The following is a 144,179-nucleotide window of genomic DNA, read 5'->3' on the forward strand; positions in this document are numbered from 1 at the left end:
GTAAGAACAATGGCATGGAGATGGAGGTAGTTATTTAAAAACATTTCCCCAGGAAAGGACAATCAGTAAGAATGAAATGCAGTGGTCAATGCAGATTTTTTTTTAAACCAAAAAACAAACAAACAAACAACAAAACACAGTGAAAACTCCATATTTTAAAACCAATAAAATATACTTAAATGATAGCATAGAAATAACTATTAGTCCATTCCATTTTTTTTTTTTTAAGATTTATTTATTTATTTGAGAGAGAGAGAATGTATGTGCACCAGTGCACCAGCAAGGAGAGAAGGTGCAGGAGAGAGTCCTCAAGCAGGCTCCCTGCTGAGTGCTGAAGCCTGAGTGCTGGGAGCCCTGTGCACTCCCTGCTGAGTGCTGAGCGCTGAGTACTAAACCCTGAGATCATGATTTGAGATCATGACCTGAGCCAAAACCAAGAGCTAGCCACTTAACTTTCTGAACTACCCAGGAGCCGCTGCTTGTTATTCCATTCTGACATGATGTGTGTTATGAACTAGTGGCCATTCTGTGTTTCCAAAGGGGAATTTTTATTATTCTTGCATTATATACATTGTTATATGAATATATTGGACATCTTAGGCTTTGTTACATTTATCATCTCATGTTAAGTTGTCAGCCATTGGGGGCGCCTGGGTGGCTCAGTGGGTTAAAGCCTCTGCCTTTGGCTCAGGTCATGATCCCAGGATCCTGGGATCAAGTCCCGCATCCGGCTCTCTGCTCAGCAGGGAGCCTGCTTCCTCCTCTCTTTCTCTCTCTCTCTCTCTCTGCCTGACTCTCTGCCTACTTGTGATCTCTGTCTGTCAAATAAATAAATTTAAAAAAAATCTTAAAAAAACAAAAAAAAAGTTGTCAGCCATTGGGAAATTATAGCCAGATTTCAGAGTCCTACATATCATCCAGAGATCCTCAGTATAAAATCGAATGTAATAACATAACAAATTTTGTCTTCCTTTTAGGAGGAGTTTGGTATACATATTTACATCTTTTGACATAGCTTTTAGGAGTCAGTCATTATTGACAAGAAGTGATTTTTTTTTTAATTGGGTGGTTAAAGAATTGGACTGAGATTGATATTTATTGACAATCAAATCTTGGTAACAGTTCATATTTTCCAGCCATGTAGCTTTGTTGAGATTAATCCTCCCCTCCATACTCAGAATTATGTTTGATTGTCATAATACAATTAAAATGTCCCATCTCATAGTTTCAAACTTAGATTTATGGAACTTGTTTTTCTTATGTGCTGGATTTGAATATAGGAACATGTCATTTGGGAAGTACTTAAAAGATATTTCTCAGAAACGTGGATGTTTTCCAAGGAAGGACCTAAAACAAAGCTACTCAGCTAAGAAATGTAGATAAAACTGAGTCCTGATTATTTATTTGACGTAACCAAGTTATAATTGAGCTTTCATTTGTTTTATATTTTAAGTTCCCATTATTTCTAATTATTTTTTTAATTTTAATTCCAAGTTCCCATTATTTTTAAAGATGATTTGAAACCAGAAGTATTATAAATGGAAGAACTAATGAGAAAAAGTAAATGATTGCGGTTTAGACAGGGAAAATACATATTGCTAAAAATTTACATAATGAAAAATACTTAGAATTTTAATTAATATCATTGAACATGTCAAAAATTTGCCAAGAGAAAAGCATCCAAATCTAAATGTCATGCACATAATTAAGGTTTCTCCTCCTTATTCCAGACAACACAATTTTAGACAACCTTATGAACCAATTTTGTAGAAATATGATAATCTGAATCAAAAGAAATGGCCAGGAAAAGGTGAGAGGAGGGTGGGCAAAATGGGTGAGGGGGAGTGGAAGGAACAGGCTTCCAGGTATGGAATGAAGTCACTGGGATGAAAGGTATAGCACAGAGAATATAGGCAATAATGTTATAATAGCTTTGTATGGTGACAGACGGTAGCTGTACTTGTGGTGGGCATAAAGTATACAGTTGTTGACTCACTAGGTTATATACCTGAAACTAATGCAACATTGAATGTCAACTGTGTTTCAATTTAAAAAACAGAGAAATACAGAGCCACAAGTGTAGACAATGCATATGGATGCATTAATCTCAGGTCTATGAATAAAAACAAAAAATCCAGGATCTCAAGAGTATTCATGACAGAAGGTACAGAAGAGAAGCAGATCTAGTGATTGCTTTCAATTGCCATGCATTGTGTTAGGTTATTTCGCACGCTTGATTTCTGATAATTCTCACTAATCTTCAGGGCAGCTGAGAATTTTCTTTGCAGTTGGATTCAACGAAAACCTGAGCCCTGTTTGTGTCAGATAATTTTTGAGGCTATATAGCTGAGTACACAACAGGTGTCAGTCTCTCCCCTTTGCTTACTAAGTCAAACTTTGGATGGTTAGTTACCTTGCCCTGAGGTGCACCATTAATAATTAAAGAAGCTCAGATTTGAAGCTAGATCTGAATGATTCCAAAGCTAAACATCTTTTTCTCCGTCTGGAATACCCCAAGAAAGCTATGAAGAATATTGAGAGAGTCCGTCCAGAGTCTATTCCCCCTGCCCCAGATCACCAGAAGACTAACCTTAAAACAACAAACACTAAAGCATATGTTTTAAGTATAGACTTCAAAGGCAGAGAGTGACTATGAGAATTGAATGCACACTATCCAGAAATGACTTACAATTTTGACTTTTTAACCTAATAATTGAAAAAGAGTTCAGGAATGAATTCTAAATATTATCATTTTTACTCACTATATGGTTTCACTTTCGCAAAGTAGTTGCATATATATTTATTTGTGACAATTATAGCTATTCTTTCTTAAGGATAACACCAGTACTGAGCATTGTAATTAAACTTTATAAGCAGTTTTATGATGATTTCACTAATATCCCTCAATGGCAGGTGTGCTGTTATAAATATCTTATTAGAGGCAAATGATTCCGATAGCTCATATGGCTGTTGAGATGTTAGGGAAAAATATAAATTTCATGAATTTTTAAATGTTTGGAGCTTCTATTTTTTTTTTTAGATATTTGATGAGGAGGGGAATATTATTACAGTGTATGTGAATGTCACTGATTCAGCAATGTCCAGACAATCAACACAACTTTTTATGTTTGCATTTGCAATTCAATTCCATTGTCAATCTAGAGCAAAAGCTAAAAATTGTCATCTTCTTGATGTTCCTCAGGAATTTGTTCTAAAAAAACCTTACCAAAAACAAGTAAAAATCACTTGTGGTGGTCCTATAATCTTTCAAGTATCACAGAAATAACCCAGTATTTTTATCTGAAAGACTTATTTTACTTTTATTTTTTTAAGATTTATTTTCTTAAATTTTATGAATTTGCTAGATTCCCTAGTAAAGAAGAGAATCAGTCCAAGGAAATGAAATTTTAGATTTCAGAGAGTGTATTTACTGTACATTTTTATAAATATCAAAACAAAAAAACTCAATATTTTACATTTACAATATTATAGTTTATGTAAGTAATGGGTATTTTATAACACATTGTGATAAATTTAATAATTATATAAATTGATTTCAATATGTATAAAGGTCCTCATTGGGTTATATTTATGATTGCTTAATGTCTGGATGACGTAAATATTCTTGTCACTGGAAATCAATTTGAAACAAGAATTCTCCATGAGGTGACAATTTAATGTGGACTAGCATACACGGTATTTATGAAGTGTTGAGGTGGCCCCTGAAGAAAAATGAATGGGCAAATCCTAAGCTGCACACTAAGTGGCTGCATAGTTTTGGACAAGGCCTTTAACTTTTCCAAGCCTTAGTCTTCTCATATGGTAATGATATTGACCTTAAATGGTTGGGAGAAGGGTTAAGTAAGGAAGCACATAGTTGACACAGTGCCTGGGGACAAGAAAACACTCAATGAGTATATTTTCATGTTTGCATTTGGATGAACAGATTTATATTTTAAGCGATGAAATTTTATTGGACCAAAAAAAGAAACAAATGGTGTCTTTAAACATTTGATGTTGAATTAACTCAGGCAACAGAATTACTCTGTATTCTAATTCAGTGAAATAAATTATACCTTAATTCAATAGGAAAAGAAATTCTTATTCATTTCCAGATTGATAGCGTCACATAAATTATATGAAAATATTCTAGGGCTTGTAAATGACTATAAAATGTGAGAACTTTTTAAAATTATGAATAAACAATTAAGTGTATATGAACCAGAACCTGCAACTCTTTGGCCAGAGGACAATGAGTAACAGATGCCCTAAACAAGAGAAATACTTTGATTTTTTTTTTCCTGTTTTAAAAATCATTATCCCTAGCTGCTTAATGCAGAACAGAGAATAGTGGCTCCTTTTGCAAACGAGCAGGACAACTTATATATCTGAAAGGTTAATATTGTCATTCTCTTGGAATCCACCTTTCAGAGCCCTGAGCATTCTCATTTACATGTTCCTTATTATTCCTAGATTGCTATTGTTATCTGTGTCAATGATTTGGAAATCATAGAAGGAAGCCTTTTCCTTTTAAAACAAGAAGTCATTGCTTTCTGTTCTATTTTAGTTTTCATTAATCATGAACAAAAAGGAAAAAGGCAAAAAATTAAGGTCACTGATTTTTGCATTGAGGAACTATCAGTATCAATGATTTATATCACAGTGTTATTATTAAAAAGATATCAAATGATGTCTGTGAAGTGAGACAGAATGGTTTAGTCATTTTCAATTTCCTGCTATATGAGGGTGATGTTCTTAGTTAGAATAAAGGCTAAGTAGGGTAGACCACACATGCTGATTTCCTGTTTCTGGAAAACTCCTTTTCTGACACTCCTAAGTCATCATGGCAAGAGAAAAAATAATAATTTTCACAGGAAAGAATGGCAAAACCCTCATTAATAATGGATGATGATTAATTCCTAGTGTCAGCTGGTGCTATTTGCTCTGTCTGAGTCACAGATTCTAAGGGTTGTTACTCTTTTCTACATTTATTAGCTTGTATAGTTCATATCCATTTGGCAAGTTGTGCTATGAGTTGGTCTGTCATTACAGTTTGGCACCTTGAATAAATATATTCACATTAATCCCTGATGTGATAAAATAGTCTATTGGGCATATCAGATTCCAATGAGACTAATTAGATACCATTCTCAGAGAGATGTGATTTTGAACTGACAAAACATAAGAAATTGACTTTGGGAGTAAGTAGCTTTTATGTCAAGGTTGTTACACAACTTTTTTTCTTTCACCAGTTCTTGGCTTGAATTTTTCTGTACACCAGATGGCTTTGTTTTTTAAGATGTTTATGAATATAGTAGAGAAGTATTCCCCCTTGGAATTTGTGTGTGTGTGTGTGTGCCTTTTCCTATGATATATTTTATCCAAGTTTCTAAATAAATGGGTAAATTAATGTGCTCCTATAAAGAGTTCTTAGCTTATTTTGCACTAAATTTAATTGTATCATCATCTACTTAATTCAAAGATAAGTTTAATTTATTGATTTCTGTAGTGGTATATTTGTGGTTCTTGTTGTGCCAGTCTTTGGAAATGTAAAGATGAAATGACATAGCCCCAAGTTATAAACTTCATGCACAGAGAATGCTGTAATTATAATACATATGATAATTCCACAGTAGCACTTTGCATTGAATTTAATACATATATTGAAGACTAAGAATATACAGTAAAATATGGAATGATGAAGAAATGTCTCATGGGAAAGAGCTTAAATTGAGATTTGAAAGATGAAGATATTTAACAATACAGACTGTGGAAAGGGTTGGAAAGGAGCAAGAAAGAGTAGGAAATATATGAATAAATAAATAAATGCATAAATAAGAAAAAATCCTTGTCCTTTAATACTCTTAAATTAGGCATATTATTAATAAATGCAGAGGTAATCTATTGAAGTTCCCATTTCTATAAGGAAATACAATTTACTAAGAAATGACTTCTTCAGAATTGAAACCTTGGAATTTAACAATGTTCTTTGGGTACATTTATAACTATGACTTCATTATTTAAAACTTATTTTACATAAATTGAAACTTAATAATTATGATTAGTAAAAATATTCATGATGATCCAACTATATTTGAGCTTAAATCAGAATCTTTCCAAAATATTTTTGGAAAGAAATCTTTTGGAAAGATTTTTGTTATTCTGTGTGCATATATATTTCTCTCAAAGAATAAAAAGAAAGAACAACCAAACTATCCAAGAGGTCATGAATATCTTTTAGTAGGAACAGGAAATCATATGACCATTTATGAATATTACATAAATTAAGCTTGTGCTAATACTGATAGAATTCACCTGAATCTCTTGGTTCAGGCTGTGTTTTATTCAGTTTTTTAGTGTTACAATTTAATTCTGTAATCCTAGGCTTATGTAAGATATAATATATACTTTAGTAGCTTAAAAGAAAAAGTGCTCTTGTTATCTTGTTTGTTACAGTTTGGGGGTCATTTTCTAACAACTTTTCCTGTATTCCCTATAAAGAAATTTAATAGAAAGCAATAAAAAGCTAGGAAAAGCAGAGATTACTGAAATTAGAAATTAGACCAGTAAATAGAACAGGTGAATAGCCAAATCTCCAGGAAATTAAAAATGAAATTTGCTTATGAGATTAAAATCAAAATATGTCTGATGAACTTATCATTTCAAGGGCAGTCATTTCAATGTTGGTTATTGACTACAGTTAATTATGATAAAATTTTACTGGTTTTATACCAGACAAAAAATAAAAATAAATTTAAAAGATAAAGTTAGATTATTTAGTAAAAGAATATATTATGTTTTGATTTTATTTCTTTCTTATTAATTTGGTGTTAAAATGTGGATATTAGGTGGCATTTGCTGGCTTACATTCCTGCTCATTATAATACCATGTTTTATCCCACATTTTAGAAAAAAAATTTTTTATCCAAAAATTTCCAAGCATAGAGAAATCACTCTCATAAGAGACAGAACAACAAATCATAAAATAAACTATTTTAAAGTCTAATAAAAGTGAGCTGGTTTTAGTGTAAGAAATCTATAACTTTGTTTAAAGATATAGAGCACAAAAAATAAACATAAAAATAAATAAAAATAGAGAACACAGTTTCCCATTGTCATTCAAAAGCCCTCTTGATCATAATTGTCTGAGATGCTTTCTGAGAAAGATTCCTGAGAACTCCCTCAGAATTACTAAATCAGCAGCTAGTTGTGTGTAGTCTATTACTTCGAAGCCTTGCTGCATGATTCACATCATACTATAGTATGAATACTAGTGATGTGGGAAAATAATTTTAAATTAACACAATATGAAGAGGACATGTTAACAAAGATATCAGTGTGAGACCTAAATAACAAGATTTGTCAATACTTTCTAGCACTGCTATAGGACGAGAGTAGAAATAGCTTATATGCATATTTATATCCCACCTTATTTTGGGACAATAATAAACCATTGAGCTTTTCCAAATGTATAATATAGATTCATCTAACTCTCTAATGTTCATCTTGCTAAGAGCAACTAAGTATTAATTTATTTTCTGTTTGTTTAATATAGAAAAGTAGATATCCTATAGATTAAAATGCAAACGTGTGTTACTATTCTAGATTAGGGGTTGGCAAGCTCTTTCTGTGAAAGGCCAGATAATAAATATTTTAGGAATTGTGGGTCATAAGGGTTCTGTCACAATTACTGAATTCCACTCAGGGAAGGTGAAAGTAGTCATATATAATATGCTAATTAAGTTGTAAGATTATGTGTCAATACCTTTGTGGATTTGTAAACTGAAATTTGAATTTCATAAAATTGGCATGAACTTATACTCTTCGTTTTTCAAGTAACTTTAAAATGTAGAAATAGGTTATTTTTGAGATACAAAAACATGTGGTGAGGCAGGATCATGGGTAGAAGTTCTCCATTCCATGTTCTAGATTAACAAATCAGCATGTTTTTAAAATAGTTTCCTAAGGTTGAATTTAGAAGAGTCTGTTTTGAAGTGATCAAGTTTTCCTGATAATTAACTAATTTTCTTAACTTAGCAACTTTGAGATAAAAAAATGTGAACCATCACAATGAAACAAAGTCTACCTGTTTCTGGGCATGGGAGAGAAGTTTGTGTTTATAAGACACTGCCACCCAACTTCCTCTTGAATTCAAATGAGAATTAAATATTTCTGAAAAGGCTTCACAGTTATATCCTCACTTTATACTGAATAATTAATATATTATAAAAATTTCACTCAAGCTAACATTGAAAGCCTCTGGGACATTTTAGATATCATTAAGTGTCTAAAGAGTGGGGAGTCTCTTAAGGCATTTGATTCAGGATCTCACTATTATAACATTAACCAAGTAAAAATAAACGTTCTCAACCTTAATTTTATCATTATAAAATATTGCTATTTTTCATAAGTAGCAATAAGGTACCCATAACTGATCTTATCATAAGACCCAATTCAAGTATCTACATAAAAATGTTTGTAAACTCTTCTTCAATATGTATCTCATACTTTAGTTCATGGCCTTATTTTCCTTCTATTCACAGACTTCAGACATCTATGGGTAGTTCTAGATCTGTTCCCTTTACTCCTCCATCACATGCAATCCATTATCAAGTTTAACTAAGTTTACTTCCAACATTCTTCTCAATTATATACTAAATTAACTAATTTAGCAAAGTCATGACTCCAAGGACATTACAGTAATATAAAGAAGGGAATTAAGTAACCACAAAATTAAATTGCAGCATATGAATACTTACATAATGGGTTATATCAGATGAAATGGGGATATGCAGGTAGAACACTTGACCATTTTGACCCAGAGGAAATAGGGCCAGAAATTTTCAAGCATTAGATATCCTCCAAACTGCCTCAAGGGTGGTTGTGGGGTGGGGAGTATAAATAAATAAACAATAAACAAACAAACAAACAAACAAATAAATAAGAATTCCAGTGAAGCTACTATAGTATCTTCAAATTTAATGTAATCAATAACTACATTCTTTATAGGAAAAACAAAAAGCATTAGTTTTCCTCTCTTCATTCTAACTTATCAGAGTAAATGAAGGGTCCCTGGTTACGAACAGGAAACAATACAAAAAGAACACCTGTTTTTATAATATATTGAAGATGTAAATGAAATTAAAATGAGTATCAAGATGATCATAAGTGGAAAATATAATACATTAGACAAAACAAACTACCAGATAGAAAAATTAAAGTCAGTTGAATTGGTGTTCAAAGTATCTATGGAAAATGTACGTACTTATCTTGGTCATTAGGAAAGAGAGTTATAGGAAGAGACAAACGTGAGAGAAATATGCCTCAGAAAGACTACTGGGCAATTTCATAGTTTGAGACTGGAAGAGGTAATGGGCCTCAAGAGAGCTGAGAAGCTCTCAAAAACACATTTCTGTTTAAGCAATTATATTTTGTTTTTATGATAGAAGAAGAGAAGTTACCTTAAAGCAATATATGAGAGGCTGGGGAGCTCTCCAACAAGTACAGCTTTTGAAAAATTAAGAGAAATGTATAAAGGATAGAAATAAGAATATAACCAAAGACAAATATAAATGAGAAGCGCATGTCTCGAAATAAGCAAACAAACAAAAACTTAAGAACAACAAAGAAAAAGTTACTTTAATCTCTGCTCAGACAATAAGGTTGTGGGGGGAAAGTAACAAACCTGCTCTCAGAACAAGGTTGCACAGTTAATGGATGACAAAGAATTTGTAGAACAACTAACTAATGACAGTGTTCCATCTGTTGTCACCTGACTAGGGAAATGGACTATTAAAAAAAGAAGTCTCAGAGGTGAAAATCACTGCTAAAATAACACCAGTATGTTCCAGATCCCTGATCCAAATTTCTTAACTCTAGTCCAAAACCAGCCTATATTCAACATTTAGTCACATAAAGGCAACAGAAGTTATATTTTGTTAATAGAAAAATTAAGAAATTTTGACCTAGTACAAAGGCAATGATACTTTTTCAGTTATGTGTGGACAATCTGAGTACATGTGAATCAGTTTCATTATTTGTTAGGATGGAGAGAAAGTTTTGAAATAGCTCAGTTACCTAGAGTCACGGTATTTTCCCTTCCTTTTCCGTAAAAGAACCCCAAATGGGTGCTACAAGACTTTTGTTGTTGCTGTTATTTTGTTGTTAGTAGAACTACATATTGAGTATATAAATGAACTTGGCTATTATATAAAAATACTTTGCAATGTTTATTTTAATATAAGCAAGTATCTCATCTAAATAATTTTAATTTTTCACTTATATTAAGCTATTTTTTCTTATAGTACTGAAGCAATTATTTTAGCTGTTCATATGATGACTTCTGTAATAAAATTTTCCATTTTCAGCCAAAATACTATAATTTAAAACCATATGATAGGACAATAATACCGATCTAAATCTAAGACTTGAAGTAAATATAAGAGAAGAGCTTAGGAATTACCAGATAATCTCCTAGTGCCAATTATTTGGTAGTATTTTTAAAGTATTTATTTTTAGAGCATTTAATAAAGTGGTTTTTAGATCAGCTCCTTACTTTTCATTTAATTAAAAGATAGTGAGTTATAGGGGCACCTGGGTTGCTCAGTGGGTTAAGCCTCTGCCTTCGGCTCAGGTCATGATCCCAGGGACCTGGAATCAAGGCCCCGCATCGGGCTCTCTGCTTGGCAGGGAACCTGTTCCCCCCCTCTCGCCTGCCTCTCTGCCTACTTGTGATCTCTGTTAAATAAAGAAATAAAATCTTAAAAAAAAAAAAAAAGATAGTGAGTGAGAAAAATATTATAAGAAAATGTAACACTCTAGAGCATTTGGGTGGCTCAGTCCATTAAGAGTCTGCCGTTGGCTCAGGTCATGATCTCAGGGTCTTGGGATGGAGCCCCATGTCAGGCTCCCTGCTTAGTGGGGAGCCTGCTTCTCCATCTGCCTCTGCTCCTTTCCCCTACTCATGCTTTCTCTCCTCTCTTTCTCTCTCTCTCTCACTCTCTCAAAACAAAACAAAACAAACAAATAAAAAATAAAACAAAAAACAAAGCAAAACAAAACTTTAAAAGAAAATGTTACATTCTTTTAGGTAGGGTTTCCTATTAAATAAAAAATACCGAGTAGTGGCCAATATTGGATTATTTTCTTCTAATAACCTACTTGTTTCTTATAATTTTGTAGGTTTTGTAGATTTTGTAAAGGAGAAAAAAATGACTGGAATTACTTTCAGAAGAAAGCCACCAAAAGAGTTTGAATCAATGTTCAGCCAGAAAAGAGCCTATGATTTTTATTTTTAGTTTAAAGTTAACTTTTCAATTTCCAAAATATGGTATCTTAAGAGCATAATAGAAAAAAAATAATAATAACAGCTAAAAACTCTAACTTACACATGAGTGTTGATCATTTATCCTTCCCAAAACCCACACTGGACAAAAATATTTCTCTATTTTTTGGATACCTGAAGTAATTCAGGTAAAAGAGTGATAACTGACTTTAGAGTGTGAAGAAAGGTACAATTTGATTGGCCATGTAGGCAGAAAACAGTGTGAACTAAGTCACTTTGTTCCACAAATCCTCTTTAGGATCTTTAGAAACTCAGCTTTTACACACACTGGCCCCACAGAGGGCAGACACAGGGCAGGGGTTTGAAAGTAACAAGACTAGTTGAAGCTTTTCTGGCTGAGCAGTGGGAAAGTCAAGTGGACTGTGGGATATTGGTCTGTTGCTCTTATACCAGAAGCAGCCAGACAACTACGATCACCTCTCTCCACCCACGCAACTCACTTCCAACTAACTCGCCACCTAAAAGACCAGAGGCAAATTCTCTGGAAAAAGCAAACCAGAGAGGCACAGCATGCCTGTTTCAGCAGAGGTTAGGGAGAGGCAGGGGACTACAAATTAAGAATTCAGAGAGGATGTCTGTCACACACACACACTGAAATTAGGGGATGGAACTCTGAAGAAACTGAAACCTTCCATCATTGTCAGAATTTGCCTAATTGCCAACTCTATTGCTCTCTTTCCTGCTCTGCTATTACAACACAAGCTGTAGGAATATTGTTCTCAAAATAATAATAAAATTATTATTATTATTATACTATATATTATATTTTATTATAGTATACATTATATATTATAATATATTGCATTTGATATCACATAATATTATATAGCAATATAATTTTAATATAAAATAATAATATATAATACATAATATATAATTATATTATGATTACTATAATTTTTTCAGACAGGCAGAGAGGAAGTGAGGTATCAATTTTCACTATTCTTGGGTGGTTTCCCTTCACTTGTATCAACCCCACACATCTGCTCCAAAATACATTTATCATGTATGCATCCCACATGGCTTCATGCTGCTTCTCAATACCTCAGTTCCCTTTGGAAAATGCTGTCTACTCTTTCATGAGAGAATAACCTCACCTTATTCTTTGCATATCTATGAAAATCACTTCTAGCTGGGTGCTAAATTTTGCACTGAGTCTAATCATGTGAGGTCCCTTTGGTGGATTCCACATGGGAGTACGTGTCGTCAACATAACTTCCATATGCTGTAGAGTCAGAACTTACACCACATTGAGTGGGTGATTTCAGTGTTATCTTCTAACGTTTGTTTCAGAACTCAGAAAAAGAAAATATGTTCGCATTATTTCCATGAAAACAATTACCAAGAAGTAGAGGGAAAAAAATAAGTTGGTGTGGAACATATGATATTTCATGAAAATTAGAATAAGGTCATACTTTGGAGGTATTGCAAGTTCAGTTGCAGACCACTGCTATAAAGCAAATATTACAACTGAGTGAGTCAAATGAACTTTTTGGTATCCCAGTGCATATGAAAGTTGTGTTTACACTAGACTATAGTCTACTAAGTGTACAATAGCATTATATTTTTTAAAGTGTACACACCTTAATTAAAAATATACTTTATTGATAAAAAGTGCTGCTCATCCCTGAGCTACCAGTGAGTCATAGTCATAGATCACTGTGACAAATCTAGTAATAAGGAAAAAGTTTGAAAATTTGTGAGAATTACCAAAATGTGACACCAAAGTAAGCAAATGCTTTTGGAAATGGTGTTGATAGACTTGCGTAATGCACAGTTGCTGTAACCCTTCAATTTGTAAAAAAAACACAGTATCTGAAAAATGTAATAAATTGAAGTAAAATGAGATATTCCTGTACATTGACCTGCAAGGAGAATGGATCCTGTGCAGGAAAAGTAATGGCATATGTGTAGTTAATTGTCTTGCTTGTTAAACCATATGCTATTTCTTCTCCTCCTTTCAACACTTTGCCCATTCTGGAAGATACTTGGAAAAAGAGTCTTGAATGATCCCCATGGTGTCTATTTTCCTAACATGCCCCCCAGTAAACTGTCATTACTAGAATTTACCCCACTGTTTGTCCCTTTCTGCAGTGATTTGTTGGATGACCCAGTGACTTGCTTTAACCAATAGGAGGTAGTGATAGACACTGTCAATTTCATTTCTAAACTTTAAGAAGACTTGGCAACTTCCATTTTTGGGCTATTGAAATTCCTTCCTTCATGTGTAAATAGTTTAGCTATAACAGAGAAGTGACATGGAGAAGCCAAAATACTACACAGAAAGGAGGAGAAGCTCAGCTGCCCAATGTCCAAGTGTCCCAATGGAGCATTTAGGAGACTCCATCATCAACTCCCATCTGAATGAGAGACTCAAGAAATGCCCTCCAGTGTGCAGCCAACCACTAAATGTTAAGGCAATTAGTTATGTAGTAATAGGTAACTGACATAAGTCCACAAATCATAATTGCCTTCTTAGTATCCTGATAGATTGCCAACCACTCCATAATAAATAGAACCTTACCATTTAAACTCAATATTGTTTTCAGAATTTTATTAGACAAATTATAAATATATCTGCATTATTGCAATAATGCTACATTAGCCAATGTATAATTCTGACACTTAACTATCTGCTTGGGTTCCTTTTCTCTACACCAATATTCATTGTAACAGTGTTTCTGATATAAACAGCAAGTATGTGTAATTTAGACAATTTCTGGATTGAAGGGTAGAGGGAGAGTAGAAGGCATATATTTGAGATTTTGATATGCCTATCTTTACTCTTCCTTCTTCTCCTGCTACAATTATACACAGACAAAAGTCACTGCTAGGTTTTTGCCCCAAGATAAGGCCAGATGAAACCAGACTTAATAATTCTGACTTGGGCACAGTCATCCACTGGGGACAAAATTCCTGGGGCAATATGTTTCTAGTCACGCTAAGTACTGATGCTCAAATTCCATCCAATTTAGCAAATATTTACTGAGAATTTATATATGTTGGTACAAGATCTACATTCAAAATAAGGTTCAAAGAGAATAAGGCACCATGTATACCTTCAAAAAAATTCAAAATATAACCCAAAATTCCTTAAACCTGTGAGCCATCATCGTGTGACTTTCTCATAGATCCTCAGAATTTCAAATGGGCAGGGTGTCCTAACCTTGAGGGAGAGTTGGAAAATATAATTGATGATATTTTTACAACTCTTAATAATCACTTTCACACACTAAATTTTACTAAGTACCACCATAACACAAAATACAAAAGAATCACACTTAGTGATGTTACTAAAGGTGGAGGGAATAGATTAAGACTACTAAGGTTCCCCCTCTTTTACACAAAACCTATTTAAATATTCATACGCAGGTTCAAAACAAGATAGGTGAGAAATACGGGTAGACAGCATGAACACATTGGAAACTTTAAAGCCATTCAAACATGAAGATGAAAAATTAAATATAATCATTATTATAAAACTCTAACTTACACGTACAGTACAGATGCTTTCTTGGCAATCAGCCGTGAATGGACAGTCAATGTGATATGAATCATCCCACAATGATGTATTGTTTGGCCAAACACATAGAAGAATAATTACCGAACCTAAACTATTCTGAGTTCCATTTTTTTTCCCCCACCAGAATCCTGGCTGACTCCCCAGTTTTTTCTGCAGCAATAGGCATAGTGAATGACTGAAATCATCCTCTGAGTCACCTTAATTCTACACTATTGCTCCCTGTGCCAACACTTTCTCTCTTGAGTCTTCACTGAAATTTTTGGGCACTGCTGTGCATCATCTTGGTATGCATTTACTGGATGCGGTTTCTCTGTGCCCTGTGCTGGGGAAGAGTCTCTTTTTCTTCCACTGCTTCCCACACCAGGAGCAGAAGAGTGCACCAATTCTCTCCTTTCCTTGTGGAGTGGAAAATAACTGAGAAAGTCTCTTCTTTTCTGGGGAAAAATAGTTACTTCTTGTTTCTTTTCTGTTTCTTTTCTCCTTTCGAGTTTAAAGGGACAGAAGTATTTCCTTTGGGAACCAGAGAATTTCTCTCTTTTTCCCTCTCTGTCTCTCATTTCTGTATCTATCTATTTCTGTCTCTCTGTATCTCTCCAGCTCTACCAAGGAACTTCTCCATTCTGGTGCATTCCATTTTCCTCTGGCTCTGTTTCCCCTATCTGTTTTTCATTTTTATACAGGTGAAAATTTATTGTGTTCTCACACTCCTTTGTGTTAAATATCAAGCAAGGTACATTCTCAAATATAAGTCTTAATTAATCTATGCAAATTTGATGGAATGGGAGTCGGCCTGCACTGCAGAGAATTTTTCATATTAGAAATAAAGCATTTGGGGGCACTTGGGTGGCTCAGTGGGTTAAACCTCTACCTCTGGCTCAGGTCATGGTCTCAGGGTCCTAGGATTGAGTCCCTCATTGGGATCTCTGTTCAGTGGGGAGCCTGCTTGCCCCTCTTTCTGTCTGCATCTCTGCCTACTTAATGATCTCTCTCTCTCTCTGTCAAAAAAAAAAAAAGAAAGAAAGAAAAGAAAATCTTAAAAAAAAAAAAGAAAGAAAGCATTTAAACATTTTACAGGATGGAGTCTGATTCAAGCTAGGGAGTATGGAATCCAAAAAGGAAGAAAAATATGTAGTTTATTTAAAATTGTAAAGATATCCATAGTTCAAACCAATGTACTTTGATAGAGCAGATGAAGAGGAGTCAGTATGGATTGAATTGTACAGCAGCCATTAATACAGCTTGAGCTCAAACTTGAAGAATTAGTAAGATATGACAGAAGAGGGCATTGAGATGAAGTGAGATGTCTCATCAATTAGATTTGGAATAAAACCCCACAAACAGTAAGGGCATTGTAAGGGAGTGGGGATAAGCTTCAGCCTTAATGAAACACAGAGGAGAGATTAAATGTTGATTATGTAGTTATCAGAGAAAGGACCTCAACAATTTATCTATCAATCTGACTCTTCCTTATCTTAGCTCTCAAGTGAAGATAGTTTTATAAATATTGATTCTCAGCACCTTTTGGGCAGCCTTATTATCACAGGCTCTACTAATAATTTTAGAATATTGGAAAACATCGTCTTTATTAAATATTTGGAGGGGGTTGTTTTGTGGTCTCCATTGTACTATGAGAATGAGACCAGCTAGACTATTCCACACATTGTGCAAAGTATCTGTCATAAGGAGACAGCTTGGGAAATCACTTTACCCCCTCGCTCCCACACAAACTTATCTATTTGACTCCCCTCACTTCACATGCAGCTTCTGTCTGTCCAGATAATAGATGGATGGATCAATCCATTTTCATGTTGACCATGGGCAGGTTTCCAGAAAAGAGAAACCAGAAAGTAGAACTTAATTTCTGATAATCCTAATAATTATTATTTATTTTTTAGTTTGCCTTCCTCTCATGTACATCACACTATCGCCAAAGGATGTTGTGCTTTTCTCAATACATAATATATACTTAATAATGGGAATTGGACAATAAAGTGTAAAATGCTGGTTGGAGAAAATTCTGAGAAACCCATATTGCCTCTTTAAAATTGCCTAACACTAACATAAAATCAAGGGGATAATCAGTCTTTCTTCCTTCTGTTACTCTTTATCTTTAAATATTAGAAAGATAAACTTGGTTATGAAGACAAAAAATCTTATCTGAGGCTGAATTAAGTCGGCAATTATTTTTTAGTCTCTACTAAATCTTGCCTTTTAGACTACCTTTGGCCAATTAGTATAACATATTTAAACTGCTGACTCTCACGTTCTTAGCAGTGAAGATCCCTGGCTTCATCAGAGTCCCTAATGCCTCTAACTCTTGGAAAGTACTTCTTTGTGTTAACATTTTCAAAGTATGATTAATAAGAAAGATTCCCCTGAACCTTAGCTAGCAGTATTTGAGAAAAAGTTGAGAACAAATATTAAACAGTTTTCTTGTTTTTCATGATAAATATTTAGTATTGAATTGAAATCTCTGTGATGCAGTTCCACTGTGGTAATCATTTAGTATCTTAGCATATTAGATAGTGGCTGGGGTAATTTCATAAGGGAGATCACTTCAAAATAATTTTGAAATAAGTACATTTCTTGAAGTAGGATCTATTAATTAAAACATAAATTTCTATGTCTATACTGATCTCAAAACTTCCAGTGCAGATGGGAGAGCATGATAACTCTAGATAGGGATTCATCAACCATACTAATACTAGCACTTAGGTTTGGTAATACTTTATGTTGGGAAACTATATTGTGCATTGCAGGCTGTTCAACAACATCCCTGATCTTTAACCATCAAATACTACTAGGATTCCCTTTGTAGTGACAATCTAGTGTCTCCAGATACTCAAATATTCCTCAGAGGGCAAAACCTCCCCATTTTAAATAACCACTTACCTAGATAAGAATATAGATATAAGATGCTAAATCTCAAAATTATCCTAAGGGATAACAATCACTTATTAAGAATAACTGTAGACTATCCCCTATGCTAGGCATTTTATATATAATAATTGTCACGTGGAAAACACAAGGGTGGCTTCCACATAAGATATACCACAGAGACAGATCAGATTCATGGACAAAATTAAAATGCTTGTTATATAGTTAATTAATTCAAGATAAAAAAGTTGGTGAAGAAATAGTAAAATAAATGAGATATGCAAACATATTTCCTATGGACCAAGTGGGCAGATCTGAAGACAAGGTTATGCAAAGTTCTCTAGTACTGTCTTTTTCTCTGCATATTGCAACCTGACCAGCTGATGTTGTGGCTAATAGGATAACAGCTGAAGTCTGAGCCAAGGGCTCACAGATAGTATCGTGTGGGTAAGACACGTGACCATGAATGCAGAGCATAACTTAGCTGCTAAAGAGTTTATGGGATATTCTTGCATTTTTTGAGCAGCATACATATGGATGCCCAATGGAACTATACTGGGCATCATCTATAGTTGACCAATTTACGAACAAAGATAGCATCTCAAATCTGGTATGATAGAATCTTACTTATTCCATCACTTTCTATCTAAAAGCTATGCATTTGTTTGTTGCATCAGAACTTTAGTCTATCTGTAGTATGTCCTACCAATTATTAACTTACTTATTATTTATACTTCTCAGAAATTACTTATTTATTATCTTTACTTTTTAACACATGGATTAGGTTTATGATAAGCTACAAGCTTGACTATGCTTAACATTTCCTATAAATTCATCTATACCATTAATTTTCTTTCCGTTAAACAAAATTCTAGAAATAAACAAAACTTCATATTATAGTAAATTAAAAAAAAAACAGATTTTAGTGGAAAATTAACTCATCTTGCTTAATGTTACACAAATAGAACATTTTGTGGAGAGGATTCAGGTCCATCTGTATCCAAATTCATTTTTGTTTCTTTGTTTTCCTTCTGTTATTTCAACATATCATCTTTTTGAACAAGGATTCCTAAAATAAATCCTAGTAGTGTTTCTCTGGGTTTTCCCATCAAACACTTTTTTGTTCTATATACAATAATTAAGAAAGATCCTGAAAGGAAGAAAATCCACAAGATAAATAGAACATATGCATAAAATCGAATCTTACAACCAATCCAGCCTACCTTTATGAATATATATACTAAAATAGCCTCACCCTTAAAGTTTTCTTCAGCTCTCCCAAACTTTACTTAAAAAATAAAAAAAAAGATTTTATGAATTTATTTGTTGGAGAGAGCGTGTGCACAAGCAGGGGGTATGGCAGGCAGAGGGAGAAGCAGGCTTCTTGGGATCCCAGGTGCCTGGGATCATGACCTGAGCTGAGAACAAATGCTTAACTGACTAAGCCATCCAAGTTTCTCTTCAGCTCTCCTAAACTTTAGATTAACCTTCCTGGCCCTTGGCCCTGCCCTCCCTTTTCTTAGAGCATTTACTTTACAATATTTATAACTGTAAGTTATTTCTTTTCCCCCTTAATATATAAATATTTTAAAAAGATTCCTTCCACTTTTATAGGCTAGGGATGTTTTTGTTAAGGCCTTGGGAGCCAACCATTTGAAATGTAATCATTCAGGAAGATAGAGTCCCTATTTCTAAGTTTCTGTGGGAGGGTAGGAGTCTAACTTGGTGGGAATTCTACTCCAAACTCAAAACTACCTCCTCTCATGAAGATAAGAGAAAGTTTGCTTTCCCTTCGGATAAGGTCCATTAGCAAATACAGACAGTCTAAGATTTCCCACCACACCCCATCCCAGTTTTTTAAAATTCTTGCCCATTGTTTCAGCAGAGTTAAACTCAGACTAAATTCTGATCTCTTTCCCCTATTGCAATAGGCTTGAAGAAAGTCTTTGTTGCTTTATTAGACAGATAGATGATAGATAGGTGATAGATAGATGATAGATAAGTAATAGAATACAGTAAGAATGACTTGCCAGAAGCACAAAATCCCCAAGTTCAGGAATATCAGGAGATTAGATTAATAGTAATGATTGTCTCCAGCTGCTACTGGACCAGGAGGTTGGAGGAATGACCCAAACTCAAGGCTTTGCCTCTCCTTCAACAGCTTCATGTCTTCAACCAAGATCTGATGGATGGCTCATGAAACATCACAATGACTAGCAGACATACTAGCACCTATAGTTCATACAGAGGTGGAGCTGCACAAGCCATGCACCAGAGAGACTCTCATCACTGCCTAGTTGCTGCTGCCCTGTGTCTTCAGACTGATATCCAGGATGGAAACAGCCTTGAGTGATGAAGCTCTGAACTCAGCATTCTGGAGTTCCCTGTGTCTAACCCATCACTGCCAACCATGCTGCTAAGAGGCATCCTCGAATGTATGTACCAGGTCTTTCTAGAGCAGATTCTAGCCAATGAGGATCAGAAACAATTGGTACAGATAACCAGTCACCTAGAGCAGAAACAGTGGTTATAACTCCTTAAGGATCTGCTGAAGCTGGACCACAGCCATGCAATGCCTTCCTCTCAGAGCAGAAGCAAGAACTCATTGTGAGCAGCTAGTGCACTTCATGAGTACTACAAAGGTGGAGAATCACATGCAGCTTGGCTCTGAGTCATTCCCAGGCTGCTTCAGCCTATGCCGCATCTTCCCCTACATCTACACAAAGCTGGAAGTCTCCAGCCTCATGGGCATCACTGTGCTACTAGCCTGTTTTGTCCAACAATAGTTGCCACATGAGCAAACATCTGAGGTGGATGCTTGTCATCCTGAGTGCAATTTCTTGCCTGTGTTTTAATCCCCTTTATTAATGTGATGCACTTTACTCTTCCTTGTTCAGAGTCCCCATGAGGGTCCAAGGTTGGATGTGGTCTCCTGGTCACAGATCCCAGAGTACCTTTCCACAGTCATGGTGAAGGGGTTCATGAACCATGGGGTTCATGACAGATGTTGATGTTAAACAGGTTCCTTTTAGTGTTTAATATCATGAAAGATGGCAGGGTAAAATGTAAGATTCAATCTTGGTTTAAAATTTTCACTTAATCCATTTAACTGAAGCTTGTTACAATCATCTTAATTCATATTATGTACATTAGTTATTACTCAGACTCACAATGAAAGTCAAATAGCTCAGGAGGAGAATAAGTGGTTTGTAAAAGAACTCGTTTCTTTCCTTTACCCAAGTATCCAAAGGTATATTTGCTTTTATAATGCAACTCCAATTCATCAATCTGTATTTCCTATCAGCATAAAGGGCTAGGTCAACAATTAATTTCTGATATGCAAATACCATTAAATTTGGCCAAAATATATTCTATCATGACTGTTTTCCATAAAATAGCAAAAAATATGATATTTCACATGGGTGCAAAAATGTACTGTGACCCCTTTTATTTAGAATCCTGAATCAGTACATCTATTTAAAACATTCATGATTGCTTACCATTGGGTTATGGACTAACTTCTGAGAAGGCTACTAATACTTAGCCAAATTTCAGAAAATAAAATGTTCAATTGGAACTCCTCTTCTCCAATAGTATGAGTCTGTTTGAATACTGATTACAACACTGAGATGAATTATACAGTTATTTATAGTTTGTATTCCTAGTTTTCCCCTTAGGGATTTTCAGTGTTGTACCAAATTTCTATCTTATGAGCTATATAGATTAAAAATGTTGGCAAAAAGTAGAGAATGTCCTTAGTGTCTTCCACAATAGTGGAAGCACAAGACTTTTGCCAGAGAAGATTTAGGAGAAGGCTGCCAGCAAAAAAATAACTCTGACATTCCTTCAAAATGCTGAAATCTTGCCTATGATATACCAATTAATCATCCAACTTTGCATTAAGTACCTATTTAATTACATTCACCATTACACTGGGCACGGTGAGCAAATCTGAAAAGAAAAACAAAACACAACAAAACAAAACGAGTGAAGTAAGTCCTCCACTGAGATCCTTAAAACTGAATTCAGGAAACAAGTTACATATTTAATAACTAACCTCACTTTTATGATCCTAAATTGTTCAACATGAGTTCCAAGGAAATAGGTGTCAGCATGCACCTCAATAGTTTTCTTCCAAGACAATAGCTCTACTGGAGTGCAAAGTATGGACTACAGTGGAGAAAAGATGAGTAGAAGAGATACTTACCTATAAAGGTGACTGTTGAGAGTTCCCAGGAAGTGATAATGAAGGCCTGAACTAGGGCATTGGCAGCAAAAAGTGGAAAGGAAAAGCCAGATTCAAGAGATATTCATGAGGAATTATTAGTAAGTGAATGATTGGAGGTGTGATATGTGGGAACATCAGGAGTCAAGGTTAGCTCTGAAGTTTCTATCTTGGGAAACTGGAGTCTTGATGCTTCCTGAGATAGAAATACTGACTGTCTTCAGGATTTCCATGATGTGCAGGTTCCCAAGCAGTTACACTGGGCTTATAGGAAGAATTCATCCTGATGTCTCAATTACTGTAAGTGAGGCAGAATATGTCAGTTACGGTAAAAACGACAGTATCAGTTTCCAGGTCTCCGCTTACAGAAGGCAGTGTCTTGTCACATTTGCAGAGCTTGAGGTAAGCATAGAAGAGCAAGCTTTCACATCATTTGACATGAAGATCTCTTATTTCATTTTCCTTCTTTCCTTGCCATTCATGAGTCCAGAGTTTTAATTCATCAAACGGATTTGCTGGACCTACATCATTTTATTTATTTTATGGCTACGGGTGCAGATTGAGCCAAGGTTATAGTCCTACAATTACATGACCACAATTATATATCAATTCCTACTGGAGGGTGTTTGTTTATTTTAAGGATTACTTACAGAATAAACAAATAAATAACTCAGATTAATCTGTGGCTGCAGAGGGATAAGCCAAATGCTTATAGCATGAGAGTAAAAGTCAGGGTATTTTGGTGCAAGTATTACTTCTTTTACAACTCTCTGTGCCATTTGGATCTCAGCCATCACCAAAATCCTCTAGAGCTTCAACTTCTTCTCTGAGCATTCTTTTTCTGGTATTGAATGGAATCCGGATCCACCTCTCCAAACATTTTTTTAAATCTCTGCAGTAAGCCAATCACTCATTCCAATAGTTATACCATAGACCTAGTCTAGATATTGCTTTTATTAGTCATCACCAATTAAATTCTGCATTCACCTCTCCAAACATTTTTATCTCTGCACTACTTTAATTACTCATTCCGATGGTCATACCATAGACCTATTCTTCACTTAACGAGGCAATATCTCAGCTTCAGGCATTCACACTCCTGAACCATCTCTTATATTTTGTCTCACTCCCTGAAAACCTCATTCCACAATCCTCTGCTCAAAATTCAATTAATATAACTCTTTTTTTTTTACCATGTCATGTCTTCTTTACCTTTCATGGACTTCATATTAAATTATTCCTATGTATACTCAATTCTTTTTTCCCATCTTATTTTGGTATTTTCACTTAGCAAAGTCGTAACTCTGGTCCCATCAAACTCTTTTCTACTCTTCATTTGCAGTCATGTAGATTAAGTTGTTTGGAAGAAACACACACACGTAGACACACACAACATGCAAATGCTGACTAGGCTCACAAAATATTAAATCACTAATAACAATGGGATGTCCAGCAATACTACTGGAGTTCCCTGATTTTCCCCTTCCTACTTTCCAGTAGATTTGTTTCATGCCTTTTTGTCCCTACTTAGATTTCCTATACTCTCTCATCCTCACTCACATAGGATGAGTTGGCCCCATAATCACTGAAACACCCAGAAGAAAACTTGCTAAAGTTTCTATCACATATTTAACAACTCTTTTAAATTTATGCCCTTTTTAAAGGAACACCCATTTGTTTTCTTAACTAGTGTTACCCCTATCATTAGTTAACTATACCATCTAGAATATAAAAACACTAACTTGAAAAGATATATGCACCTCTATGTTTACTGCAGCATTATTTGCAATAGCTAGGACATGGGAGGGAAAAGGATAAGGAATATGTGAACTATGTATGTAATATATGACATAATTATATGTGATATATAACTTGTAATATTACACAGCCATAAAAAGAGATAAGATTGTGCCATTTGAGGATGGACCTAGAGAGTATTATAGTAAGTGAAATAAGACTGAGAAAAACAAATACCACATGATTCCACTCTTAAATGGAACCTGAAATTTAAAAAATAAATAAACAAGAAGCAGAATCAGATGTATAAGTACGGAGAACAAACTGATGGTTGTTAGAGGGAAGGGGAATAGCAGTTAGACAAAATGGGTGAAATGGAGAGGGAGATACAGGCCTCCTGTTCTAGAATGAGTAAGTCACAAGAATAAAAAGCTAAGCATAAGGATTATAGTCAATGATACTGTAATAGTGAAGTAATGGGATAGGTGGTAGCTTCAATTATGGTGAACATAGCACAATGTATAAACTTATCAAGTCACTATATTGTACACCTGAAACCAATGTAACAATGTGTGTCAACTGTACTCAAAGAAACAAACAATAATAATAAGATACGTCCTCTATCAATTTCATTTAGATTTCAGAAATTCTCTTTCTCTTCTACTTTTTTTTTATGAACATGAAAATATGTTAAGATTTCTCCCTTGTTAAACACAACAACACAAAGCAAAATTTTGCTCTTGACACCAAGTCCCCAGGAGCTACCACCTTCTCTTTTTTATGGCAAAACTCTTTGAAGCAGTTGTACCTAAGTGTTCTCCTCTCATTGTCAGTTGCATCCATGCCAATTAGGCTTTGCCTGCACATATTTCACTGCTGATGTCTATTTCATATAACAAAGACATTCTGTAATCTTCTTTTCTAAAAAACAAATAAATAAATAAAACCAGATTTCTTCCAGGCTTCTTACTAGACACGCCTCCAGAAGCAAGAGGAACAAAAGCAAAAATGAACTATAAAGCTTTCACACAACAAAGGAGATAATCAACAAGACTAAAAGGCAGCCTATGGAATGGGAGAAGATATTTGCAAATGATATAACTGGTAAAGAGTTAGTATCCAGGGGCTCCTGCATGGCTCAGTCAGTTACACACCTGCCTTTTGCTCAGGTCATCATCCCAGGGTCCTTCATCATCCCAGGGTCCTAGGATCAAGACCTGCATCGGGCTCCCTGCTTGGTGGAGAGCCTGCTTCTCCCTCTCCTGCTGACTGCTGCCCTGCCTAGTTGTGCTCTCTGTCAAATGAATAAATAAAATCTTAAAAAAAAAAAGAGTATCCAATATATAAAAAACTTATCAAACTCAACATGCAAAAACAAAAATCAAACAAACAAACAACAACAGCAACAACAAAACCAATCTAATTAGAAATTGGCAGAAGACATGAAATTCATTTTTCCAAAGAAGACATACAGATGGCTAACAGATACATCAAAAGATGCTCTATGTCACTCATCATCAGAAAAATATAAAAACCATGAAATATAAATCAATACCACCCTATAAATGTCAGAACAATTAAAATTAACAACACAGGGAAAAACAGATGTTAGCAAGGATGCAAAGAAAGGGAACCTTCTTACATTGCTGGTAGGAAGGCAAACTGGAGCAGCCACTCTGGAGAACAGTATGGAGGCTCCTAAAAAAGTTAAAAATAGAACTGCCCTATGACCCAGCAATTGCACTAGTAAATATTTACCCAAAAGACACAAAAATACTGATTCAAAGGGGCACATGCATCTTGATGTTTATAGTAGAATTATCAACAATAACCAAATTATGGAAAGAGCCCAAATATCCATTGACTGATAAATGGATGAAGAAGAGGTGGCATGTATATATGAATAGTTTATATAGGAATATTACTCAGCCATCAAAAAGAATGAAATCTTGCCATATACAATGATGTGAAATAGAGCTAAAGTGTACTATGCTAAGTGATGTAACTTTGTTAGAGAAAGACAAATACCATATGACTTCACTCTTACATGGACTTTAAGAAACAAAATAGATAAACATAGGAGAAGGGGGAAAAAGAGAGAGAGAGGGAAACAAACCATAAGAGACCCTTAACTGTAGAGAAAAAACTTAGGGTTCTTGGAGGGAGGTGGGTACGGGGTGGGCTAAATGGGTGATAGGTATTAAGGAGGGTACTTGTTGAGACAAGTACTTATATATAACTGATGAATCACTAAATTGTATACCTGAAACCAATTTTACCATATATGTTAACTAAGTAGAATTTAAATAAAAAATGGAAATTTAAAAAATGCCTAGGAATGCATTTCCACACTTTGAACATTCTTGAAAATAATTTCTAAATTTTATAACATTTAACGTTTTAATTTCAAGATTTAAATTGTATTGAAATTATTTATACTCATCTATATATTTTACTGTTTCCTTTCCTGTTCAGTCTTTTTTTAAAAGATTTTATCCATTTATTTGAGAGAGAGAGCAAGAGAGAGAAAGCACGAGTGGTGGGCAGAGGGAGAGGAAGAAGCCGACTTCTCATTGTGCAGGGAACCCAACATTGGGTTTGAACCCAGGACCCTGAGATCATAACCTGAACTGAAGGCAGATGCTTAACTGACTGAACCAGTCAGGTATCTCTCAGCTTTTTCTTTAAACCACAGTTTCCTACTTTGTTAATATTGTGGATGGTCTAACCAGATACAAGAACAAGAAAAATAAATAGAAACTGTGTAGATTAGAAAGAAGGAAAACTCTCATTATTTGTTCATGGCATGGTTACTATGTAGAAAATATTAGCAACAGGGGTGTCTGGGTGGCTCAGTCGTTAAGCATCTGCCTTCAACTTAGGTCATGATCCCAGGGTCCTGGGATCCAGCCCTGCATTGGACTCCCTGTTCAGCAGAAGGCATGCTTTCCCACTCCCTCTGCTTGGGTTCCTTCTCTCACTGTCTCTCTCTCTCTCTCTCTCTCTGTCAAAAAAGTAAATAAAATCTTAAAGAATATATTAGCAACAAAATTAGATAGCATCATTTAAATATAAAAACTAAATTCAACTACAAATACAAATATATGGTGCCTGAAAATGAATCTGATAAAAAGTTTTAAGATTCTTATACAGAAATTATAACATTTTGAAAGACTTTTAAGAAGTCTTAAGTATAAGTGAAGATATATAATGTTCAAAGATAGAAATACTTAATATAAAATGCATTCATTTACTGCAAATTTAACAATAGCTTGAATGAATTTTCAATTAAAAAATCTCAACTTTTTAAAATAATAGAACTTTATAAGTTGATGCTAAAATGTACTTAAAAAGTGAAAATTCAAAAATAGCGAAGGCACTATGTGGAGAGGAATAAAAGATTTTCTATAAAAAATAAAAACACCAAATTCATAAAGGTATTTTAATAATCAAGGTGAAAGTTACTAACACAGCATGGTCAATGTTTCTGAATATTGCCTAAAATTATCCAGAACAGACTTCGTTTATGATAACCAACATTACGCTACAGATTGTATTGTGTACATGCAGAGAGTGCAGATAATTACTGATAATTTATTATCTATATATAAACAAAAATTAAATTAGACCCCCTACTTCACACTGTAAACAAAAATATAAATTACAGTAAATAAATGAATTAATTTTGAAGGCAAATTATGGTATTTGAAGAAGTGATAAGTTAATATTTTTGTTGCCTTTGGATAGATAATTAAAAAAAAAAAAAAGTACCAGGGGCTCCTGGGGGGCTCAGTTGGTTAAGCATCTGCCTTGGACTCAATTCATGATCCAAGGATCCTGAGATCAAGCCCACATCAATCTCCCTGTTCAGGAGGGATGTTTGTGTATCCCTCTCCTTCTGCCCTTCCCTACCACTTGTGCTATCTCAACCTCTCTCTCAAACAAATAAAATCTTTGAAAAATAAATAAATAAATAAATAAATAATAATGAACAACCTAAAGATTTAATATATTAGTGTTCACTAAAATTAAGAACTTCCATTCACCAAGAGATATTCAAAGATATTTGCAAAACATATAATAAAAAGAATACTGATCTTCATAGAAATCATTGTGAAATACAAGTAACCCAAAATCAAATTGGGGAAAAGACAGAGCCTTAATTTCATAGAAGTGAGCTGGTCAACAAGTAGATTTAAGTATCATTAACTCACTAGTCATCATGGAAATGCAAATTTAAAATATAATGAAATGCCATTTTACAAATTTCTAGGTTGAAAAATATGTCTGTATCAAGTTCTGACAAGCAGATGAAGTAGTGGAACATCTATACACTGCTGGATGCAAGGTAAGTTGGCATATCAATTTTGGCAAACAAACTCAGTGCTATCTAGAAAAATTGACTATGTGCATCATCTAACAGGTAGTGGTTTCACTTTTGAATGTATGCTGTAGGGACCTCTTGCATATATGCTCCAGGAGAATAACTAAGAATGTTTGAATAATAAGTCTATAATAAACCACAGATGGGAGAATGGATAAAGTAATCTAAATTTGAGCAAGAGATAAAGCAGTAAAACTGAATAAATAAGAACTAGTATGTGTTTTCCCCCACACCACCAAGCAGTTCTCAGACATCAGCTAAGCATCCTACCATTCAACTGAATTCTGACACTATCTACCTGGAGATAGCAGCAGAACCCACGTGAAGTGCATAGTCCCATAAGACTTGCCTCAATTCAGATGCTAATGACAAACCTAGGTTGTTACTTGTGCTTTTAACCAAGTGGATATGCTCCAACTTCAATGGTTCACTTATGTTGCTAGAGTGGCTCACAGAACTCAGGAAATCAGTTTACTTGCTAGGTAACTAGCTTATTACAAAAAATATTAAGGGACACAAATCAAAGAGTCAGATGAAAAGATAGATGAGAAAACACAAGAGCTTCTGTCCTTGAGAGGTTTGGGACACTCATGTGGATATGTTTTGGTTCATCAACCTGGAAGCTCTCTGAACCTCCTCTTTTTAGGTTTTTAATAGGAGCTCTATTACATATTTATAATTAATTAAATAATTAGTCTTTGGTGATTGATTCAAGCTCCAGGTCCTCTTCCCTGCCCAGAGACTGAGGATTGAAAATTCCAACATTTTAATCAAGGTCATTTCACTTGACAACCAGCCCCCTCATTCTTTAGGGATTTCCCAAATTCACCTCATTAACATAACAAAAGACACCTTTATTCTCATTGCTTAGAGAAATGCTAATGATTTTAGGAGGTCTGTGTCAGGAACAGAACAAAGACCAAATGCACATTTCTTATAAATCACAATCATGCACATACATAAACATAATGAATCTCATCAGTAAGCTTTTGAGAGAAAATAAAAAGTTCTGAGAAATTCATGCTATATGACTCAATTTCTGTAAAATTAAATTGTCTTATGCCTTGGGATAAACTTAAGTGTATGATAAAACTCTAAAGGAAAGAAAACAAGTATTAACATTTACTTTAGGATTGCGTTTACCTGGCGTGGAGTTATGCATTGGAATGATTTCAGAAGGTTCTTCAAAGTTAATGATAATATTCTGTTTGTTGTATGGGAAGATTGGTGCACACATTTTAAAAACATATTTATTTATTTATATTATATATAGAGAGAGCGTCCGTAGGGGAGGAATAAGCGGGAGGGAAAGAGAATCTCATGCAGGCTCCCAGCTGAGTGCAGAGCCCAATGCGAGGGCTTAATCTCACAAGTTTGAGATCATGGACCTGAGTCAAAATCAAGAATGGGAAACTTAACTAACTGAACCACCCAGGCACCACCATAGATTTTACTTTTATTGCTATTCTGAACTTTATGTATTATATACATTCATATATTTAAGCATTCTTATCTATATACAGCATTCACATATTTATAGATCATATCAAATATATGTACATCTGTAAGTATACACATATATGCATGTATACACATGTGCAATGGGTATGATACACCTTGTATTGTAGAAATTTAAAAGGGATATTAAGCTAAGAAAAAAAAATATGTGCCTACCTGATGAGGGAGCAGGAGGCTGGCTGAGGAGGGAGCAGGGGCTGGCGCCTTGCACCCCCTCTCCACCCACTCCCCTTAGTAATATGTATGACATTCCTCAGGCACCCCTGACTGCCCTAAAAGAAGAACAAATGGTTATATTGCAGAAATCACAGTCCTGTAAGGCAGGAGTCTCCCTTTATTTGCAAATGTCCTTGAGATTTACAAAGAAGTTACCTTATCAATAGCCCAATTTCCAAGGACACATAACTCAGTTTCTCAAGCCCTAATGCCACCCTCCCCTCCATAAGAAACCAAAGGAGGCGGAGGTAAAAAGAAAAGTAAATAAAGTTAAATTTCTTCTAAACCTAAATTTCACTCACAAGGACGCTTGATAGCAGGAATGTAACATTCCACCAGGAAACTCCCAATTGTCCTTATGTTAGTGCCTCATTAGAAGGGAAGTGGCCTTGACTTGATAGTAACCAGGCCTTCAATATCCTGATAGTATTCTTTGCCCCAATAGCTCTTCTGAACACCCCTTTGTCCTCACCTACCCAACTCCTGTGTATATAACCAGACACTCCTCACAGGCCCTGGGCGGCTGCATCTCTGCCTGCCCACGGGTCCTGTCCCCGTGCTCTAATAAACCACCTTTTTGCACCAGAGACGTCTTAAGAATTCTTGCTTTAGCCGTCAGCTCCGAACCTCACCCCACCGAACCTCACCTAGGTTCAAGAACTTCATCATACCCTTAATTTAGGATTGAGAAAAGATTAATATTAATCGAACAGAGATTCTGGAACATTGAGATGTGAATTTGAGGTCAATTGGGTGGCCAAAATGCTACCTTCCTTGGACACCCCTGCCATTTCTGAGGGAGCACTACAGGGCATAGCATAGCAATGAGCAGGGAAGTGAAATACGGGTGAGGGAGGACTTGTTCTTTATGCAGAGATAGTGCAGTGTATATGAAGGAGCACAAATTTAAAATCAAGGAGATCTGGATTTTCATCCTGACTCATACTCTTGAACAAGTCATTTAATTTCTAACTATGTTTCTTCATCCTTAAAGTAGGAGAGCACTTGTCATGATGAACACTGGATGATGTACAGAACCATTGGATCACTATATCGTGTACCTGAAACTAATATAACACTGTATATAAAACATAATGGCATTTAAAATAAAATAAAATAAATAAAATAATCAAATAGGTATCACAATACACAATGTTATAGAGTTATTTTGAGGATTCATTATAACTACTAGTATGTATCTTACATTGTAGAGCCTCAAAGAATGTTATTGCTATCTACATTCTCCATAATCTGTGACAAAAACAATAAAAATAAGGATTGATATTTCCCGCTTAGAAGTGGGAAAATGTTTCTAAACTTCCCGTTTAGAAGTATATCCTATGACAATAGATTCAAATAAATTCTCAGAGGGACTGTGAAGTAAGATGTTTTTGAGACCAGTGGTCACTGTGAAAGATAGTAAAGATTACTTTTATTTTAGAGATTAGAAAGTAAATTTTCTGTTTATATCTTTTCCTTTCTGGAGTTCTGGCCTATTATGAACAGTTTGTCAGTAGGAAGTTCAATTTTGTGTATGTAATGGCCAAATTCAGCATTTCTCTACATAATAATGCAAGAAAATATTTTGAGAGGGAAAAAAAACACACAAAAAGTCTTTTTTTTTCTGACATTCTCTCTCAGAGGAACCCTTTTAATAAGTATATTTCTAAAATTAGACTAAAAAGTCTGACTATTACAGTGTCAGATTGCCAAAGAAATGCAAATAGCCCTCAAATGACTAACCAACTAAGTTTTTGTGAGCCTAAGTGCTATATTCTGAGGTAAATTTGCTTTGCAAATTATGGAATTGAGATCCTATTTAGTTTTCTGCACAGGTTTAAAGGGAGAAACCAAATGGATACACAAATGTGTCAATAAGAAAACAAAGGAAATCCAGCTTGGTACTGCAAAACATGGTAGAGTTCAAAATTTTGCCAGCAGAACTCAGTCTATCTCAGGAATTCAAAATTGGATTTACTTCATCCTTGATTTTCTGATTATGGGTAAGATACTCATTTTCTAGTTCTTTGCTTACTTGGCCTTTGGCATGATTCTTCTACACTCCCTCATTTTTCTGCTAGCCATAGGCTTGACCTTCTGTTTCCAGTGGGGAATCTGGCAAGTGATCACAAATGTGGTTTTGCTCTCAACTTGACCTTGGAATTTGTTTTATTTGAAGTAGGAGACTTCAGTTAGAAGTCAGATGGCACTTTCTCATTCTTATTATTTTGGTGTTCACTCATTAGAAAGTTGTTTGTCCTTTGAAGTATTTCTGTCCCAAAGCTCCCTGGAAACTGTGTGCCCAGTTAAGATTCAACTCTCACTCAATCTCCAATTGGCTTACTCCTATTACTCCCTTTAGATACTGGTTGCCAATCAGAAAAACTGAATGCCTTAAGAGGATAAGATAAAAATTCACTTTTCAACTGAAATTACTGACATGTCTTAAATTCAGTGGTCCTAGTAATAACATTTAAATGAGGGTCAGATAATCTTGTCATAATAAAAACACAATTCCAAATATTACAAGTTAGGTAGTTGGGACTTAAACAAATTAGCAGTACTGAAAGGAGAGGAAACAAGATTTCCCAGGGATAATTAACCATTTTCCCCATCTTTGAAAGTTTTCATTTACCAGTGGGCATATATTCAAATATTAGTTGCTTTTGTTTTATTTTGTTTACAAGAGGAATTGAGGAAAATACTAAACAACAACAGCAAAAAAGAGAAACAGAAAATGTGATAGATTCCTTGTGTAAACTCAAATGCCCTATATCAGAAAGTGCTAGTGACTATGAAATCTGAGGTAGTTTTACTGTATGAGACCAACCTTCCTCCAGTGAAGAAGGCCATGGTATAAACATGGGATTTGGGGAATTGAACAAAAACTTTGGATCCTTCATCATTTGGCTCTTCTGTAGTGTCAGCAATGTGAAAGAGAATATGTCCCACTTGCCCTAAGCTAAATGTGTTTCTAAGTGAGCAAGGATGAATGTGAAATCTGATGCTACTCCAGACACTTCTAGACTATTACAATAGAAACTGAAAATATCTCAGAATCGTCCCCTGCTCTACAATGGTACTTTGCAGCCTCCAACAAGAGACTACTATTTCAGCTGTTTTAAAGGCAAGCATATATAGTAAATTAGTAAGATAACAAACAAGAACAGATGGAAAATTCATTAACTATGCTGATCTTGCATTATACAGGGTGACTTCAAATATGCTTGAAATGAATATGAAGCAGAGTTTCAGTTTTTTTTCCTCTTTAACTTTTTTGGTACCTTCCTTTTAGGGTTTATGCAAAAATGGAAATCAACAAAATTAGACTGATGTGTTCTGTGAAAATCTGTGGTTTCCTATGCAGATTCTTGATTGTGGAATTTTAAGAATTCCATTAAATACAGTAAACTGTTATTTTTATATAAAAGAACTACAATAGGCATAACAGCCTCCTAAAGATGTCCATATCCTAATCCCTAGAACCTACAAATATGTTATCTTAAGTGGCAAAGGGGAATTAAGGTTGCAGACCAAATTAAATTTCCTAAGCAACTGACCTTGAAATAGGGAGGTTATTCTAGACTATGTAGGTAGGCCCAATACAGTCCGAGGATTCTTAAAAATTGGAAGAGAGAGAGGAAGAAGAGGAAGTCAGAGTATTAAGGTATAAAAAGGATTCAATTTGCTGTTCCTAGCTTTGAAAATAAAGGAAGAAGGCCATGAGACAAAGCAGCCTCTAAAATCTGGAAATGTTCAAGGAAACACATTCTCAAGAGTCCTAAGAAACTCAGTCCAGCTGACACATTGATTTTAACGCAGCTGACACTCATGCCAGACTACTGTTCTGTGGCACCATAATACAATAAATCTGTATTATTTTTAAGCCACCAAATGTATGGTAATTTGTTATAGAAGATTGTTATGGTAGAACTCTAACTAACGAAGGACCTTATATATCTTTAATTTTATTGTCACATGTTTGCTTATAAAGGATAAATTAGGTTATACCTAACCTAAAGCAGAAATGAATCCATGATATGCTGAGGTGACATTTATTTAATCAAATGTAACCTTTCTAGATATTCATCTATTCATCCCACTAGTCAGACAATCTGTCAATCATAAATTGATTGAGGACCACTGTATGTCAGAAATCATGGAAAACACTCTGGAGACAGAAATGAAAAATAAATGCACTGTACTTATATTCTTGAAAGTTAGAATTCTGAGTTCCTTTAAGCTACTGAGAAAATTGTCACAAGTATGCCCCAAAATATCACTGACTTAAAATATTAAAGTTAATGTCTATACCTGTAAATCAAGTGCAGGTGAGATGGCTCTTATGTCTAATACCCAACAAGCTGTCATTCAGTGCTCCAGGCCCCTTCCATTCTGTGGCTCCATCATCTGTGAATTTTCAGTTCCTGCTACAGATATGGGAGAGAATGCATGGAGGATTTCATGAATGATTTTGAAGGACAGGACTGGAAGTGACATGTAATTCTGAGTACATTTCTTTGCTATCGGATCAGTAGTGTGGTCACAACCCAATTAATTGCAAGGAATGCTGGGAAAAATAGTTGTCCTGTGGACTCAAGAATAGATAATAAGATCGGAGAGCATGTCACTGCTATTAACTATAGTCTTCTCTTAAGTGTTGAATTCTTTATTCTCTTTCATGGAATTCTGCACCTCGTCTTAAAGTGGACAAATCTCAAATCTCTGCATTTACTCCAAACGACTCAAATGTAGGATCTTCAGTGAAGTTCAGTGCCTTCCATCTTATTCGATGACCTAAATCAAAAAACAAAATTTATCTACCCCACCTCCTTCCCAAATAATAGAAAAAGGACTGCATAACTACAATCAACCCATTTGGATGGAAAAGAAAGGAAGATAATTATGTCTATCTGTTATTGACTGTTAAAAATCTTTGACACAGTTTTAATAAGAAAGTTGTAGGTACTACACCAGATTTTTAAAATATTTATCTATAAGATAATGTTAAAAATCATAGCTATTATGGAGGTAAACTTGGTTATAGAAGCTTAAAGAATTTCCACATAGGCATGGAAAAAATCTGATTTTTTTCCTACATGTATTAATTTATTTTAATTAGTTTTGTGATACTACAAATTGGTAGTATAATGTCAACAACATTCACATCACATAAATATCTTTTTGAAAAACTTGTTAATATTGTGGATAGTATGTCAAGTCTAATATGAAATTAGTTGGATAGGTGGAATATATGCAATTTGAGCTAATTAAATGTCTATGCAATTCATAAGATTTGAAATATTTTTAATAGTGAACTGATTTTGATTTTTTAGCTAAAAGTTTCTTCTGAACAAAAGGAGAACAGAAAGTCAGTCTTTTTTCAGTTCAGTGTAGATATTAAGGTTTGTCAATATGTTCCTTGTTTAGAAACCTAAATGTTTAGAAAATTTATAGTATGATTATACTTTTATAATTTTTTCATGACAGTGATATTTCAGTAGTAGTCAATATTAATTTATATATTCAACATTCTGTTATATTTTATACTTGACTCTTACTCTTACAAGGTAAATGGGGAGATGTAATACTCATAGATACATATGAGATTATAAAAGTGTTTTTGAAGAGAGATGGAAACTGCTTAAAGTGGCTTTTAATTCCTTTAGGAACAAAAATCCCATATTCTGTAGGTATCAGAGCAAGGAATTAAACCCAGATTTGTTTCTCTTCAAGGCTTATGATTTTTTTTTATTATAGTAAACTGTCCATGTAAAATCTTATAGATTGGTTCTTGAAAAATTCAAGACAGTTTAACACTTATTGAAAATGAGTATTTCCAGATACTTGTGTGTATATGTCATTTAATTTAATATTGTCAACAAACCCTCAAATTAGGATGCCTCTTTTAATAATTCTCTAATCACACTTAAAATTGACTGTAAGCCCTGAGCCCCACTTGCCTTTTTTTTCCTCTCCATTTTGTTACTCTTCCATCATAACAAGTACATTCTTCTTTCAAAACCCTTACTTCCTTCTCTCTCCATCCTGAAGTCTCATTTCCCAGAATTTTATGTACCTACTTGGTACATATTTTTTCATTGTTAGTCAATTCCTCTTTGAAACAACTTTACCTGACCCCTTTGACCATCATTCTCTTTCTTCTTTTCACATTTTACTTACCATATGGGAATCTCTATCTATCTATCATCTATCTCTCTCTTTCTTTCTTTCTTTTTATCTGGTTATCATCTATCTATCTATTTATATCTATCATCTATCATCTGTTTTTCATTCTTTCTTTATCTGTCTATCTGTCTACCGTCATCTATCTAATCATCTACTACCTGCCAACCTATGTACTTACCTAAGTCTTCCTACAACTGGAATACAAAACCCATAAGAGAAAATCTTTAATCCTTTCATTTATATCTCAAACATCAAAAACAGTCAATACATATTACTTTAATGGAGGAAATATTTACAGATGAAGAAAGAGAGGTTGCAATAAAGCTCAGTTCATAGAGTGAATAGCTATTGTCAGAGTTGTTGAATCCTATCTGACCAAATTCTTCTTTGTTATTTCACTGATTCCCTAATAGTTTGTCTTCAGGTTAGTTTAGATAAAGCTTATCATTTAATATTTCACTCAAAGGAATTTGCTATGGATATAAGAAGGAATGCTTTCCACATTGAGTAGGTTAATGCTATGTACACACACACACACACACACACACACACAATGTATTACAGAGAAGATTCTGTATTCTCTCATTAGAGGATTTATGTTTGATTATGAAAAGTATAGTGAAATTTTTTTCTTTATAATTTCATGCAAGACACACCTTTAAAAATAGTCTTTTAGTAGAGTCAATCACTCTGAATAAAAATTTTATATTGATAATGTGGTTGATAAATGGTAGCAAACATCAAAGATATTTGAAAATGCGACAGTTTAACATATTCGTATAATGGAAATTCTCATTTAGTGGTTTTATTTTTGTATCCCCTTTTATTCTTACCATTTCTGCCATTTAAACTTTAAAGGTTCTTATGGTATAGTGCCTCAGGATATGATTTTCTAGTTTACAAATAAATGATGCCCAGCCTAAAATGATGAACTACTGGGGAAGTGAAAAGAGAGATGATAGACCATTTGACTCTTAAAAATGCTGGTAGCACTATGTTGAATAGCAGTGGTGATAATGGACATCCCTGCCGTGTTCCTGACCTTAGTGGAAAAGCTTTCAGTTTTTCTCCATTGAGAATGATATTTGCAGTGGGTTTTTCATAGATGGCTTTGATGATATTGAGGTATGTGCCCTCTATCCCTACACTTTGAAGGGTTTTGATCAGGAAGGGATGCTGTACTTTGTCAAATGCTTTTTCAGCATCTATTGAGAGTATCATATGGTTCTTGTTCTTTCTTTTATTGATGTGTTGTATCACATTGACTGATTTGCGGATGTTGAACCAACCTTGCAGCCCTGGAAGAAATCCCACTTGGTCGTGGTGAATAATCCTTTTAATGTACTGTTGAATCCAATTGGCTAGTATTTTGGTGAGAATTTTTGCATCTGTGTTCATCAAGGATATTGGTCTATAGCTCTCTTTTTTGATGGGATCCTTGTCTGGTTTTGGGATCAAGGTGATGCTGGCCTCATAAAATGAGTTTGGGAGTTTTCCTTCCATTTCTATTTTTTGGAACAGTTTCAGGAGAATAGGAATTAGTTCCTCTTTAAATGTTTGGTAGAATTCCCCCGGGAAGCCCTGGGCTTTTGTTTGTTTGGAGATTTTTAATGACTGTTTCAATCTCCTTACTGGTTATGGGTCTGTTCAGGCTTTCTATTTCTTCCTGGTTCAATTTTGGTAGTTTATATGTTTCTAGGAATGCATCCATTTCTTCCAGATTGTCAAATTTGTTGGCGTAGAGTTGCTCATAGTATGTTCTTATAATAGTTTGTATTTCTTTGGTGTTAGTTGTGATCTCTCCTCTTTCATTCATGATTTTATTTATTTGGGTCCTTTCTCTTTTCTTTTTGATTAGTCTGGCCAAGGGTTTATCAATTTTATTAATTCTTTCAAAGAACCAGCTCCTAGTTTGGTTGATTTGTTCTATTGTTTTTTTGGTTTCTATTTCATTGATTTCTGCTCTGATCTTTATGATTTCTCTTCTCCTGCTGGGCTTAGGGTTTCTTTCTTGTTCTTTCTCCAGCTCCTTTAGGTGTAGGGTTAGGTTGTGTACCTGAGACCTTTCTTGTTTCTTGAGAAAAGCTTGTACCGCTATATATTTTCCTCTCAGGACTGCCTTTGTTGTGTCCCACAGATTTTGAACCGTTGTATTTTCATTATCATTTGTTTCCATGATTTTTTTCAATTCTTCTTTAATTTCCCGGTTGACCCATTCATTCTTTAGAAGGATGCTGTTTAGTCTCCATGTATTTGTGTTCTTTCCAAACTTCCTCTTGTGGTTGAGTTCTAGCTTCAGAGCATTGTGGTCTGAAAATATGCAGGGAATGATCCCAATCTTTTGATACCGGTTGAGTCCTGATTTAGGACCGAGGATGTGATCTATTCTGGAGAATGTTCCATATGCACTAGAGAAGAATGTGTATTCTGTTGCTTTGGGATGAAATGTTCTGAATATATCTGTGATGTCCATCTCATCCAGTGTATCATTTAAGGCCTTTATTTCCCTGTTGATCTTTTGCTTGGATGATCTGTCCATTTCAGTGAGGGGAGTGTTAAAGTCCCCTACTATTATTGTATTATTGTTGATGTGTTTCTTTGATTTTGTTATTAATTGGTTTATATAGTTGGCTGCGCCCACGTTGGGGGCATAGATATTTAAAATTGTTAGATCTTCTTGTTGGACAGACCCTTTGAGTATGATATAACATAGTACTAGAAGTCCTAGCCTCAGCAATCAGACAACAAAAGGAAATTAAAGGCATCCAAATCGGCAAAGAAGAAGTCAAATTATCACTCTTCGCAGATGATATGATACTCTATGTGGAAAACCCAAAAGACTCCACTCCAAAACTGCTAGAACTTATACAGGAATTCAGTAAAGTGTCAGGATATAAGATCAATGCACAGAAATCAGTTGCACTTCTCTACACCAACAACAAGACAGAAGAAAGAGAAATTAAGGAGTCAATCCCAGTTACAATTGCACCCCAAACCATAAGATACCTAGGAATAAACCTAACCAAAGAGGCTAAGAATCTATACTCAGAAAACTATAAAGTACTCATGAAAGAAATTGAGGAAGACACAAAGAAATGGAAAAATGTTCCATGCTCCTGGATTGGAAGAATAAATATTGTGAAAATGTCTATGCTACCTAAAGCAATCTACACATTTAATGCAATTCCTATCAAAGTACCATCCATCTTTTTCAAAGAAATGGAACAAATAATTTTAAAATTTATATGGAACCAGAAGAGACCTCGAATAGCCAAAGGGATATTGAAAAACAAAGCCAAAGTTGGTGGCATCACAATTCCGGACTTCAAGCTTTATTACAAAGCTGTCATCATCAAGACAGCATGGTACTGGCACAAAAACAGACACATAGACCAATGGAACAGAATAGAGAGCCCAGAAATAGACCCTCAACTCTATGGTCAACTAATCTTCGACAAAGCAAGAAAGAATGTCCAATGGAAAAAAGACAGCCTCTTCAATAAATGGTGTTGGGAAAATTGGACAGCCACGTGCAGAAAAATGAAATTGGACCATTTCCTTACACCACACACAAAAATAGATTCAAAATGGATTAAGGACCTCAATGTGAGAAAGGAATCCATCAAAATCCTTGAGGAGAACACAGGCAGCAACCTCTTCGACCTCAGCCGCAGCAACATCTTCCTAGGAACATCGCCAAAGGCAAGGGAAGCAAGGGCAAAAATGAACTTTTGGGATTTCATCAAAATCAAAAGCTTTTGCACAGCAAAGGAAACAGTTAACAAAACCAAAAGACAACTGACAGAATGGGAGAAGATATTTGCAAACGACATATCAGATAAAGGACTAGTGTCCAAAATCTATAAAGAACTTAACAAACTCAACACCCAAAGAACAAATAATCCAATCAAGAAATGGGCAGAGGACATGAACAGACGTTTCTGCAAAGAAGACATCCAGATGGCCAACAGACACATGAAAAAGTGCTCCATATCACTCGGCATCAGGGAAATACAAATCAAAACCACAATGAGATATCACCTCACACCAGTCAGAATGGCTAAAATCAACAAGTCAGGAAATGACAGATGCTGGCGAGGATGCGGAGAAAGGGGAACCCTCCTACACTGTTGGTGGGAATGCAAGCTGGTGCAACCACTCTGGAAAACAGCATGGAGATTCCTCAAAATGTTGAAAATAGAACTGCCCTATGACCCAGCAATTGCACTACTGGGAATTTACCCTAAAGATACAAACGTAGTGATCCAAAGGGGCACGTGCACCTGAATGTTTATAGCAGCAATGTCCACAATAGCCAAACTATGGAAAGAACCTAGATGTCCATCAACAGATGAATGGATCAAGAAGATGTGGTATATATACACAATGGAATACTATGCAGCCATCAAAAGAAATGAAATCTTGCCATTTGCGACAACATGGATGGAACTAGAGCGTATCATGCTTAGTGAAATAAGTCAAGCAGAGAAAGACAACTATCATATGATCTCCCTGATATGAGGGAGTGGTGATGCAACATGGGGGCTTAAGTGGGTAGGAGAAGAATCCATGAAACAAGATGGGATAGGGAGGGAGACAAACCATAAGTGACTCTTAATCTCACGAAACAAACTGTGGGTTGCTGGGGGGAGGGGGGTTGGGAGAAGGGGGGAAGGTTATGGACATTGGGGAGGGTATGTGCTTTTGGGTAAATTGGAAGGGGAGATGAACCATGAGAGACTATGGACTCTGAAAAACAATCTGAGGGGTTTGAAGTGGCGGGGGGGTGGGAGGTTGGGGTACCAGGTGGTGGGTATTATAGAGGGCACAGCTTGCATGGAGCACTGGGTGTGGTGAAAAAATAATGAATACTGTTTTTCTGAAAATAAATAAATTGGAAAAAAAAAATGCTGGTAGCAAACAAAATATGTTGGTAAGAAAATTTAGTCCTAAAAGAAATATAAGTGCTCTGGGATAAAACATGAAATTTAAAAAATATATATTTTTTAGGGGCGCCTGGGTTGCTCAGTGGGTTGAGCCTCTGCCTTCAACTCAGGTCCTGATCTCAGGGTCCTGGAATCAAGCCCCGCATCGGGCTCTCTACTCAGCAGGGAGTCTGCTTCCCCCTCTATCTCTGCCTGTTGCTCTGACTACTTGTGATCTCTCTTTCTTTCTGTCAAATAAATAAATAAAATCTTTAAAATATATATGTATATATTTTAGTTTTTGTAAAATATTTATAATGTTTTGTTAAATAAAGTGATACAAAATAAGTATTTTCTCCAGTGTTTCACAACACCTACAAAAGGCAATATGAGAAAACTAAAATTAAAACTAATAATAACAATAATAATAAAAATAAAAATTTTGTTTGGCTATAGGCAACCTCTGCCATCACTGTACCTTTTTTTTTCCCAATTATTGTAGTGAAGATTTACAGTGGTTTACTGAATTTTGCCTCAATGAGGAATACACATCCCCATACATGTCTAAATCATAGTAATTACATCATAAGGTCACAAAAATTCAAAGCATAATATTCCTCTGGGAAAATGGTCTGTTGAAATTTTTAAAATATTTTTAAATGTTTTCTCAAATCTTTATTACTACTTTAAATAGAAAAAAATAGTTCAATTACTTTTAAACTATACAGAATTCATTGTACTTTCAAAGAACATTAGAACTATCCACAACAGATCTTCAGAAATCTTTTTGTCTTCAGTATTCTGGATATCAAGTTGCTATCTCAGGTAACATTCAACAAAAATTTAAAGAAGGACAAATCTTTTAGAAAAGACTATTGAAATATGTGTCTATATCAAATATCTATATATGAACCTATATTTATGTAATGCTATCTATTATTTCTTCCTACAGCTTTGTCTCAAATTGATCTCCATCTGATCTTCAACAGCAGTTAGTCTTCAAATTATTTGTTCTTTTATTTTTTCCTGCTCTGACTTGTATCTTTCTCCAAAGCTGTTAAGCAAGTACCTCAATTCTGACACCACCATCTACCTGGAAATAGCATCAGATCCCACAGGTTAAGAGCTCAGTTTCACACGACTGCCCTCAATTAACACATCCGTTGTAAATCCAGACTCCCACCTGTTCTTCTGACCAACTGATTGTAAATCAGAGTTGTTAGAGCAACTCACAGAACTCATAGTAATAGCATATTACTAAATGATGTAACTCAGGAATAGTCGTATAAAAGACATTCAGGAGACAAGGTGTGGGAAACAGGTTCAGAGCGTCCTCACTCTCTCCCAGTGTGCCACTCTTCCTGTATCAAGAGAACTTGTTTCATTGTCCTTTCCTGCTTCTAAAAATCACCACATTCCTTGGCTCATGGTCCCCTTTTCGTTCTTCAAGGCCAGCAAAACAGACTGAGTCCTATCCTATCACATCACTCTGACCTTATTGGGCATAGTCCAGGATAACCTCTCTATTTTTAGGTTAAATAATTATCAGATTCAATCTACAAACTTAATTCCCCTTTGTCATATAAGGTAACATATTCATAGGTTCTAGGGGTTTGTATGTGGACATCTTTAGGGGCCCATTTTTGTGCCTACCATAGTGTGGATAATGAATATGGGATAATAGGTCATTTTTTGTATTCTACGGTACTTCTGGGAGATAATCTGAATCAAAGTTTTAACGTTAATGAAGAAGCCAGTAATATGTACTTTACACTACTTAGTTCAAAGGTAGAATGAGGGAATAAAACATTGGTAGCAGCATACATATTGACTGGTGTATTACTTTGAACTTCCTAGATATTGGTTGCCTTTTTTTTTTTTTTTAAACTAGACTTTAATTTTTTTAGAGCAGATTTAAGTTTACAGTAAAATTGAGAGGAAGGTAGAGATTTTTCATATATCTTCTGTCCTCACACATGAATAGCCTCCCGCATTACAGCAACACTCAACAAAAGAGTACATTTTTACCAAAGATGAACCTACAATGACACATTGTAATCCTCCAAAGTCCACGGTTTACACTGAGTTCACTCTTGGTGTTGTATTTTCATTGGGCTTGGACAAATGTATGATGACATAGATCTATCATTATCATGACAAAGTATCTTTTCTGTTATAAAATTTTTCTTATTGTGTTTATTTATGGCCTCTACTCTAGCAACCACTGATCTTTCTTTTTTTTTTTTTTAAGATTTTATTTATTTATTTGACAGGCAGAGAGAGAGAGAGAGGAGGAAGCAGGCTCCCTGCTGAGTAGAGAGCCTGATGTGGGGCTCAATCTCAGGACCCTGGGATCATGACCTGAGCCAAAACTGAGAGCCAGCTGCTTAACCTACTGTACCACCCAAGCATCCCAACAACTGATCTTTTTGTTATCTCCATAGTTATGCCTTTTACAAAATGTCTAATTGGAATCATGTTATTTATAGCCTTTTTATATGGCATTCTTTCACTTAATAATATGATTTTGAGCTTCCTCTGTGTTTTTTCAAGGCTTAATTGTTCACTTCTTTGTGTCACTGAATAATATTTCATTGTCTGGATGTATTATATTTTATTTATCCATTCACCAACTGAAGGGCATTTTGGCTGCTTCCAAGTTTGGGGAATTCTGAATAAAGCTTTTATAAGCATCCATGTGCAGAGTTTTGTATAGGCATACATTTTCAGTTCATTTGGATAAACCCCGGGGGTTCATTTGCTGAATTGTATGATAAGAATATGTTTGGTTTTGTTAAGAAATCATGAAGCTATTTTTCAAAGTGACTGTACTACTTTACATTCCCACCAAATTCCTGTTTTCTACAACTTCATGAGCCTTTTGTGCTTGTTGTCAGTGCTCTGGATTTAGGCCACTCAGAGTGTGTAGTAGTATCTCATTTTAATTTGTATTTCCCTGATCACATATAGTGTGGAGCTATTTTCATATGCTTATTTTGCCATTCATGTATCTTATTTGGTATGGTGTTTAAGGTCTTTTACCTATTTTTTCAGTTAGTTTGCTCATTTTCTAGTTGTTGTGTGTTAAGAATTCTTGTATATTTTGGATAGCTATCTTTTATCAAAGTGTCTTTTGAAATATTTTCTCTTAGTCTGTGGCTTTTCTTCTCATTCCATTGACACTGTCTTTCACAGAGAAGACATTTTAAATTTCAATGAAGTCCACCTAATCAGTTGTTTCTTTCATGGATCACTCCTTTGGTATTGTATCTCAAAAATCATCATCATACTCCAAGATTATTTAGATTTTCTCTTATTATATATTCTGAGTACTGATTAGTGTATGTGTGTAGGAAGACTACACAAAGTCCATGAAAAGAATCACGAAAAGGAACAGAAAGAAGAAAACTCAACAGATCACACAGTGCAGGGAACAATTTGTAGTCTCAACATAAATCATGGAAAACTCAGAATAAATTAGGTACTGGGTAATCAGGAGGGTCTTGTCTTGCCAGTGGGGGAAAAATCAGATCTAAACTTAAGCTTCTCTGGTTCCAACTACCAAAGTATAAAATGTAATCTTGAAAGGATTGAACTGCTTCCAAGTAAATTAATTGCATTCCAGAACAAACTTGACAATACTTATAAGAATACAAAATATAAACTGCTCAACAATGTAAGATTCCTAATTTCTGCTATCCAATTAGCAATTACTATACATGTCCAGAAGCAGGAGATATAACCCAAATAAAGAGAAAACAATAGATCAAGAATGACACAGAATTGGGGTACCTGGGTGTCTCAGAAGCCTCTGTCTTCGGCTCAGGTCATGATCTCAGGGTCCTGGGATTGAGCCCCACATATAGGGCTCTCTGCTCAGCAGGGAGCCTGCTTTGCCTCTTTTTGCCTGCCTCTCTGCCTACTTGTGATCTCTCTGTCTGTCAAATAAATAAATAACACTTAAAAAAAAAAAAGAATGACACAGAATTAACACAGATACTAGTTTTAGTAGAAAAGAATATAAAAATAATCATCAAAACTGCATTTTCCATGTTCAAAAGCCAGAGGAAAGATTGAACATAAAAAGTAGAGATATAGAGATATAGGAGTCTCAAATTGAGCTTCTAAAACTGAAATAAATACTACCAAGTCTGACATTAAAAAAAATGGACTAGATGATATTAATAGCAGATACTAAAACACAGAAGAGAAAATTAGTGAACTAAGTGACATACCAATAGATACTATTCTAAATAAAACACAAGAAAAAAGAAACTGTAATAATAGTATTAGGACATCTGGGCATCAGAGAAGTAAGATGAGTTCAAGTGACCTGACATATGTGTCATTTGAATTCCCGAAGGAGAGGAATGAAGTGTGACAGAAAAAAATAATAAAAATCAGTGACCAAAATTTTCCAGGTTTCTTAAAATATATACACCTATAGATCCAAGAATCTCAAAAATTTCAGATTTAAAAAAAAAAAAAAACAGAAAGAAAACTGCATGAAAACAAATTAAAATGAAATGGCTTAGAACTAGTAATAAAAAGAAATTTTAAAACTGCCATAAAAAAACACATTATATACAGATAAATAAAGATTAGAAGGACAGTGCACTTTCATCAGATAAAATGCAAACCAAAGGACAGAGCACATACCTTTAGAGTACTAAAAAACAAAGGAAAACAAAACAAAATAAAACAAAACAAAATGCTACCAACTTAAACTTTTGAGTCTAGAATTAATATTTTCTTTTTAAATTAATACAAAAGAAATATATCTGGCATATCTGAAGAAAATATTTATAAACAACTTATACTACAATTAAAAGAGTTTCTTCACACACAAGGAAAATGATAACAGATGAAAATCTATATTTTACAAAGAGATAAAGAACATTGGAAAAGGTAAGAATGTGTGTAAACACTGGTCTTATTTTCTTTATTATTAAAAAAAAAAATAAGAAGGAAAGGGGCAGAGGGAGAGGATGAGAGAGAATCCTAAGCAGGTCCCATGCCCAGAGTGGAGCCAGATACTGGGCTCGATTTCACAACCCTGAGACCATGACCTAAGCTCACATCAAGAGTCAGACGCTTAACAAACTGAACCACGCAGGTGCCCCTAGATTGATTTTATATATTTTAAATATTTTAAGCTGATAACTGAAAGTATATCAAGCAAGTATAATAAAAATATATTATGGGATTTATAATATAAATATTACAAATTTAGGAGAAAAATAAGACAAACTTGAGACTGATAACAAAAATATACTTTTCTCATGTTCTTATACATAAAGTGACAGGATATCACTTAGAAATCAGACTGGGATAAGTTAAATGTGTATACTTTAAACACTAATCACCACTAAATTAAGAAAAAAATAAGAGAGTTGCATCTAATAAGTCAACTACACTAACTAATTTGGCAGGATCTAAATAAGTTTGGTTTGTGAAAGAAGAAAATGATTTAAACTGTTATATCTAATGAAACTACAATTTATTTCAGGAAAGTGGTATAATATAACAAAAGCAATAAGGTAAAAACATGCTTTGTTGTCAATGGCTTCCCTATAGTGAGTAATCTGGAGATACTGAGCACAGACTTAATTTGTCCTTCCTTTGCAGCATTGTACCAGATTTATGTTTTCTCTTAGATCAGGAACCAATGGCATATGAACCAGAACACTGCAGATCCAGGGAGCTTAACGTGAAGTCTTGGCTGGTTTCTTACACCCTGCTGGTCATGTAGGCACCTTATTGCTATATGATCAGCCACAAAAAGCAGAAACCTGTGAGGGTCTCATGAAAACCAGGTGCAAAGCATCAATCTTGATGTTAGGATACTGACATGTTGGCACAAAATACTCCCAGATTTGTTTCAGATCCAGTGCACTGTCAATCAATGCATTTGTATAGGACCAGTGGTCAACGCCATGCAGGAACATCTTCACTTCAGCAAAATAGCTCAGGCAAACCCTAGGCCTGCTAGAATGAACCCTCACATCACAGTCCCATTCCACTGTGCCCTGAACAATGACTTTTTATAACTTTTTATAATTGTTCCTAATATGATAGATAGCCTTACAACTTTATGTGGTAAATTATGCAATCAAAATGCACACACTGGTACCTAACATTTGCAGTAACTGATGATATGGAGTTAAGTAGACAGTTTGAGTATATAAATAATACCAACACAAATTTTTTGTAATATTTTTGTAATATTTGTAATATTTTTGTACAATTTGTCTTGCTTCCCAAATCTAAAGTTAACCATACTTTCCAGTGTATAAAATTAAAAACCATAAACAATATATCATTTATCACATTTAAATCTTCTTTTGATTCTCTTTCATATGCATGAGTCTTGATAGGGTTTAATTCAGTCTTCCAATTAGATATTAATTAGGTATTAATATCAATAGTATTTAATTTATTTAATAATGAGATAGTAAAGTTAACAGTATTATTAAGGGTGTTTTGGGGTTGGGTTTTTTTTTTTTTTTGGCTTTTCTACTCTTATTTTTGCTTGTGATTCTGTATTTCACTACATAATACTGCTATATAGTACTCCAGTACATTGCTATGATATAAGCTTGACATAATTATAATACCTTCATTTTGTCCCATCCAACAAAATCTACTTTATTCCGCCTATAATGCATTATTTCTCCTCAGAATATAGTTTAGAGGGCCCAGCTCTGTTATTCCAGGATTCCAATATCTTGAACACACAACCAGATTCCTTTTCTAAAGTTACATGATTTAACAGGTATTTATTTCCAGTGAAAAATGTTCCCATGTTCCCACTCCAGAGTCCCACTATCACCCACAGTATTCTAGCTCTATTTGAGATTTGTCTTAAATATCCATTACTTCCACTACAGGTAAAGAGTGGTTAGCAGGGGCGCCTGGGTGGCTCAGTGGGTTAAAGCCTCTGCCTTCGGCTCAGGTCATGATCTCAGGGTCCTGGGATCGAGCCCCGCATCGGGCTCTCTGCTCAGCAGGGAGACTGCTTCCTCCTCTCTCTCTGCCTGCTTCTGGGTGATCTCCATCTGTCAAATAAATAAATAAAATCTTTAAAAAAAAAAAAAAGAGTGGTTAGCAGCCAGCTGTGGCACTAGAATTGTCCAAGAGGATCTCATAAGGTTTTATTCTCTGCTTAAAAATCTTCATAGATAAACAAAGCTAAAGAGAAAAATCAACAAAAATACAATAATCGTTTGGGACTTTAATACTCCACCTTCTGCAATGGATAGATCATCTAGACAGAGAATCAGTGAGGAGCAAAGTGTATTTGGACAATATTACAGACCAAATGGAATCATCAGATATATACAGAACATTATGCCCAATAATAGCAAATTTTTTTTTTCTCAAGATGACATGGAACATTTTTTAGGATAGACCACGTGTTTGAGCACGACATAAGTCTTAGCAAATTCAAGAAGACTAAGACTGAAACATCATGAAACTAGAAATAAAAAGCAAGAGGAAAACTGGAAAATTCACACATGGAAATTAAACAACACTACCCTGAACAGCCTATGATTAAAGAAGAAATTAAAGGAGAAATAAAAATGTTTCTTCAGACAAATGAAAAGGGAAACACAACATACCAGAACTTGTGAGATGCAGCAAAAGAAGTTCTAAGAGAGAAGTTCACAGAAATACCTACATTAAGAAGCAAAAGAGATCCCGAATAAACAACCTAACCTGTACTTTAAAGTACTAGGAAAAGAAGAACAAACAGTCAAATTTATTGTAATAGAAGAAATCATAAATATTAGAGCAGAAACAAATGAAATAAATAACAAAAAAATAGAAAAGGTTAACCAAGAGTTGGTTAACTAAGATTAACTAAGAGTTGGTTCTTTCAAAAAGTAAACAAATTGACAAACTCCTAGCTAGACTAACAAGGAAAAAGGAGAGAGGATCCAAATAAACAAAATTATAAATGAAAAAGGAGACACTATACCTGATAACACACAAATTCAGAGGACTATAAGGGATCATGATGAGAATGCCTGGGTGGCTGGGTCAGTTAAGCATCTGCCTATGGCTCAAGTCATGATCCCAGAGTCCTGAGAATAAGCCCAGCATTGGGCCCCCTGCTCAATGGAATCTGCTTCTCTCTTTTCCTCTGCCCCTCCTCTATGCTCTTCTCTCTCTCTCTTTCTCAAATAAATAAATAAAATCTTTAAAAAAAAAATCTCCATAGATAAGATGGCTCATACATCTTCCACAGTGTTTATTTTAGGCTTCTGTAACAATGGCTCAGCCATTTTGTCTAGTCATTCAGATTTCTTTAGAATCACCACATCTAATAATATTCTACTTTATTTCAGTATGTAGGCTTACTTCTATGTCTGGATTTGAGCACAGCTGCCTTTGTTATATCCCTCTGAAGTCCCAACAGCAAAGTCACAAAGAGTGCATGGAAAGATAGGTTCATTTGCTAGGGCTTCCATAACAAGGTACCACAGGCTGGGTGGCTTAAACAACAATTTTTTTTTTTTTTTCTTACCATTCTGAAGGCTCAAAGCCCAAGATCCAGGTATCTGTAGGCCTTTCAGTTTGACTTGGGAGTTGCCTGCATACTTGTTGTGTTTTCACATGGTCTTTCTTCTGTGTACACACATCCCTGGTATCTCTTGTGTGTCAAATTTCCTCTTCTTGCAAGAACATTAGATTAGATCAGGGCCCATGCATACAACCTCCTGTAACCTGAATTGCTTCTTTAAAGGCTTTACCTCTAAACACAGTCACATTCTCAGGGGGTAGGGTTTGGAATTTCAACATCTGAATTTAATATGGGGACAGAATTCAGTTCATAACAGCTGGTGAGTTACCCTTTTTGATAGTATCAGTTGTAATCTGAATGTAAAGATGTACATCACCGACAAAAGCTGCCTCACAGCAAGTGGTTTGGAGAGAGCAGACATGAGTTTCAGTGCCTCCCATCTGAAGGACCATGTCACATGTGTTTTCTCTTTCTCCAGACAGAAGCCATTGTTATGTGTACTCAACTACTCAACCAGAGAGAGTCCAAGAGAGAGTCTACTTCATAACCTCTTACTTCCGGCCCACAAGGTGTATTTTTGCTGCAAGACTAATCCCAAGGCCAGAGACCACAGAGGGTCTCCTGAAAAAAGTAAAAAAAATCATCAAACTCACTATTTTCAATAAAATTTAAGGATGAAGTAGTAACAGCACCCAAGACTGACCTAGGAACCAGAGTTACAGAAACCACTGCTAATCATTATAACTTACGCTTTGACAGGTATATTTCTTACTTAAACAAAATAGATTTGAATAATTCCGAATATTCCATGGAATAATTCCAAATAATTCCAAATATTCCATGGAATAATTCAATGATTGCTAGAATAAACTCTCACAGCACTTTATTCTCACAGCATTTCAATGAAATAGAAAAATTTTTAAAAAATCAGTGAAAAAAATTTTGAAACAGAGATTAAGAGAGAAGAAATAAAATAATATCAGAAATTTTTTAAAAGGGTCATCTTTACAGATACCCACTACATAGAATGAGAAGGAAATAAGGGAATACTATACACAATTTTATTCAGATAACTCAAAAATTTTTATGACATGGGATAATGCTTTAAAAGATATTAGCTGCTTAAATAAAATATATAAAAAAAAATGGCTGGTTAAGTGGGTTAAGCCTCTGCCTTGGATTCAGGTCATGGTCTCAGGGTCCTGGGATTGAGCCCTGCATTGGGTTCTCTGCTCAGCAGGGAGCCTGCTTCCCCCTCTCTTCCTGCATGCCTCTCTGCTTACTTGTGATCTCTCTGTCTTTCTCTGTGTCAAATAAATAAATAAAATCTTTAAAAAATAAAAATAAAAATAAAAGATATTAGCTGCTAATGGTCATTCAAGAAATTTCACACCCAGATAGTTTCAATGGTGAATATTCTACCAAGTATTTAAATAGGAAATGTATCAACTCTGTGTGAACTCTTCGAAGAAATTCAATATGAAAAGATAGTTTCCAAATAATTCCATGAATCCAGCATTAGCCTTATACCAAAAGTAGACAAGCCATTAAAATAAAACTACAGTTCGATATTCTTCACAGAGACACAAATATTGTAAATAAATATTTAGCAAATTGAGTCTATATAGTTGGACTCAATTTGCTAAATATTTATTTACAATATTTGAATTGAATTGAATTTCTTTGAAGAGTTCACACTATGTATAGATCTATATAGTTGGACTCAATTTGCTAAATATTTATTTACTATATATATACACACAATAGATATAGATATATCTATATCTATATGTAGATATAGATAAATACATGTAACCTTAAAAGATAATATATCTTGATCAAGTTGAGTTTATCTTAAGAATGCAAAGCAAAATCAAAAAAAAAAAAAGAAAGAAAAAAATTTGGACAGATGCTGATTTTAGATGCCTAGAAAACACTCATAGCTAACTTCATACATAAAAGTGAAAGATTGAATGCCTTTCCCCAAACAGCAGAGATGAGCCAGGGATGTCTTTTCTCACAGCTATTATTCAACAATGCCTGCAAAATTCTAGCCAATGCAGAAGGGAAAGCATCCAGTTTGGAAGGAAAAGTTAATTCTTTACCTCTAAATCTATACAAGCCTAGCTTTTCCTTTTCTTGTTGACTTCAACCTAAATATTCCGGGCCCCAAAGGCTTTTTCTTCTAACCAGATCTGAAATACTCCCTGGTCACTCTCTCACCTCCTCATTTGCTTTATTGAATACAGGCTTTGGAGAGTACAGACTGATTGACACTTTCAGCATTGTATCCCTAAGTTTGAGAAGACTTCCTGGCACACAGTAGGTAGTCAAAAGGTTTACAGAATGAAAGAATATGGGGGTGCCTGTGTGGCACAGTCAATTAAGCTACAGATTCTCGGTGTCAGTAAAGGTCATGATCTCAGGGTGTGGGATTGAGCTCTGACTGGGTCTCCACGCTCAGAGTCGACTTGAGAACTCTCCCTCTCCCTTTGCCCCTCTCCTCCCACATATGTTAGTTCTCTCTCTCTAAAATAAATGTCTTTAAAAAAAAAAAAGAATATGATGAAATTCAGTAAAAGAATTGGTGAAATTAATACAAAAGTACAAACTTAACTGCAAAAAATATAGATTAATTCCACCTGTAAAAATAGTGCCCCTCAGTCTTATTATTTTAAGGTCCTTTTAATTTAGATAAAATGTGTTTATTTTAAACTTCATATCTACTTTAATAGTTTATGTCATTAAATTCTGTCCGAAGTGTAGAAATTGACTCATTTTTCCCCCCAGGGCTATTTTATAAACTTGAATATTATAGAATAATAATTTCCTTACTCGAAAATGTCTAATTGACAAAAATCAATCCATTTGTTCTTCTTCATAAGCTCCTTTTTAATGAATTCAGCTTTCTTAAGGGATCAACAATTTTAATGTAAGAGATCCTTAAAAGTCAGAGCTTTGATGACAATATATTTCATATTGTTAATCATCTTAAATATAGGGACCTATTAAAATTAATTCCACTATATAAATCCAACATTATGCCTTTAATTTACTTTAAAATGTGATGGTATAGATCTTTACATTAAGATATTAAAGTATATAAATTTACTTGAAATTAGATTAAATGCTTTCAGATTATTGGAGTACTTGTGTTCTCTGAAATGTTTGCTCCATGGTTGTCTACTCATATTTTATGTTAGTACTGTTCGTTAATGCCAATCTAACAATTTTTCAAACTTTATTCTTTTTCCATGTATAATTTCCTTTTAATTGAAAAACAAACTAATAAAATTGTTAATTTTGTGAAGAAGAGAATAACCATCCTTGAGTGAGTCCTAAGAACTTGCTTAAGGTCTAAAACACATGGACTTGGGGCGCCTGGGTGGCTCAGTGGCTCAGTCTTCAGCTTCAGTCATGATCTCAGGATCCTGGGATCAAGCACCGCATTTGGTCTCCTGCTCACTGGGTCCCCTGCTTCACCCTCTCCCTCTGCTTGCTATTCTCCCTACTTGTGCTATCTCTGTCAAATAAATAAATAAAATCTTATATAAATAAATAAATACTCAAATAAATAAAATGCAGGGACTCTAAGACAGTGCTATTTAGAAGCTTTTTTTCCTTCCCTAAGTATCTGTGATCCTAGGTTATAGTTCTGGGCTTTGAGGAGTCTGAAAGTGTTAATAATTATATTATTTTATATAATCTAATTCTGTACACAGAACACATCAGCATTCTTAAGTTTATATTGGTCTCATTTTATGCATTTGAGAAGGCCATTAATTGGTTAACATTTCTGGGGTCAGCATAAGTTATACATTATTTGCATCATAATTACCATTAAAATATCACATTATGGTAGTACTACACTTAACTTCTAAAATACATACATAAAAGTAAGAATGTTGGTCTTCTCTACATAATTTTGAGATTAGAAATTCTGGTACTATTATTATCATTTAACTAAGGCAAATCAATAAATTCTAATGTTCCTGGGTTAAAAATCCCATTTCCTCATGTGTAGTATCCCCTCAGTGAGTGTATACTGACACACAGAGAGCTCTTCTAGGCAAAGTTGTAAATCCTGTTTTGGGGGTTTTTTCCTTTGTTTTTTTTTAGAGTCAAAAATTCTGAGATTTCCTTCCTTGACTTTAGTTTTCTTAACTATAAAATGGAGAGGTACAGAATGTTGGGAGGATCCTGCCTATATGATGCTTAATGGGGATGTGGAGTTGAATTTAATAGTGTTGGGTGAGTAGAAGTGATTTCCAAAAGGATACACAATTCTACAGGAGAAATCCATGAGGCAAAGATAATTCTACTCATGGCTTTCCCATTCCCCTTAGTGCTTAGATTAAATACTGGACTGTGTCATATACGTGGTGCAAATACATAATCAAAAAGAGAACAGAGCAAAATTATATTTACTGCTTAACCTAGGACTTTCTCCAGTTGGAAAGAACAAATAATCAATCCTCTTATTCCACTCTTATCTATACCAACCCTGAAGGTTATTGGCTAAAAAGTTTATTGGCTTTATTGAAACTATGGATTGGGATAGGTCATAGCAAAAGTTGCTTTTACAATCTATAAGAGCTCAAGGCTTAGAACACGCTGATGTACAAAGGTATGGCTGGGACAAAAGTAAAATAATAATAAATGAAAGAGTTAATGGGGTTTAAGCATTGACTGGAACTCTCTTTTCTGTTCTTTTCTTCTTCTTCTTCTTCTTACCAGAATTATATGAGAGTATTTTGTTTTTCTGGTACTTGTAGAATTGATTTCAGCCATTCCAAAAGGCAAACTTAGAGTAAGAGAAAACTAATTAAGGCTGGATAAATATCCTTGTACTTGAATATCCAGTTGTTTTCCGTAACATTACACTAAAGTGTGTTTTTCATTTTAAATTCAAATTGTATTATTGCTTCTTCAATAACTTCTTTAGTACCCATCACTGTCATGCCCGTAAAAGCAATAGAATGTGGATCCTATTAAGAGCTAGAGCCCTTAAGTCCATTTTGAATGAAGCTCATCTGTAAGAAAGAAAAAAAAAACTTTACATCATAGTTCAGATATGCAGAATTGACGTTGAATAATAAAAATGTGAATTAAAGAACTGAGTTCTATTTTAATGGATATATTTTGACATATTAGAAATGGGAAATATACCTGTTATACAGGAAAAATGTATATAAATAAAGGTTGCTTATAAGTGTTGTATATGTGTGTTAGATGCATTGTATATAGTATATGTATACTCCAAGTTTCCAGTTAAAACAAATATTAAATAATTTAAAGTATTCTGTTGTGATAAATTAGATTTATTTGAAATAGACTTATTTACAAGTGTATAAGTATTGTACAAAAGAGTCTTCAACTTTTAGAATAAATGTTCACAAAATATAGGGAAAAATAGCTCTAAAGTAAAGGTCAGAACATCTGGAATCAAAAGCAAGTTCAAATATATTTTGACATTTTAAAAAATGGTTTTATTAACAGGCGGATGTCACATTAGATGATAGTACTGGTGTCACTTTTATTTTCAAACCAACTTTTGTTATCATTTGCAACTTTGGTAACAGGCAAAACACTTTTAAAAGCCCATTTATAATTCATAAGCATCATTGATATAGTAAGTACGGGTCATACAAATAAAAATCATATTGTGAATAAAGATTGTAAATTAAGCTATACAGAACAGAGTCTTATGTATTGGTAATGTAAGAGGCTGTGTTTGTAAGAAACCTTGTGTTTGTTCCAGATTTGAATTGAACTTTAGGCTGTAAGAAGTTAGTTTAAGGAAAGGCAGTTGTAGGTCAAACCCCAATTTTAGTCCAGTCAGCTTATGGTTTTAACAAAAATGAATGTTTTCTGGTCTTCATATTTGACTTTAAAGTATAAAACATCTGCTTTTCTAAGACATAACGTTCAGACAAAGGAACTATAATAAATATTTCTAAACAGCAACCAAAACTCACTTTATGGGCTATTTACTTCACCTTACAGAAATAAATGATTAGAATCCTTTTGCTTACAAAGTTGAGGTTGAAATATTCTACTCATCCTGGCAATACACCTTATCCCACCTACTTCTTTATTTTCAGATGGAGATGAGAAGTTTCAAGGGAAAGTAGAAAAAGAATAGCACAGATCACATGTTATCTATTCCTTGTGAAGTTCTCTTAGGACTTATTCGAACTCCTACAGCTAAATAAATGAGTGTCAGAAACTGGAAAAATCCTGTGTTGAGGCTGACTGTGCCCAAGCAGACCATCTTCAAGACCGGGCTCACTGAGTTAGGAAGTAGTTGGGAGGCAGTTATCTATTCTTTAATGGAAGTTCTGACATAAAAATACTGTAAGTATTTTGGAGAAGCTGAAGATAGTCCTGTTACAACAAAAATTGTACTGGACTCAGTTAAGTGGCTATTGCAATGAGATCAGAACTCAGTTTGAATTAATGCAGCTGAAGGAGACTGGGAGGATCTCCAAGTGCTTGAATGAGGGAACTCGGGCATCTTGTTTGCTAGCTGACGTCACTCAAAAAAAAAAAAAAAAGTAAATTTTCTTCTGTTATTGTGATGGGAGGTTGGTTGTAGCAATGTGCACACAAAGTTAGACTCCTACTTGCCCCAAAAAACTGGAAGATAGGTGTATTATCTCCCTTGTGGGTTACTTTTTTTTTAAGATTTTATTTATTTATTTGACAGAGAGAGAGCACAAGCCAGCAGAGAGGCAGGCAGAGAGAGACAGGGAAGCTGGCTACTAGCAGAGCAGAGAACCCAATGCAGGGCTCGATCCCAGGACCCTGAGACCATGACCCGAGCTGCAGGCAGAGACTTAACCCACTGAGCCACCCAGGCGTTTACATTTCTAAGGGATGGATCTTAGAGCCTTGGTAGAGACATTCCTGGCTTGTAAAACTGGAAAGAGGTCTTAAAAAGATTTCTCAAAGAGCTTGGGGAAAGAATTTGTAATTCCATTTCCAAAGCAAATGCTCTAACTAAAAAGATGTGAGGACCTAAATTCAGAAAGGATCCTATCTAAACTTTAATCATACTGGGGGGATATTCAGAACATCTTGGTTAGTATCATTGGTGAGAGCTGTGTTGGCTAAGGTTGCCCTGGCACCTTCACAGGAAGCACTTACACTTACTCTTACTTCTAAGAGTAAGAAGTGCAGATAACTACTAACAAATTAGCCTAGAGCTGTGCCTATATAAATGGTGTTTTAAAAGAAAAGAGTTGATTCTTAGTCATGAGCCAGAAAGACCTGGAACACATGCAGTAAATCATACTGTTCTATGTTCTTCTATTTAATTGTGTAAGTTATTCTCAATAAAGTTATTTTTTCTTTACAAAGTCATGAGTTTCCAGCCACTATTATGTAATATCCTCTTAGATAGATATTACTTGTTTGTAACTATTAGAAAAAGATAGTGGTACTTGTATGAGCAAACCAGACAATTGACATCCCTCCTTCACTTAGAGAATTCTATCTCAGTTATTCTTTTTATTTTTTTCTGAGTACAACATAAATTAGAAAAGAATCCTCTCTTTTTGCTAGAGAAGCAAGAACCAGACCAGAATTAAGGGCAATTTCTTCATTGTTGTGCAAAGAAATCAGCCTTCCCTTGCAGAAATGTCTTTTTGTTTGAGAACTGAATAATCTTAAACAGTTTTCCTTTTCACTGTGGGATTTCTCTGTGTATTTAACATACTCTTTAAATCTCCAAGAGAGAAATATAAGATGCAAAGTTTCTTAAGGTATTGAACCACGGTGTTTGCTATTACTCAAGTAAGGTTAATATATTGTAGAACCAGGATAAACAGACAAAGTTAGGAAAATGATTGTTGTTCAAATCCCTTAGCATCATGCCATAGAAAAACTTTTAAAGTTTAAGTGTAAAGTAGAATCAGCAAATACCTGGCAAATGAATGAAAGGGGCCCAAAAGTATCAGTGGCCTCTTCCCTCACCCTGTGTTGAGGAAGGAGGTCTGCAGTATAAAAGAAGGAGCTCATTTTCACAAAGGAAAAAGGCAGGACCAAAAAACTCGCTGATAGTCAATTCCCAATTCATGGATTTGTTTTTTCTCCCATTTGGGGAATTCTTAAGTTTTCTGTATATGTCACTGATTCAAATTTCTGCAGCAAGAAAATGCTAAATTTTTATGCCTCCTTTTATCACTTAATTTTTCTACTATGAGCTCCTTTTTTTTCCATCTCCTTGTTTCTATCCCTGAATCTCTTTGATATCACCTTGAATGGTTATAAATAATTTCAATCTCTGTAATGTTTTCTATGAAATGTTTATGAGGAATGTCCATTGTCAGTGTGATATCTTAGAGTTTAGGATACATTCCAACCACAAAAAATATATCCTACATTTCACTAGTCCTAGGATGTACATTTTTTTAATATTTTAATGTATTTGAAATTGGGATACATCTTATAATTTATGGCATTATATGATTAATTTGGCCTGGTAGCAGTCAAGTTGTATCTGTGGATATATTAATGTTAAAACCATCGGCATCCAAATATTCAAATTAAATTCTAATTTTTTTTAAAGTTTGTGTTTATTTGACAGAGAGAGAGATAGTAAGAGGGGGAACACAAGTAGAGGAAGTGGGGATGGAGAAGCAGGCTTCCCACTGAGCAGGGAGCCCAATGTGGGACTCCATCCCAGGACCTTGAGATCATGACCAGAGCCAAAGGCAGACAAGCTTAACTGTTTAGTGACTGAGTCACCTAGGTGCCCCTCTAATAGTTCAGAAAAAAAAAAAAAAAAAAAAAAATATATATATATATATATATATATATAGATAACAGTAGAGCTGTCATTTAATGCATAGAAATCATTGGTTGTGGGGAAATGATGAATCAGATATATTTGGCATTATGTTAAAATTGTAGTCAAAATAAGGTAAGACCCATATGAAGTTAAAACCAGCTTACGGATGGACACAAAGCCAGTGGTTTCAGCTCATTTATTGATTCTTTCCAGAAATGTTGTATCATAGGGGCACCTGGGTGGCCAGTTAATTTCAGACTCCAACTTGATTTTGGCTCAGATCATGATCTTAGAGTTGTGAGATCAGCCCCAATTGTGGGGCTCCAAGTAAACATGGAGCCTGCTTAATTAAGATTCTCTCTCCCTCTGAACCTCCCCTGAACATACGCTCTCTCTCTCTCTAAAAAAAAGCTATATCATGGTGGTCTTGATGGAATTCAGCATGACTTTGTGTTTAAAAATATGGACGTGAGGGGGCCCTGGATGGCTCAGTTGTTAAGTGACTGCCTTCTGCTCAGGTCATGATCCCAGGGTCCTGGGATTAGGCCCTAAATAGGGCTTCCTGCTCCAGGGGAAGCCTGATTCTCCCTTTCCGCCTACCCCTGCTTGTGTTCCCTCCCTTGCTGTGACTCTCTCTGTCAAATAAATTAAAAAAAAAAATCTTTAAAAATAGGGACATGAAAGCCATGAGCTAAAAAAATTTCAGAAATCCATATTTTGAAAGTGAAAGTTTTAGGAAGAAAGTTTAGGAAGACCTTAACCAACTTAGTTTGCTATTTATTTATTTATTTTAAAGATTTTATTTATTTATTTGGCCTCTGCCTCTGCCTGCCTCTCTGTCTGCCTGTGCTTGCTCGCTCTCTCTCCCTCTGTCCCTGACAAATAAATAAATAAAATCTTAAAAAAAAAATTTAAAAAATAAAATATGAGATAATAAGATTGTGTCAATATGACTAAAGATTGTTTTATAGGCAGGATTTTTGTCTTTTTGTAGTTGCATGTAAAATGGGATTGGTGATTAAAATTTATACTAAAGTCAGTGAAACTTATAAAATCATGATAAAAATTAGCACTATGCTAATTTTCTTATAAAATGTAAATACTTTCTGATAAAATGCATTTTCCTGTTTTTTGCAGAATTGATCAAAATGTAAATTTTATTTAGAATACACTAGAATTAGTTGTAGAATTTTATTAGAATTTATATTTTAAATGTATATTAAATATTTTAATTTAGGCTATAATAAACAAATAAAAGGGGTTTTTTTCCTTACCCAGCTAATATATAAATTAAGTGTTTTATCAGTCATATTCCCAAAATGACCTTCTCTATACCTCTTGAGCTTCTTACAAAATTCTAATATTTTTATGAGCAAGTACATATTCAAGAGCAAAATTTGTATGGAAAAGTATCAAAATACAATGCCAAATTATACTAAATACAATTTTTTAAAAAATCAGGAGGGGTACTTGTCCTACCACATATAAAAGTATATCATACATCTATATAAAATTAAATACTATAATTTCAGTCATAGGTTAGGTATACAGACCAATGAAGTAAAAAAATGAAAGTCTAAATATCATACAATAAAGGTAGTATTTTAAATCAGTACAGAGAGAAGATACTATCCAGTAATCATCTTTAACCACCCCCCACACTCACACACTCTTCTGATGTTAAAAAAAAAAAAGTCAGCAGCTCATATAATTTTCAAAAAATAACTTTCTAAGACTTAAACAAACCTGACCTTAAAAGAAATAAATAAATAAACCAGTAATTGTAAAAAGTAAATATAGAAAGCTATGTTTATATTTTGGAATCAGGCCATCTAAAATAAAAGAATAAATGCAAAAGCTAGGAAGGAAAAGACAAAGAAATTTACCAAGCAAAACTTCAGTCTGTTATACAACCTTATTTTGGAGAAAATATTTGCATTATATAGCAGACAGAAGACCTTGACTCTTATAAACAATAATAAAATACAAATGAGAAAACATTTGAAAAGCTTGTCATAAGAGAAAATACAAATGATCAATAATGTTCAACCTAAGCAGTAATTAAAATACATTATTAGTGGCACCTGGGATGGCACAGTCATTTGGGTGGCAGGCTCTTGATTTCTACTCAAGTTGTGATTTCCAAGTCTTGAGATGGGGCCTTAAGCTATGCTCTACACTCAGCATGGAGCCTGCTTGGAGTTTCTCTATCCCTCTCCCCCTCCCTGCTTCACTCTTTGTCTCTCTCTCTTTCATATAATAAGTTTAAAAATAAATAAATTAAATAATATATATATAAGAACAAAGTTAGTTGGAGCTTTTCATCAGTCAGATTGTCAAACAGTAACAATATATGTTGATGACATCAAATGATGATGATGTCAAATTTGAATAATGTGGGCCTTTACATACTCCTATGAGATTTGCAATTTTTAATGCCCATTTGGGATATGATCTGTTAGTATATGTATTTCTTTTTCTGTATTTGCTGTAATAAATTCATAGGTATTGGCAGAGCTTTAGGATAGAATATATTTCTTGAGGCTCCAGGAGAGAATCTCTTTGTTTCTTCCAGCTTCTAGTGACTGACACCCTTCCTTGGTTTGTAGCTATATCACCACAATCTTCAAGGTCAGCATCTTTAAATTTCTCTCTGCTCCATCTTCACATCCTTTCTCATGTGTTTGTGTATAAAATCTGCCCCCAACCCCCTGAACCACAGCCTCCTTCCTCTAAAGATACATGTAATTGCATTTAGGGTCCATCCAGAAAATCCAGGATAATTTCCCCACATCAAGATCTTTAATTTAATGGCATCTGCAAAACTTTTCCCCACATAAGGTGACATTTATAGGTTCTAAGTGTTAGGAGTTCTATTCATTCAATTAACAAGGCCAGAGTCCTTGAAATCGTTCTTGGCTTTCTTTTATCTCATGCCCCATGTTTAAAAGATTGGGAAATCATTCTGACTCTGTGTTTAAAGTAATTGCATTTCTCCATGGCTACCATGCTGATTTAAGCCATCGTCAACACTTAAATTCCTTTTGTCCTAACTTCTTAACAAGTCCTGCTTCTATTCCTGCCACATGCATTCAATTCTCAACACAAAAACCAAGCCATCCTTTAAACTCTTAAGGTAGGTTATGGCAAATTGGTGATCAAAAAACTGCAAGCGCTCTCCATTTCACTGAGTGAAAGCAAACTTGCTACCATGGTCCACAAGCCAAATGTAATCTGTTCCCCACCCTGTAACTCCGACCTCCTTTCTTACCTCTTTCCACATTCACTCTAATCATCCCACTCCAGCAACACCACTATTCTGGCTTTTATACTGGACATATATCCTTGATTTACAGCTTTACGTTAAATATTGCTGTGTTTAGGGGCACCTGGTTGGCTCAGTGGGTTAAGCCTCTGCCTTCGGCTCAGGACTCAGGATCCTGGGATCAAGACCTGCATCAGGCTCTCTGCTCAGTGGGGAGCCTGCTTTCTCCTCTCTCTATGCCTGCCTCTTTGCCTACTTGTGATCTCTTTCTCAAATAAATAAATAAAATCTTTAAATATTGCTGTGTTTGGAATTCACTTATACCAGCTGTCCACTTAAAGAACACCCTCACCTACAAAAGCCCTCACTCAACTATTATTAGCTGTAATGTCAACCTGTTGCATCCCATTTACATTGAAATCCCCTTCCCAGAATACCACCTCTGATTTGTAGTCTTATTTTTTATTCAAGTATAATTAATATACAGTGTTTATAATTGTTTCAAGTGTAATATAATGATTCAACAATTCTTTTTTTTTCCAACTTCTTTATTATTTCTTCTTGAAGGATCTGATTCAACAATTCTATACATTTCTCCATGCTCATTAAGATAAGATTGTTTTACACCCTTTCTTTTCACTTTCTAACCATTATACATCATCCTCTTTGTTATTTTAATCATTTATCTATTTCCCAAAGGTAGGGTAGAACTTCCTTCAAAGCAGGGACAATTTTGTTTACTGATATATCCCAAAAACTTGGACCAGTGCTTGGTGCAGAATAGGCATTCAATACATGTATAAGTAAACGAATTGTTTAATGCTACCAGCTGACCCACTATGGCATCTCACCACAGTTTTTGTCTTCTTTTTAAAAATGTTATTATTTTTTTATTACTACTTACAACAGGGGTTGTTTCTTTTGACATTTGAAGATTTCTTTAATGTGAATTTCAAATGAATTAAACTTCCCAAGAGTGCACTCTGGAAAAAAAATATTTTTTTAAAGTTTCATAGGTGATACTGTAGTAAACTCAGACTAATCAATTATTCTGTAGACTGTATGAAATTCTGAGCTGATTCCCTCTTTATTTTTTATTTTTTAAAGATTTTATTTATTTATTTGACAGACAGAGATTACAAGTATGCAAAGAGGCAGGCAGAGAGAGAGATAGAGGGGGAAGCGGTCTTCCTGCTCAGCAGAGAGCCTGATGCAGGGTTCCATCCCAGGACTCTGGGATCATGACCTGAGCCAAAGGCAGAGGCTTTAACCCACTGAGCCACCCAGGTGCACCTGATTCCCTCTTTAAAATATATCTCAAGATAACAAGAAGTACTTTGGAATTTTTGTGAGGGAACTAAATATACATGTTTGTACAAGAAATATCAGTTAAACTATCAGAAGAAAAGTAAAGAAAAGGGAAAGAAAATACACAAAAATTTAAGCTATAAAAAGATAAGAGATGTAGTTTCTCTTGTTTATTACTTTTATCACTAATATTTAACTATATGTTTTCCATTAAAAAGACTCAACATATTGATGTGGTGTGAGTAAAATGGACATATATTATTTTATACATAAATGAAGAACTGTCCCTTTCCTTCAAGGAGCTCATAGTTCAAAGGAAGATGATGCTTTAAACAGAAGCCTCATCTAAAATTGGAGATCTTATAATAGATGTATATTCTATTCCAACACCAAAGATTACAGAATATATTTTATGTAGATGTGTGAAATATGCCTATGCATTAGAAAACTAATTTTAAGTGAATATATATATAGATAGATAAACTTAGATATAGATATAGATATATAGTTAAAGAGAGAACTAAAGACATTCTAGGAAAAGAAAAAAATAAGAGTGTAATAATCACTGAATGGTGAGAAGGTCAATGTATCTGTTGGATACATTGTAGTACAGTGAGAAAAGAAAAGGAATTTTAGTCAGGATTATCTAATTGTGAAGTAAGTCTATGATAAAATATTATGAACTTTATTTTTATAGTTCTTGAAATAATATTAATGGTAAAATTTGGAGTAACTTTTAGTTATACATCTTTTTCTTTTCTCTGTAAACATAAAGTTATTTCTTGGAACAAAAGCTTCAAAATCGCTGACAACTGTCAACCCAGCAGTACATTTTCTCTTTCTGTTTCCTGTCAACAAAGAATAAAGTAAGGTTACTCATGTAAAATTATACTTTTTTAGAATTACAAATTTTAATCCAGAAGTAACCATCTTGATTTGAGAAAATAAACCATATCATGGAACCAGTTTTTATTCCCTTATTATGCAAATTGTTTAGCATATTACTCAAGCATCAAGAGACATGCTGCATGGTTATCAATATGTGTCAACTTGTGAATGCTTTCGGCATTTTTCTATTTATTTTGAAATCTTAGCGGTAGGAAAAGATTACTGAGAAAAGGACATGCTGAAACAGGATTTCCATTGTAAAATAGATATATAGATAGTACAGATTAAAGACTATTCTCAACTTTCTCTCTCAGTCCTGCCAGTCTTATGTAACTGTCACATTGACAACACAAGGACTTTTAAGAGTAGCAAAGGGTAGTACCGGTGTGCTCCTCAACTTTTTTAGTAAGCTTAAATGCTTATTTATTTTTTTTTTTTTAGATCAAATGGTTTTATCTTTTTTTTTTTAAATTGTTGAGCTGAAGTAACTTTAGTTGAGCTCTTGTGACTTGCAAAAGTTTTTGGTATAAAAGAGATAGCAACAGTTGCTGGAGGGTAGCCACGGGGGATGGAAATAGAAACCTATACAACACTAGTTCACTCGACTCTTAAAAAAATGCTTCTGCAAGTTATCAAAAAACTATTTTAAAAGCAACTGGGGATGCAGTTTTATAGGCATAAAATCGCGTGTAAGAGAATCAGCTTAATCAAGACCCCGGGGAGGAGGAGAATAGTGAAAGGTCCATTGCCAAAGGCACAAAGAAATGCAGCATCATGACATCTCACCTTGCTGGAGGGCAGAAGGAAACAGAAAAAGGACACTGGGCACTGATGCAATGTACAGATACAACATAGTATTCAATTGTGTTAGTCAGGGTTCTCCAGAGAAACAGAACTCACAGGAGAAATAGAAACTATATGAAAAACAGAACACTCTCTCTCTCTCTCTCTCTCTATACACACACACACACACACACACACATGCATACATACATATACTGACAGACTGGAAATGTAGGTAATTGTTAATGCTACTAGCATCCTGTGAATTCTCCAGAGCAGAAGTCTGGAAACTCAGGCAGAGTTCCTACGTTGCAATCTTGAGGAAAGTTCTTTCTTCTTTGGGAAAACTTTGTTTTTAAGGTTTTTCACTGATTGGATGAAGCCCACACATAATTGGGGGAAGAGTCATCTGATTTTCTCAAAGTCTACTGACTGAAATGTTAATTACATCTAAAAAAATATTTTAGAGCAATATCTGGAATGGTGTTTGAAATGGGGCTAGCTAAAGTTCAACAAAAGAACAATAGCCTTTCATTGACACATTAAAATAACCATCAATAACAAGTAAAAGGAAAAAAGATCTATGACTCAAAATAATCATTCCTGAGTTAGACAGCTTAATACAAGCCAGTGTGTCTTATAACCTATCTATCATTTGGGTCAGCTATTCCTATTCAGCTCTGCCTGCCAGTGATCCAAAGAATTTCCACTGCCATGCATTGTGAGTCAGGGGGCTGGTCCTAAAATTTAATTCCTAGATTCCACTCCCACACTTGCATCTAATGGCACGTTGTAGCCAGTCTTTGCAACTTGGTTCTAATATCTATTCCTTCAACTATTTCTTGACCAGAAAACAGACTATAAGTCTTATGAAGGCCAGGCTTCTGCCTTTCTTCCCCAAACCTTCTAGCCAGGCACAGCCCTGTCTCAGAGTGGACGCTTAGTATGCATATGATGAGGATTTGGTGGCCTGCCTAAATTCTGAATCTTTTGTGTACCCTCAGCTACTAGGTTACTAGAGTGTTAATATTTATTTTAAAAACTTGTATTGAAAATATCCAATAGCATCCATTTGAATTCATTTTCATAAACAATTTTCTTTCCTCTTTCAAATGTAAACTGAAACATTAATGAAGCACTATTTTGCATTTTTTTGAGAAGCAGAAGATACTTTAAAATTATCCCTTGTGCTTTCATTATGAAAGAGCGTTTGTAAAAAAAAAAAAAAAAATCAGGAGAGAAAAAAAGATTCTGCTTCTTTAAGAGGAAGTCCCTTCATTTTATATTTGAAATCCCCCCTAAGCCCCCCATTATATATGTAAGTATATATGTGTATAGTAGGTTCTAGATGGCCAGTTTGTACAAGAACACCCTGAATGTCCCTGTTAATCACTATTGTAAGAATATAGAGATCCTGTCCTCCCTCTATGCTTCCATAGAACAGGAGAGAAACATGTTGCTCAGTGTTCAAGGCCAGTGTCTCTTTGGTACCAGAGAATGTCTAGATGGAATGCCTTGCTCTCTCCTGAACGTCAGCTGAACAAGGGGAAGAAGGACCACAGGTAGCTGTTGGGCTAGTTGAAATCTTGCTGCATTAGATCCCATCAATGATACTTTGTCAGGAAGTCGCTCCTGGACTCCTGTGTGTTAGTTCCCCTAATAAACCTATGTTTTAATCACTGTCTCCAGGTCATTTGTTTGGCCTTGCCAGACCATCACTCACCCTTGGCTTAGAGTCTTCTGAGGTGCAGCTATGCAATATAATGTGTAATAAATATTTATTCATACATTATATAAATAATGAGCATTGATTTAAGTGGTGGAGATGGATGTGTGGGTATAGAGGAGGAGCTGAAGAAAAAGTCTGCATGTATATAATTTCACTTTAATTAGACCTAGAAAATTTGAAATACATCGTACTATAAAGGGGCGATTTACAGCATATTATACAATTGCTGATAAAACTCTCATGACTGTTTACACTTTATGCAAACCTCTTGAATAACTTTTGAATGTTCCAATTATGAACATTAATCTCTCTCTGGCCTATGCCAAAAAAAATTAACTCCATGTAAAACATCGGTCTTCAGAGGTGTATCTTTGCTTTCCTTAATGATGAGTTTACTACAAGTAGTTAACTCATCTATAAAACTGGAAAACTTTCCTATCACATAGGTTTGGGAAACAATAAATGAAGATATCATGCAAAGATATTAGAAGTGTGTGTGGTATAATTAGTATTCACTAAAGATTATCAATATTATAAACTATATTAGAATCCTTTTGTTAGGAAGTAACATACAATAGCATCATCTGGCTTACACTCTGGAAGTAACATTTTTATAAAGATTTAGTGGATTTCATGGGAAATAAAGCAGGTATATTTATCTGGCTTCAGAAAGCCACAGAAGCCCAGGATTCTTTTTCCCATCTTATTTCTGTGTGCCTCTTTGTGCCTTCTGTAGCCCTATTTCTTTGGGCCTGCCTTCTCAGCTTTCTATATGCATAGTAAGATTCTTGCCTTATTCATAAATATTAACACGATAGTACTTGGTTCTTCTATGTCTCAATATAAAAATCTCAAGTAAGGAAGCCTGGCCTCATTTGGGTTAAAAGCTTAGTCCTTGTGAGACAGCTCCTGAGGCTTCGTGAGTAGGTGCTTTTTGAGGTCATTTAAGCAGGTAAGATAGGCAGACACACATAAGGTTTTCAAAGGCATATGTATAATTTTTTCACATCCATGATTTGAAGTCAGGTCTTGGGGCTTAGGCAGCGTATTATAGGACCATGTAGCTACATGATTTTTTTCAAAATGAGGCTTAATGTTATTGGAACAAAACTGGTATTGTGTTCTTATAGTACCCTGAATTTTCTCTTTATGTGGTTCCATGATTAAAGGGATATATGACCTTACTTCTATGGCAATGAACAGTGTTTGGCTTGGGAGAAAATTAAGTTTTGCTTTTTTTTTTTTTAATTTCTTTTTAAGATTTTATTTATTTATTTGAGAGAGTAAGAACACAGAAGGAGAGTGAAAGGGAGAAGCAGGAATATTAAGGTTCTGAAGAACAGAGTCTGCAGCTCAGGAGTTTTCTGAAAATTTATTTCAGAATAGAATGGTAGGCTGTTCTATCTCTTTTTAATGAAAGAGATGAAAATAAGACACATTTTTTGTCCTGTTAATTTTATATTTGTGTTATTTTTAATTTTCAGCTTATCTCTGCTGTTTTTCTTTTCAGCTCACTCAAAAAATGATAAGAAACTGAATTTTTTGTATCTGAATTATGACTAAACTTAATTTTCCTGCAAGAAATTGCATTCTAATTTGTATATTGGATTTTAAGAAAAGACATGAGTAGCAACTTGACGTTTCTTATGGTTTTAAGTAAAGCATCTACTCTATAAAATTTAAAAATCTCACTTAAACATAATATAATCCTCACTTAGGGACACCTGGGTGGCTCAGTTGGTTGGACGACTGCCTTCGGCTCAGGTCATGATCCCGGAGTCCCAGGATCGAGTCCCGCATCGGGCTCCCAGCTCCATGGGGAGTCTGTTCGCTCTCTGACCTTCTCCTCGCTCATGCTCTCTCGCTGTCTCTATCTCAAATAAATAAAAAAATTTTTTTAAGATTTTATTTATTTATTTGACAGAGAGATCACAAGTAGGTAGAGAGGCAGGCAGAGAGAGAGAGAGGAAAGCAGGCTCCCCGCTGAGCAGAGAGCCAGATATGGGACTCCATCCCAGGACCCTGAGATTATGACCTGAGCCGAAGGCAGTGGCTTAACCCACTGAGCCACCCAGGCGCCCAATAAATAAAATCTTTAAACAAAAACATAATATAATCACACAGGAAAAAAAAAAAAAAACAAGAATAAATACAAATAAAAACAGTGGTAGTAGACTATATAATTATGCATTACTTATCTACAAAAAGCAAAAACCCATTCCAAAAAAAAAAAAAAAAGAAAAAGAAAAAGAAAAAAGAAAAAGGTAAGATTTTATTTTTTTTATTTTTTATTTTCATTCCTCAACTCACCATCTCAGCCAAGGTATAAAGGAATTGTGTATATATAACATTCAGGAAAATTAAGAGGCCAAAGTATATAGAAATGACTCACGAGGTCACCATAAGTTGATGCTTGTATAATAATACACAGAAAGAATAGTTTCAAATATAACTTCAAGTTTTGTTATGAGTAGAGGCTACATGGAGTGAGATACTTTTGATCAGACTTATCAACCTCAGCACTATGGACATTTTGAAATAGCTACTTCTTTATTATGGGAAACTGTCCCATTCATTATAAAATGTCATTCCTGTCCTCTACACCTGGATGTCATTAACACCCCTACTTCCCCAAGTTGTAACAACCAGGAATGTCTGTAGACATTGCTAAATTTACCCTAGGGAGCAAAATCAATTCATTGTAAATTGCTGCTTTAATTTATTTCCTAAAATTAACCTCAAAAGTTGAGTCACATGAATATAGAATAATCATAAAATTACAAAACTAATATGTTAAGAGTTGCAGAAAACAAGCAGCAGGTATATGTCTTCAACAAACATTATTTATTGAGAGAAATAATAGTCATATCTAAATCTACCATAAATGTCTGAAGAAAACCACAATTGAAAAATTAAAATGCATATGAAAGCTTCCCTAGAATATACGAAAAACTGAAAAAAAAATTCTGTGAAGTTTGAAAACTAGGGGAAATGCTTTCTCTCTAGTCTATTAGCTAGCATAACACATATTTTAAAAAAGAAAATGCAAAGTAGCTACACATTTTTCACATTATCACCAGTTTAGTAGATAAAATGACAAAATATACTCTTAATTATATCAATTAACTACAAATTGAATGATGAGTTTTGCTTGAAACCATTTATTTTCTACTTTAGAAAGAGGGCAGTGGTTAAACAATAATTATTTTAATGACATAAAAACCATGAAGTAGAGCTTGTTTATAATTATAACTCTAGACTTTAGAAATTTTAATCATTAAGAAATTGTATGTCCAGAGATTTCATGGCCATGGACAGCATGGCTTGCTATTAATTTTAAACCCATTATGTGTAGTTGTTTTGCATTTTTATTCCTAGAAAAGTCCAATTCTGACGCCACATGGTGAAGAAGACACTGCACTTTATTTAACACAATGTTTTAGAAGTCTTTACATTCCCAACCAACGCAGTAACTAATCCAACCCAATGGTGATTGAAGCTATTATTAGCTTTAGATATTTGTCAGATGAGCCTTTTTTAACAATTTAATTTATTTATGTGATAGAGAGACAGAACAAGAGAGAAGGAGCACAAGTTGGGGGAAGGAAGGAGGAGAAACAGAATCCCTGCCGAGCAGGGTGCCCAAAGTGGGGCTCCATCCAGGAAATCCAGAATCATGACCAGAGCTGAAGACAGATGATTAACTGACTGAGCAACCTGGGCACCACTAACCTTTTTCTTTTAAAAGATGTTTTTTCTTAAAAAGGAAAATACAGCTTTTCTTTATTTGTTCATGAACTAACCAAAAAGTGGCTTAACATTACAAAGAAACAAAGGAAAATGTAATTGCTTACTTCATGTATGATACTCATCAGCAAAAAAAAAATATTTTGAACAAGACTATTAAAATATAATGTTTTGTTAACTATAAAATTGAAAGAGGCTGGAGAAAACTCAATAAGATTCTTTTCAAAGAGCTTATATTTCATGCACAGTTATTTTTAAATTTCTTTTATGTAAGCCACATGCCAAAGTGAGATCTTAAGGATGCTCTTTGCTTAGGTAGGCTTTTGTTTTGTTTTGTTTTATCTCTATATAAGTCTTTTGCTAAAACTAGTAATATTATTGAAATTATTTAAGACTTGAAGAATTAATCAACAGATGAGAATAGTATATGTTAAATAACATGTATGTTATATATAATAACATATTTATTATATATAACATATGTGTTATATATAATAAATTATATATAACATAAAATAGTATATAACATATACTATTATATGTTATATGAGAATAGTATATGTTATACTTATAACATATACTTATGTTATACCCATGCTATAGTCATAAAAGACTGTAGCATGGGAGATGGTTGCTCATCTTAGAGCAAAAAGTAACAGAGTCAATTATTTGTGACTAGATTTTTTTGAAATAGCATTAAATCTGGAAAAATTATTTCCATGAAAAATTCAGAGGTGTAAACCCTTCCCCTGGTCCAGAATTATAACTATCAAGACCTGATATTTTAATTAAGACTGCAAAAAGATAAATAAATAGATGCATCAACACTTTGCTGCTGGCACTTTGAAGAATGAAGGACACAAATTGAAAATTTTAGCACAGTGAATCTTAATGAAAAAGAAATATAGAGAACTATTAGAAAAAAAAATCTTTGGAAAGTGAAAGAAGAGCAGTAATTGCAGAAAGAGGGAGATTAATCTGCATTTTTTTTTTTTTTTTTGGTAGGCTTCATGCCCAATGTGGAGCCCAAAGCAGGGCTTGAACTCAAAACCGAGATCAAGACCCCAAACAGAGATCAAGTGTCAGATGCTTAACTGACTGAGCTATCCAGGCACCCTTCTCTGCAATCAAATTTAAAAAAAAAAAAAAAAAAAAAAAAAGAAAAAGAAAAAAAAAAAAAGATGAGGGCACCTGGATGGCTCAGTCAGTTAAGTACCTGCCTTCAGCTCAGGTCATGATCTTAGGGTCCTAGGATTGAGCCCCATGTCAGGCTCTCTGCTCAGTGGGACATCTGCTTCTCTCTCTCTCACTCTCTGTCTGTGTTCTCCCTATCTCTCTTTCTCTAAAATAATTAAATACAATCTTTAAAAATAGATGTCTGATAAAAAATAAAGAGGGAATGAGGCAAGAAGGATAAAGAGGCCATATGCTCTTTGAAGTAACTATTCCATATAAAATCGTGTGGCTCTCAAAAGAGCATAAAGTCAGTGGATTATCCAGAGCCAGAATATGATGATGAGGACTGATGAAGGCTTAAAGGCATGTCCTTAAGTCACATCTCTCTACAGCTTACAACTTAAATAAAGTATACTAACTTTAAATTTGATATTTTTGATAAATACACATATACACACAATATTATATATAATACATATACACATATATTCACATACCCACATATATATAAATAATATATAAATTCTTCAGTTAAACAAGTAAATAGCATATTCTCACTTGATCATGGGGATTTAGTATTACCTGATGGATCCATTTTAAATTCTAAAGATATCCACAAAAGACATAAGATGGATATTTGAAGTACATACACTGGTTGAGGAAATTGCAGCAAAGATGTGGTATCCAGAGTGAAAAATGAAATTGAGTATTATCCCACATAGTATTTCCATTAAAAAAATTAGTTATGTTTCATATGTTGCATCAGTGCTCATTATGTTCCCACCAACATCAGCATCATCTGGGAAATTGGCAGATGACACAAATATCAGGACCCATACCAGTCCTTCCGAATCAGAAACTCTGAGGTCTGGGTCAAATAATTTGGGTTTTTATAAGCTCCTCAGTTAATTTTGATGCACAGTGCAATTGAGAATCACTGTCTGGTAAAACACTTTGGACATGTTAATCCCCCCAAATGTAAAGAAGCTTGATGCAAAACATGCAACATCACATAAAGTAGCATGAAACAAATGCGATAGTAATGCCCCTCCATAAAGTCCTAGTTCCTGACACTTCAGATATATATATAGATATATATATCTATATATATATATATCAAGAAGCTCCTCCCCAGTACAGAGGGGTTCTTAGGTTTTCCTCAGAAAATTGTGTTGGGAGTAGCTTTCCTGAAGTACCTGAAGTTAACACTGTAAAGATCCATGACATACTTCATGGACCTTACTTCTACTAAGCAGATGCCTGGGAAAAACACTTTTGACAGAAAGGATGAATTTTCCGCTCATGAGGAGAATAGACATTTAGCTGTTGTTTTATCAGAATCCAGGCAAGGTTAATTCCCCACGTGTTTGAGGACAAGTGGTCAGCTGGAGTGGATCCTGAGCCAGCAAGTTTCAAGCACTGATTACTCTTGCCAATGTAACTGGATGACATCCCAGGCTCAGATTGCCTAATGTTTGGGTTCTTCATTCCATTTGTCATTAGCCCCTGAATATCTATGATGTCCATCAAGTGTATGTATCACAAAAGGCTTTTCTGGTCAGTCAAAAGCATCTTAATGATCCATTGAGGTCAGGGCATTTTAATGTACTGAGTCAGTAAAGGCAAAAACAACAATGAAATAACAACAACATATTTCCCATTCTTGGATTACTAGAAGTATTTAATCTTCACATAACACATTTGTCTTTTCAGCATGGACTCATTCTGCCCTGAAGAAAGTCACTTTCATTCAAAAATAAGGAAAATCACTCTTTTGAATAAAGCAAAGGAAAATAAGGAGTTCTGTATCAAAAGAGAATAGCTGCTCTTATTATGTCACAACATGAAAGAAACATATATTTTTATCAATATAGTCATGTAAAGGATAGATAGAAGAAGAAAGAAAATGCAAATAGTAGATAAATATTCAGTCAGTTTTACAGTATTCCAGACTTGATGCATATGTGCCCTGAACTTGACTATCATGAAACAAAATACAAAGGAAGAATTGGGTTGCTTAAATCACATTTTCTGAGGGCTCATTATGTACCACACTATGATGTCTGAATCTTCACATGCATTTGCTTATGCATTTTATGTATTTATCATAATAATTCTATTATGTAAATATTATTATCACTGTATATGAAGGCAAAGAAAGGTTCAGAAAAGTTAAGTACAAAGTAAAGTTTTAGCACATGTTAGAACCAGAATTTTTGTTCCTATTTATTTATTTATTTATTTATTTTTTATCAAGATGTCCTGACTGCTAAAACCATACTATTTCTCTAAACCAGAAGTAAGCAAGCTTCCTATAGAGACTTGATAGTAAATATTCAAGTTCTGTAAGTATGATTTTGCATTAACTACTCAATTTTCTCATTTCAGTGTGAAAATATACTTAGATAATATCTAAATTTAGATAATATCTAAACAAATCAGTATGACTGTGATCTAACAAAATATGGTTTACAAAATAATCTATATGCTATATTTGAGTCATGTAACAGTTTCTGACCTTTGCTTCAAGCAATAATATAGCATGCTTGCCACCCCATCTAGATTTCTGTCAGCAAGCTATTGCACTCTTTCCCAGTTCTTTTTTTTTTTTAAAGATTTTTTTTTTTAATTTTATTTATTTATTTGAGAGAGAGAGAGACAGTGAGAGAGAGCATGAGCGAGGAGAAGGTCAGAGAGCGAAGCAGACTCCCCATGGAGCTGGGAGCCCGATGTGGGACTCGATCCCGGGACTCCAGGATCACGCCCTGAGCCGAAGGCAGTCGTCCAACCAACTGAGCCACCCAGGCGTCCCCTCTTTCCCAGTTCTTAACTGATCATAGCTTCAACCTTTTCCAGAGTATTGCCCACAACTGTTGAAACACTTGAAGTTTTAAATTCAAGAAGCAAGTATGAGTACCAAAGAGGGCAACCTTACTTAAGCACATCATTATGCTAAAAAGCAGGAACAGAGGGAGAATCTTTTTTTTTTTTTTTTTTTTTTAAATTTATTTGACAGACAGAGATCACAAGTAGGCAGAGAGGCAGGCAGAGAGAGAGGAGGAAGCAGGCTCCCCGCCAAGCAGAGAGCCGGATGCGGGGCTCTATCCCAGGACCCTGGGATCCTGACTTGAGCCGAAAGCAGAGGCTTTAACCCACTGAGCTACCCAGGAGCCCCCAGAGGGAGAATCTTAAAGGCATATCATTTTCAAGGATAATCAATAAAATTAACAGCTGACTTGTCAATAGAGATAATGAAAGTAAGGAAACAATAGAACCAAATGTTTTAAATATGAAAAGAAAATATCTGTTAAACTACAATTTTATAGGGGCGCCTGGGTGGCTCAGTGGTTTAAAGCCTCTGCCTTCAGCTCAAGTCATGGTCCCAATGTCTTGAGATCAAGCCCCGCATTGGGCTCTCTGCTCCACAGGGAGCATGCTCCCTCCTCTCTCTCTGCTTGCCTCTCTGCCTACTTGTAATCTCTGTCAAATAAATAAATAAAATCTTAAAAAAAAAAAAAAACTACAATTCTATAGATAGAGAAATGATATTGAAAGGTGAAGTCAAAATAAAGATACATGCAGATAAGCATAAACTTAAGGAATCACTCAAAGGCAGATCCTCACCAAAATAAATATTGAGACAGTATTTTTTTGTTTGTTTTTTTGAAAGCAAAGATGTGAACAACTCAGGAAGCAGGTCATGTAGATTTCTTTGAAGAACACTCTAGGCATAGAGTCTTAGCCAATGAGAAGCCTTTAGGTGAATTCATGAAAGAAGGTGGGCGAAACAGAAGATATAGCTGGGTGATTAAAAAGAGAGAGGTTGAAGTAATAATTTTGCCACCAAAGGACCATGATGTTTAGCACAAGTGATAGGAAGCCAAAACAGGGTTTTGATCAAAGAGTTTAAACAATTTAAAGAATATTTTAAAGGATTTTTCCCTTATCATTGGAATTCAGAGTAAGTTTTATCTTTCAAAATCAATCACTGTTGTGGATAACTTGTGGATTTTAGTTAGAACACACTCATATCTTCACATGCAAACACACTCATGCAAACACATACAGAACACACTACTTAATATTTATAACTAGTATGTTTGCATGCAAATATTTATATCTAAAATTTCTGATTTTTTTATGCACATTGATCTATTTCCACTGCAGTTTTTATTAGTCTACTTCAACAAGGGAAAACTAAGGATTTTAATGTGATCTGTTAAAGAAGTTGAACCAAGGATGAGACAACAATACAATGACTATCATGAATGTTGTCTATTTCTATGAAGTCACATTGTCAAGCAGAAATATTGGCATATTGATAACATTTTCAAGTATATTATGTAAGCTAGAAGAAATGAGGAAATGTATAGTCAACTAAAATACACTTGGCTTTCAAAACCTGTGTTTTTGAGGGGTGCCTGCTTGGCTCAGTGGGTTAAAGCCTCTGCTTTGGGCTCAGGTCATGGTCCCAGGGTCTTGGGATTAAGCCCCATGCTGGGCTCTCTGCTCACTGAATGGCCTGCTTCCCCCCTCTCTTTCTCTGCCTGTCTTTCTGCCCACTTGTGTCTCTGTTTGTCAAATAAATAAATTCTTAAGAAAATAATAAAACCTGTGTTTTTGAAAACTTTAATTCTTTAATCACACAATGAGAACAGAATACAATTCTGATAGACAGTTTTTTTTACAACTACATTAAATTTAAGAAACTTTAGCAAGGACTAAGTTTGCATTAAAATTGTACAAAAAAGTTAAAAAAGAAAGTAAAACTGCTCTTGCGTTTCAAGGAATAATAACCATTTACCATTATTTTCAAATTCCAGAGGACTGAATTTAAATTTTTTTCATTTTGGTTTGCATTTATAGATATACTGATTTACGTGATCATATATTAGAGGACAATTTACTAAATAAATGATAAATATAAAGGTACCTCTATAGCAGGGAATGGCAAACACTTTCTACAGGGTCAGTTATGTATCTCAACCACTCAACTCTGCCTTTGTAGCACAAAGCATTAAGTATGTGTAAATGAATTAGGTAGCTATGTTCTAATATAGGTTTATTTAAAAAAGAAAAAACAGACACCAAACTGAATTTGCTGACCCTACTGTGCAGCATTAGAAATAGCCAATAACTTTATTTGACTAGAAATTGCACGTTGAATAGATATCTCTGCAAAATTTTGATATATATTTGAAAGAGTTCTAACACTGAGGTTTAATGACCTAAGCAAAACTTCTTAAAAATAAAATAAATTTGATTTTTTCTTTTGAATTTTATTCACAATCTTATCTCAATAGTTTGTCAAAAACATCATGAATTACCAACCAAAATATTTTATATATTTGTCTAACTTTCAAAAATGGAGAGAAACAAAAAATAGTCAGAAAATAAATTAATTTAATTAAATTTGTATTTAAATTAATTTCTAATAGTTGTATATTTATTAGCTCAACTAGTTTTTTAATAATGACTAGGAAGGAAAGATTTAATACTATCAAAATATTCACTCAAATGTTCAGCTCATATAACATATCTCTTAATACTAATTTATTTAATTATCATTAATACGCTAAGAGGTTATATACCATTGCTATTACATTTATTTATTTATTTGATTGCTTGTTTGTTTGTTTGTTTTGAGAGAGAGAGAGAAAGCATGCAACAGGGTTGGGGGTGGGTAGTGATGGAGGGACAGAGGGAGAGGTAGAGAATCCCATGTAGCCTCCACACCTAGCATGAAGCCAAATGCAGGGCTTGATCTCATGACCCTGAGCTGAAAGCAAGAGTAGGATACTTAACCATCTGAGCCACCCAGGTGCCCCTAATTGTTATTACTTGTATACAAACATAGCTATAAATGAGGTGGAGCTGAACAGGAATTGATATGAAAAATTAAATATACATTTTTACTTTCTTATTCTATTAAAATTATATTACTACTAGTAATTTTTATGTTATTTTATAAATGCTCAATAGTATTGCTTTAGGATTATGACTAGAATTATCATCCAGCATGTTTATCATATTTTTCAGGGTTCACCCTTATCATCTCTTTTGAGTAAAAAGAGCACATTTTGTGAAGCTGAAAAAAAAAAGCACATATTAATTTCTATTTCTTAGCATCTCACTTTAATAACTGACAATCACGCCAAGATCATACTGACACTTATTCTCTAATATGCTAATTCATTAATTCATTGATTCATATATGTATTTTTTTCTGTTCTTTATTTTAACCTGAGACATAATTTGTACCTAGAGGTTAAAATTAATTCAAAACCACTTGTTTTCAACTATTTAATCTTTTTGTCATTTTTAGGCCTTTTCCCCACCTGTAAGATGCTAAATAGATCTTTTCATATTTCAATATGCCTGTAGATACTAAAATATTACAATTCAGAATTCAAAAATATACTTTTTCACCACTTAAAAACTCTTAATATTTTTAACATGTTAATATTTTACCATTTATAGAGGTAAATTTATGCTTCACTTTTTTTCTTTCTTTCTTTCTTTTTTTTAAGATTTTATTTATTTATTTGACAGAGAGAGAGATCACAAGTAGGCAGAGAGGCAGGCAGAGATAGAGGGGGAAGCAGGCTCCCTGCTGAGCAGAGAGCCCAATGCGGGGCTGGATCCCAGAACCCTGAGATCATGACCTAGTCAAGGGCAGAAGCTTAACCCACTGAGCCACCCAGGTGCCCCTTCACTTTCCTTTATAATTCAAATATAATTTATAAAATTAAAAAAACCACACATATATAGTAATTGATGCCTGTTTCTTCTCAATTACTAGAGCTCAGTAATGTTTTCCTTTCACTACTGGATCTGCAGGATGACAGAAATTTTCAAACCTCTTGTAGCTGGTGGGACCATGTGATGAATTTTTGTCCATGGATCATGAATGTGTGATATGTGTCTGGTGAGACAGGGAGGAGCCTGTCTCACCAGGGTCTCTTCTGTTACCTTTTTGTTCATAGAGAACATGTGCTGAGATTATGAAGCCAGAAAGCACCCTGGCTCTCTGGAGGAACACTGTCCCAGAGAGTCTCTTGGACAAACAGTGCGAATAATGTGAGAACTAAATCTTTATTGTATTAAGTCATTGTGATTAGGGGACTGCCTGCTACCATATTAGAGCCATTGTAACTAGTAAATTGTAGACATTGAAGAAAAAAATTTTAAAGCAGTAAGAGAATAAAGAAGGAAAAATCAACCCAGGCATTTCATTCATATATAATTCCATATATATGTGGACATTAAATGAAATTATTCTTTACACACTATTTTGTAATCTGTTCTTTGGGTTAACATTACCTCCTGACCACTTTCCAAGCCATTAAATATTATTCCACCACATAATGTTTAATGACTGCATAGTATTATATGGTAACGGTCTACGAAAATTTATTCAATCAATTACCTATTCTTAGACTATTAGGTTGTTTAGAAAATTTTCTATTGCAAACCATATTGCACTTAACAATGTTATAGCTTTATCTTAAATAATTCATAATTATGTCTATAAAATAAATACCTAGAAATAAAATTTTTGATGTGAATGTTATAAAATGCTAAAGCTTTTGCCAAATTACTTGCCATAAATGCACTGATTTACCCCACCACTAACATAATGAGAATTTTTTTTTACTATTTTGGGTCACTTTTGAAAAATTCCTAACATTAAAAATGCTAATTACATATGAAATTGGGTACTTTATATTTTCCATCTCAAAAAAGTTTTAATGTATCTTAAATATTTTTTTGAAATTTAAGTAATCTTGTCAATAATTTGTCAGCAATATTGGGAATTTGATTCAATTCAATTCAACAACTATTATTAAGTACTATGAGCTTGGTCCTCTCTAAGACACTGAATAACCCAGGATTAGAGTGTTGTATGGAAATTTCAACTCAAAATCTTCAAGTCAATTTTTTATCAGAAATATTTTAAAAACTGTGTCAAGTAGAGGCACCTGGGTGGCTCAGTGAGTTAAACATCCAACTCTTGGTTTCAGCTCAGGTCATGATCTCAGGGTCAGTGGATGGAGCCCTATGTCAGGCTCTGTGCTCAGAATGGAGTCTACTTAAGATTCTGTCCCTTCTCTCTCTTTCCTCCTCTGCTCCTCTCCCTGCTCCTCTCTCTCTCTCAAATAAATAAATAAATAAATTCTTAAAAACAAAACAAAACTGTGCCAACTGAAGTGTTCTAGTTCATTTACAATTTCAATTCCCTTTTGAGATATTATTTATGTAAGAATCTCTAGCCAGGCAATCCTATGTATAAAGCTTCTAAATTTTTTTTAGAAACCTATTTTTCTCTTGATTCTAGATTATGCCTGACAATACATTTAGTCATATTTTTATCTTCATATATTGGGTCCCTAGCATTTCCAAACTCATTTCGGAAGCATTATTTATATAATCCTTATTCTTCCTAGTTCCAATACTTGTAGAAATTTCTGGTTGTCTCAGTCTGGATCAAATTCCTATCTCTGATGGTGTCTACTGTAACTACAAGCTGGTTTATATTGTATGAAAACAACTTTTTCTGATGAAGTTCCACTAAAATTGAAGGATTGCCTCCGAAGACAGATGTATGCAAAAGTGAATGGGAGGGGCCTTTTTGGGCAGAAAACAAACACCAAAAGTGTTTCATGCTCATCCCTCTATTATTATCAGTAGCTCAATATATTTTTCCTATCATTACAAAAATCACACTTGGCAGTTGCTATCTGTCATTTAATTTCTTGTATGACTTTCTAACAAACAATAAACTCCCTGAGGCCATTAGCTGTGGATATCTTTTTTACCAATGTGTCTCAAGCCAAGCACAGTATCTGACAGTAAGTTCTTAATAAATATATGTTGCATGAATGCATAAGTTAAATACAATATAATTAAATTAAATTAATAACTTTTGGATATTGCTTTAGTAAAGAATATTTTCAAACTGTGTTTTAACATTTGCCTTTTAGGATATTTTAAAAGCAAATGATATTCAAGTAGATTAAACACATATTTAATAAGTACCCATTCTGTGCAGTATTGAATCCTTCAAATTAAGGTTATAGACATAGTCTCTAATCATCTTAAGAATCTCATAGCCTGGAAGAAGAGGAAGTTTTTGACAGATGCACAATGTATGATGACAAGGAAAGTTGAAAGGATTCTGTGCCAGACGAAGAGATGGTATTACAGAAGGAAATTCAACTCAAGAATGGTCTATGCAATGTTCTAGTTCATTCAACAAAGGAAAAATCATGGGCTGACAATCACATGTTTCTTTGAGAAGAAGACTTTGAAAGATCAAGTTTGGCTCTAGATCCTTTGTGGTGGAGATGCATAGGAAAAGTGATAATGCAAAGAGTAGCACCACATGTATTTATATTTACCTACGTTTTTAAAAATTTAAATTAAATCAATATATAGTGTATCATTAGTTTCAGAAATAGAGTTTAGTGATTCACCAGTTGTATGTAACACCCTGTGCTCGTTACAAGTGACCTCCTTAATACCCATCACCCAATTACCCCACCTCCTCCAGTACCCCTCAGTTTGTTTCCTATACTTAAGAGTCTCCTATGGGGGGTGCTTGGGTGGCTCAGTGGGTTAAAGCCTCTGCCTTAGGCTCAGGTCATGATCCCAGGGTCCTGGGATCGAGCCCCACATCGGGCTCTCTGCTCAGCAGGGAGCCTGCTTCCTCCTCTCTCTCTGCCTGTCTCTCTGCCTCCTTATGATCTCTGTCTTTCAAATAAATAAATAAAATCTTAAAAAAAAAAAGAGTCTCCTATGATTTGTCTCCCTCTCTAATTTCATTATACACACACACACACACACACACACACACACACGACATACAACTTCATGAATTTGTGTGTTGTCCTTGCCCAGGGGCCATTCTAATCTTCAGTTTTAGTAAATGTGCTGTCAAGGGGAGGAATCCATATGTTTCTTCATATATAAAATGTATTTTTTTGAAGTATAGTATTTTAACTCTGAAAATGACCTCACCAAATTATTTCTCATTCTTCTTTTTTGTCAGTTTATACATTTTACTGAACTATTCATATTATAATCGCTGTGCACACCAAAACCACTGTACTGCATGAGATGTGACTGTTTGTGGTTAAATTTGTGTAGAGAACAGGATTCTCTTTGCTCAATGCTAGCTAATCCATCAGGATTGACATGAGTTTGTCCTCATCAGCAAAACTGTAATTAACTCAAAACATCTGAAAACTGTAACTGCCAGATGTCCATTGCCAGAACTGACTTAATCAGAGCTAGATGTTTCATGTCTTGTGAACTCTCTTCCATCATCATGTGAAAGGCCAAAAAGGATAAATACAATGTTAATGCATTCAGCAATCATCAGGAAAAATACAATGTTTTCATAAGATTGTAAGGGTCTCTAATTCTGAGACTCATTCATTAAACTAATCTCTGTATGTTTGTGTATTGTATGAGATTATCAGTTTATTAATCAAATAGGGCATGAGAAATAAGTTTTGAATTTTGATATAAGATGTGAACTATAAACAAACATTGGTTTAGCTCTAGTTAATGGGATTAATATACTCTCCTCCTCTACTTCATGATTCTCCCGACCCTACTTCTCCCCTTCCTCCTCATCTTCCTTCTTCATTTACCTATTCCTTCTCTTTTTTCTTTTTCTAAGCTTCTTCCTTTTCCTCTTCCTCCTCCTTCACAATTTCATTAAATCCTAGCCAAATAAATTCTTTAAAACAGTTATTTTAATTAAAAAAAAACAACACTACATATCATCACCACCATCACCACTACAAAAGTATTTATTTAATACCGCAACATTTGTTCAGTATAACACACACTATTTTGTTATGAGTAAAAAGACCCTGAAGCTAATTCCCTGGATTCAGAATTAACCTCTAGCACCTGCTAGCTGTTACTAATATAAAATCTCCTCATGTCTCTGAACCTGTTTTCCACGTATAATGTTATATATATAATTGGAGGAATAAGTAAGTTAATAGTAGATAGCCAGAACGTGGCACATAATACAAAGAATGCTTTTACTTCTATCACACAGAAAAATATTTTACTTTTCTGAAATGCAAGTCAAATATCTATCAGTGTTTCCACATAGCACTGACGATTCTCAGTAGTATGAACAAAAGACAAATGGTTGCCCAGAAATAGGAAAAGTTAAGGAGTAGACAAAATTCTATGATATTGTTGAGGTCCTCTCTCTCTACCCTTCTTCCGCAAATGTGAATTTTAAGGTCAGAATATTAATCTGCTGATTGAATAGATTAGCGCTTTCTTGAAAATGTTAAAATATTAATTTCAGAAACACTGTGATAAGGGTGTCGATAATTTTTTTAACATATGAATCAATATTCTCTAGTACAACCAGAGAGATAGTAATCAATACATATTAGTTTAATGTCAAAGCTAGACATGCAGTTTTAAAAATAGGAAATTGCTTTCTTAGTGGAAAATAAAATGATTTTTTCTTAAAGTGGAAGATACTTTCAGAGTCCAAGTTATGCTTTGGTGATTCTTTTAGGTTCTATCACATTTGTTTTAGCTGTTGATTGTTATTTAGGGTTTTGTTTTCACCATTTCTAATATTCATTTTTTTTAAGATTTTTACTCTTCCCTTGAAGCTACATTTTCTTTTTCATTAGTGACCCCCAAGCTTGGCAAAAAAAAAAAAAAATATATATATATATATATATATATATATATATATACACACACACACATATATGTGTATATGTATACATATAAATATATGTTAAATTTTGGACACTGTGAAGTAATAAGTCAACTGGTTATTTGGGCTAATTTTTCTTTAAGATAATTTGTATTTTAAGTAATCTCACACTTTAGCTCACCATTACAACAGGAGATAGCATGGAGGTTTTATGCTAATAATGACTAATAATTTAAAACATACTTGAAAGTTCTTCCTCTGAAATGAGACTATATAGATGCCAGTATCAGGGACAGATGCCTTTCTCTAAGAATTGCCAAGTAGGAAGGGACTCCACCATTACCAGTTACTAATTCAGTGCTCACCCTCACTGTTTACAGAGAGAAATAAGTAGGGGAAGAGTGGTTCTGTGGTAACATTTTACTCTTTCTTTGTTCCATTTTTGTTTGGAAGTGGGTAGCCCCTATTCAATATGCTTCTTTAAACACTGTAAGGCTGTCAAATTCAATGAGTTGCCCTTGTGCTAACCTAAGAACTGGGGAGAAATATCAAGTTGAACTTCCAACTTACCTGGGTATAGCTGACTATGCTCTTTCCATTTAAGCTGTATCAAGGATGTATGAATGTCGTGGGAATCAAAAGTTACTACTGCAGAATTTAGGTCACTTGGAGCCATTTTCTCAAAACCAAACGCAGGAGCATTGTCTACCTGCCCAAAGATTCTAGGAGCAAGAGATGCATGTACAGAGATGGAGCTGAGGTAGGAGGGCTGTTTGGAAAAAAATAAACCAAATCTTGAAGAAGGAATCAGCAGTGGGAAAAAAAGGCAGGATTCATTGAAGAATTCAAACACATTTTTGAAAAATGTTTCAGCATTTGCATGTGTGCCACTAAGAGCACTGATAGTTAATCATTATTACCCAGAGATTCAGGGAAAAAGAGGGAGAGATAAAGAGAAAATAAAATAACAAGCTCTGCTAGTTAAATAAAAAGATATGTTCCCGTAAGTGTCCCTCATATCTCCAAGCCAGGGGCAAGGGCATGGATAAAGTTTCAAATAATGTACATATAAATATTATCAAGTTATAAATCAGGATAACAAATTGTTAAATAATATCCACTCTGTTTTCCTACATAATAAATATAACTTCATAATGATAAAATTTTAAAATATGGGTAAGGCTGTGGATTTTATGAAAGAAAACTGATCTTAATTATTATTGTACATTTCTAAATATTTTATATATGGCAAGTTATGTTTAAGTTAGTAGAAAGATAAAATATACACATAATACATAAATTTTTATGTTTATCCTACATGGATTGTTTTCCTTACTCTTTCTCAGAAAAACAATAATTATGTTATTATAATAAAATTTTTCACATAATTTATGCTCAAATGATAAATTAAAATCAGTTAGAAATAAAGTGCAATTTTATTGAAAGCACAAAAATGTGAATATGTGTATAAAAATGTAAATCAAGCTAAATGTAAGTGTATCATATTCTTATGCCTCAAAAAGTTACTTTGCTTCTAAATTCACAATTCATTATCAACATTAAAAGACAAAACACAAATTATCAATAATGAATGTAGAAACATTTAAAACAGAAACATTTTAAGTCTTTAAAAATATATACAAATATTTCATATAATTAAAAATAAATTCTGCGAGCTAGTAACATGTTAGCAATTTAATAAACTGGGATCTCATTAATATTGCACATTGTGTTTGGATACATATATACTATATAACCCCACACACACATGCAATATGAACAAATTTAAGAGTAATATACTTTTTTAATATCAAAGGTGTTTTTAAATTGCAATAAATAACTGTTGAAAGTATCACAGTAATTCTGAAATCACAAATTAAATCACACGGAGAAGGAAGAAAAGGAAAATTTGGCCCTGCTCAGATGAGGGAAAATATTTCACTAAGCAAGAATCTATTGTACCCATGCTGTCTGAAATAAAGAATATGCAAGTTAATTAATTAGTCTTTTTTCTTACTGCACCATTTTCATGACATAAAGATTAACTGAAAATCAAACTATCGTATGATTTTGACACTCTAAACAGAATACACAAACTGTCAAGGCACTAAGAAGTAGTTGCCTTTTCTTTCAAAATATATAGTAAGACAGATGGAGAAGTATTTCCTTGAGGTCTCAACAGACTTTGGAGGGCAAATGCTTTGAAATTATAGGTCTTGTTGTGTCAGCATTGAGCCAAGATTTTGAATAAACCAGACATTCATATTCTGGAGTATATTTATTGTATTTTATTTTTATAACTTGCACATGCTATGTGATATATAAGTCATAGGAGAGGTTCCCTGATTGCCAAGGTCTAAGAAGGGTGTTATTTGGCCCTTTTTCCTTCATCCCTATTCCCGATTCCTAAAGATACAGAGAAAATAGAGTACCCCAGTGAGTGGAAGGAAAATCAAAGTTCCTTTCTTCACCCCAAGTTCATAAAGTGACAGACTTGGCTGATAATTGGAGAATATAGTTGGAAGAACATGGGAGTATTTTGTTACTAAGGGGCAGGAAAGAACACATAAGAAGTTGTGTGTCACAGCAGGGAATGGCGCACTATAAAGATCTTCTAAAGCTTTTTTGAAGAATCCAGTAATGAACCCCACCAAATAGCTAATATTTGTATACCTGCATTTGGACATATTGCATTTGATTAGCAGAAAAGAAATGTAAATAGCCATTACAAACTAAAATCAAACCAAACAAAACACATATTTGACTTTTTTCTTCTCATTCTTGCTCCTGTGACCCTAACTCTTCAACCCTAAAAGGGAAAGAAGCAGAAGGGATAAGAAAAGGAGTAATGACAGAACTCAGAAACCATAAGGTCATGGGCCCTCTTTCCTCCCACTGATCTTGGATCCACGATCAGATAGACTTTGAGGAAAGGCAGAACCTTAAAGTTGAAATTACATTTATAGCTGTGATTTAACCAAAATGTAATATATAAATATTTTTTATAAATACTTTTTTAAAAATAAAAATAAAATCATGCCATTTGCTCAATACCATTAAGTAACAAGAAAGGGAAATGATGTTTGAATATATTAATTGTAGAAAAATTATTTTTTAAAATGTTTTATTTTATTTAAATTCAATTAATTAATATATAGTGTATTATTTGTTTCAGGGGTAAAGTTCACTGATTCATAGTTGTATATAACACCCAATGCTCATTACATCTTGTGCCCTCCTTATGGCTATAACTGTTATCAATCCCTCATCTCCCTCTCCTCCAGCAACCCTCAATTTGTTTCTTAGGGTTAAGAGTCTTTTAGGGTTTGTTTCCTTTTCTGATTTTGTTTTGTTTTATTTTTCCCTCCTTTCTCCTGTGTTTCTCCGAGAAAAAACTTTTTCTTCGTGTACCTTTTTAAGTCCAGTGCATTCAATAAAATAGTTACATAGTTTGCAAATTTTCTGACTAGTAGTCTTTTCTCAATGTTTAACTCTTATAACAGTGATATAATGAACAACCTCATTATTCATTATCAATGTAGTTCCCTCAATATCCCCTTGGAATATATTATCATAAATGTGAGACATATGAAATGTCAAATTGTACTTAAAATGTATAATGAACTAACCCCCAAAATCTATTTGCTTTTCATAATTTTAGGACAACCTTTTATTTATCCAAATTCAATTTTCTTTTAAGGAAGGTGAATACAATTTTAATGACTTTTTCATATAGTCCAATTTAGGAGCTTGATGCTAAATATAGAATAGAAACTCTTAAAACAAACAAACAAAAAAAACCAGAAGGAGTTAAAGAATGTCTTAAGTTACAAAGAAGTCCATGATGCTTGCTTTGAGACATGCTCCAAACAATCACCCTTAAGTTCTAACAACACCTTTAACTATGACTGACACATCCTAGGGTAACCCCCAATGTGATATAGTTCCCTCTTTTGAGTGGAGGTGACACCAGTACACAGCTTCTAATAAATCAAATATACCAACTGAAATGTACTATCACTCTCATGACTGTGCCATGCTATACAACAGAAGTGAAAGGATTTCATCATCATCATGACCATCACCACCATCATCTTCAAGTCCAGATGTATTATTATTTTAAATACTTTACCATAAATTTATTAAAAATAGCTTGTATATGTCATTTGTATAATGAAATATTTTCTTTATATTCTGAACATTACTTCTATGAAGTCTTACTATGTTAAGAATGCTATCTATGGTCAAGCACTTGTAAATTATTGTGCAAATCATTTTTTAAGTAAAGAATTTAGATAGAGATGAAATAAAGGAATTTAATAAAGGAATGTAATCATGGATCTGTTTTCCTATGATCTCTGTTCTTCTGATTCCCACCATTGTCTTCCATTACTCACGATGCTCTTTATTTATCTGTCTCTGCACTTAAGACATGTTTTATAGTTATCCTTTTTATGTATTCCTCATTATCTCTCTGAAATAGTTTGTCAGCTTCATTAGACTGATGTAAAATAGTTGAATTAACCTTGCTTGGAGTTTTGGAAACTTTTCCAATTATACATTGTTACTATGTTGTTAAAAGAGAGAAATAACATAGTTAAGTAACATCACTTGTAAAAGGTAGAGTAACATCTCACATTCAAAACAAGTCAATAAAATAATAATCGAGCAATTGGTAAGATTATATGAATGCAAGGTCAAAAGATTAAGCCAAGTTTTCTGTATTTCTCTTAGCAAAGCTCACTATCTGGTGGAAAGACAAACATGAAACAACAAAAATGTTCATCCACCAACATTCTGTTCTGTAACAAAATAAGATTATTTAATTTTTTAAACATATTCTATAGTTACTCTAGAAATGTCCATGGGGGGAAGTCCAAACCTGATAAAAAATTCTCAAGGAAGAAATTGCTGTGGCTGATATCAAAGAGGTTACTGCCTATGTTCTCCTCTAGGATTCTGATGGATTCTTGTCTCATGTTGAGATCTTTTATCCATTTTGAGTTTATCTTTGTGTACGGTATAAGAGAATGGTCGAGTTTCATTCTTCTGCATATAGCTGTCCAGTTTTCCCAGCACCATTTATTGAAGAGACTGTCTTTTTTTCACTGTATATTTTTTTCTGTTTTGTCGAAGATTAATTGACCATAGAGTTGAGGGTCCATATCTGGGCTCTCTACTCTGTTCCACTGCTCTATGTGTCTGCTTTTATGCCAGTACCATGCTGTCTTGGTGATCATGGCTTTGTAGTAAAGCTTGAAATCAGGTAACATGATGCCCCCAGTTTTATTTTGTTTTTCAACATTTCCTTAGCAATTCGGGGTCTCTTCTGATTCCATACAAATTTTAGGATTATTTGCTCCAGCTCTTTGAAAAATACCAGTGGAATTTTGATCAGAATGGCATTAAAACTTCTTTCAAGATATGTCTCCAAAGGCAAAGGAAACAAAAGCAAAGATGAACTTTTGGGACTTCATTAAGACCAAATCTTCTGCACAGCAAAGGAAATGGTCAAAAAAACAAAGAGGCAACCCATGGAATGGGAGAAGATATTTGCAAATGACAGTAGAGACAAAAGGTTGATATCCAGGATCTATAAAGAACTCCTCAAACTCAACTCACACAAAACAGACAATCATATCAAAAAATGGGCAGAAGATATGAACAGACACTTCTCCAATGAAGACATACAAATGGCTCTCAGACACATGAAAAAATGTTCATCATCACTAGCCATCAGGGAGATTCAAATTAAAATCACATTGAGATACCACCTTACACCAGTTAGAATGGCCAAAATTAGCAAGACAGGAAACAACATGTGTTGGAGAGGATGTGGAGAAAGGGGAACCCTCTTACACTGTTGGTGGGAATGCAAGTTGGTGCAGCCACTTTGGAGAACAGTGTGGAGATTCCTCAAGAAATTAAAAATAGAACTTCCCTATGACCCTGCAATTGTACTCCTGGGTATTGACCCCAAAGATACAGATGTCATGAAAAGAAGGGCTATCTGTACCCCAATGTTTATAGCAGCAATGGCCATGGTTGCCAAACTGTGGAAAGAACCAAGATGCCCTTCAATGGACGAATGGATAAGGAAGATGTGGTCCATATACACTATGGAGTATTATGCCTCCATCAGAAAGGATGAATACCCAACTTTTGTAGCAACATGGACAGGACTGAAAGAGATTATGCTGAGTGAAATAAGTCAAGCAGAGAGAGTCAATTATCATATGGTTTCACTTATTTGTGGAGCATAACAAATAGCATGGAGGGCAAGGGGAGATAGAGAGGAGAAGGGAGTTGAGGGAAATTGGAAGGGGAGGTGAACCATGAGAGACTATGGACTCTGAAAAACAATCTGAGGGTTTTGAAGGGGCAGGGGGTGGGAGGCTGGGGGATCCAGGTGGTGGGTATTGGAGAGGGCACGGATTGCATGGAGCACTGGGTGTGGTGCAAAAATAATGAATACTGTAACACTGAAAAAATAAAAAACTAAAAAAAATTCTCAAGGAAAAAATAGTTTATCTTCACTTGATAGATTTAAAAATTAAATTAAAATTGTCTTTTTGACTATTTGTTCAAAAGGATTAGTTAGCATTCATTTTCATCCAACGTTTTAAGTTGAAGAAAAATAGTTGCATAATGGTCAATCAATATAAAATATTTTTAAAATAAATTTTCTGTATTTCATCCATTACTTAACATCCTTTTGTAAACCTCCTTAAGTCTAAAATAAAATCTGAAACGACTTATAGTAACTAGTCCTCCTGATGACTTAACCATCAATATTCTAAGAAACTAAGGAGAAAAAAGAAAAAAAAGTGTCTACAATAGGAGAATAAGTAGGGACGCCTAGGCGGCTCAGTTGTTAAGCATCTGCCTTATGCTCAGGACATGATCCCAGGATCCTGGGATGGAGTCCCTCATTGGTCTCCTTGCTCAGCAGGGACCCTGCTTCTCCCTCTGCCTGCTCTGCCTGTTCTGCCTGCAGGTCTCCGTGCTTCTGCTCTCTCTCTGACATTTCTGGGGAAATATTTTTAAATTCCGTATAGGTTGTTCACCTTACATCTTCTGATTTTCTTCAGAAAAAACCACATTTGATAATGTAAAGATGTTTTTCTATATACATGGAGGGTTGTTACAGAGAAAGACATCCTGGGATGGCAAGGAAGAAGGAAGTATAGTAAGTTTCTATTTAAATGAGATCTCTGTTTTTCTGCTTGCCCATATAAAAATCTCATGAGTGTCAGTTACACTTTTAATGAGATTTCTCTGCTATGAAGAGAAGAATAGTTAATGAGAACTAAGTAAAATCAGACTCAGTGCTTAATATTAATTCCTATAAGGGGTTAAAAAAGGGCCAGGTACTTGACTTGGAATCAACAGATCAGGACACATTTCTTTCTCTACTATTAACTCAGTGTGACCTTCAGTTACAGATTTAGCCCCTTTGATTCCATGTTCAATTCAATTTAACCAATATTTCATGGTAAAGTTAGAAATTATGTATTGTGTTCCTGGCTTCCATAAGAGGCAGTTTGTAGTCCTTAACACTAAGAAAAATATATTGTAATCACATAAGCATGAGAAACAGGTAAACCTAGAAACAGGTAAACCTAGAATAAGTAGTAACTCTAAAATTAGTTTTAAAAAAAAAAATCAAAATAGCATGTGCAAATTCCCCAAAGTGAGAATACACCTGTTTACAAGAATGAACAAGAGAGCCAGTGTTGCTGGAGATACCTGAGTGAGAAAGAGGACTGGGAAGGAAGGTATGAGAAGCAAATAGGATCAGCTCATATTGGTACACTTTGGACATTATTTAAATACTGTCTTTTTTGTTTACTTTTTTGTAGAGTGAGACTGTAATGTAATTGAAGGCTGCAGAAGAATAGCGATATCTGATTAAGTCTTAGCCTCATTGTTCTTCTCCCACCAAATGAATAGATTCAAAAGAATATTTATTAAAAGGCTACTTTAATAACCTAGGTAAGAGACAGTAGTAGCTTGACCAGCATTTGTCAGAAGAGGTGGCAGTGAACTTTGGTCAGATCCAGAATTCATTCTGGAAAAAGGATGGCAGAGTTTGTGGATAGAATTGATGACCTTTTTGGAAGAGGAATCAAAAATACCTTCAAGCTTTTTTTTTTATCTGAGATATTAGAAGAATGAGGTAGCCAATAATTGAGATGGGGAAAACTATGGGAATATTCTTGCTTCCATAAACCCCAAAAAAAAAAATTTCAGAAAGGGAAAAATAAAGATTAGTATAGAAAAGAAGATTTTAGGCAGAGAGAAAAATAGAATAAACATGGAATACAGGGTAGCATGGTAGGAAAGATAAGAGCTCAGCTTATTTTACTCCTAAGTGAGCTGTTATGTCAAGAATACATAATGCATGTGGAATTACATTATCTGATACTGATAACACATTATGAAAAACTTAGAATATTTGCTGAGGATTTCCCAGTTTTTGAAAGTAACTAAAAGCAATGGGCTTTTTGAACAAGAAAGTCTTGATTAGAATTTCAGACAACATCCTTGTCTACTCTATCTGGAAGAGGCCAAACATTTCCTCTGACTAGTATTCTAAAAGTTGAATGATACAGTAAAATAGTATACATATATTTAAAGATTCATATAGACTGATAAACTGACTACCTGTTTGTATTCTAATCAACAATGTATACATAGTATTATTGTATACATATCAATGTATACATAGTATCATTGGATAAAAAATACCCCTAACTCCCATTTGAAGGTAAATAATTTAAATGTCAGTGCAACTGAGCACCAGTGCAGAACGAATATATCTGAATTGGACACTTTTTATTCCTTTTTTTTGTAAAATGTTTTGATACATACTTTATTTTCTGCTGCTGTGATTAATCATTTTCCTCCAAATATATTATACATATTGCACATACTGTCTGATTTATTTTTTTCCTTTTAATATTTTAGGAGTTCCTAGTCAAGTCTATTAATTTGTTGCTGGGGGTTTTCTGTCCTTAGTTTCATATTTATGATTATTAAAATGGATACATGCATAATAAGAATAATATCTGTGGACCTGGGTTGTCTATCTACACTCTTATCTTGGGTAGCTCTGTTTCTCAACACATGAAAATAAGACCAGCTGTAGGCAAATTAGCCACTTGCTTGCTATGATAGAATAAAAGGAAAAGAATCAGGGACAAGTTATAAGATTCTATTCATGTCAAAATAATGAGGGCTTTACTCTGAGTGTTGAGAGCTATGGCCAAAATCCCTTATTATTTACAGATTAGTCATCTGACTTTGGACTAGGGCCAAATGCCACTGCAATAAGAATGGAAAACTTCCATATTTCCATTCTTTCAATTAAATCTTTTGAGTGTCTTCAGCACTCATTTGCTGAGTTGAAAATATCTGAGCTCCCATGCTGTGTCACTTAGATTGAGTGGGACATGAAGACTAACAAATCAATTATTGAGACAACCAGTATTATAAAAAGAATTTTAAGTACCTTATAGAAAGATATTGACCTTTCCCCAACATGAGCTTTTTACTAATAGCTGAGTCCATCCAAAACCTACCTCATTTGAAAAAGTACAATAATTGGCCTAAAACCCAAATAGAACCTGTAGATAAATAACAAGAAAAAGAAAACAAAAGGTAGAGATAATAAGAAAAGGGAAGGGAAAGAAAGGAGACACAAAAATGTTGGCTGATAAGCAATAAAAACAAAATGGTGCCCTTAAGCAGATGGAGTCTTTGACAAAACACCAATATAAATTGAAAAAATCAATAAAACCTCAATCAATTCCCATTGTACAATAAGAGTATAATACAGAGACCAAAAACTATATTAAAGAGGTGAAATATGAACAATAGAATTCAAGAAATAACTATAAAGAAATTATAATACTATGAAAAAATGAATGGTAAGCTAGAAACTGCTCAATGAAGAAGAAATGAGCAAAGCTGAAAAGATCAAAGTTCACACACAGATCTAATAAAAGAAAGGCTTGATTTGGAAGAGAGGTAAAGATCTTTCACCTTCCTATACAGTTTCTTCTAATTTTTTAATACATAATTAAAGTGTTGTCTATGAAATAACAAGTAATACTTAAAAATCCAAGAATTTTTGATACAAAAATGTCAACAATGAAACATTTTCCAGTAATGGTAATGTTCATGAAAGTCAAGAAAATTTTAGCAATTGGGGTGCCTGGGTGGCTCAGTGGGTTAAGCCGCTGCCTTCGGCTCAGGTCATGATCTCAGGGTCCTGGGATCGAGTCCTGCATCATGCTCTCTGCTCAGCGGGGAGCCCGCTTCCTTCTCTCTCTCTCTGCCTGCCTCTCCATCTACTTGTGATTTCTCTCTGTCAAATAAATAAATAAAATCTTTTAAAAAAAAAAAAAAGAAAATTTTAGCCACTAAGCAAAATTTCAAATTACTTTGTAAAGAGAAAATCAAATAACCAGATTTTCTTTAATCCAGAGTAAAACTGAGTTACAGAGAAATGCCTATAAAAGTACACTCTCCACAACAACCCCCTTGAAAAAAGAAGGAATAGTAAGAAAAGAAAGAAGGAAGGGAAGAATTCTTTAAAAAACACCAGAAGAAATATAATTAGAGAGAAAAAAAACACAAAACATATAATAAAATTTTAAAATAAAGTGAAAAAAAATTATGACAAAAGATGACAGTATAAAGTATGAAAGAATGCCAGAATGCCAACCAAATATATCTGTGACAACAGTGGGTATAACTGGGCTAATCCCTCCCAAAAAGAAAAGGACAAGTCGGTTATAAAGAAAACCTGCTCATATGTTACATTAAGAGAGAAAGTGTGTGAGCTGGGGGACAGGGGCAGAGGGGGAGGGAGAGAGAGAAGCTTAAGCAGGCTCCACCCAGCACAGAGCCTGATTTGGGGTATGATCTCATAATGTTGAGATCATGACCTGACCCAAAATCAAGAGCTGGACACTTAACCAACTAAGCCACCAGGTGCCACAAAAGTATTTTTCTTTTAATTAAAAAGTATATAACCCAAAATCAGAAATCCTAAAATATTTATGATCTATAAAATTTAGCATCATATGTTATGATTAAAACCTGTAAGATGGAGATGGGCATTGCAGGGTGTATCTTAGGTATCATTTTGACAGAGCCCCCATTTACTCATCACCCCAGTGGACTTCAGCCAGATTAAACTGGATCCCAGTAAGAGTAGCAGATACATCTCCATTTATAAAACTGACTCCTACCTCCAGAAAAAACTACTTTCTTCTTGCTAAAAAGAACTTTTGTTGTACCAAACACCACATAGAAGGTGCTCAGTAAATAATTATAGCACTCCTATTCTCAGTTCAAGGAACTGAGGAAAAAACAAAAAAACAAAAAAAAAAAGAAAATAAAACACATTTTTTGGACAGGTGAATAGAGGACTTCAGTGCATAGTTATTTTTAAAAAAAACCCTGTAAGAATTTGTGGGAACATAGGAAAACATTAACAGAAGGAAAATTCAGTTCAGCTCTCTCAGCTATCTATCAAGTGAACAAAATTATTTAGACTCTAATAACATAAAAATAAGCTAATTTTATTTTTTATTTATTTAAATTTTAAAATTTATTTATTTATTTATTTATTTGACAGAAATCACAAGCAGGCAGAGAGGCTGGCAGAGGGGGGGCGGGAAGCAGGTTCCCCGCCAAACAAAAAGTCCAACACGGGGCTCAATCCCAGGATCCTGCTCATGACCTAAACAAGAGGCAAAGGCTTTAACCCACTGAGCTAGGCAGGCGCCCCCAAAATAAGCTAATTTTAATCTTTACTTCTTCATACTCTAAATTCTGAGAGGTTACCATGTATGGGGCCAAATTAGGATTTTATTTGCCTTATTTTAGCTAATTCACTTTTTATTAATATAAAATCTAGGCTATAAATTTTCCTCTCAATATTGTTATATCTGTATGCTGTGGGCCTTTCATCATAGTTTAAAATTTAAAATCACACAATTTCCAGTTTAATCTTTAGTAATATAATTTATTTGGAATTTATTTCATGGAAGCTTACCAAAGAAATATCAGGCAGAGGTCTAGTAAATTTCCATGTTCTATCATCCATAATCTTCACAGCCTTTTGGTGAATCTCAAAGATACTGAGTAAATCTTTCGTCATATTTAATATGTGGTGTATAGAATAAAAGTCCTAGAACTTATTTCCAAAAGCCCACTTTTTTATTGTAACATAACACCAATTGGTATATTTGGCCTTTTTTCATATACTTTACATGATTGGATGAATTGGAATCCAACCTATTTATTTTATGTTAAAAACTTAATTAGGTAAGTGCCTGGTAAGTGAATTTCTTTACACATGTACTTATTATAAAACAGGAACATGCAAAGTATCTTCAGAAAAGTCATCCAAATTGATATTTGCAATTAAATTATTTTCTTCAACTCCAGGGTGTTACTTACAAAAGCGAACTCCAGACTTTTATGGATATTAAATTGGCAACAGAGACGGAAAAATGTTAGCCCTATGTGACTGGATTCATAGTAACTATGGCTGTCAGATATTTCTAACAGTTTTATTTTGACTGGTAAGTTTTTTTAAAAACAAAGTGTTACTGGGCTTTAATTATTATTTCTGTAATAGGAAGTTACATGATAGATATCTGAATCAAACTTCAATTTGGAGGTATCTCCCTCCACCTTTATCAGATTTTCTTATTTAAATCTTTATTTCCTGTCCCTCCCCCCAAGTATTCAATTATCTGTAACAGAGTCATCACTATTCAAATGCTCTCAGAGGTCCTTGAATTTGTGTAACAGAAGAGAAAATACTGCTTCAATTTGACAAGTTTAACATAGAATAAATTGAAATTGAAATGTATATTGTAGCTACCTTCTTTTCAGGTGTGAAGTAGGGAATTTGTTCATCCTGTGAAGATAATTATTATAGGAAAAAGTATTTTTTTTATAAAAATAATTTCCAGATAAGTGTAGTAGCCTGTTTGGAAAAGGAAATGAAGGGGCACCTGCGTGGCTCAATCAATTAAGCGTTCAACTCTTGATTTTTGGGTCATGTTGTGATCTCAGGGTTGTGAGATCCATCCCCGCATCGGGGTCCATGTTGGGTGTAAAACCTGCTCTCCCTCTCCCTTTGCCACTCCCCTGTTCACTCGCTCTCTCGCTCAAAAAAAAAAAAAAAAAAGGAGGGGGGATACCATCTTGTCTCTTTGTATAACTCCTATGATTATCATAGACAACTATCATAGACAACTATGATTAGTTGTCTATTCAACTTCTGCTTTAATAAAATGTTATTACCTCCAATAGTCCCGATCAGGTCTTTCAATATAGGATATTGTCTATCCCATGACTTTAAATTTTCACATCTTCATGACTGCATGTGTGTCAGAATTGGGCAAGGCTTTGGAATCTCTCCCATCACTCCAAACTCAAATTTCAAAATAAAATGCAAAAATAATAATAATAATAATAATTTTAAACAATTTAAAAATGTAAAAACAACAACAACAAAACCCCACTCAAATGAAAAAGTATAATCCATGCTGCTAAACAGTACGGAAGCTACATTAGAGGCTGTGTATACTCTTCTTTGGATTTTTTTCTTTTAATTTTGCTCTAGAAATTCTAAATATACAGTTGTGAAACCAGAGTGAATCCATAGGGTCCTTATGACAATTTCTGAATCCATTGCCAGGTGATTATTCTGGAGAAGAAGTGAAGACCCTATATAGAGTCTTCTCTGTCTTCTCTTTCTTTCCCATTAATGGGACTTGCTTAGAATCATAGTTTCTAGATAGAACAATCTTCTGAGACAAAAATCCAGTGATTTTCCACTTTGAAGACAAAATACAGGATAAAAAGAGGCACTGAAGTTATGCTTTAGTGGTCTTAGAAGTCTGAATCCCTTTTATTCAGATAAGACTTTTCTTGTTTCCACGACTTTCCTCAGATTTGTCTCTTCACATTCATTCTGTTGTCAATTATTATTATTATTATTATTTAGAGTTTTCCTTCATAGTATTTTCCTTGTTGTCTGGTGTAAGAGATCTAATCACATGCCATTTTTCATGCATATTGCTATTATGGGGATCATAGTCCCCTGTAAATTTTCCATAAAGATTTTGAAAAATCATCAGATTTTGTAACTTGTAACCTTAAGGAATTAAGGTCATTTTGAAATTTAAATCTCCTGTGGTCCCATATGATAAATTGCTATAAAGTTACTGGGTCAGGTTTGAATTTAGGGAGAAAAATATATATATATATATACACACATATATATACACATTATATATACATATATGTATATATAGACTCCAACTCAATTTTCCTGGCCAGAAAAAAAGAAATAAAAGAAAAAAAGCAGGTATTTAAAGGGACATGTCAAAATTGAAAAATAAGCACAACCTAGCATCAGGAAAAGGCATTAAGATTTCTTAGTTACAAGCTATATTCTGTCTCTTCTTTTCATTTCCTGTGTAACCTTGGTTAAGTAATTTAACCTGTAGTTAAATCATTTTATTGGTCAAAACAGAAATATATCTCGGGAGGAAATATAAACTGCTCTAGTATGTTTCAGCTATCAAAGGACATGGAACATCAATTTATACTATCTATAATTTTATACGTCATTTAAAATTTTTAAATCACAAGTCAATCTTGTTTTCTTTCAAAAATAAAATACGATCTGTTTCTTTGGAATTACAATGACTGAATCTTCAAATAGGAGAGGAGAATTAGAACTTGTACCAAATCATTTTTATGATTTTCCTAGTCAGATGTCAAAGAGATAATGTCATTCATGAGAAAACTGAAAGAAAGAAGGAGAAAGACATAAGAGTGGATTGAGATACTATATATCCAAAGATTTCTGAGAGAGAGAGAAAAATAAAAAAGATAACAGATTTTATACTGAAATTATCTCTCTGTTGTGCAAATACCTCATTTCTTATAAGAAAAAAAACTGTACTTTCTCTTTATTCATATGAAATACATTTGTTACCTCAAAGTCTTCATTATATGTTGATCATTTCAAAAAGCAAATTTAGAAAGATATTTCTTACACAATAGTTTAATTAATCCAATTGACATATCCATGTTAAACACTGAGGGTAGAATATTTAGAGCAGAAAAATGCAATATTAAACTAAAGGATTTACATAATCTTGGGCACAGATGCCAGATTTTAAAAAGCCAACATCACCTTTCATAATTGAAAGCAAGGTACCTTTACAAAGAATCGTTTATTAAAACCAAAGTACTATTTCAATAAAGTATTAAGATTGCTGCATAGAATGCCCTGTGGGCAGCACTCTGAAATAATAGTGAATTGCTATTCTAATCCACAATGGAACATTTTAATAAGTGTGATAAATGACTCACAGAGAGCTTCAGATTTCAATGTCAGTGGAATTAGAATCAGGCAAAGGCTGGCCCTGGGTGATGGATGTAGAGGATTTTTGTGGTAAACACTTTGCAATGTCAGGACAATACCAGCTTATGGAACACTCAGAGGTTAAATTCATGTCCATTTGTCAACTTGCTGCCTGAAGGTAAAAATGCAGACAGAAAACCAGTCTTACTTTAACTGGTAATATAGTTCCTCACATTCTATAATACTTCAAAATGATACAAAGCAAATAAATTAAAGATACAATGAATAGAGGTAAATCACTTGACACTTAGAGAGGTAGCCTTAGTAATATTATGGATTGAAAAGATACGTTGTGATCAACTGGGCTGATAGCCTTGACAGTTTTTTTCTCCCTTTTAAAAAAATATGTTTCTTTCTTTAGGTGTCCAAGCTTTAGGAGGATATAAATGTATATATATAATGCTTCTTCTTCTTTTAAATTTTCTAAACAGATGCAAATCATGTATAGACAAAATTTTCTATGATTATTTTAACTTGAAATATAGATTCAGAAGAAGGATATTATGAGATTTTAAAACATTTATGACATTATACAGAATAGTGTATTATTGTACTCCAATGTTCAAATAAAAGAAAAGCTTGACCTAGTATATTATTACCGTCAATGGTTTTCTTGCAAATTATTTTAAATGTTCCCAAAGGAGACAAGCATTTGATTTATGCTTCAAGTTTTCTAAACTAACCTTTTTCTCACTTTTTTTTAGTATGCAGTCTATCTTGCAGAAGTGCTAATATATACAGTACTTTGTCATCAATATAATAGGTCTTCATGAAACTTAACAAGGAGAAATCTAGAGGGCTAAAGCAAAAGTAGACCCAGTGGGGGGTAAATATAACAGGTATTTTCTTAAATTCTGTTATCATAAAACCATAGACCCATACAAATTGCAAAGACATTATAAGGAAAAATATTTTACATTTATAAATAAGATCCACTAAGAATTACCAAATTAAGTTAACTCTGAAATACTCTTTAGATTCAGTTTTCAAGTGGTTTTTGGTGATTGCCAAGCAACTGACGCAGTACTATTTAAAGTTTAATATGTGGAGAATCACTAGAGATCTTAGTCAAATAAAGACTGTTATGTGGCAGGTATGCCATGAAGAGCCTTAGGGGTTGAATTCCTCATAGAATTTCAGGTGAAGTTGTTGCTTCTGCTCTCCAGATAGCACCTTAATGAGCCAAGCACAAAAGACACATCTATGACTTCATCCCAGGCATGCTATATAGGTGTACTTTTGAGGAGTAAAAAGCAACTGTTCCACACCACTGATAATTACATGAATAAATTATATTCTAAATGTTTGGTTCAGTTAGTGTCAAAAGTGACAAAAGTAGGTGTTACAGCCTTGGACATTGACTATGCAATCAGGCATATGGGTTTGATACCCATCTTCACTCTCAACTAGCCATGGAATTCATGTCTATGAGTCTCCTCAAGTCTGCTTGTCAGGGAGCCTGCTTCCCCCCACCCCCTGCCCGCCTCTCTGCCTACTTGTGATCTCTCTCTCTGTGTCAAATAAATAAACAAAATCTTAAAAAAAAAAAAAAAGACAAAGCATATAAAACACTTAGAATAGTTCCTGGCATTTTATAAACCCCTAATAATTTTTATGTGTATTAAGAGATGAAAGTTACTGACCCAGAGCCAGAAAACCTAAATTTAATTTTAACTCTTTCATTAAAAGATTAAGATACCCTCTTACACTGTTGGTGGGAATGCAAGTTGGTGCAGCCACTTTGGAGAACAGTGTGGAGATTCCTCAAGAAATTAAAAATAGAACTTCCCTATGACCCTGCAATTGCACTCCTGGGTATTGACCCCAAAGATACAGATGTCGTGAAAAGAAGGGCTATCTGTACCCCAATGTTTATAGCAGCAATGGCCATGGTCGCCAAACTGTGGAAAGAACCAAGATGTCCTTCAACAGATGAATGGATAAGGAAGATGTGGTCCAAATACACTATGGAGTATTATGCCTCCATCAGAAAGAACGAATACCCAACTTTTGTAGCAACACGGATGGGACTGAAGAGATTATGCTGAGTGAAATAAGTCAAGCAGAGAGAGTCAAGTATCATATGGTTTTATTTATTTGTGGAGCATAACAAATAGCATGGAGGACATGGGGAGATAGAGAAGAGAAGGGAGTTGAAGGAAATTGGAAGGGGAGGTGAATCATGAGAGACTATGGACCCTGAAAAACAATCTGAGGGTTTTGAAGGGGCGAGGGGTGGGAGGTCGGGGTACCAGGTGGTGGGTATTGGAGAGGGCACGGATTGCATGGAACGCTGGGTGTGGTGCAAAAATAATGAATACTGTTATGCTGAAAACAAAAAATAAATTTAAAAAAATGTTAATAAAAAAAATAAAGATTAAGATACCCTTAACCTTTTAAAATGATTTAAACTTTCTGATCCCAGTTTCATCCTATATGAAATGGGAATAACTAAATATATTTCCAAGGACTGCTAAGATTATTAGGACAATACATATGAAAATACTTTTGAGCCCTAAAAATCATGCAACTTAAAAGTATAATTTGTACTCCTCAAGTAATTAAGTTTTTTAAAAACAGTTTAAGTTCACCAAATAGTGATAGGTATTCAAGAGCAAACAAGTAACTTACTTGATATACTTTTTTTTTTCCTCTTAATCTCACCCTTGTCAGAGTTCCCCAAGAATATTTTAGCAAAGTGTGGACAAATGAAAAACTGGTGAGTTCAATATATTTTATTGCTGATTAGAAATTAAAATAAAAGTGGAAAGATACACAATTTTTCCTTTCCTGCCCTTGAATAATAATACGTCAGTGCTAGTAATACTCTCTGTCTCTGCGTGCTTAGAGAAATATTACGTATTTTATTTGGGAGAAGAAAAGGAATCAACTCTGTCATACTTGAGCTCTGACAAAGGAGACACTCTGTAAATAGCATAACATAAAGAATAGCTTTAACATAAAGAATGAATTCAAAGTGATAGTTTATTCCTAATTCTGTGTCTCTCTTGCGATATATCCTTAAAAGTATACTCAATCTCTTTATTCCTGAGAGTCAATCTAAAATGGTATTATCAATGTAGAACTTGCTCCTTGGAAACATAACAGTGAACTGTGAGAATTAACCAAAATGATGGCAGGTAAGCGTTTTGAACTGCTTCTTCAAGAAAGGTTCCATCGAAACACAAACCTCTCAAGGCATTAAAAAAGTTCTTTTCAAAGTGGAGAAAAAAATTAGCTGAGATAGAGAGAGGTTGGTAGTGAGGAAAAAGGAAGATCAGAAAGGAGGGAGGTGAGAGAACACAGGGTAAAGCCTCTTCCATTTCACAGAAGGAGCACCAGTCGGGCACACCCCTCTCTCTTCTGGATGCAGCAAAAGGTCTCATATTGTGTCAGCATTAGTGATGTGAAAAGGGGATGGTCACTAAACCGATTAAACACAAATAGGCAGGAATTCTGGACACCCATAGGTTAAAGCTTAAAGATTACAAAGGGAGGCTGGAAATAATAAGTCCATCTGGGAAACTGAAAGTTAGTGCACCAAAGAAACACCACAGTGGCAAAATTGAACTAATGTGATTCCAAAATCAATAGTGTCATTTTATTTTTATTTTTTAAAAGTCTTTATTTATTCACTTGGGAGAGACAGAGAACAGGAGCAGGGGAAGGGGTAGAGGGAGACCAAGAGGGAGAAGCAGACTCCCTGCTAAGCATGGAGCCTGATAAAGGCTCAATGTGGGGATCCAATAGGGAGCTCTATCCAGGACCCTGAGATCATGACTTTAGCCAAAGTCAGATGCTTAACCTAAGTACCCAGGTGCCCCAGATATGTCATTTTAAATATCAGTGAGTACATCACTAAAAAATCCAAGTACTAGACAATATGGAAAGGGTACCCACAGTTTAAGATCATTTAATTTGGAAGTTAAGTTATTTCTCTAGTTCTAGATATTTTTGTATATTTTAAATGATAATGGTCATGAAAAATCTAATCAAGAACAAGTTAGGTAGATGATGGCCCAAGTCACTGAGCTATATGTATATGGTGTGAGAAATTAAATTTAAGAAGTCAAGTAATATCTCCAGAAAAATGAAAGAAAGTCTACATTCAAGATAGGCTAGTAGGCAGTTGCTTAGTAACTATCTTAAACTTGCATCCCTTCCTGTTTAATACTTTTTGTAAATACCCTCAAACGTTAGGGTTATCACAATGAATTTTTGGTTAAAAAAAATAGCCTAACAACTTTTTTTTCAAAACACAGTGATTCAAAAAAATAAAATAGTCACAGTATTTACAGAGTTTTTGGAGATTAATATTATAGTATCTGAAAAAATATAAATATGTATATTTTTGACTATCCAAGTTTAATTCTAGGAATATTCTAAGCAATTATTTACATAGATGTGATACATATAGACAAGTTATATTTCTTACAATATTATTTACACAGGTGAAAAAATTCAGTAACCACCTACATGTACCTTAATAAGGACATTATATTATATTGGTAGTAAAGAAGAGCGTGCAGCAAGCTGAAAAGATGAGATGACATTTGTACTACTAATTTGATAAGTAATAGAGTGGTGGTGGGAAATTGCTCACAGATCCATAAGTCTAAAATAGTCATGTCAGAATAAAATGTGTGTGTGTGTGTGTATGCTTTGTTTGTAGAAAAAGATCTAGAGATCTGGAATGATACACATAAAATTTCTGTTGCAGTTACTCATGGTGGGAATGGTTAAAGTGGGAAGAAAGCAGGAGGTGACAATGTGATTATTATTTTTATTTTTACTACAGAGTTTTATATTGCTTCAATTTTCTATCCATTACTTTTATAATGAAAATTATGGGTAATTAAAAAAGTTAAAATCTGATGCTGATAATTTTAAAGAACTATCAGGTTACATGCTTGACATAAGTTGAAAACAATGCATGTAATGATAGATTTATCTAACTAGAATGAAGTGCAAAATGGAACACTGTTCTTGGAACTCTAAATAGAAAAATTATGAAACGATAACAAAAATAAAAAACAAAAAAAAGGAAAGTAAATAAAATTTTAATTTCACTTATTTTCAATAAGACAAGTGATCATCCTCAAATGACAATATCAGACTACTCATGTCTTGAGTAGTCTGATCCTTTCCATTTCTGTCAATGGTAGAATTTTGTATTTACAGCAAGTAAATCGCATTACTTATATATAGATTTTTGTGCTTATGTACAAAAAAACTTGGTATTTTTTCTAATAGACCTGAGTACACTTGAAATCTTCTCACTCCATTAATAACATTCATTGGTATCAGACTTCTGAGGAGAAATAAACTCTCATGTGCCCAAAGGTATACAATGTTGGGGAGACTAAAGAGAATGCCCATAAAATGTAAGAAGGGAATACTGCTTATTTGCCACAGACTTCTTTATGCAAAATAATTAGGGGGAAAAAAGGACTATTTTATTTTGAAAGAAAATTATTGGGAAAAAAGATAATCATTGACATCCTAACTTTTTTTTTTAAAGCTTTTATTTATTTATTTGACAGAGAGAGTGAGAACATAAGCAGGGGGAACAGAGGGAAAGGGAGAAACAGTCTGTCCACCAACTAGGGAGCTCGATGCAGGCTTGATCCCAGGACCCCTGGATCATGACCTGAGCGAAAGACAGACACTTAACAACTGAGCCACCCAGGCACCCTGACACTCTAACTTTTTAAAGAAATAAAAAACCTCACATCTCTCTTTTTTTTTTTTTTAAAGATTTTATTTATTTATTTGACAGAGAGAGATTACAAGTAGGCAGAGAGGCAGGCAGAGAGAGAGAGGAGGGAGCAGGCTCCCTGCTGAGCAGAGAGCCCGATGCGGGACTCGATCCCAGGACCCCGAGATCATGACCTGAGCCGAAGGCAGTGGCTTAACCCACTGAGCCACCCAGGCGCCCCAAACTCACACCTCTTGAACAGTGCAATGTAGGATCCTGGGCATCTTGCTTAGCCTTTGTTAATGCACCGCTTTATCATTTCATTAAAAGCCTCTTTCAGGGGCGCCTGGATGGCTCAGTTGGTTTAGAGTCCACCTTCAGCTCAGGTCATGATCTCAGGGTCCTGGGATGGGCCCCACATTGGACTCCCTGCTCAGTGGGGAGTCCGGTTCTCTTTCCCTCCTCCTGCTTGTGCTCTCTTCTCAAATAAATAAATAAAATCTTTTAAAAATGTGCCTCTTTCAATACATGTGTGGACTACAGTATGTTACTCTGTTAATAATATATTTTTTTAGATTTCACAACTAAATATCATAGTATTTATAGAAAAAAAAATGTTTCTCCACTGGTGAGTAAAGCTTTCAGTGAAAGTCCAGAGTATGATTGCAGTTACACATTTTTTCCATATTCCATGTTTTCCTACTGGGAGGTTCTGTGAAATCAGCTCTCTCCATGTAACATTCTTTCATTTCTCAACATTCTGATTCAAATTCTCTGTCCCTCTCTCCCTCTGTCTGTCTTGCATCCTCCATGACTCCTTGTACCAGTCAATGATTTTCTAATGTTTCTTGCTCCATAAGCATTTGTATTTCATGGAAAGAATTTCATATCTCCAGAATAAAGAAAATAGAATTCCTAGCTAAATATAAGTGAGAAAGAAATAAATATTTATGATTTTCATTGATGTGGCTATGATTAAAGAAAAGATTTATAACATCATCAATTCTTTTATAAATAAAAGTTTATTTTTTTGGACCACTTTAATATAAATTAATGTTGAGAGTTATGTTTATAAAATGTTTTGTGATGGTCAGTTGTAAGTCTGTGCCACTTCCCTTTCGAATAGTCACTTACCACTCCCGTCAGATCAACTTATATCAGAATAAGCATGATCAAAAGGAACTGAATATTTAGGACTTGCTATTCTGAAATACATTCTGTTAAAAAAATGTATATGCACATCATACAATATCAGAATGTGTCTAAAAAACCAAATTAAATATAATAAGCTTGTGTAAAAAAGTAAGGATGTCCAGACTATTTGTATGATATTGGCCACTCAATTCTCTTGAATTACCTAGCAATTAATTTATGAATTCTTTCTGAAGAATTATTGGTTGATTTTTTATACTAGTCACTCATTTATTTATTCATGAGTTTGAACAAATATATTAAATACTTCTGTGACTTTAGTTTCACTTTTCTCATTTCTAAAAATTGATAAAAGCCTAATTTAAAATTGCATGTATTTCTGATGAGATGTACTACATGCATTTTTCATATGATAGAGATGAAATATATGATGATTATGTTAAATACTAGGTAGTGCTTAATGTAAAAGTAACAATTTTTATGAGTTTGACCTTCAGAAAACCCACCAGATTCTCAGGGTGAATATCTGAGGAAAATCTTCTAAAGTTTCAGGCACAGATAAAGGAAAACAGCCATTCTGAAATGAGCCCAGAGTATTCTGTTCTCCTTAACAAATGTCTGCATCAATGGAAACTATTTTATCACAGTCTAACTGACTTGGGTAAGGGAAGTACCCACCTCTAGCTCCCATCTTGCCTACCTGTCTCACCTAACAACAAAAAAAACCCGAGAAACAATTGTGAAGGTTAGAGCTCAGAGGTACAGATCTAATAATAGACTGAGACCAAATCTTAGGATTAAAGTAAACTTCTTATCCAAATCCTTATTAACACATGCTTGTTTAGAAAATTTCAAAAAATCAACCAAAAGTGACTTAAGCTAATAAGCAATTATAGCAATGTTGTGGGATATAGAATAATATAAAAAGTCAACTACTTCTTTTATAATCAGTAAACAATTAGAATTCAAAATTTAAAAAAAAAAGTAACACTATTTACAGTAGTATCAAGAACTGAAATACTGGGCACCTGGGTGGCTCAGTGGGTTAAAGCCTCTGCCTTTGGCTCAGGTCATGATCCCAGGGTTCTGGGATCAGCCCCCACATTGGGTTCTCTACTCAGTGGGGAGCCTGCTTCCCCCTCTCTCTCTGTCTGCCTCTCTGCCTACTTGTGATCTCTGTCTGTCAAATAAATAAATAAAATCTTAAAAAAAAAAAAAAAACGAAATACTTAAGTATAAATCTAATGAAATAGATCAAGATCTTTATAAGGGAAACTATAAACTATTATAAAAGAAATCAAAGAAGATGTTAATTAATGGAAATATATTCCATATTCATGAACAGGAAGACACAATATTATAAAGATTTCAACTTTTCTCAACCTGCTATACATTCAATACAATCCCAGTCAAATCCCCAGCAAGTTATTAACAGATATTGATAAAAAAATTTTTTTGAGTTTATATGGAAAGGCAAAAGACCCAGAATAGTCAACACAATACTAAAAAAATAAAGTTGGAGGACTGAAAATACCCAACTTCAAAATTTACCAAAGAGCTACAATAATCAAAACAATGTGATATTAGTGTAATAGTGTAAGAATGAACAAATAGATCGATAGGTCAGAACAAAGACAATAACAAATACCACGTGATCTCTGACAAAGTAGCAAAATCAATTCAATAGATAGGTAGTCTTTTCAACAAATGGTGCTGGAACAGCTGGATGTTCAGATGATAAAAACAAAAGCAAAACACACACACACACACACCACACACACACACACACACACACAAAAAAAAAAAAAAAAAAAAAAACCCAAAGAACCTAAACACTGACTTATATTCTTTTAAGGAAAAAAAAAATGGAATTAACCATAGATTTAAATATAAAATTCAAAACTATGAAACTTATAGAAAATAATAGGAATAACACAGAGGACATTGGGAGATGGAGAAGAGAAGTGAGTTGGTGGAAATCAAAGGGGGAGACAAACCATGAGAGATTGTGGACTCTGAGAAACAAACAGGGTTTTGGAGGGGGGTGGGGCTTGGGGAATAGGGTGAGCCCGGTGATGGGTATTAAGGAGGACACATATTGCATGGAGCATTGGGTGTGGTGCATAAACAATGAATTTTGGAACACTGAGAAAAATTACAATAAAAATACAGAAAAGAAAAAAAAAATACAGAAAAGATTGGGCGCCTGGGTGGCTCAGTGGGTTAAGCCGCTACCTTCGGCTCAGGTCATGATCTCAGGGTCCTGGAATCGAGTCCTGCATCGGGCTCCCTCCCTCTGCCTGCCTGTCTGCCTGCTTGTGATCTCTGTCTGTCAAATAAATAAATAAAATCTTTAAAAAAAAAATACAGAAAAGAAAACAATAGGAGAAAATCTACATGATTTAGGATTTGGTAATGCTATTTTACATACAACAGCAAAAGTGAAATCCATACAAGAATAAGAATAAATCCATACAGTAATAAATTAAAATTAAAAATTTCTGCTCTCTGAAAGACACTGATTAGATAAGAAAAAGGTAGCCCACAGATTGCAAAAAAATATTTGAAAAACCTTTTTTAAATGATTTTATTTATTTATTTGAAAGAGAGAGTGAGGAAGAGAGATCACAGGTAGGGGAAGGGGCAGAGGGAGAAGCACACTCCCTGCTGAGCAGAGAGCCTAATTCGAGGCTCCATGTGGGGCTCATTGCCAGGCTCATTGTGGAGTTTGATCCTAAGAGTCCAGGATCATTACCTGAGCCGACCAGATACTTAACAGATTAAGCCACCCAGGGATCCCTGAAAAACCCTTATTTGATAAAATACTTGTGTACAAAATACACCAAGAATTCTTCAAAGTCAACAATAAGAAAATAAATTAACCAATTAAAAATGAGTAAAAAAGGGGGTGGCCAGATATCTGAACAGACACCTCATCAAAGAAGATACACAAATAAGTACATAAAATAATGTTTGATATCATGTGCTATTAGAAAGTAACAATTTAAAACAATATATTTTTTTTACATCTGTGTACTTTATTTTCTTCATAGGTACTCTGTTAAATAAAACATCATTTGTATACAGGCCACAGTATAGTCTCTTCTGCAAAGAGAATTCTTTGCAGAATCAAACTTCTTGTGTTTGTTCCATATACAAGTATTTAATTTAATTATCATGATTTAATTATACCTATTAGAATGGTTAAAATTCAAAACATTCAAAATACAAAATACAGATGATGATGTAGAACAATAGGAACTTCACTAAATGGAATGGTAGAAATGCAAATTGGTACAGCACTATGAAAGAAATTGGTAATTTCTTACAAAATAAAACAGTCTTACCATTTGATCTAGCAATTGTGCTCCTAGGTATTTACCCGAATGAGCTGAAAATGTATGCCCACATGAAAACCTGTACTTAAATATTTAGGGGAGCTTTATTAATAAAGCATTTGAGGTAACCAAGAGGCCCTTTAATATGAAATGGATAAATAAACTGTGATACATCCTTATGACTGAATATTATTCAGTGGTAAAAGGAACTCAGCTATCAAGCTATGATCAGATATGGAGGAACTTTTAACCAAGAGACTATTCTCGTATAATTCCAGCTTCAGGACAGAAAACTCTGAGAAAGATGAAACGGTGAGGTAGAATGAAATCTATGGCTGCCAGGAATTTGAGGAAAAGGAAATACGAATAGGGGAAGCACAGGTGATCTTTAAACTATTCTGTTTGACAGTGTAATAGTGGATATTTCATATTAGGCATTTGTCAAAACCAGCTGGAACTATACAACACAAAGTATAAACTCTAATATACACAAAGAGCTCCGCTCATGTAAACAATGGAACATATTCCCTATATTGTACTTTTCATTTCCATAACTTATTTTATAACTAGAAATTTGTACTTCTTAATCCTCTTCCCCTATATTGCTCATCCTTCCACTTCGCTTCCTGCTGACAACCAACAGTTTATTCTCTGTATTTAAGTCTGTCTTTTTTTTTCTGTTTGTTTAGTTTTTTTTGATTCCACACACAAGTGGAAGCATATGGTATTTATTTTTCTCTGTTTGACTTAATTGCTTGAGCATAATAACCTCTAGGTCCATCCATATTGTCATGAATGCAAGATTTCATTCTTTTCCATGGCTGAAAATATTCCATTATGTGTGTGTGTGTGATATAGTCATGCAAGCATATGTATACATATATAATGAGATATTATATATGTATGTGTATAAATGTATACGTATGTGTGTATATAAACACATACACACACACCCTTCCTTATCCATTCTTCTATCAGTGGATATAGTTTCTTTCCTTACCTTGGCTATTATAAGTGCTGCCGTTGTTCTTTCAGTTATTGGTAGCGGAATAGTGAAATTTTTGTTATTGTGACTTCATGTATTTGTGACTCTGGAATTAAGTGAATAGACATTTATAGTTGTCACATCTTCCTGACTTACTAACTTTTTTTATCATTACAAAATATACTTCTTCCCTAAGAAAATTTATTATCTTAAAGTTTTTCTTTTTAATACTTGTATGCTATTTACTTTAGTTTTTTTTTTTAATATTTTCCTTTTTCATGGCTTATCTTTTTCTACTTTTTCCTTTGAATCTATGCATTTCTTTGAATTTAAGTTTTGTTCCTTGTGGACAGTATATGGTTGGATCTTACTTTTTATCTTGCCTATTAATTTGTACCTATTTTATTGGTTTATTTAGAGATTCATCTTTAATATAATTATTGTTATAGCTGGATTCAGATTTTCATTTTCAGTCTTTGCTCTCTGTATGTCTTCTATTATTTGGCGTTTATAGGCCCCCTTGACTATTTGCTTCTGTACTAAATATTTAGTGTCAATTTTAGTTTTTTTATTTTTATTGTTTTTTAAAGATTATATTTATTTGAAGGAGAGACAGAGATAGTGACAGAGACCACAACAGGGTGGAGAGAGAAACGGATTCCCACTGACCAGGGAGCCAACATGGGCCTTAATCCCAGGACCCTGAGATCATGACCTGGGCTGAGGGCAGATGCTTAACCTAATGAACTATTTAGGTGTCCCAATTTTAGTTTCTATTTAAAAATTTTATATCTTTGTGAGTTGTTTTTCACGGTTGATCTCACGATTACAATTATTAGTTTATTAAATTCACTTTATATTAATGCTAACTTGATTCCATATATATATTATATATATATATATATAAAATATATAAACTTTGCTCCAATATAACTCTGATGCTCCATCATTATACTATTATTAGCATATATATTGCAGGGGCGCCTGGGTGGTACAGCATGTTAAGCCTCTGCCTTCGGCTCAGGTCATGATCTCAGGGTCCTGGGATCAAGCCCTGCATTGGGCTCTCTGATCAGTGGGGAGCCTGCTTTCCCCACTCTGCCTGCCTCTCTGCCTACTTGTGATCTCTCTCTCTCTCTCCGTCAAATAAAAAAATGAATAAACAAACAAAAAACCATATGTATTACATTTCTATGTGATAAAAGTGCAGCAATCAAATGTTATAATTATTTTGTTATAATATTTACCTTTTAAAGGCATTAGGGAAGGTATGAGAAAAATATACTCAGATTCATTTATATTAACTGACTTATTTAGTGTCTATGTTATGCATTATGTTTTCCTGTGACTTGTCTCATAAATTTCCTTTTAGTCTGAAGACTTTCCTGTATAATTTCATATAAGACAGATCTGTTAGGAGTAATTTCCTTCAGTATGTGTTTATCTGTGGGTATTTGAATTTCATTTTTGTTTTTGAAAGATATTTTGCTGGATATACATTTCTGAGTTGACAGTTTTCATTTGTTTGCTTGCTTTGAGTATGTCACTTCACTGTCTTCTGGTTTCCATGGTTTTAGATGAAGTCAGCTCTTAATCATATTGTGTCATTCTTCTCCATAGTGAGTCATTTTTCCTTTCCTTTATTCAAAATTTGTCTTTGTCTTTCAAGTTTAACTATGATTTCTTTAGATGTGGGTTTATTCACAATTCTATTGAACAAAATTCTATTAAAACACGAATGTGTTTTATTAAATTCTTGTTATTTATTTAGTTTTCTTTTCTTTTCTTTTCTTTTTTTTCCTCTTCTTTTCTCTATCTTCTCTATTACTCTGGGAGTCCCTTCCCATACTTGTCAATAAGGTCGATATCCTATAGGTCTCTAAAAGGTCTGCTAATTTTTCTTCATTCTTTACTTTCTGTTCTTTTTGTTGGATAATTTCTACTGGTCTTTTGTATGTCCACTAATAATATTTCCATTATCTCAAATTTTCTGTTTAGTTTCCTGTTTTATTTATTTAGTTTTTAGTTAGTTACTGTAATGTTCAACTACAGAATTTCCTTTTTTAAAAATCATGTAATCTCTTTATTGGTAATCTCTTTTTTATTGGTAATCTTTTTTTGTTGAATCATTATTCTAATACTTTCAGTTCTTAAACATTGCTTTTAGTTTTTAAACATTTTATAATAGTTGCTTTGCAATCTTTGCCTGTGAAGTCCTATATCTAAAACAGTATCTAATCTAAACAGTCCTATATCTAAGCAGTATTATCTTGTTTCTCAAATTATGATTTATATTTTATCCTAATTCAAATATCTCATAAAGTTTTGTTGAAAATTCAACATTTTGAAAATTCTGGATTTTGATTTACCCTCCTGAAGTTTGTTGTTCTCTTTTTGTTTGTTTCTTTTTTCATTATTTGTCTTAATAACACCTGCAAAATCTTGTTGTTCTTTCTTCTGTGGTAAGTGATCACTGTATATGTCTTTGTTCAGCTTTTTTTTTTTTTAAATTCTTCTTTTTACTTTTAAGATTGGTTTACTAGAACCATTGTCCTTATGCAGCTTAGAGGTCAATCAGTCATTGGATTGATGTGTTCTACTATCTCTAGCCAATGTGCTGATAGATCTGTTTCCAGCAGTGGTAAAATTTGAAAGTTCTCATGTTTTCAAGTCTGTCTCACCTTCTATTTTCTCTGAGCTATGTTTTTTGTCTTTGTCCACATATGGGAATCCATAGGGTCAGCCAGAGGTGTATGTCTGGATTGGACCCTTTCATCTCTGATGCTTATTCCTATACCCTGAATCATAAATAAGCTTTCTCAAATATGAATGTAACCCTGGGCTAGTACAACAGTTGGCTTTTCTCACACACTCATGATTGTTACTCCCATCAATAATGCTGCTGGGTATAGATATTGCCCACATTTCCAGATCAAGCAAACCTACTTTGATTGTGGCCAAGAAGCATCTGTTTTTTTCCTGTCTTGTCCCAGCAGAATCTTTGCATTTATCGAGATCTGGGGTAGGAATTGAGGGTAAAAATATCATCAGGATGGATCCCCACAGATTCCAGTTCTTACTAAATATTCAGTATTCATTCAAACAAAGATACTTTTTATATAAATACACTGCCAATTTTCAGTGTACTAAAATAGTGTTTTTTGTCTTTTTTGTCTTGCTTTATAGTTGGTTTTGTGAAAAAATTTAAAAAATTCCATGGCCATAGAAAAAGCTCACATGGCCCCTAATTTTTTTTTTAAACTTCGTACAAAGGGATTCTTTGGTTGTGTTATGTTATAATTTTATATAAGTTAAATTGTGAAACTTAAGATGATTCCTTTGGAAGATTTACATAATGGGGAGAAATAATATCTCATGTTGAGAGTTTTCCATTGATCATGACTAAATTAAGATTATGGGTTACTAGAAGTAGGGGAGAAAAAAAAAATAGAGAATAGATAACCGTAGACAATAAGAAACTAACAACCAAAATGTATTCCTTGTGTTAAAGAGAGTATGGTAGGAGATGTCAATAGGTATATTAGAAAAATAAAACCTTGAGAATATTCTTTCTTCATTACTTATTTTATTTATGTATTTGTGCATTTATGTATTTATTTTTAAATATTTAATTTATTTATTTGAGAAAAAGCACAAGCAGGGGGAGAAGCTGAGGGAGAGAGAGAAGCAGGACTCCAGAATCCAAAGAACACCCTGTAATCATGGGATCATGCGATCATGACCTAAGCCAAAGGCAGATGCTTAACTAACTGAGCCACCCAGGTACCCCTATTTCTTCATATTTTAAAAAATATGAGTCTATCTCTACCTTACAGCTGTGCATTAATGTTTTTTTATTATTGAAAGCAATTATTAGCTGTGACAAACAGAATTCTAATAAGGTCACCAAGTATCATGTTTCGTGATTGTTATGTTATACGGAAAAAATGAAGAATCCTTGCAGATATACTATTGTAGATATAATCACCTGACTTGAAGTTAACCAAAAGGTAAATTACCCTGGTGGTTTCTAACATAATCCAATCAGTCCTTGAAAAGTAGGTCTAGAGGTAGAGTTCAGAAGCATGCAAGCAGCAGAAACAGCATTCTTTTGGCCTTGATAAAGCAAAATAGTATGACATGTGGCAGGTAATAATGAAAAGTCTGTGAGAGCTAAAGGATTCCATCCTACACTCATGAAGAATTGAAATCTGTCAACAGTTGTTGAGGTTGGCAGAAGACTGTAGAAATTAGATGACTTCTCAGGCTGGCATCTTTTTTCCAGTTGGTGAGAATCTGAGGACAGTACCCAGCAAAATTATGTCTGGACATCTGATGTACAGATATTTCAAGATACTAAAAGGGTACTGCTTATAGTAATTAAGTCTATGGCAATTGTTTATGCAGCAATAGAAAACAGAACGAAGATGATCAAAGTAACAGTTTAGTTGATATCTCTTATTAACATGACCATTTGTGGTTTTTATCCGTTATTAGGTGAAAACCTCCTGAATTTCCTTCCACGTACTACTTCTTTTCCACCGTTACTCTATGTAATTCTGTTGGATCCAATTAACCCTTCTCCATTATGAGTTCCATTATGAGTTGAGCAAATGAGAGTACCATGTACTTTATTCTGTAACTAAAAAGATGGTTTTTCCTGCTGTGGTTTATAAACTGACAATATAAAAGCCTGAAGATGTTGGTGATCAGTTTGAAACTACAAAACAGATTGTATAGTGAAATGAGGCAACTTAGAGGCAAATGAGAGATTAAATGGATTTGAGAAAGCCCCCATATCTGCCTGTTCCTGAACATAAATGTAACACTTCAGATGCAAGTTACATTAGACAATTAAAAACATTTATTTTTTCCTTAGATCATTCTGAGTTTGGTTCTATTTCTTGCAGCTGCAAGAAGCTTGACCAATAAAGAAAGAGCCACAAGAGGAATTGAAAATGAGAAACATATAGTCTGAGAATAAATTCACTGGGCATGATTAATACATGGTATATATGTCACTAGTGTTCTTAATACTCTTTCAGCAAATACTGCTAATCAATCTCTCTACTTTTGTTGTTGGCACAGTTTTAGATCCTCATTATAATTCTCCAGACTTAGCATAAAATTTGGAACCTATTCTACCCCCAGTATAGAATGATGATAATATTCATGAATAAATAAAACTATTATTACTTGCATGTTTCCTATTTGCTGAATACCATTTTGTTTATATAAAGTAACAGTTTTTTATAATAACTAGAAAAATATATCAGAACAATACTAGGAATTTTATTGGTTACTAAAAGTGTCATAGTAATTTGTAGGACTTTACCACTTGTTAAAATACTTTCTCATAGTTCCGTGACAATGGATGTGCATACTACTGAATATATTAGAGAATTAAAATATCTGCAATACCAAAATAGAAGCAATTTGTATGCTGAAAGTCAAACTACTCAGCCAATAAAATTCACAAGATCATAGTAAATTCTAATAGAGTTTCCATCATTTGGAAGAGTATGTCCTTAGTTCTTTCTTTAGGTGTTAAAGGTCCATAATCTAAGAAATAAACTCCAAAGTCTTTGCTATGAAGCAGAATCTTATACTGGCAGCTCATCACAAAAATCCCCCAGTTCTTTCAACCAGTCCTTACATGAAAACATGACATACTATTTAAAAATGTGAGTTCATGTTGAGAGAATTAATTAATAATTTTAAAATGCATGTATGTATTTACTTTCTATGTAATGTAACGTTGGTCCAATGAAGAACTCAGAAGATATCATAATGAAAAAAATCTTAAACTGAATGACTTTGTAGAGTTTCTCACTAGTATTTTTCACTTAGTTTGCACTTAATATCATTGCAAATTAGAATAATTTGCTACAGTTGAAGATATAAAATTGAAATTATCTGCATTATAAAATCACCTTTACATATCTTGAAAGATGGTTCAAGGCAAAAGAACATTATTGGGTTCTATAAAGGGTGATAAATGAGACTGTGTGCATAGTGTAATCATGTATTTGAAAAAATATACTGTCTTTGTTTGGAGAACTGTAGAATTGAGAGAGAAAAATGAGAAGGGATTCTGGAAATTTAATTTGTTAGGAGGAAAAACAAGAAAAATTTCATCAAAATTGTTAAGATTCGCTGCAATTTAAAAATGATTCTTAGATTTAAAATCTTAACAGTATTTATAATGTGTGTGTCAATATGTCAAATTGGTGAATTCCTCAACCTTTATTTGAAGATGGAGGAGTTAAAGTAATATGGAATCTTTCAAAGTTATGATTATTAAGTAATAATAGTAGCTAACATTTGTTTGGTTTTCAGATTTTAACTCTTTATATATTACCTAACTGAATAATACCTAACTTTATATATTACCTAACTCTTTATATATTACCTAACTGAACTTTTTATATATTACCTAACACTGAAAGGTAGATACTGGATGTCTCGGTCAGTTGAGCATTGGACTCTCAATTTCAGCCCAGGTGACTGCAAGATCTCAGGGTTGCAAGATGGAGCCCCACGTGGGCATGAAGCCTGCTTGAGATTCTCTCTCTCTCTCTCTCTCTCTCTCCTCTTCCCCTCCTCTTCTTTTTTTCTCTTAAAAAGAAAATGAGAAAAGAGAAAGAGTAGATACTTACTACTGTGTGCACTTTAGAGATGAGAAACTGAGGCCTGTTCAGATATTAAATGATAGTGTCAGATATTAAATATTCAGTAATATTTAGTCTCCTCCAAGGTCCTTCTAGTTGGACTAAGAATCAAATTGACTCAAAGTGAATTAACAGGAGAAAAACAAATGTTATAGGATACATATGGTGAATCCACAGAGACAGGGACATTCCAAAGACAGTCAGGTATATATGTCATCTTGAACTAAGGAGAAGGGGGTATAAGGGTTGGGACTTCAGAAGAAAAGGGTGTAATTCACACAGCAATAAGAAAAGCAGGTGCTTGGTAATTAGAATTTTGTGCCGCTATGCAGATAAATCACTCAGATAAAAGCTATCTCTGGTCATATGGGGAAGGCCTCCAATTTAGACTCCTCCATGTAGTTAAGGGAGGAGTGAAGAGTTTTCATTGAGTCTACAGGGTCTTGAATGTCTTTAACTCTAAATAATTTTTATACCAACATAGCCCATCTTGGGGCAGCCTGTCCTAGACCCCTAGAGTAGATTAGTTATGGAATAATCTAAAGGAATAAATGCTGTGCAGTAGCTAAAAAAAATATAAAAGTATATTTAATATATGAAAAATATTCCTAGTATTCAAATAAAATAATTAGATTAAAAATAATCGTTATTTGTGAGTTTTGGCATTATGAATAATTATGATTTCATTCTTCACTCTTTTCTTTTCCAAATTTTTCTGCAATTGACTTGTGTACATTTTTTAAGCAGGAAAACAATTTCATGTATTATTTCATAAATTATACTTTTTTTTTCTTTAGACATACAAATAAAAGCTTTGGGTCTATTATGTTCCAGCTACTGCCTTAGGTGCTTTGCTCTTCTATTAATTCTTCTATGACTCACATGAACTTGATGAAATAGATACTATTATTTTTATTATTATCACTATTTTACAGCTGACAAACGAAGACACAGAGGTTAAATAACTTACTTGAGATCACAGCAAAAAAAAAAAAAAAAAAATTGGTAGAACTGTGATTTAAACAAGGAAACACATTGATTCTTTGGCTAATCCACTGAATGCCAGCACCAACACATTGTCAATCTTTATGGCCACTCTGGTTTTCCAGATACTGTTTAACTCAGACTTGAGTACAGGTCTTTAAAATGTTTCTTTCACACTTGCCAGCAGCAAACCATAATAGGGCAATTCCTGATTTTGAAAGGAATGTGATGCAGGATACTCTAGGTGTACAAGGAAAATCTGCATAAAAATTAGAATCATCACTACGTTTTCTGCATTTCTGCTGATCTCTGCAGTCCCTTATCATATCACAGTGGCACTGCCAAAAGGAAAGGTAATAACCTCAGCCCTTTTAACAAAATTGTTCTTTCCATTACTTTGGGATTTTGTTTAATATTCTCCACTGTTAGAATTACAGGAACAGCAGGAGAAGGCCGAATTAACAGTTACAGATATATGCTTATTTCTTGCAATGTTTTCTTCAAGTTAAAGGGCAGTTCATATATTTGAGTGAAAATGCAGATCTTAATTTAAATGTTTAAATGGATTTGGAATTTGCAGTTTAGACCCCTTATTTTAACTCTAAGCAGGTCATTCAATCCACCCTATAAAATGATTAAAATAACAAAGTTGCCAATAAATCATAACCCTATGACTTTGTGAAGTTGTTTAATGTTTTATTATTGCTTATAAGAACTATTAAATCTGAAGCTTTATTTTGGAGAAGAAAAAGTTGATTTATGAAACAGAAGTCTAAATATTTTTAAATAACAAGTAATATTTTATCAGATATTTAACTACCTAGAATTGAATACCATTGAAATAGTGTCAATTTATTGTATAGGTACAAGGATAAATCAGGCTTTATATTTGTCAAGGAAGTGTAAAAGGATTTTTAAAATTAAGACATATTTAGACTAATATCCCAAAATAAATTCAAAGAGCAGTTATGACTTTACTAGTCAAAAAATAGATAAATTTTGAGGCAATCTTGTCTTAAATGTATATTTATATGGATTTTCTTTTACACAATTAAATTGAAACTCTGTGAAGATAAAATCCCTAAGAAGTATGCAAACCAAAAATTAAATTTTTGTAATTTAAGTTTAATAATTTCATTATAACTAGTAATTTCTTGAAGGTTAAAATTTGCCTGTCAGTTATCTCTATTTTCAAGAAGATGAATGAAAATTTTAATTAAATAGATAATTCCAAAATGACATGATATTTTATTTTATACCAACTAGCAATTTTCTTGTAAGTTTTTAAGATTAGTATCTTCAATTATCAACCTTAATATTTGAAGTAGAAGAAATATAGCAAATTAATGTTCCAAACTTGACCTAAAAAAGTTAACTCTTCCTGAGAGCATATAGAATGTAGTTTTTCATTAGATATATGTATTAGATATATAGAATTAGATAGATTTATTTCATAGTGAAATATAAGTCCTCTTGGTGTTTCTTCATCATACAAAATCAAACATTTTTACACATTTTTCTTTTTCAATACTAATGGTATTATGTTCTATATCATTAGAATTACTCTATAGGTAGGTTTTTATACTAATACAGTAAAATTAAATAGAAGCAAATCATTTTAGAGTAAGAAATAACACACTAGATTAAACCAATGTTTCATTTAGCCAAATATTAACTTCTAGAAGTTTTGCCAAAAAAGGTTTCCAGGTAGGAAGAAGAGAAAGGATGAAGTTGGTCTAGGATTGAAGCAGAGAAAATGAAATTATATAAAATAAGACTTCTTATTTAAGCATGATTGGAGGCACCCTCAAAAGAAGTCGTTCAGTTGGAAAGTTTACAAAAAAAAAAAAAAAAAAGAACGTTTGTTGAAATGAAGCTGATGACCACCATGATAAATATATCATGAGACAGAACAGACACAAGAAATAAACTTTTATCGAAACAAGAATCAATATTCTAGGGTAGTCTCCCACTTTCTCATCACCTGGAATTGTCCACATGGCTTCTATACAGAATGACATCTGGATTATTTCAAAACCAGTGAGAAAGAAGGAGAGCCCAAGATGAAAATTGCAATGTTTATAAGGTAATCAAAGAAATAGCATCCTACCAACACTTTATCACTTTCATGTGCTACTAATTGGTAATGGATTATCAAATGCTGCCCACACTCCAGGAGAGGATATTATACCAGGGTGTGGAGGGGGAAAGCATTGTGGAGAATTTTACAGGATGCCTGCTATACTTATTTCTATGCCTGCTTCTAACAATCCACTAACAAAAATTCAAGTTATGGCTCAACATAACTTAAATCTTACATGTAGCATTACAGAATGTTATAGAAGCTGAAGAAAGCACCAGAAGTGAATTACCTGGTCTTATCTTTGTTTTTTATAATTTAGAAAGCTGAGAACCAAAGAAGAAACACTTGTTTGAGACAAAACTGAGAATAAAGTGTTTATGTTTTTTTCCCATTAAACTGTCCTGTAAGTTGTCAATTTCTAAAAACTATCTTGAAGTCATTTTAGATTTACTAAATAATTGTCAAGATAGTTTAAGGAGTTCCTATAAAAGTTTTACCCAACATCCCTAATACAAACATCTCTGCACTGATGGTACATAATTAAAACTAATAAATTAACATTTATCAGACTGCATACATATTTTATTAGTACTTACAATACAGGTATAGCTGGAGATATTGCAAGCTCCATTCCAGACAACCACAATAAAGTAAATATTGCAAGAAGGTCAAATGAACGTTTTGGTCTTCCAATGCATATAAAAGTTATGTTTGCACTAAAATATAGTCTATTAAGTGTGCAATAGCATTATATTTTTTTAAGAAAACAATATACATACCTTAATTTAAAAATACTATATTAATAAAAAGTGCTAACCATTATCTGAGCTTTTACCTAGTCATAATCAATGTTCACAGATCATCAGAACAAATATAATAATAATAAGTTTATAATATTGCAAGTATTGCTGAAATGAGACACAGAGATATGAAGGGAGCAAATTTCATAAAAAATGGAACAATAGACTAGCTCAATGCAGTCTTGCTACAAATCTTCAATTTGTAAAACAAACAAAAACAACAACAACAAAAAATCCAAACACAGTATCTGCAAAGTACAATAATGTGAAATATAAGATATTGAGATACACCTGTACTTGGTTCAGATTTTATTATATTTTTCTGGTAATGTCCTTTTACTATTAAAAGATCCAACATGGGTACATAATGTATTTAGTCATTATGTCTCCTTAGTCTCCTCCTGTCAGTGGCAAAATCTCATCCTTCCTTGTTTTTAATGACCTTGATCCTTTTAATAGTCCGGGCTGTGTTTTGTAGAATATCACTTGATTTGTGTTGTTCTAATATTTTCTTGTAGTTAGACTAGGTTATAATTTTGGGGGGAATGATACAGCAGTGAATGAAATAACATTCTCATCCAAAATATCATGTAGTATATGATGTCAACACATCTTATGATACTGATGTTAATCTTGATCTCTTGGTTAAGGCAGTGTCCACTAAGGATTCTCCACTATAAAGTTACTATTTTTCCCTATTTGTCTCAAAAGACAAAGTTTTAAAATACATAGTATGTCTATTAATCCATGTAAAAGTACACACATATATGCATAGGTGTGTGCATGTATGTTTGTTTTAGTATATATCTACCTGTAGATAAACTAAAACAAAGTGTCTCATTGGTATTTGATACTCTGACTCTTCACAGAATCCATCTTACCCTTTCCCCAAAACTGACTGTAATTTTAAAATTGCTCTTAGGTTTCATCTTTTTAGTATTAAAAAAATACATATATTATTGAATCTAAAAACTTGTAAAATTGTCTGGAGATAATGCGAAGAATCTTGAAACTCTAAATACATTTTACTGTGTCTACTTTTATGAACTTATTTCTTCACTTCCAACCCACTCTCATCACATACATGCATGTTTGTATACACACACACACATACCCCATCTAAACTAAAAATGAAAGTAATGAAGCTGAAGCTGATGTTGATTAAATATTTTTTGATTTTTGGTTGCCTGTCAGTGATCACATTTTAAACATTTCAAGCCTTGGAGTAACTATTTTTTTTAAATTATCTGAGGCATATATAGCAAAACCATTTTTTTGCCAATGAATAAATTTTGAATTCATTTTGTTCAAATTCAAATGGAATTCACTAGTAATATTATCCAATAAGTGAAATGGCACAAAACTTAGATTTTGGAAATATTATCAACTTTTGATTATTGATAAATTTTGCAAAGAAGATGTCATTAAAATGCATTCCTACAAAAGCTGTGAAAAGACCAAACAAATTAAATAATAAGAACTACATGTACAGATTTAATTTTAAAAGTCTACAAATGTTCTTTGGAATCTCTCTAAATGTGGGAAAATAATTTAATAGAGTACTATTTTTTATTGATAATTTCTATTTTATACTGGTATGGAAATAAATGGAGAAATCCTATGCTTTTGAAGCACATATTCTTGACAAAGGAGGCATACAAAGGTGCATTCAAATAAGCCCTAGATGAAGTCAACTTAATTTAGCAAATTTTGTCTTGTAAAATATTAGTTATAAATATTAGTACTCCAAATGAAGGCAGTAGGATGGTACTTATAAATTGATTGACAAAAATACATTCATATTTCATGGGAACAAAACAAACTAAAGTCAAAAACTGGAATTGAAACTTGTCACTATTTTTAAAAGTTTGTTTTGTTCTTATCAGTTACCAAAAGAGTGAAACAGAAAAAAATTTTCTCAATTAAAAATGTTACAGTACTCAAAGAAGTGATAACACAAACATCAACACTTCAACTTTATTAAAAAATCAAATTTAAGGAAGATTGTGGGTGATTTTGGAAGAAGGAGAAGGAGGAGGTGTGGAGGAGGGAAAAAGAATAATATCTAAATTAAAAATAGTTTGCAAAAAAGAGCAGTTGTAGGGCATATTAGACAAAGGAACTAAAGTGCATGAATATGGAACCAGAAAAAACATTCTGCTGTTTCACTTTTAATATAAATGATACTTTTTATTTAATTGAGATATCTTAGCAACAATGTATATAATTAACATAGATATATGTGATTTTAAGTTGTTTTAATTAATTTTATTTTCAAAAATAAATTTTAAATAACTGATGACCACCAATAAAATAAAATAAAATTATTCAGTTCCTGAATAAATACCTTAATATAAAATTTTCACTTGTAAGATATCTTGGTTTGAATGATATAATCTATATTTGCTCTATGCATAGCTTTTAACTTTTATTATTCTTTCATTCTCCTGTATTGTTAGTGGGCTAAATCCATAATCAAAGCCTAATGAGAATGAGAAGAATATAGGGTTGAAGCCAACTCCTCTCTCATTCAAGGGTGTTGATGCTGGAGGGGCTGAGGATCCCAGAGAGGGGGCCTCAGTCCCCTTGCCATGAATGTTACTAGCTGAGCATGAGAGAGAATTTAAGAGCAAGCCCTTTAGAGAAAGGGACAATAATTTATTAAGTATAGAAGTATGAAAGAAACTTCTTTACAAGTAGTGATCTCTACTCCTAGATGAGAAAGAAGTCCTCTCTTTGACTCTAACTAACAAAGGGTTTTGTAAGTTTTTGTCTTACAAGGTTTGTCTGTTTGTTTTTAATTAGCTAACTGTATAAGGAGGGATTTACTCTTTAATTTTGGGTTAATCATTTACATGGCGCTATTAGTTTTTTCATTCTCTTAGGGTTGTGAAATTACCCACAGGGAGCTATTTTAAGAATGTGCCTGGGTGGCTCAGTCAGTTGAGCAACCTACTCTTGATTTCAGCTCAGGTCTTATCTCAGGGTTGTGAAATCTGGCCCTGAGTCAAAGCTCTGTACTGGGCTTGGAGCCTGCATAAGATTCTCTCTTAAGTTCTATGTCCCAGTCTTCCCTGAGCTATTGGAGGTCATTCTTATTTGGTACATAGTATTTTCATAATAATTATTAACAAATGTGTTTTATGTTAATGAATATACAGTATTATAAACATATATCCATTTCTGACTTGCTCTCCCTTCCCTCAACTTCTTAGAATTGGCACAGTATAAAGAACATATTCTATTCTCATAGTGGGAAGAATAATGGCTCCCAAAGATGTGTGTGTACAAATCTTCTGAGCCTGTGACTGTTTTATGTTGCATGCAGAGAGGAATTAAGGTTGCAGATGTAATTAAGGCAAATTAACAGACCTTAAAATGGAGAGATTATTCTAGATTATTCAGTGGCCCAAAGTGATCATGAAGGACCTGAAATGAGGTGGGTGAGGCCCACGATTCAGTGTTAGAGTGATGTGATGTGTAAGGGAGGAAAAATAATTTTCCCTCTACTCTTCTGCATTTTTGTCTGAGACCCCCCTGTAGTAAAAGACAAATTAACAAGAGAAAAAAAAAAAAAAAACTGGAAATTTATCCTTTATACAGGGGAGATAACCTAGAAAAAGTGAGCAACTCCCCAAAATGTTCAAACCCACCACCTTAAATACTATTTTCATCTAAAGATAAAAGCAAGGTGTTGGGGAAAAAATCCAGTTAAGAGCAAGGTCAACAAAGGTGAGGTTTGGTCTACTATGTATTTCAGTTTAGACCTTCTCCATTGACAAAATTCTCTTGTAATTTGGAGTCATCTTTCTCTCCCTGGTAAAGAGGGAGACACTCTTACAAATGGAGATTTTCATTTATAAATGTAAATTTCCCTTACAAAAGGGTAACTTGTACTTTGCTTTCTGAGCTTCTCTGTGTCTGAAATTTCTCAAAAATAATCAGCTCAAAATAATCCCTATGCCAAAGAGTCATATTCTGGGGTGGCATATTCTGCAAATTTTTCAGATATGAAAAAGACTCATCCACTCACTGCTCCATTGATGCCTTTGAGGATGAATTGAAATGATGAGCTATTGAATTCTGGCAGCCTCTAGAAGGTGGAAAAAAACAATAAAACAGATTCTCCCCTAGAACTTCCAGAAAGGAACTCAGCACTGCAGACACTTTGATTTTAGCCTAGTGAGACCTATTTCGTAATTCTGATGTATGGAACTGTAAGATACTAAATTTGTATTGTTTTAAGCCACGCAGCTTGGGGTAATTTTTTGCAGTAGCAATAGGAAACTTATATAGTGCTAAAACAATTGTCATTAAACATAATCCTCATTTGAATTTTCCCTCTCTTGCAGCTGATTTTTCCCCCTACTTATGTGTTGCCCTGAAAGTACTAATCAAAGGTAGAATCTATGTCCTGCATTTTGCTTTGCCAAATACAAAATCAACACTAAATAAATGAAATTAATAATATAATACATTTTAAAGGGTATATTGCCTTGTAGTGATGATGCTTTGTTCTGAATTATGGGTCATAGAGTTAAACTCTCATCTATAGGGACGCCTGGGTGGCGCAGTTGGTTAAACGACTGCCTCCGGCTCAGGGCGTGATCCTGGAGTCCCGGGATCGAGTCCCACATCAGGCTCCCAGCTCCATGAGGAGTCTGCTTCGTTCTCTGACCTTCTCCTCGCTCGTGCTCTCTCTCACTGTCTCTCTCTCTCAAATAAATAAAGTAAAAATCTTTAAAAAAAAATAAAAATAATAAACTCTCATCTATAGTTTAAAACAGCACACACACACACACACACACACACACACACACATCTGCCAAATTTTAGGTGTTCTTGATATTACATACATAGTTATGTGTTGAGGAAAGTGTTACAAACATGATAAATTTTGACCAGTGGAATTGCTGATTTCTAATTTGAAAACTGACAAATTGAAGATAACATGGCTAGTCAAGAAAAAAATTTAACCTTGTCCATCAATTTTCCTAATAGTGAAATAAAATTCTGACTAATGTCTGCAAGAAGAAATGAGAGCACACCCCCCCACCTTTGCCTCAGAAAATGATTTATCTCATCAGTAAAGTGTGGATTTTTCTTTCTCTAAGAGAAATAGAAAGAGAAATGGTAAGATGCAACAGAGCCATGTTTATTTTGGCAGAAAAACATGGCTGCAAACAGTAACAAAAATTGCTATTACTGTGGTTTTGTTGTTGTTGTTGTTTTGTTTTGTTTTTAAGAACGATGCTTGCTACCTATTCCCTTTCCACTAGAGCAATAGATTTTTATCAACCTTTTTTTTTTTTTTTTTTTCCTTGCTGCTGGCTGATGAAGGATGTGGGCAAAGCAGAATTCACATCTCACATTTCTCCTCACCCCTCACAGACAAAGATGCATACTTGTTGTGTTTGATGTATTAGTTCCTCCACAGAAAACAATGGTGTCTCAAGAAAACAAAATATGATACAAAAGGCTCAGATTTACCTGATGAATGGGCAGCAAAACTTTATGGAGATGAAGGCAGTTAGGAAAAATAATAGCAACTCTATATAGGCTGGGATAAAATGAAAAGAAAATGGTGCATAATTTCTAGATGCCCTAAAAATAATTAGCAGTAATGCAATTTATTTGATAATATGTATATGAGATAGTTGGTTTGCAAGCTAGCTCCCATACACAGAAGAGGAGGGGAGACTGAAGAGGCACAACAATTCTGATTGATAGGTGGCAGATTTAAGAAGAAAGGGAACTCTCAGTGACAAGACAAATAGTTCTCCACACCCATCAGCTAGAATTTGAAGAGTTCATATAAAGGACTTACCTGGCTGGGTTCAATCATGTACACCATCCAGAGGGTCTTAACAGCACATGCTTTCATGTTGGAGTCCTTGGAAACAGTTTCCATTGTGGAAAGTCACGTAGACCTAACATTCCAAGGATAAGTTAGGGCTGAGGTGCCTTTTATTGCTGGGATCCAGCTCATGAGTCAACCACTGGTCATATCCTCTGGATGACCTTCTCCAACACCCTACCCATCCTGGAATGGCTTTTACAATCTTACAAGACCCCTCTTCTGCAGTGTGCCTAAGTGTCCAGCAAAGGGTTTCACTAACATGAAGGTAGCTCATTTGGCACCTATCTGGCTATACAGAGGCAGATAGCACAACACTGTAGCTATGTGCAAGAAGAAACACAGGTTAACATAATGATTCCTGAAATGAGTGACTTTTTTTCCTCCACCAAGAATCTCATTATTTGAACCACTGATTTATTAGGTCCCCTCAGTTGGGTATTGGATCACTCAGGGCATTAACTTGTGTCCTCATGTGACTGAATAAAAATTACACATTAAGCAGATTTATCAGGTATGAACACACAACATTCTGTTTGGATAATGGTTCAGATGCCTACTGGCAAGGCAATAATAATGTCCAAGACCAATATCCATTTTGGAGGGCAGTTTTTCTCATTAGAGACAGTCCAGTGTTCAGTAAGGACAGGTTTTGTTAGCTATCATTTAAAGCTTGTTGGGTGAATTCAGTCAGGGTTTCTATAGGTGTGAAAATGTCCTCCAGGCCTGTGGAGGGAGCAAAAATGGCAATCAAATGACCATGTGGGTAGAAACTAGAATGTGTCCATCTGGCCTTGAGATGATAGCCCTGGGCAATTTTTGTTATCATGGAACAGATTCTCTCTTCTTCCCAGAGAAAACCCAGAGTAAGGTAACCCAACCACACATGTAGACCATGGCCAAAGATCTGTGCCACACAACCTCCTGATCCGACTCAGGCTATACAGAAATAGCTGGATGGTTCAACCAGACAGGGGCAAACCAGTCACTCTCTTTAGTGTAACTGACTACACAGTTCTAGATATCCATCCTATATTCCTGGAACAACTGGGTTGGTTCTGTTTAGAATGGTTTTTTCTGTTCCCAATAAAAGTATGCCCATCTGTCCAAATGTCCATAACCCCATATTAGCCACATGAACCCATCCCAAATCTGAGTATCATTACCCATGGATGGTTCTAGTAATGACACTCTTAGGACCCTTCTGGTCAGGAGTTTGACAGGCTGCCTGTATAGTTTGACTAACAGAAAAAGACAGAAATGCCCATGCCCAGTGTTATTGACAGTGTATGATACAAGCCAAATTTCTGGATCAGTATTGGTAATATTAGATGTATTAAGAGTCCTAGCCTTCACTTGTGCTTCCTTTATGCACTGCTTTAGGACATTCCAGTTCCCTCCTGGAATGTTGATGACGACTACGGTAATCCTGAAAAGCTTAAGAGAGTCATCTGCCCACATACAGAACAGTTGGATTGATTCCTTTGCTGGGCATACTGTGGACCCATTGCACAAAGCTACTTCCGTCAGGTGCCCGTGCCATTACTGAATAGGGTAGCAACTGGATGCTGCAGAAATCTAAGGCTGAAAAGACCACTATTAATAGGAAGTTGTATATGTAGGTCTTCCCCTTCTGTAAGAATTGCACTTGTGGCTGATACTGGGGAAGTTAATGTGGCTGCAGCTTGAAGAATTTGGCCAGGCAGTGCATACCAGGCAAAGCCTGGGGAGGTAGCACCGTCAGGTGCGAGGAGATGGACAGGGGGTGGGATGTGCCAGGATGGGTTGGATGTGCCTCTTTCAATGATGCATGTTTCATTCCAGACAGTGTCTTTCAACTGGTCCAGCTTGCATCTTGACCTTTAAAATATGACCACAAAAGCTGTCTATTCAATGATGGTGTCTGTCCATAACACTTAGCTTCTTAGTCCCCTAACTGCGTTAGCCTGGTGTGTGCAGTGGCAGAGAAATCTTGTGTGTTTACACAAACCAACACATAGTTAGAATTTCACTTACAAGGAAGGAACCAATATAATCAATTTGTCAACTTCTCACTGGTTGGTACTTGTGGTACTTCTTTGGCAGTTGCTTTGGGCATTGTTTAAAACATACAGGACATTCTGTTACTTCCATTAACTAAGTCACTGTATTTCAAGGGCAATCTGGCATCCTTGACAATATGCCATTCTACCCAGGCACTAAGGTGGCTGTTCTGCCTATGCACCCAGTCTCCTGTATCTATTGAAAGATGAGTTGCTAGGGCTTGCACCTGAGGTAGGACATTAGCTTCTTAATTTCCAAGGGTTATAGTGTCTTGTGAGCTGGGACATGGTAGAGAGAGAGGACTGCCTTATGCTCTTGCAGGAGAACCTAAATATCTTTCCACATATCCTAATCCCACAAGGCCTATTTCATGATCATATACCCCTTAGCTTCTTATTGTCTAAGCCATGGGTTTAGTCTGTTTTTTGTTTTTGGTTTTTTTTTTTTTTTTTTTTTAATTTACTTATTTGAGATACAGTGAGAGAGAGAGAGAGAGAGGCCATGAGCAGGTGGAGTAGGAGAGGGAGAAGCTGACTCCCCACTGAGCAGGGAGCCTGATGTCAGACTCCATACGAGGACTCTGGGATCAAGACCTGAGTCAAAGGCAGACACTCAACTGACAGAGCCACCCAGGTGCCCCATTTCTGGGGGGACAGGGGTTAATCTCTTTGGAACAGCCTAACTGTCCTTGCAAAGGGTTAATGGCTAGGACTCTGAGTGGTCACTAGCTAACTAAACTACTTACAGTTAGGTGCATTGACTGCTGTAATTCGTTTGTTTCCATCCAGATGGTGTCAGTTTCAGGCTGAATAGTGGCTCCAGCCCATATGGGCAGATTGCCTGAGCTAGATCCACCTGTGTACCAATCAGCAGCAGAATTCCCCCACTCCCTTTCTGTGGCCACAGAAACCATCACAAGAACAGGGGTAGGGAACATTTGGAGGCTCTGCATACTCCACAAACTCTAGTGCCACCTACATATCTAGAAACAGTGTGTTGGAAAACAGGGTCATCCACTACTACAAGATACATCATTTAGTTGATGTGGGGGTTTTGAGTCATATCAAAGTGGGTCAATAGGACATATTCTCAGCTCATACCTTGGTAGGTAGGTAAGGAACTTACCATGATGATGCTGTTACTTCATGAGAGAGTCTTTCTGGGGAGCATGGTGCACACTGCTAAGAACTATTTTTCTATGGAGGTGTCTTGGGTTTCTGTCCCCTTCCAGAGCTGAGACCAAAATCCTCTGGGTACTCTCTTCTATTATCTCTGACACAGTGTCCAACCCATACCTTCCAGAGTAATAGACACAGCTAATTCAATTGGTAGCTCTGCTTGGGAGATGCCAGAACTCTAATCTGCTTCACTCATATTCTTACCTTCTCAAAGGTAGCTTGCCCAGTCCTACATATACCTTTTCTTTACCAGGTGCTATAAAAGATGGAGGCACTGTGCCAGGCAAGGAATAAAAATCCTCCCCAAATCCCAAATCCCTATAAAGTCTTGTACCCTTTTTGTGTTCTTGGATATTGGATGCGCTTGCACCTTCTTAATTATAGTTTCTGGAACAATGTATGTCTTAACCAACCAAGCAACTCTCCAAAACTTTGTAGCAGTATCTGTGCCTTGAATTTTCTGTAGGTTCACCACCCACCTTCTCCCTCACAGATGTACCAGCACAGTTAGCAGAATGTCCTGCAACAGAGGCGGATCTTCACATGGTAACATTATATCAGCAATGTAATAGACCCAGTTATTAATGTGGGGAAGGAAATGAGAGAGAAATCTCAGGTTATCATCCCATAACATACTGTGAAGCTGTGGAAGTAGCCTTTGGAAAGCACTTGAAAAGTCCATTACTGCCCTTCCCACATGAAGACAAATAGATGTTGTAGTATGGTACACTCCTAGGAGCATGACCAAGTGCCTAAGATGGCAGCAATGTTGAGCATGGCCTGATTCATGGGGGGGTGCGGCACTACCTTGTTCAATTCTCAGTTGTCTGTTGTCATCAGCATTGAGCCATCTGACTTTTTTTTAGTGGCCATATTGGGCTGTTGAAAGCATTATGAGCAGGGTGTACAATACCCACTTGGTATAGTTCTTGGATAGTTTCTCCTAACTCTGTATGCTTCCAAGCAATTTATACCATTTGACAGTTACCAGTATTCATGGAGACAGAAGATCACTGGTTTCTAATTGGCACTTCCCCACAACACTGGATTGATTATTCTAACTTAGAGGGGAAATTCACCAATAGAGGTTTACAGATTTGGCCTTTGTAGTACATCAATGCCCAGTGTATTTTCCAGTATTAAAGATATAAACTTTTCTGGGGGGGGTAGAATACCCAATTTCAATTTCAAGGGGACCTTCCAACCTTAGTGTTTGCCCACTATAATCATCAGTGGCACTGAGAGGGTCTGAAAACTTCTGAGGGGTACCATGTATTAGATACAAGCAAAACCATCAACTTTGATTATGTCTTAGAGATCAATCAATAGTGAGCACAACATTAGGCCTCTGATCACCTCCAGCAACACTCACCTGAGGGCAATCTTGCCTTGCTTCCTTTACCTGGGTGTGAGAGGCACCCACCTTGACTATATATCCCTGAGGGCTCTGCTCGAGCAGATAGAGAATAGTAAGTGTAAGTGGTCTAAACTGTTTTTCACATTCTAAGGCTTTCTATAGGCTAACCAACAGAGAACGATTGTTGCTTGTCTGTCTTTTCAGGTAGAGTCAGGGCAGCACTGAGATCAACCACATATTCTTCTGTGTTACATTTTCTGGAAACTTTACAGATGTTTGGGAGAGTCTTTTGGCTTCCAAGCTCCCTCTCTCTATCTTGGTTATTTACCACATCCCTCACCTACTCCTGGGAGTGGTCAATTTCCCCCAGATCAGCAATGGATTGCCCAATATCATAAATGTCTTCTTCTATGACTGGGCTCAACATTCCAAACCAGGTTTTTGGGGGTAGACTGGAATATCTTAGCATTCAGTCCTGCAGTGAATGTGTCTTGATCAAGAACTTCAAAGACAGGAGCACAGATTGCCTGTCACATTCCCAACTCCCTAAGAATGTGTTGTACCTCCTCTGTAGCTGTCCCAGGTCCCAGGTACCCAAGGAGAGCTCATGTTGGGCCACACCTCACTATAAGCTAGAATAATCCAATCTATATGGGGCTGAGTAATGCACTTCCCCAGTGCCATGGAGACACTCTGAGAGCAGGATGGGTGGGGCTGTTGCTAACTTTCCCTGCTTCTTACCTATCAGAGAAATGCCATCGTACTTTATATCCTATAGCCACATAACCACACATGGACCCGTCCCTGACCTTCTGCCAAAGCTTGGCAGCTGTATCAGTAAATCCAGTGATAGCATATTCTCTCACCATGAATGTTGCCCTAACTGGGAAATGCCCCAATGGCTGGGGTTGTTCTGTTGTGCTTTTACTTTCCTTTGTAGCAAGGTCCAAATGGCAGGTGTGTTTCATCTGCTGTACTGTCAATCACCAAGACATCCTCCTCTTCACTCTTCTCACTTTCCCTGGGATTTCACCCTCTTAGCATCACAGTTAGGCTTGTCACAATCATTCAGACCTGAATCTGTGGCAGCTTGCACACCCCCTTAGCTTTGCAAAACAGCACTCTAAGTTCTCCAACTGATCATCCTGCTGTCCACCTTCTCTGCCAGCCCTAAAGTCAGCAAAGAAACACATGTCTTCCTCTATTCTCAGCTCTTCTAACTTTCTAACTCAAGCTTTAGCCACTAGTTGAGTGTTGGTGTCTAGCTAAACTGCCCACAGTGGAGACCAACACACTATGGCAGCCACTTGTTTCCCGTCCCTGTCACAGTACACTCTGCACAGTTCCTCAAACAGGTGAAGCGAACCATCCAGCAATTTTAGTATAGTTCCCATATTTACATGGTGGTCCACAAGCATTTAACAGTACCTCCGACCGACATAATGCTCAATGGCCAACTTAGGATTTCTTCTGTGAATGACCCTTTTCTGAGACCCATTTTTGCTGTCTCTTGGTTGGTTGACTAATTGTTGGTTCACAAACCAGATCCCATATACAAAGGGCAAAGAGAAACAAAAGACAGAAACAGGCCACTCCAGATTGGTAGAAGTTTTAATAAACAAGGGACTTATAGGCAAAGGTAGTCTGTGGCAGCCACATGATGAATAGCTCTCTGTCCTTGACCACTGGAATCTTAGAAGTTTATATGGAAGCCTTAACTGGGTTCAGTCACATATACCATTCAGAAGAGCTCAACAACACATTGTTTTCTCAAGGCTACATCTTTGAAAATGGCTCTGATTGTGGGAACAGCAGGCAGAAGTTGCATTCCAAGGACAGGGAAGGGAGTAAGGACCATCCGCATTCCCCGAGTCAGCTCACAGGTCACTTGTGGTTACATCCTTTCCAAGAACTTACAAAAAATACAGGGCAATGATAGGAAATTCCTATTTTTTTTGTGACAATATTCCTTTTGACAATAGAATGAATGTTATGGATACCTTCCCTGGAAATAGCAAACAATTATACACACACATACCAGTTTGACAGACAATTTGCAGTCACTCTCAGAATCCCTGCATCTAATCCATGGACCTTCCAGGCATCCAAAATGTCTTAACTAGGACCCACTGGTTAAAATAAGTGTATGCTACTGTTCTTTATCATCCTAAATTAAGTCTGAAATGGTGTGTTACACTTGTAAACTAAATTCTAAGTGAACAAATTGTTACAATGTATTCTATGGGTCAGTTTCAGAGGAAAAGCCAAAAAGCAAAGGAATTACATAAATGGAGAAAATTTCTTAAAACATTTTGCCAGGTATTATAGTCATGTTTTATGTGAGGCAGAGATGGAATAAAAGGATAAGAAAGAATTGCTGCCCACAAAGAAAAACAACAGGTAGAACATTTCAAGACCCTGGGTGAAGGAAAAGGACTGTTACTCAAGATGATTTGAATAATGCCAGGGTAGAGTCCGAACCATAGCTAGAAATGTCAAGAGCACACCCAGATAATAAAAAGAATGCAATAAATATGAACAGAATGGTGAGAACCTATATTCTTGAGAGTGATGGTAAAGAATCTGATGAGACAAAACTCAGAGATTTGGGAAAATAGTTCATGAATTTGCCAAATATTACTCAATGCAGGTGATGATGTCAGACATATCTATACACCGTCACTTTATTTAAAATATCTAAGCTGCAGATTGGGACAGCCATAGTATAAAACAGGTTTTGGAATAAATTTGATGTGGTTCAGCTCTGCCACAGGAGAAGATTACACATAATGTTGACATGTAGGACATGTAAAAATGTAAAAAAAAATGTAGGACAATGTATATAAAAATTTACCATCAGTGCCTTATAACATGAAGGCAGAAGAAAAATGTAGCTGTTGATATGATTATCACATAAGAATAATACAATTGATCTATATTAAAGGAGATTGCCTTTTTAATCAGTGTACAATTATCAGGGCATTTATATTTTAGTTTCAATCATGAATCTTGGTATATTCTTAATTTCATTTACTTATTCAGCTATTTATTCAGAGCTTTTAATGGACCAGAAAATTCTAGGCACTTGGGACATAATATTGAAAAAAATAAACTCCCTGACCTCATATTCTCATTATGTTATATCTAGGAAGATAAATGGTAAACACAGAAATGTAACATGTCACAAGGTTATGGGAGCTTTTCATAAGATTAAAGCATCTAAAAGGTGTTTAGAGGGTGAGAAGGTTGGTAATACCATTTTGTTTGGAACAATCAGAAAAGAAACTTTGTGGCCTTGGAGCAGAGAAATAATATGGTCTGAAATATTTTTAAAGGATCACACTGGCTATTGTATCAGAAACAGATGGTCTGGGAATCAGTCAGAAGGCTTTTACAAGAAATATCGTTGTTTGTTACTATCTTGCTCTCTGGTGGTAGCAGTGAAGATGTTAAGAAATGATAAATTCTGGATATATCAAAAACGTAGAGTTGAAATTATTTGCTAAGAGGTCACATATATGTGTGTGAGAGAGACAGAGAAGGCTCAAGAATAAAATATTTGGCCCACTTGGAAAAATGTGATCCTTAGCCAATTGTTTAATTTATACTAATAATGATGTATCTACAATAAAGACAGTCATTTAAGTTCTAATGAAAAAAATAGCCGTTATCAACTAAATAAAGCAAAGTTATCACAGTCGAATAAGAAAACAAATGCATGAACACTAGACTATGTAAGGCAAAAAACCAAAAGTAAAAACATGATTGTTTATGCAGACTTTCCCACAGTGCGACTGAGAGATGGGACACACACCATGTTTCTTGTATATGCTAGGGATGACAATCTCTCATTCTATGAAAAGTTCTTTAAATATATGTGGATTATACAAAAATTTGTCTTTGTAAAACTTAACTACTGTTTAGATAATCAACTCACATTTCTTTTGGAGACGAGCTGAAATACACTAAATCAGCAATAGTTCATGGGGTATATTAACCTTAAACACTTTAGGAAGAAAAATGAGTTGGGGGGGAAAAAAGATGTTACCTAGAAACAATGAAGAATATTCAGAATAGACTGAGAATGAACAGTCTGCTTCACTACAAATATATACTTAACAGTTATACATCTTATAATCTTTAGGGAAATGTATTCCAAGTATATCTAAGATAGCCCTCTGCCAATTTCCATTTGTTCTCATTCACAAATTCCAACCTATTAACAGTATTAGTGAAAACAACTGTGCTTATGTTGGGGAGAAATGGCTAATGTGTACTGCAAAATTATTTGGATTGAGATTTATTTTAAGCTGCTATACAAGCCAGTTCTTGCTTTATTATTTTCTAACAGAAGAAAAAAAAATAGTTTCCTTTTGGCTCCTCTGGTCGTCTCTTTTAGATAACTTTGCTTCCATTTTTATGGAGACTTCAATTTAACTTTCACATCTCACATTCAATTCTGAAGGAGAATTGCTATCTTCTATTCTAAATATTTTAAGCTAGACCAAAAAAAGGAAAGAAAGTAAAACAAAATCTGGCATATGCAAAAAAGAGGAGTGCATATGAAGAAAAAGGAATCTTTAAGAACCATCATTCTATTGTCTGCTATGCTATTCTATTTTAACATAAATGTTTGGAAAATCTACTTGCCTTCGTATTCACAGTAAGTGCTTTATTTAATTTCCCCCTTTCAGAAGGATTTGCAGAAGTTGAAGTAGAAATGCTGATTTTTTAAACCTATAACTGGAAAGATACTAAATGCCTGACAGCAGCAGGAAAGTCCAGCACCCAAATGGAAACGTGATAACCCATTATGGAAGCACATGAAAATACAGATAGATTTGTCTCTGGGAGTTCAGGGATTCTGATCATGTTTCCAGTATGCATTTCCATCCCTGTGCTTAGAACTGCTCATAGTTCTGAGAAGAACATTTGAAAACTCAGTGTCTTTCATGATAATAACTTTTCAGACTTTCTACTGTCAAACAGTTTTAGCAAAGTGTACAATATCTGCTCTTTCCAATCATGAGAAGAGACAATTCCACACACTTCCATGTAAACTTAGAGTCCCTTCGTTATATACAAATAATATGAACAAAGTGACTTAATTATTTTATAAAAATGAACACATTTATTGTAAAGATTTTTGCTTTTTGATTTTTATACTCACTATGATATTGAGTCTTTTCATCCTGCGTGAGTTTATCTATGCATATATACATATGCATATATGTATAGGATATTGCATGGCAATAATGTAAATGTAGGTTAGGAACTGTTATGTATTTAATGGCTTAATTCATATCTTACCTATAGGAGAACTGAGGTAAGAGGAGTGTCTTCACTAACTTCTACTAGTTTTTTCAGAAGCACCATTATATTTCTGTCACTGAACTCAGTCCTTTTTCTTATAATCTACATCTCTATAAACTTTTTTCCTGGTCTATAACCAATTAGAATCTCTTATTTTCATAATGTTAACATTTTTAAAGGACTGGAAAGTATTCGAAAAAAACACAACATTTAAAACAGGCATTAGTCTGCTGAACAAAATCAATAAGTGATCATTGTTTTGTACAATGCAGCATAAAATGTAAAAATTATATAGCATTTAAGTTAAATGCAGATTTTTATATATTTTAATAGTTTAAGTAAAAATTTATTTTAGCTTTTTTTATATAAGAAGAGATATAGAAGTAATTTTTAAATGTTGAAATCACTATAATTACAAAATAAAAGTTCTTTCACACTTTGACATCTCCTCTAGACAAAGTTTGACATCTTAAAGTCACAGCCAGCATGTGAATATTAACAAAATCGTTTAAACTGTGAGTTTTTGTGCTACGATATATAAGAACAACTTTTAATTCATATTTTAGTTTTGGAATTAAGCTTAGAATCTTAAGAAAAAAGTGCTCTTATTGCTGTCCCCTTTGAAATCTTTTTTAAAGAAATACATGGGTTTAGAATGGTGCTTTGAAGGTTCTAATAATTAGTCTGCTTACTTTTCATCAAACAATAAAATCTGTAACATTTACGCTTGTTTGTTGGCAAGTAGCAAAATAAACTAACCAAAAAACAAAATAAAAACAAGACAAAACAAAAAGAAAAAGACACACCTTTACCTACCTTAAGAAAAAATAAAAACTTGTAAGGGTTTTCCAGTCAAGAAAGAGATCTGACTGGCAGAAATGGAGTAGTCACTGTCACTCTCTTTCTCTCTTGTATATTTATTCTAAAACCCCTCACATAACATCAAATGAATCACTGTTGGCTTACTTATTTTAGGTTCCTCAAAATGTCAAAGTTTAGTCATGCTTACAGATTAGACATTTGTGATGGTTAATCTTATGTGTCAATTCTCCTAGGCTATGGTACCCAGTTTTTGGTCAAACATCAATCTAAATATTGTTATAAAGGTCTATTTCAGATGTGATTAACATTTAAATTAGAAGACTTTAAGGAAAGCAGATTATCCTCTATATTATGGGTGAGCCTCATCCAATCAATTAAAGGTCTTAAGAGCAAAGACTGAGAATCCCCAAAGCAAAAGAAATTCTCAAGACTGCAATATAGAAAATCACTTAAACTAAAATTCTAATTTCTCTATTTATGGATTGTGTGATTTTGGATAAATCATATGTCCATAAAATCTCAGTAACTTAAACCTTATTTTCTAATAGTAATAACAATAATACAAACATTGTAAGGTTGTTAAGGTATTTGAATAAAAAATGCATATAAAGTGATTAATACAATTATTGGAACAATAAAATAGACTAGTTTCAGTATTTACACCTAGTATTTTATTATTAATACTAATAGATTCTCTATATAAAAGTTGACGTGAGCACAAACGTAATTATTAAAAAATAATTTATATGTGATGTTGTTTCTCTGATTTGCAACACATTTGTTAATTTAAAAATTAGCGAGATCTGTCTTTTTATATGAAATAAGAACGTAATTTTTCTTATTTCACCAATTTAAATTTATGAACTATTCTTTCTTTAACTTATTCCCCAATTAATGAAATGGCTTCCCTTGTAACTGTCCATGCTATGGCCTTTGTCATCTTTTAGAGTGTGTAATCTTTAGTAAATATGAAGTAGGTAAATACTGTCTCAAAAAAAAAAATCAATCTATATTCCTCTACTGTAAAAGGATCCTAGGTGTTTCAGATATATTTTGATAAATATTTTTTTCTTTGTATTACCTTCTCTATCATGATATTATTTAACTAGAAAGAAAAAAAATTTCTTAGTTGTATACTTGAAAATTCACATGAAAGAGGAATAAAAAGATAGGTCTCATTTAACCTAATACCTGGATAAATGAATTCAAAGATCATTTTTAGACATTCACTTTGTTTTTTTATCATAGAGGGTATGCTTTGGTTTTTCTAGCTACTAAGTTTAAATTCTTTTGTTTCATCCCTTGGTCAAATGATGTGTCTTTTAATATCAGTTGAGCTTACTTAAATTACCATTTTCACAGTTAACATTCACCCCAAATTACCTGTAATATGTCAAATCTTCACAACTAGGATTATGTTCAAAATGGATTATAGGCAGACAACTGATTCCAGAACTGTCATTCATCTTCTCTAGAGAGCTCATTAACCTTTAAAGGTTTGTGCATGATTCCATAATTATCTTGCAATGGGATTTTTATTTCTCTTCTGTTTCATCAGGTTGTCCCTTTGTATGGACTACTATGAGGCTGACATTCTTCTTAACTCTGAGCTGGCAAAGCAGGTGGTGGCACATAGAAGTAGTATATAAAGCAAAGACTATTCCTATCATCACCATCCATGCCCTTAGCATTTTTTTCAGACACGAGATGAAGAAATTACCATGTCTTTTTATGCTTGAGAAATATGTAAAAATGACTTGAGGAAAATGGTTAATAGTATAATATTCATTTTTCATAATTTTTCCCAATTCTTATAAGAATTCTCTTATAAGGCTTCTCTTATAAGGCTTATTCATGTTTGTTTCTTTCACTCTGTATAACTTATCGCTTTGCACCCTATTTATTTTCAATATGGCAAATTATTTTCAGAGCAGAACCTTGTATAAAATATTTTAAAATCCTCTTATTTAAGATATCTGTGTATTTCTGGGGCACCTGGGTGTCTCAGTCTGTTAAGCACCCAACTCATAATTTTGGTTCAGGTCGTGATCTCAGGGTTGTGGGATCCAGCTGCCCTCCCAACCTGGGTCATGCTCCGTGCTCAGTAGGGAATCTGCTTGGGATTCTCTCTCCCTCTCCTGCCCCTCTCCCCTTTCTCAAATAAATAAATCTTTGAAAATAATAAAATTTAAAATAAAATAAAATAAAATACCAGGATATTTCTTATAGTGTAACACGGAGAAACTTAGGATGTCTGACTCCATACTGCTTCTATTTCCCTTATTGCTGTCGTTTAAACTTTAATCACTTCTCCTTGGCTCTGCACAAAGTCAAGTTAATCATCAAAGGAATTTTGCTTACAGCTAAAATTTGGGAAAACTGCCCTTTCTAAAACTACCTCACCTGAGGGGATAAGAAAGTACGTACAGGAATGACCATGCTATGTTCAAGATTTGTAAGAACAACATGTCCAGATTCCTGTATCCAAAGATCAACTGACCAAGGACAAAGATGTTACCCCATTTTCCTGATCTGTCTACAGATGTCAATCGGCTTTGATTCCAATCCCCTCCTTCTTCTCTCTTTTGCTAACAAAAAAGGTTTAAATTTCATCCAATGGGGAGATGGTTCTTTGGGACAATAGTCTACCAACTCCTTGGTTTTCTGGCTTTCTGAATAAAGCTGCTTCCTTACCCCAGCATCTTGCCTCTCAACTTACTGGCCTGTCATAAGACAAGCAGAATGATTTTGGACTCAATAGAAGTTACAATAGAAGTGTGTTCCAAAATTAGAACCATAAGAGATGGATTTCAGAACTTTTGCCTGTTATTTTCATTTTTCATTATAAATGTCAACAGATGAAGAACACAAATTGAGGACTAGAAAATTCTAAAATGAGCTCATCATATAGGCAGAATGATGAAGATCCAAAAGCAAGAAAGCATAATTGTCCACAGCATCACAATTCCAAATATAACAATAAAACATTTTCAGATTTCAAAGGTGGAGTTCGCTAAAACATTTAGTGTTAATGAGTGATTCCTATTTTATCTCATTTCTGATAGTACAGGTTCTATATCTTCCTGCCCCATTATAATTGTCCCAAATGTCTCACTCTTAACAAACATCAGTATGATTAAATTGTTGTGGAAAATAATCAGACGCATGAGAAACAAAGCAACACTCGAGAAGCAGGAGAACTCAAGTTCAAGGCAGCAGTCCCAGGTGAGCTGGCACTCAGGATTCTGGGGCCCCAGTTTTGGGGCTACAGTGTTTCTATAGGGGAGTGGCAGAGGTCAGGTTCCAAGAGCTATGCTGACTGCTGGTAGGTGGGTTTAAACTGGGGTGGGAGCTGCTTTAGGGGGAAACAATGATTAGGACAGGGCAGGGGGCTTGCGGCAGAAAGACTGTCTACAGAGACAGAAATGGCTGGTAATCACTTGCTGCCAGTGGGGCTTCTGGTTATCTCTTACTATTTGTAGTAACTTTTCATCTACTGGGGCCTGCCAACCTGGACCTCCTCTGGGTAATTCTTCTCTTCAAAATGACACTGGGTGAGTTACCCATCAACTCAGACACTCATTTGAATACTTACACCTCATTTGAATACTTGAGGGTAAAAACATGTTGATCTCCTAAGGGTGTTTTAGAGAGTGAGAAAATATGAAACCTGTACATACATCCTAAAATCTAATAAAGATTTTAAAATATTATAATTACAGTTAATATTCTATATCTTAAGAGTAATTTCCCAAGATTTCAGGGTTAATAATGTTTAAGTGATGATCATGGATGAATTATATCACCTTCCTAAAAATGTATTTGTTAAAGTTCTAACACGCAGGATCTCAGAATGTGACCATATTTGGAGATAAGGTGGTCTTTAGGGGTACTTAAGTTAAAATGGGTTCATTCGGGTGGACTTTATATGACTAGTATCCCTTTGAAAAGAGGCGATTAGGACACAGACCTATAGAAGAAAGCCCATGTGAAGACATAGGAAAAAAAGAGCCCTCTACAAGCCAAGAAGAAAGGCCTCAAAGAAAACCAACCCTGCCAAAACCTTGATGTTAGATTTCTCATCTCTGGAACTATGAGAAAATATTTTTTTTTTTGAGTCACCCCCCCAGTCTGTGGTACCTTTTTATGTCAGCTTGAGGAAATACAGTAATAAGTTTTAAAAAAATTAAAACTACACACACACACACACACACACACACACACACATTTAAAACTTTATCTCTCTCCATATATATATATCTTTTACACACATACACACACACACACACACACAAGAAAAGAAATAAAGTTGGGCCTTGTGGCGAAAAAAAAAAGTTGCAGAAAAGTGTTAATGTTCTCTTTACCTTTAGGGTCCACACAGTACCACATTTGTTTCATTTTTCATGTGCTTCATTTTCTGTGCTCATAAATTAGAAATACTTGCCAAGATTTAGACAAAACAAACAAAAAAAGCAACAACAACAAAAAACAGTGGATCGATTATATGGGTTTCTGGCAGGAAAGGATTTAATACAGGGAATTATATGCTTATAAAACACACTGAGGGACTAGAACAAAGGTCACTTAAAAATTCCAATGTTCTAAAATATCAGAAAGTTTCATGTATCATAGGAAACCAGTGCTGTTTATCTCAGCTGTTTTCAGCAATGAAGTGTGTGATTAATTGAGGATGATGGAAGCCATTGAAATTGTTAAGTCTGGCATTTGCAGAATCACATCCTTGCTCATCTTTTCTAAAGTAGTAAGGTTTTTCCTTACACTTCTATTTTCCAAATATCATTCACTTTCTTCATACTGGAAGAATTTTGCTGGCAAGAAAATTGCAAAATGCACGTTCCTGATTTTGCCATTGGGTGATGACGATATCTCACATTTGCTTAATTATCTTTTACAGGTTCTATTTAGTTTTCCAACCTGTCCATCATGACAATCAAGGGATCTTGAGGATGCTCCAGAGCAACATATGCTTCAGTTAAGACTTCTTTCACCGCAGGTACTCACACCTGCATTGGCAGCAGCCCAGCAGGTTCAGAGCAACTTATGTTCTCTGGATAAACTTGCCCTTCCCTGGCTTAACATTTAACTTGGTAAATTAGGCAGATATTTCAGAATAGTCCTACCTTTAGCCCTACTTTTCCACTAACATTCTTAACTTTATCTCCAGTATCTGTTGTATTTGTCAGTGTGCTCTAGAGAAACAGAATTTGTGTGTGTGTGTGTGTGTGTGCATATATATACAAATTTATTTTATTTATAATATGTGTACATCCATATACATCTATATCTATATAGATATTTTATTATAGAAAGTTAGTTCATGTGATTATGGAGGCTGATAGGTCCCAAGATTTATTGTCAGCAAGGTAGAAATCCAGGAGAGCTGATGGGTAGTTGTAGTCTGAGTCCAAAAACCTGAAAACAAGAAGATCTGATTGTATAACTTCCAGTCCAAGAGTCAGGAGGCTGGAAACCCAAGAAAAGTCAACATTTCATTCTGAACCAAAGGCCAGAAAAGAGCAATATTGTAGTACAGTGAATCAAGAGAAGTTTCTTCTTATTAGAGGAAGATTCGGAATTTTGTTCTATTTAGGTCTTCAACTGATTGGATAATAACCATCCACATTAGGGAGGATAATATGATTTACTCAGAATATTAATTCAAATGTTGATCTTATCCAGAAACTTATAGGTATAGAATGATGTTTGATCAAATATCTGGACACTCCATGACCTAATATAGTTGACACATAAAATTAACTATCAAAGGTCCATCCTTTGTCATCTCGGCATCTATATAAATTTTCTTAAACCATATTTATCTCCAAATGAACAAGATAACAAGATCATAATTCTATATAACATGATACAATTATCCTGAGTACAATTAAAAATCACTATCCCCTTCCACAGAAGAGGGGTTAAAATCCTGGAGTAGTGAGTGATGTTTATTCTTTTTTTTTTTTTTAAGATTCTTTTATTTATTTATTTGAGAGAGAGAGAGAGCATGAAAGGAGAGAAAAAGACTCCCCTCCAAGCAGGGAGCCTGATGTAGGACTCAATCTGGGACTCCAGGATCACAACCTAAGCTGAAGGCAGTTGCTTAACCAACTGAGCCACTCAGGCACCCCCAGTGATGTTTATTCTTAAATACTGTAATATAAAATTTAAAATACTTAAATACTATGATATATAACCAATACATCATACATTGCATGATAAGGAAAAAAGGGAGAAAATAAAAATATTTGCTATACAGACATGCACATACACACATGCAAACGCATTCATAGAAAAATACGAAAAGATAATTAGTCTTTATGTAACTGATCACATTGATGTAGCTGCTATTTGTAGTTTTCTTTTTCTATTCCACAATTTTTTTTCTTTGCCTTCAACAAGCACCTTCGTTGATCCATGTTTCTTTACTTGGAAGTGGTGACCCAACCATTTATTTTGAAGGGTCTGGGCCATTAGTAGTTCTGCTTGAACTGACTTATAATTTTTCATTGGCTTTAATCACAAGGCATAATAGTACTAAGAAATGCCATAATGGACTCCAGACACATTCTTCCTTCACTGCGGAATAGTATTCTAATTTCTCATTGTTAGCCAGGATCAGTCACCCTAGCCCCACTGCAACTTCTTTTTTTGCCTATTGATTCAGAGAAATGAAAACCCCAAAATGTTCTGGTGGCACTCTTACCTTCTAGTCCAATGGAAGCATTATTGTGACTCCCAACAGAAGCGTTCTTCTCTTTGGAGCTAACACCTCTAAGCTAACAGAGCATAAAATCATGGGACAAGGAAACAAATATTCACTATCAAGTTACTAGGAATAATAGTAGGTGGCTCCACTCTCCCTTCCAATCTTTGCTTCCTGGACCTATGATCCCTGACTATGGGAGAAACAACATATATTGGATACAGATCAGGACCTATACGGTCTTCTGGAGAACCCTGTCCCAGGCACTAATTGGTAGACCCCCCTAAATGGTTCTGAAACTAAGTCTTCAAAAGGCCATTCCAGTGTTCTATCAAACTACTGCTTTAAGGTAGTGGAAAACATGAGATGACAGTGAATTCCATGATCATGAGCCCATTGCTGCACTCCTTTTGCTATGAAGTAAATTCTTTGATCGCAGACAAAGCTATAGAACACCATCACAATGGATAAAACATTCGTTAAGTCCAGAGATGGTAGTTTTTGAAGTACTGCATGCAAAGAAGGCAAATGCGTATCTGTAGTAAGCATCTGTTTCAGTAAGAACAAAACCCTACCCCTTCCATGATGGAAGTTGTCCACTGCAATCAGTCTGCTACCAGATACCTGCCTGATAACCCAGGGGACGATGCTATATCAGGGACTCAGTGTTGTTCTTTGCTACTGGAAGATTGGGTATTCAGCAGTGGCCAGAGCCATGTTGCCCTACTTTTTAAAGAAACATGCTCAGCTAATAGATTGGTTGCAACCTATTGGAGTCAAGGACACACTCTGATACAATTAATTCATGATCTTAATTCAAGCAATAGTTTATATAATATCTAG

The sequence above is a fragment of the Neovison vison genome, chromosome 11 (genome assembly GCF_020171115.1).
Source record: "Neovison vison isolate M4711 chromosome 11, ASM_NN_V1, whole genome shotgun sequence".
In the NCBI taxonomy this organism is placed as follows: domain Eukaryota; kingdom Metazoa; phylum Chordata; class Mammalia; order Carnivora; family Mustelidae; genus Neogale; species Neogale vison.